Below are 110,398 nucleotides of genomic sequence, written 5' to 3' on the forward strand. Positions count from 1 at the left end.
CCCCTTGCCTCCCCCGGAGCTCGCTCTCCCCAGGGACTGGTGCCGTGGCTCCCCCACGTCGCAGGAGCTCACGTAGACACCGGGCGCGGAGAATCGGGATGAAATTTCCTTCATGCATAAAACATGGCATGGCGACAGAGGGACGGCAGGGCCTCGCTGGCCGCCCGCCGCTTGCTGCCGGCGGCCCGGCGGCTGGCCGGGGGCTGCCGCAGGCTTGCCCGGCGGGGAGCGGGGCGCGCCGGGCCGCGGGCCGCCGGGGCCATGGCGCTGTCCCCGTGCCTGCGCTGGCTGCGGGCGCGGCTCTGGCGCTGCGGGCTCAGGCGGAGGCGCTTCCTCAGTAAGTGTCGCGGCTCAGCTCCCCGCGCACCCCTCCCCACCCCCTGCCTTTGCCCGCGGGGCCTGGCAGCATCCCGCCGCCGTGCAGAGCCCCCGCGGCCGGGCTGAGCCCCTGCCCTCCCCGGGCTCTGGCCCGGCTGCGGAGGGCGCTGCCACGGCTCTGTGCCGCGCCAGCCCCGCCGCTGCGGGACTCGTCGGGACGGGATGCTCCGGGAGGGCCCCTGCCTGACGCGGCTGAGCACTTGTTAGCTTTTCTAAGGGAGTCTTAAGACGGGATGGTTTGTGTGGTGAAAGAGGAATAAGGAAAAATGAACAATATTTACTCACTCCTGTTTTTTTTGACCAGCGGAAGGAATCAAAAAAGTCTGATTGAAAGGAACATAACCAGATCGGTGATTTGTGAAGTCACAGTGTAGACAACACTCCGAACTTGCCCACTCCTTTGGTTAATATCCATGCACATCACTGATGTATATATGTTTGTGTGTATATATACATACACATACATGTATATAAATGTATATATAGCCTTATTGCAGGTTTCTGGCATATATTATTCACCTTTTCACCGTGGTTTTACTGGAGGTAGTTTGCTTCTATTCCCTGACAGACCATTACATGGAGATTCAGCCACTTTTAGCTGATTTATTCAGGCTCCCTTTCAGCTGGAAACTTGGAAAGAAATACTGCCAGCACTTCTGCAGAAAAATGGAAAGGGTAGTGTATTGTGACACCTGAGGAAACAGAGGGGATTTCTTTGGTTGAGTCAACTGTAGTGTCTAATTACTCCTGAGGAGATGCAATGCAATGGCTTGCGAGGATGGGCTGGGTTGACTGGCCTCTCTTCCCATCAAGGTGCTATTTTGTAAAAGGGATCTTGGAATTAGAATGCCATTAGGAATACATTCCAGAAAAATTAATATGATTAAATGAGCATGCTGTCTGTCAACTCTTCATGAAGATCACGTAATTTCAGTATCTTAGTTTAGCCATGGGGATAACAAGGTCCGTTTGAATTTTTCTAACTGATAGCATGGCAATACAGACACAAAGCTCTCACTGCTACCTTCTTAAATATTGTTTTGCCATGAATTCAATTCCAGTGTGCCTTTCAGATGCAACATATTACCGATAGATGTCAGAAAGACTGATTTTCCTAATTGTCGGTTGACTGTAGGCTGTGTTCACTGGTTTTCAATGCTTGCACTTTGTTGAGTATTTTGGTCAATTTTCTGGCTGTTAATGAAGTAGAAAAATAGACAGTTTTATTTCCGGTCTACTTAGGATTACATTCAACTTTTCCATATGAAGTTCCCTACTCTTCAAAAATATGTATTTGGCAGATAGTTTGCAAATGTGTATGGAAAGTTCTTACCACAATATTCACTTTGAGCATTAATTATCTTGTGAATACATACGTTCCTTACTTGTGCTGCCCTGTGAGTTAATAAAAACAACTGCCAAATGCACCACTTAGCTGGAGCTCTAAGAATGAGAAATTTGAGAACAGCAGATGCTCTGAATAATTGAAGGAGGTTTCTTTGGTTGACAATGGTGCTATCTTTGCACATCTCTCAGAGCCTCTTTTTTTTAGCTGGCCTGTGCCTTAGGGAAACATTGCAGCACTGAACCAAAAGAATGGGATAAAGATTTTATATTTTTATTTCTTAATGAGTCTGAAAAATGCTAATCACTCAGAAGAGTGTTTGTTGGCTTTGTTACTAGAAATAACTTCTGGCATCTTTAATTAGGTTGCTTTGCCTGGATCAGTGAAGTAACACAGCTTTCTGTGATCTGTGCTGAGGCCAGTCCTGAGGAAGGACTGCTCATTGCAAATTCTGTGTGTCCAGATACAGGTTGTCCTCTTTAGCTGCCTTCTGCTGAGGCACTGCAGCAAAACTGCTGCTATTACAGGAGACATGCTGATATTCTGTTTTACAATGTGCAGTTTAGAATTTAAAAAAAAACCCAAAAAACAACTTAGTGAGAAAGCTACTGCTGGCTGGTTTTCGAAGTCTCTCTGAGCCCAGGCTGTCGTTGTAACTTGTATCTCCTTGTTAAGGCAGCCATTCAAAGAAACAGCCGGGGGACTTTTCAGTCCATCTGTGCCTGCCCTTGTGGCCTCATTCTACAGCTGAGTCCCTGAAGGAAGCTCCCTGCAGGCACGTGTGCTCATGGCAAAAACACTGCTTTGAACAAAGGCACGTTTTCAAATAGAGAGTAATGATTTCCTCATTTTCCTCACTGCCTGGCTGGATGTGGCTGTCCCTTCAACCAAGGGGAAGCAACTGCAGCTGGCACCAGAGAAACCCTCTGAGAGGCTTCTGACATTCACAAAATTAATTCTCTGTTTTCAGCTCGCAGCAAGGGCTGGCTCCAACAGAGAGACGTTGGGCACAAAGTGTAAGTTCATGATCCTGCTGTAAAAAAGACTCTGGAAATACTGAAATCTGCTTTTCCTCTGGACACTCCTGTGTCCATGCATATGGAAAAACATTGTGAAGCTTTCCTGGAGCAGGTCATCCACAGCATCTCAGTCTCACTGGGGTCTCTGAGGTCTCATACAGGTTGGCCTATTTTTCCTTCCATTTCCACTGTCCCAGCCACACATATGGTTTGTGAACCTTGTAGGAATTTGAGGTCTCCAAGACTGCTACTTGGCTGCCAAGTTTGATTGAAGCTGGCCAGTGGGTTAAAAAATATTAATGATTACTGTGCATAATGTTTCCTTAGGAAAAGAGGCTAATAGGTCCTGCTCATGCCAAGGTTGGAAGCTGAGCTTGGATCATGCTAGTAATAACTGCATGGATTGGGTTTGCCTGAACCTTAGCAGATGGGGTTTACACAGAAAATATTAAGAGTTCACAGCAATAAAAAAGGATTCTATGTCCCTGATGCAGGTCAGCAAATAGGGAAATTCTGCTGGCTGTGTGGCCGAGGGCTGTTTTGGATGGCTTTTGCCATACCAGCCCAATCCTTAGAGGCTGCAAGGTCTCTGGTCATGAGTGGTCTCAGCAATTCTGCAGGTTTGGGCCCATCTGTATCTCTTCACATATTGCTGAAAGCATTTGATGAAAAGGCAAAAGCGGGGGAAAACCACAGCAGAAGTATTTAGTGACTTGTTTAGAGCCATAACCCCAGGTGGGGCTGTGGGGCAAGACACAGGGTGTCTGTCCACATGTTCACCCCATGAGCACTGACCACCCACAGCACTGTGATGGGTCTGGGTCTGGTTCTGGATCCAGGTCCATGTCTGGGCCCAGCCCTTGCCAGCACTGACTGTCACCAGCACAAACTGATCCTGGAGTGCTGCCAGGTATCTGGGATCCAGCCACGGTGTTTATTGTGCAAGAGTGGGCCTTAGAAGCTGTATCCTCTGGTGCTAATGCACTTTCACAACCTTTAACTTTTAGGGCAAGGAATTGATGGCAATCTTTAATTAAATCTCGTTAAGTATTCATCGTTAGGCACATTTTCTCCTCATCAGCAAGACCTACTAAAGTAATGTTGTGAAGAGTCCTTTATTCTTTCTGATCCAAACGGGCTGTGCAATTTAGAAAGAGAAAGGTCTGCTTTGTATTTCAATTTGTTTCCAACTGAAAAAAATCAATTGCCATGAAAAAGCTGAGAAAAGAAAGAAAACAGGAGCAAAAATGTCATGTTTAAAAGAAAAAGGGCAAAAGCATAATTTATACATGAACTGCATAGCCTCACAATAAGAAAATGTACCTTATTATTTTGTGGTATGTGCAATTGGTTTATAGAAAAAAACCCTCAACATATGAGTCACTGGTGTTAGGGAAACAAGGCAAGAATATTTTTTATATTCATAAATGGAAATAATCTATATATTAATAGATGAGTCTGTATTTAATCTACACTTAAATGGTATCTTTTTTAAAAGTGTGCTGTTTATCCCAGTCTTTCTTAGTAATAATGTAATAATTTTGAATTATGCTTTTGTTTTGGAAAGAGAGAAGGAGGTTGTTCTCCTGCAAAGGAGTAGATTTCATGCAACAGTTAGGGATAGATGTACTTTTCTTTTTAACTAAGAGAAATGTTTTTTGAAACACAGTGTTATGTACCTGAAGGCATGGTCCTCCTTGAAGTGCTCTGGTACTTGCATGGGCAAAAATCCTTTCCTCAGAGGGGTCCTTTCAGGATCAGTGGAGATTGATAGATTTCAAAACCATATTGTCAGACCTTTGACGTGTGGAAAGAAGAATATGCAAGTATGAGTAATATTCATCCATGGCTGTGAAAAACCTCTTCCCCCAGAGCTTTTGTTAATTCTGTACCTGTGCAATGCTTAGACTCCATGCTTCAGTGACTGGAAAATCATAATAGGATTCAAGGTTTTGAATAATGATTAAAGTATTGAGAATTTCACATCAATAAGTAATTCAAAGCAACCTCAAGAACATTTGCATGGTTTGTTTTGTTTTTCTTAGTGTTGCCCCTCAACCATTCATTTTTTGCTGCATTTCGGAAAAGGTGGAACTTTTTTGTCATTATTCATTACAACTGGGGAACCTGAGACCTTAATGGTGAGTCTGCAGCAGAGCCCTGGAAGGGCAGATGGTGATGAAAATGCAGTTGATAACTTTGTAAACTTGCAATGATTCACAGGTACCATTATTAAGATTTCCAAGGAAATAGGTGATGACTCCAATTACCTGAAGAAAAGAGACAAACCAGTAGCAATAGTTATTTTGTTTGCTGTTTTTGACCCCTTCCTTTAGAGGACTAATCTCTGCCTTATTATTATATGCGTAACATATAAATAAACCCTCTTTCACTTCATCCTCCTGGATGCAACAAAACCTTAGCCTTTCTCAGCTGAATTATCAGCAAATCTGGTAACTCTTGTGCAGTGCAGTAGTGATCTTATACTCATTGCTTGGGCGATGGCTCTTCTTGGGATGGCTTTACTGCTCTTCACTCTCATACAACACAAGTGTACAGGTGTCCTGTGAGGCCTTGTCAAGGATGCCTTGACCTTAGGAGACAACTGCTGAGTGAAAGGAATGTGTTCATTCATCAACTTTCTCCCAGCACTTGTGGGTCTTATGATGAGTTTCACCTTGGTATACAGCAATATATTGTTTTATACAATAAACCAAACACTAGGGGCACTGCAAGGATATAACCCCATCCAACAGCCAAATGTTTCCCTTTTTCCTTGTATTAAAACTGCTGTGTGCTTATTGAAGTAAGGACTTCACTGTTGTGCTGAACATTAGTAAAATTCACAAGCCCTAGATTTCCAGAGCAGGCTGCATTACTTAATGCTGTGTGCTAAATAGCTTTTGTAAAATAAAATCCATACATAAATCCAAAGGAAATAAATCCCTGAGTGGGCCTAGGGCCAGTGCCATTTAAATTCCTCTTAGACTGTACTTTGGGGTGGAGTGTGAGCCTTGCACTACATGCCCCCACAGCATCTTCTCCCAGGCAGAAGGCACAGCACAACCTCCAGGTCTGAGCACAACAGCCCCAGCTCCTGCTCTGAGGACAAAGGGAATGGATCAGTCTGGACATTTTGTATTACCATATCACTGCTGCTGCTCTCCTCATTGAGAACTGTAGGGCCTAATCTAGTCCCAAAACTTAGATGGATAAAATTAATCAATATAAATCCCTCTTGCAGTGATCTTCTAAAGAGTGTTTCAACATTTTTTACAAAATAAATAAAGATGGTAAAGATGTGCCTGAAAATAATAATAATGAGCTGTTTCAAAGCTGGTGATTTAAACAGAGTGTTATAGTGTCCACAGCACAGGCACCATTGACCCTGTGCCAAATATAATGTCTACTTTTGTTAAGCCTTATAATGTCTATTTTTATTAAGCCTTTTAGCTCTGTTAATCCTTTTGATCAGAGTAAGGAGTGATATATTGGAAAACTAATTTGGAAAGTAAACAGAAAATTATGAGAATGAACAGGCTATGCTTGTGCAGAGTGAAGGACATCAGGGCAGAAGAAATGCACAGGACACCTAAAAGTCTTAAAAGCATTAGTACAGTCACCAGGCATGGAGTGGTCACTACACTGAGTAGCTGGTGTGAGAAGTCCAGATAAAAGCATGTAACCAATATTTTAAAATTTATGTCACATGAAAACTTAAACCCATACAGGACAAATGTGTCACTGGTGTAGATGCTGTGGCATGGTGTTTTTGATGAAATGATTTTTAATACCTTGGGGATTATGATCCTGTGCCGTAGGTAGAAGCTGCATTTCTCAAAGCTTCTGAGTGCTGGTGGCAGCTTTCCAAGAAAGATACCGGATCCTGAATTCCTCTTTGCGAGTCACCTTCAAAAACCAGCACAGGCTGCAGTCGCCCACGGCTAAACTCTTGCACCTCTGCAAGAACTGGGTGTTCCTCTTGAGGAGAATCCACATTGCATGTATGAAATAATGGAAAGCAGCTACTTTCTAAGTGATGGACAGCTGTAGGGAATATGTATCATGCAAATTCTGGGAGGAATACAGACCTCCAGTGACATACTACTATCATGCTATTAAAAATTAAAAATATTTTCACTTTACTTAGAGTTGCCAAATTTTCTGAAGTGAGCTCTTCACTTGTAATTTTCATATCTGTTATTCTACAAACAAAATTCACCAAACAAAAGGTGCTTGCATGTTTGTGACAAGCAAGCCTCTCCATTTCCAAAAGTGTTACAGTGCTCTGATGCTGAAATCAAATTACAGGGGTAAAGTCTCTGCCTGCAAACCAGCATAGTCAAAAACAATACAGAAATGAAGCTCAAATTTCCAGTTTTGTTTTTAATATACAGATTTTAGAACACCAGAGCAAAACTGAAAAGAAAGATTAACATATTCCAATTGTCAAGGAAAAAGTCTGCAGTAAAATAATAGCAATAGTCTTGTTTGCAAAACTGCTTAGTAGGAGTATGTTATGTACTTTTCATAACATGAACAAACCATAGAGTCTGGCCAGGTCAGAGGAATCATCTTATGGAAAATATGGAAAATAAAGTAACTCCCACAACCAGCTTTACCCTACTTACCCTTTCTATTTAAAACCTGTATTGAAGGGAGTTCAGTATCTGAGAGGGTTTAGTTTTGGAGAAGGAATGGGGTGATGCATAATTGAATAATTTCTGGTTTGGAGTGGCAGTACAAAGCCAGGCTTTTGCACTGAGTTCCTAAAATCTAACCCAAAAATGTCAAATCACCTTGAAGCAGAAAAAAATAAACTTCTAAGAAGAATATAGACAGAGCAATTCAGTTTGCCTATAATTGGTTGTATTTCCTTTGCTCTTCTATTGCAAGAGTGCTGGATAAATCCAGTGTAATTTAATATTTAATTAAATAATATTTTACCTACACATGCATATGGGGGTGTTTTAATATACTCAGATGCTCTTTAGAAACACTGAAGCATCGCATTAAGTTTTTCAGCTGCAATTGAGAAACTACCACATTTTATTATAGAATCATAGAATATCCTAGTTAGAAGGGACCTATAAGGATAACCGAGTCAAAGAGTCCGACTCCTGACAGGACAGCCCCAAGAGTCACACCGTGTGCCTGAGAGCATTGTCTAAATCCTTCTTTAACTCTGCCAGGCTTGGTGCTAAGACCACTTCCCTGAGGAGCCTGTTCCAGTGCCTGACCACCCTCTGGTTCAGTCACGGAATGGTTTGGGTTGGAAGGGACCTAGTTTCAACACCACTGCCATCTTCTTGATGCTGAGTGTTAGGTGATGATATCTCTGTAATGAAAGCTATCCTGATGTAAGCCCACAGCTCTAGAGTGAACTATTTATTGCTCATTAACACTGTGCTTGTGGCAGTAAGCTTGATTAAGCCATTTCCAATTGCCCTTGGTACAATCTCATGAGCCAGTGTGACAGGGACTGACCTGGGAGCTTGACTCAGGCACATACTTTCATGGTGCTTCCTATGTACCTGTACTAGAAAAAAAAAAGTTAAATTATTGCAGCCCCAAGAAGACAGTAACCTGCTGAATATTGAGAAGTGTAGTACCACGGCCCCCAACAGCAAGGACCTAAAGGAGGATCACAGAAAAATCTCATTTCTGTGCAATATGCAGGTGGGATGCAGAGCTCTCTCTCATGCAGCCAGAGAGCTGTAAATTGTCAAGGGATAAAGGATAAGGAGAAAAGCATCACAGCATGTTGCCAGCTAGTGGACCCCCCTGCACAGTGACCAACAGCCACAGAGAAAAGCAACAAATGTGCAGGGAGGAATTTCCACAGGAGATGCTTGGTTCACAGTCCAGGGCAATCCTGTGAGCTTGCCATGCTGTACTGCCCTCCTAGCTGATGGGCCAGCCAGTGGAAGGGAAAGCTGGACTTCCCTAGGAAGTGCCAGTCCTCACTCCAAACTGAAATGCCTCCTGCTTAGGACATTTGCTTGGAAACGTTTTTAGGTGCATATGAGGTAATACTCTCTCCTTCTTCCCCATGCATTTTCTGTGGGACAGGGAACATCAGTACTGACACTTCCTCAAGCAGCTCATAGCTTGGGCAGATGTTGCTTGGTTACGCTCTGAATAATTTTCACAGTTTGCATTAGAGCCACAACAGCAAAAGATTTTGAATACATATAAAAATCAGAGCTGAGATTGAAGGAAACAAGTTAGTGGATTTTGAAACAAACACGTGCGTATCAAACTGAGACCCTGACAGCCTGACTAAGCCCCAATCATGACATCTGAAAAAAACAGTTGTAACTAGTTTAGTGAAATTTTCCATGGTTGCAGGTCCTGATGGCACAGGTTGGGTCTGACAATACAGCTGAACTGCTCAAAGCCAACCACCACTGGAAGCTGTGTAGAGAAATTGCATTAATAGTTTTAGATCCTCAAGAGATGTGAAAAAAACAAAATCCCTTTGCAAATATCTGCAGAAGGTGCTGCATACGTTTGATGAGCATGAGTTTACATGCTTTCCCTTGCTAATCTAGGCTGACCTTACCAAGAATATGGTGTGTATTTAACATCAGATTGGGATGTCAGGAAGGACAAATGTTGCTTTCTCTCTCAATTTGGGGACTGAGAAGTGTCCTGCTTGCCCTGCTGAGCCCTCAACTGCTCAGCTGTCTGTGCAGACATCTGTGTGGGAAATCCATGTCACCCCTACAGCCTGGGCTCAGGACAGGGGTGTAGGGAAGCCAAGAACTTCCAAAAAGCCACAAGTTCATCAAGAAGATATTTGTTTCAGGGCAGGAGACAGTGATCCTTCTCCCATGGAGAAGGGTCTCCTTCACAGCCACTGCCCGCGTCCTCTGTCATCAGCACATCAGTATTTCACATGAGTACTCTGGAAGCACAATGAAATTATTATTTCTAAAAACCATGGTTATTTCTAAACCCATGAACTATGTTCAAACATTATTCAGCCAAAAAAAGGGCAAGAAAAAGGCTTCTCTCTGCATCAGGTCTGCATGGTTTCTGAAGGTCAGTTGGCGGTGGAGTGGGAGTTTGCCTGAGTCAAGTCTGAAGGATCAAACACTTAGAAATAGTCCTTCTCATTTTGGAATTTCTTAATTGCATGCCTTCAGTGCAGCTATCACCTGTCTCTAGACTCCAGATGAGTGGCAGAAATATCAGCCCACATTATTTACATTATTTACATTATTTACATTATTTACATTATTTACATTATTTACATTGATTGGAAAAATAAGGCAGCTTCAGTTTAAGTAAGTGTTGATGAGGTACCTGCCCTTGGTTTAGTTTGCAATCCCTGCAATAAATCATGATTACATAGGAAACTAACCTGATGACTTCAATTTTTTTGATGACCTCAAAGAAATGTACTACAGTGGTTTTTTCTACCCTTTCTAATAGTCATTATCACCAGGTTTGTTACACCTCATCATTAGCTTAGAAGAACACAGTCACGTATTATTTGTGAGTCAGATCAGTCATTTGAGATCAGTCATTACTACTGACATTAAAGTTCTCACTATTTTAAAGATACATTTTTAAAAAAAGCTTTGGTACTTGTGGCATCTTAAACCTGTTGCAGTCAATTTGATATATTAAAATGTTGGGAAATTGGGTTCTATTGTTATATTGCCATTTGTATTTAAATTTTTTCCATTCAAGTACCCATCAACAGAAGCTGTAAAAAGGTCAGAGGGAGGTCTGGTAGACTGAAATCAATCATTTCCATGGTGTTACCCTGCTGAATTAATCAATTAGAAGTGTTTTCAAGGATCTTTTGTGCTATTTCCAACACTTGTGTATTGCTAGACTATGTATTCAAAGAGTCGTGCTGCATGAATTAGCTTTTGTGGAGGATATGCTTTTCTTTACTTCTTAAAAAAAAGACCATTTAGTTGGTTGCAGGAAATAAGTCTTGTTCAGTGAATGCTTCCCTGGGTAAATGGTCAAAGATGCGTCTATGTGAAGACATTAGGCAAAGAAAATTCATACCAACAGATTAATATATTATATGTAATACATATAAGATAGTATATCTATTTTAACATACAAAGAAGAGTTTAAAAACTATAGAAAGTGAGGAATGTGAGATCACTTGAAGATGATTATTTGGCTAATTGTGTTTCAACTCTAAGACATGGGACTGTTGTGATTTCTCCCTCCATCTTTATATGACATGGTGGCCTTCACCATATATCAAAAGCTACACTAGTTTTATCTCTCATACACATGTTAAATTAAACCCCACAAAAATTATTTGTAGAGTATTTTCTGTTCTGGAACTATGGCTGAAGATCATAATCTTGTTTATCTGGCACAGAGAAACATGGACATTTCCTTTGTACTATGACACAATTATTTTGGTATTGCCTTAATTAGCAACCATAATTGCTAATTAAGATGAAAACAAGGTACTTTGTGTCTCAGGTATTTTCATTAAATATAATTTACTTTAGAAAAAATGAACAGTGGCAAAACCAGATTTCAAGGCTCTTCTCAGCCTGTTTTTTCCAGCATGGGGGTGGTGTGTGTGTACAATGGTAACATGAACAAGGTGGCTGTGCTGTGTGTGCTCTGAGGGCTGGCAGGGTGCTCTGCTGGGTACACCTGTGGGAACAGAGAAACTAGGGGTGCTGTACTTCCCCCTGGAGAGGAATGAGGGAGCTGCCCTTCTGCACAGCCCTGGAGAATCCTCCTCCTGAAATTGTTCTCCACTCTGATTTTTCATTCCTTTTGCAGGTTTTGCTCTTGCTGTTGCTAAAAATCAGAAGCTTAAAACCTTGCTGTGGTGGCAGATGGGATTTTGGGGGCATTTATTCCTTCAGGGCAAAAATGTGTGTCCAACTTATGATTTCATTTGTGTGGAAACATTACAGTGTGGTTGGGGCAGAGATGCTGAGTTGTATGTGCCAGACCTCTCTAATCAAGCTCTCCAAAAACAAGGCTGTTTTTTAGTCTCAGTTACTTCATGAGAATTGCTGTCACATAGAAACAGTATATCTGAAGAGAAATATGCAGGTTTGTATTGCAAACATCCAATTGGAAGCAGGGTAAGGCTCAACAAATGCAACTCAATTGCATGCATGATAAACCTGTATGTGCTGCTAAATCCACTTGAATTACTAACACAATATACAGCAAGTCTGATGGTCACGGCTCTTTGGTGGCAGATTTTTGCTACAGCAAACAGTCAGGGAATTGAATGGTCCATGCTCCCTGACTTGTGAGATAAACCTGCCACCTTTTCCTTCCAGTTCCTGACAGTCCTACCAGAGACCATGACTGCTTATTTTCCCCACTGGTGGTCTTGAAATTGGCTCATCAAAAATGCAGCACAAAATCCTAAAGTCTTCCAGAGGAATATTTCCCCCTTTGAGGGGGAAGAGGATAAGGCACTCTAGAGGCTGGGATTTTCAGTGTGATATATCTGGTGCTCAGCTACCCCCAGGTTATGTAGAATTAGGTACAATTTGTCCAGAATTTATGTCCTTGAATGTAAAAGAAACCAAAGCAAACAAACGACCCTGTGTTTAGATGAGGCCATAAAAGGACAAAGGACTAAAACATCCTGCTCTCTCTGCTGAAGGTTAAAATTGCTGTGACCTCCTTAGTAATAATCACAGTTGACCACTTTGTGGGAGCCTGTGTTTCAAGCCCACTGACAGGGGATACAGATCTTCCCTCAGATGAAGCCAGACCCTGCTAGTTCTGTCTGCAGTCATTGAAGTTATTGGCAGGGTTTCTGCACTCTGTTGGGTGTATCTCCTGTGCAGCTACATGAAACAAAAAATTGAAAGGTATCTTTCTCAAAACTTACATAGACTCTTTCAGCCATGGGTCTAGAGAGGGATCACCAAAGTTTGGCTTTTACAGAGACCACTTTCATGACAAGCTCACTCCCTATTGGGCTCAAATGTCATGCCCACCTCCTCACAGATGATGTGACCTCCTGCCCACTAATTCTGGGGGAGAAGTTTGTCTCTGTGAGAGCCTTCTCAAGTCATTACATAGGGTCTAGAGAGACACATTTGGGGAAGACAAGAGGATTAGTCATTAGCAGCCTTAGGAAGTGAGCCTCCAAGCTGCTGTGTCTGGGTGGACCAATTCCACCTCCCTTTCTTGATTCTGAAGAGAAAAAATTCCTGCCATGTTTCCAATGCCTTCCTATTTGCTTGCTATAAGAAAGGCTGCTCATGATCTTCAGCATGAGCAAATCACAATGGGATTTGCTCATAGTATTTGTACAACATGATTCTAGTACACATCTTAATGTGACTGTTTTTGTCCCTAAGTATTACATAGCTTAATTTAGATGGAAAAATTAGCACAGTTATCAACTGAAGCCAAAAAGCCATGCTGGGATGTTGCAGTACAACAAATTAAAGTGCAAGATAGGCTGAATAAATATATTTTTGTTCAGATAGTGTGTCAGCCTGTAAGCAAGGCATTTGTCATCTTGTGTGAGATGTTTTTCTGAGAGCTGTGATTTTTATAAGAGCACAGCTCCCCAGCAGAGCAGAAGCATGGCTACTGCTAGTAGCTGCAGTGTGGATGTTCTGTGCTGGCCCTCTACTCGTGCAGGGACTACTCATGCTCTAGAAATACCCATTTTCAGAAAGCAGAAAAGGATGATAAGCATGAGGGAAGCAAAGCAGAGCAGTGAACAGCACTGGATACTAAGAAACGGTGGCTGATTTTCTGTTAGCACTGGCCTGATCCTTCACAGGGAAGAGCTTTTCACACAAGTGGAAAGAAAGTGGACTTGGATATGCAGCTGGAGTTATTCATGCTAGTGCTTCCCCACATTTGTGCAATTTATACCTCCTCTTTACTGTGGTCAAGGTTTGGCATGATCTGGAGGAAGCTGACTTTGGTCTCATTATTTCAGTTCCTGATATCATGTAGAGTAGCCACAATGGTTTAATGCAAGTCCTGTGTTTTTCTATCATTGTTTTACCACCGATATTCCTTTGTTAAATACATAGAGAAGCTATAAATGGAGATGTCAATAGAAATGAATGTGTTAGATTGTTTGAGTGAGCCTAATTCCCTGTGATGCTCATTAACACCCAGCTAGATTTCCCTTTACAGAACAAAACTTCTGGTACCACACAGCATTGCCTCTAAGCACCTATAGCTATAATCCAGAAGAACTCAAAGTATTTTGAACACGTTACTAATTAAAGTCCAGAGCTACAAAAGGATTTAGGTGGGACCAAAATTCCTGACATATGTAAGTGCTGAATAACAAAAGTAGCACAGCTGCTTTGTGGATGTGCAATACACACAAGCTGGTGCATGCATTAGAAAGTCCAACAACCCACCCAGAAGACCCAGCTGCTCATGGAAATTGTTCTGTAGCTTAGGTTTTCCTGATTGAGCTCCATCAATAGGCTCTTTGTGGGAGTAGATGAGTGCTTGTGTCAACATCAGAGTGGACAGGACTACCATAAGGTCCCTATAAATGGCTTTATCCTGTGAAGGAGCCTCCTCCTACTGCCTGGGGACACCAGGCTGCTGCACTGAAAATGGTCTCATGTCTGAGAGGTGCTGAGATATTTGGTAGCCTCTCTGGAAGTCAGTAAGAAACCTTGTTGGGGTATGCTTACTGGTGAAAATATGGGTGCCTATAACCCTTGAGGAGCTTTGGCTCATCTGAGTTTCAGTGCTACCTGTGGACTGAAGAAGACAGGTTTCACCAAAGTTGCACTGTAGGCCAAACAATCTTTGTTCTTTTTCATTTGTGTTTTGGTGTTTCGTTTTTTGGGTTTTCTTTTTTAGTTTGTGGTGGTTTTTTTTTTTTTTTTGTTTTTGTTTTTTGTTTTTTTTTTTTTTAGCCTTTCTATTATGCACAAGCACAGAGGACAGCACAAGAAAGCAGGTGAAATTCTGATGTCTCAACACTTTTTGGGATCTTTGCAATAGGTTTCCACTGCACTTCACTCACTTTCTATGTGCCTAATTTTATGTTTGTAACAACTCTTGTGATTCTGAAAATATTGCTTCCCATTTGTTCCTTCTCCTACTTCATCAGAATTGCAACAATAGTCATTAGGGATTCAGGACTGCTAAAATTAATTTTTGAGCCTCTTTTACTTTGGAGTATGATACAAAGACAGCGTAATTGGTAACCTGTGTATTATCTAGTGACCTACTACAAGTAGATTAGTTATGGCTAAAAGACAGTATTGAGGTGTTGAAAAGAAGACCAGATGTTTGGTCTGAATTGGAAGGCTTCCTGCTGGATATCTGTGAGTGGTTTTACTTGATAACTGCCGATGTTCAGTATTTAGCAATAGGAATACTTAGAGAGAAGAACCTGGAAAAGCAATGACTCCACAGTGTTGCTGAAATCTGTGGGAGGACCGGATGCCAGATACTGAGTACTAACTTTGTCATTATGTCTAATTATATAAACTGTATAATGGAGGGGTCATGAATACAACCCAGCTCTTCGTAATTCCAGCATCTTCCAAGTCTGTTCTCACTCTGTGAGGTAGTTGCTCTGTCTGAAATAAGAGTCCTCACAGGAGAGAAGGACATATTCTCACTCCCACGTTAAAACTGCTCATCACTAACAATGATACTAGTTAATAAGTTCAAAGTATCAAATTAATAGTTATAGTGTGACAAGACTGAAGGGGACTTTCTCTTTTCAGCCTACAGATAAAACTGAAACTGCAGAACACATGTTTTTGCGCACAGAAGCTCTTCAGGTGGGCAGCAGCAGACTAAAACCAAATCATGTGTACTGCGTTTTGAGTAATACTGCAGAGTTTATCCTAACAATACTAATCCTTTAGATATCTCAAGAGAAAAGCATGGCTTGTAAACATGGAGGAATGGGGAACACTAGACAGAAAAAGGGTAATTAAATCATTAGCCTCCATCATACAGAGAAGAAATAGGTAACTATCATGTTAAGGGATTAGCTGGGATAAGATATGGAAGAATTATGAAATCAGTGTCTCAGTTGCATTTATTATTTTTTAATAATAGTAGAACTATGACTTCTATATCCCAGTCTAGTACTTGGAAATGTTTTGTGGACCTACGTTAGGGTCTTTTTTATGTTTAAGATATGTCATGACATGCATCAAAAAATGCTCTGCAGGATGAAAACAGGACCTTGATGCAGAGTGCTGATATTTCAGTGTTGGAAAGAATAGCACACCAGCTTCCTGCTGTGCCCTGGGCAGACACATAGGCTTTAGGACATTTTTCTATTTTAGGTGATGTGGTGGGCACTCATGAGAGAGGAACTGATAGTGCTATTTTAACACTCTGGTTTCAAGAAAAAGTCAGTGCACAAAGCCAGAACAGTTCCTGCTACATACAGCTGCATCTTCAGCCTCAGTCTCAAACATCCTCAACCCCAAAATTATTATAAGTGATCATTATTATTGTGTTCTCCTCTCTGCATGTCACTGTGTGGGAGCCTGGAGCCAGTGAAAGGGATGTGCTGACCAGAAATGAAGAACATTGAGAATTTCCATTAAAGGGGAGGAAAGCCTGTTAGAATAGTTAGTGCTGCAGCACTGGCTGCAGCAGACTTGCAGATGAGTTTTCTACTTGGCTACAACTGGATTTTGGTAAACATGGATTTCTGTTTGATGGGTTCAAAGAGGAAAAAGGTGGTAAGGGAAGGGAAACCTGCAAATGCCTTCTCCAAGCATTGACTTCTACCCCTGTCTATCTTTAAGCAGTGAGATAATTTCCTTTTTTCCCCCATTTTTTTATTTTTTCTTTTTTCTTTAAAGAGGGTGATGCCAAGGGGTGTGCTATGACAGCAGCATCCCACAGTATGCTATTTGCTTCCTTCCTAATCAAAATATTATGGAGTTGTTATTGCATATCCCTGCTGTAAGTTTGGAAATGTAATCCCCAGCATTTGGGGGATTACACTCCTCCCTGCCATGTAAACTTCCTAAGCAGATTCTCTGCCAAGTTTTCAAGTGTTCCAATTTCAAGTTATTTTGATTTTATCTCTGTTGTTTCCATAGTGCACTTTACTGTTAAAGATTCTTTATCACAGTCAGAAATTACATACAATTACACTCAGGATCTGTGAATACAGGCCGTGCAGTCCAGACCTCTCTTGTTTAATGAAGACTGAGCAAAATGTTAGCTGGGCTGCTCCAGAAATTAATTTGAGGAGAGGCACAGATTTTGTAGCCACACTTTGAGCTGCTGGACTCTGGCTCCCTTAACCTTAATATACTACATGTTACACATAAAGATGACCACTCTAACTTTATCTGGTTTGGAGTATAAATCTTAACAACCAATCATGGAATTTTCTTTTCTAAAAGCTGCAAAGTTCTGCCAAGACAGCCAAGATGACACGGGTATAAGACAAGGAGTTTTGACTAGTGTCCCTAAATGATGCAATAGCACAAATGGGTAGTAAATGTCGTCTCCTGATTCCTGAAAGCTCTCTGTAGAGCTGGGGTGTCCTGAGGGAGTTCCACCAGCAGCTGGTTTTACTGCTTGCTGAAATGCCTGCCATGCATAGCAAGGGCGTTGATGGTTTGAGATCCTTTGATGCAGACTTGCCTTCAGTCCTCAGCTGTGCTGCTAAAGAGAGCTCCACTCACTCGGTGCCTGCCAGCCACACGGCTTGGAAACACCCGCAGCAGCGCCGGCACAGCTGCGCTGCCTTTGCTCCTGGCACACAGATTAACTCAGAGATGGAGAACATCGTGTAACAGCCCAAATCTTTATGTTGATCCTGGGTCTCTTCTTCCTTAATGGGGAAGAAACGTTGTGTACTTTAGGAGGATTACATCTTTGATGGTTTTTTTTAAACACCTTTTCTTAACTGCTTGCTGTTCTGCCCTCTTTCTTGAACACCAAGGCTCTCACAGCAGAATATTGCATAGCAATGGAAGACACATTCAACCTGGTGAGACTCAGGCACTGTAATCCATGGATTCATTTGCACTCACATGCTCAGACTTCCACATCCTGAGTTAAATTCAAGGACTGGACTACAAGATAGGAGGCATACCTTCTAGAATGACTCTTTGAACATCCATAGTATATCTTGGATCAATAAAACACCTCACACACCAAAATGATGCATTATGCACAAAATGTACATGTGTAGATATGTTGAGGGAGATGGAGGCAGAGACTAACTGAGAAACCAATGGAAAACTGGCTCTAGGAGAAGAGCTTTGGCAACTCTGCCCATCCTATGGAGCAGGCAGGACTGTGAGGTGCTAAGGTCACAGACAAAAGCAGAGAGTAAACCCAGAGTGCCTAATTTACCTACCTTGGGAGCAGCTGAGGCAGCTGAGGGTGAGCACTGAATGATCCACCAGGCACTGAATGAGAGGCTAAAGAAAATATTCAAGCACAGCTGGACTTCAATAGCTCTGCTGTGTGCCAGTGAGGAATAACTAATCCCATCTCCTAGAGAAAGTGAGCTTCACACACTCATGAAACAAGCCAGCAGTGGGGTCCTAATAGTCATTTTGAATCCTACCTCTTATTGCCATGGAGAAAGGGCTTTCAGAAAGCTTTAAGAAATGTTTTACATCAGCCAAAATCTTGATAATTCACAGAAAATCCCTGTGTCAAAAACTTCATGTGATACTAGTGAGACAAGTAAAACATTCCTTTATAAGTGTTTTTCTCCCCTGGGAGCTGCTAGGGTTGCTGGAACATACTTGGCAATCTTGGATGAGCATTCCCTGGTTTATATCCCATCCTCCCTGGGATTTCAAATCGCATGCAAACCAGTACTCTCCTGCTGGGACAGTCATGCAAACAAACAACTCACTCTTATTTTATGACTCCCCTTGATTTTCTCAGTGAGACATTTCTAAGTAGCAAATAGCAAAAGCAATAGCATCATCTCTCTGCACTTACTTAGAGAGCTCTAGCACTTGCAGCTGGGCACTGCACATCCTAGAATGTGGGCTGGCTTACATATGAACATCCCTGTCTTCTATTTTCTTTATTACTAGTTTTAGTAAGCTTTTACTTATGTAAAATATTTCCCTTTCTTATGGAAACTACCAGCAGCAGCTGATTCATGATGTTATTCAGCTGAATTAACTACTTCATTCCAAGCCAAAAATAGCATATGTTCTGCCCCTCTATGTCATGTACAAACAGAGCTTTCCCACCAAGACCCACTCAAAACTGCTTCATCCAAGCATGGTTGCTCTCTGCTGTGCCCTGTACCTCCCAGCAGCTTGTGTGCTAGTTACAGCTCATGTACAACATGATATCAGATGTTTGCTATCGTAAGTGGCCAGCTACAAGCAGAGCTGAACCAGTGCCAAGCGTAGGGGCCGCAGCAACACTTAAGCATCCCAAACTTCCCCTCCTGGCAGCAACAAGTATCAGGTGTGGTTCATTTGGGTTTTTTTTTTGTTTTGTTTTGTTTTGTTTTGTTTTGTTTTTGTATGCAGACCCAGCTGTGAGGTCAGGACAGGACAACATGGGAGGAGCCCCTGGCAGGGCACAGAGGGGCACTGGGGACAGGGAGAAAGCTGCTTGTGGGGGTGCCAGGCAGCACTGGGCTGGGGGATTGGGAGCAGCTGTGCCTTGATTTCATCAAGGGGGCTGCTCACACATAACAATCATCCTGTTGCCCACCTGGTTGGGGTCCCAGAGGCAGCCAGTCTGCAGTGTACCTGACCAACACTTTGCATCCACTCTTTGGCACAAACCCAGGAGTTTCTGCTCTGTAGTCCATTTCTGTTGTAAAGCTGAGGGTGTGATATGAAACCAAACATTCACTGAACTTCAGAAAGGGGATGTTATACCCAAACCCATAACTCTTCTGGACAAGTACACATTTTTGTTTCCTGAATCAATCTTTGCTCTTGTGTTGTCCCTTTGACAAGTGACTGTCAACAAAATTGAGGGGAAGACTTCATATTATTGCAAGTAAGAGCTTCCTAAATATCTTGCTCAAGAAAAATAAGGAAAAAGATCCCTAATCAATATATGTCCTTTAAAATGTACATAAACTTAATGTATGTGCTAAAAGTAAACATTACATTGATGTTTCATCTTCAACTGCAGCAGGACAGAGCTGGCTTAGATTTTAGGCAGCATTTTTTAAGTTTGGAGATGATGGAATCCTGGGACAGGCTGCTGAGAAAGGCCAAGATCCCCATAACCCAAGGTGTTAGGGAACAATCTAACATCTGTGGCAAACATCTGTGTAGAGTGGTCTCACCCTGGGACAGAAGAAGTAACTTCTGCACGTCTGGAGTAGAATCTGTAGCTGGAAAATGGGGTGAGAGAAATGTTCTAATGAGATTCAACAAGAGAAAATGCAGGGTCCTACACCTGGTGAGGAACAACCCCAAGTGCCATCACAGTTTGGAGGCTGACCTACCAAAAAGCAGAGAAGGACCTGGGAGTCCTGCTGGGTGACAAGCTGGCTATGAGCTGGCAATGGGTCCTTGTGGTCAGGAGGGCCAGTGGTATCCTAGGATGCATTGGGAACAGTGTGGCCAGCAGGTCAAGAGAGGTGATCATCCCTGCCTACTCAGTCCTGATGGGGGCTGTGTCCAGCTCTGGGCTTCTCAGTGCAAGAAAGACAAGGACCTACTGGAGAGGGTCCAGTGGAGGACACAAAGGTAATTTGGGTCTGGAGTATCTGTCTTATGAGGAGAGACTGTCTGAGGGTCCTGCTTAGTCTGGAGGAGACAAGATGAAAGAGAGGCTCTCATTAATGCATGTAAGTATCTCCAAGATGGGTGCCAAGAGGATGGTGCCAGAGTGTTTAGAGTGGTGCCCAGTGACAGGACAAGAAGCAGTCACCATAAACTAAATCACAAGAAGTTTCACCTCAACATGAGGAAAAACTTCTTTACATTGAGGGTGGCAGAGCACTGGAACAAGCAGCCCAAGAAGGTTGTAGAGTCTCCTTTGGAGACATTCCAAACCCACCTGGATGTGTTCCAGTGTTACCTGCTCTACATGACCCTGCCGTGGCAGAGGAGTTGGAGTAAATGACCTCCAGAGGTCTCTTCCAACCCTAACAATTCTGTAATTTTGTGATTCTGTCTCCTCTACCTCCATTCTAATTTTCTAGGCTTCTAGGTTTTTCCTTTGTACTTTTGTCCTTAACAAATGCGCCCAGTGAGTGTAGGATAACAGCCAGCAACAACTTCCAGCGTGGTGCCAAGGTGGGAGATAGATGCCATGTGGGATACAGGAGGAGCTAGGAGGGGAGTTTCCAGAAGCTCATCTCCTCCCTGAGCCACAGGAATAGTGATGGAGGCAGAAACATGATCTCTTGCTGAGGAGCTGTGGCTGCTCCACACCACACATCACAGGCCAGGACTCCATCCCCATCATCATCAATTGATGTCTTCACCACCTAGCTTTGCAGCTTCTACAATCAGGCTTTTGTGCTAAAATAAAAATAAACAAAGATGCCAAAGGGTTCTTCTTTTAAGTTACTCTATGAATGAGATTCTCAGCTTTTAGTGGACTTTATGTTCCTGGATTGCCAAAATTCTGCTGATGAGGAAAGTTGGTGAGGGTTTATTTTGTAACAAGAGGGCACACGATGTAGAACACACCCTGGATTTGCATAAGGAGACTGAGCACAAGCTGCAGTAATTTGTGTTTATTTCATTGTGTCATCTTTAAACATTTTTCCTGCTCTTTGAAGACTGACTTGCTGTCAGGAGAAGTAAAGTTTTACATGTGGCGAAGAACTTGTCAAGCAGTGACCTCCTGGCAATTGCACTACCATGTTCAGCATCTGCCATGAGAGGACATTTTGCCAAGTAGCTGCAGCAAGAAATCATTCTCTTCTATTCAATGCCATGGATCTGTCTGATGACAAACCTTTTTGGGTAAACCTGTTCCTCATCTGTCCCTGAGTTTTCTCAACTCTCAAATATTCACAAAAGAGTTATGTGGTTGCTGAGTGTTTGTTGGTGAGATGGGCCCAGTTTTCAGATCAAGAGGAAATTATGACTGATGGCGATTTCTGCCTCTACTGGTAAATTGCTTAACTTCACTTAGATGGTACAAAATGTCATGTCAGGAAGTTATTTGGGATCTTTTCTGAGAAAGAGATTTTCACCTTCAGCTGAACTACAACATTCATTTAGGGTTTCAGCATCTCTTTCTGTCAGGAGTATCTTCCTTAGGCCTTCTACACAGCTGCTGAGGCTTACCTGGGTCAGGGGCTTAATTTAGCTGATGCTACACAATGTAGCTGATGCTATAGCTCTTCAAACTCCTTCCTTCTTTGTCCCTTTTCTCTTTGTCCTCTCCTTCAGTGGAAAAATCTGGCAAAGATGTATCCAGATTTAGCTGCCGTACTTGTGGGTCTTTCTCACTCTGCTTCTGCAGTTCTACAGTCCCATCATTTATCTACAAATTATAAACTGTCTTCCTGAAAACAATGTTTCCAGCCCATAACCAGGTTAAGAGATTGCATAGCCAGTAGGAGCTGGGGTTTGGCTAACAGTGATTCATTGGATTTGCATTTAATCTCCAGCATGGTATATTCATGTTAGTTAAACTTGATCTTTTTAAAAGAAAAAGAATGTCTTCTGTTCTTAGATAAGTTTATTAACTGTATGCCAAAATGTGTACAGCTCTGTATTCCCACCATGGACATTCTGGGGTTAGGGTTTCTTTTGTTGGGGTTTTTGTTGATTTTTTTTAAAAATCCTTTCAAAGTGTAGGCAATTGAAAATTTGTCTGCAGAGTTCAGTTCCTCACACCAAAGTAAAAAAACCACCCACTGTTTGTTAGCAGGAGAGGGAATTTCCATTGGTGAAGTTGTGCTCAGAAAGCTGTACCAATATACTTTTATTTCTCACACAGTTTGAAATTTCACTCCTTTTAATAGGGCTGATTCCCAGGCATCATTTCCCATTTACTCTGGGGTGATTGAAGACACACATATCCCAACTCCTTCTGCTCTCCTCCTTCTCTCCCCATCATACAGAAAGCCATAAGAGGAAAAGTTGTTTCTCCACCCACCTCCAGTCTGTTGGCAACCACGAGGCTGTTTTGTACCCAGTGGTTGTGGATGCTGCAGTCGAGGGTGTGATGCTGTAGCCTTCCACAAGCTACTCTGGAAGCAACTGAGATGGATGAGCCACCATCCTTCTGTGACCCTCGGCAGCCTCACCTGCTCCTCTCTGCTGTAGGTTGTGAGGCTTCACATGGTGGCTGAACTGCCCTGAGGAATTCACTGGCACCTTGTTGAAAGCCTCTGGCTGAGTGATTGTTTTGCTGTCTGTGGTCTGTAGAGTGTCTAGAAGTGCCAGGATGGGCTTGGGGCAAAAGCTGAGTGGGAGACCATGTTTTCTTCCTCACCCTCAGGAAAAGCCGGGAGGCTAGCCCAAAACCAAAATGCTGACAACTGTGTGCATGTGCACTGCTCTTGGTGGGACTAGTGTTTGCTCAGTTTCCATCTACAGTGGTTTATGTCTAATGGTTCCTTGGCCTGTCCATGGCTTGGGAGCAGAGGAGGCACCTTAACTCCAGCAGCCAGCATGGATTTTTGGTGCATCAGGCCATTGAAAGCAGCCATTTCTGTGCAGCTTGGAATGTGAAGGCTTCCTAGCCTCCAGGGACAGCTGAACAAAGGACGTTTTACTCTCAGATCTTCCTGTACTAGTTCTTTCCTCAGCACTAAGATACTCAGCAAAATAGCTGTGCAAGGAATACTTTGAGACACAAAGTGCCACAATGCATTAAAGAGAACATGTGAACATGATCGGAAGTGAAACCGTGCAAGCAAAGCAGAGACGAGCTTTAGGCAAAAACAACTACCACTGAGTCCTTGGTCCTGGGAGTGTGTTTCTGCCCAGGGCAGGTAACAGCAGGGCTGTGGGGCTCAGCAGGGGAGCAGAAGGAGAGCCCAGGGCTGAGCACAGAAGGGCTGAGCAAGCACTGAAGGCATGCGGGGCATTTTCTAGCTCTGCTCCCATCAGTACATTTACACAGTCTGTCCCCTGGGACACTGGTGCACAATAACTCCAGTGCCTCCCAGAGCCTGTGACTGACTACTGAATGAATGCATCGGCCATCTGCAAAAGAACTGCCTTCTGCCTAAAAGTCTTGCCAACTCTTGGCTATTTGGGTCATGCCTGTCTGACTGTTCCTCCCATCTCTGTGGTTCTGAGATTCTCTGCAGGTCCTGGCAGTGCTCCAAGCAGCAGCATCATTTGTTTGTTCTCTATTCTATGCCCAGGCAGAAGTCTTGGTACTGCCTGCAGGTACCGATATCCTCCTTGACAAAGCACATCAGTCCTGTTTTTACATGCAGTTCTGTCACCCTGCAGTTCCTGAATGCCAGCCACATGCTCACCTTCAGAAAGGGCAGCTGTTTTATCAAGTGGGCTGGGGTTTCTGGGGTTTTGGTTTGGGGTCTTTTGTTGGAAGGGAAGGGTGAAGCTCTAGGACTACAAAGAAACCTGGAAGATGTGTGTTCATTTATCCCCTTTTAAACCTGCATGAAACTTCTGACCACCTCATCTGGTTGTTAATGCCTGTTCTTCTGTCACAGACTGAAACAAAACTCTGAGTGACAACATTCCTGAACCAGGAAATTTTGAACTCTATATTGCCTGTATCCAAATATAATATCTTCTAACATTTCATTTGAAATTGAGCAGCAGATACTAGATAGGAAAACAAACCCAACTCTTTAAGGTAAGACTCAGATTAAATCTTTCATTTTACACTCTGTGCAGATTTTATCTCCTAAATATTTGATGTTATCCTTTAAATGCCTACTTCCTGGCTCTTAGTTTTGCAAGTGATGAGAACATATCTAGTCTAGCAACTCTGTATCTTCTGAATAGATCACACTGTATGTGCTTGTGCTGGCAGTCTGTTGCTTCCTTGATGGAGGAAATGAAAGGAATCAAGTTTTTCACCATCTTGGTGATAAGAGAAATTCAATACCTTCATTGCCTACGCAAGCAGAGAGTCTCTTTTTAATCACATAGTACTAAAGGCAAATGAGTTTACCTCCAGATCTCCTACCATGGATTCATAACACATCCCACATTCATCAGATAGAATAATGAATAAATAATGTAGGAAAAATGCTTCTAGCTATGAGTGGCATCCTTATTACAGGAACACATAGCATTTCAGACTCGAGAAATCTGAGGAAATTCACTGAAATGAGTTCTAAAATAGCTGCCATAAAAATTCACAGAAGGCTGGTATGGAATAGAGGTGGCTTCTTCCCACGAGAAGCATCAGCAGGCTAAGAACAACTGCAAAAAAGTTGTTTTTTCTGAAACACAGAAACAACAGGAGTGAGATCTAGCAGGAGCACCTCACACCCTGTTCTGCTCCTGGATTTGCTGGGCAAAGAGGACGAGCTTACTTCAGTCCTTGATGTGAGGCACCAACCCAGCTGTTGGCCCACAGTCACACAGCAGTTAGGCTTTTATTACTGCACTTTAATTACAGCATGCTCAGAAAAAGAGAGCCTCCCCATCCCTGATTTCCACATCTGCTGGATAAATAGGTGAGGGAATGCCAGCATCACATGAAAACTCCCTGTCTTCAGCCTCAACCGTGGCACCAGGAACCAGTGCAGCTGGCTTTTATTGGTATTTTTAGCTTGTGATCTGGGGGCTGCATAGTTGTTTCAGCTTTCTTGTGCCTCTCTCAGCCCCTTAGGTGACAAGGGGGTCTGTCCCTGGCACACACTGCTGGCAGCTGGTCTGGTGGGGCAGAGCTGAGGAAGGGGGTGTGCAAGGAGGTGCTGCCTGTGCAAGGAAGAGCTGCTGTGTGCAATGCCTCATCACCCTGATGCTGAGCTATACTGCTGTGGCAGGACTTGCCAGGGATGACAGACAAAGCAACAGAGTGGAAGCACTAAAAAAGACAGTCTCAAAATGAATGCATTGTGTAGAGGCAGTCATTTATCTGATGTTGAGTTTCGAGCAGTGAAACTAATAAAGACAATAAATGAGGAGTGAAATTTAGTACAAGTAGTTTGTAAGTTGTTCAGTGAGAATCCTATCTATCTTTGCATGCAGAAAAGTTCTCATAGCAACCAGCTTTGTAGAACTACCCTTGATCATGTAGGTTTTGTGTATTTTCAGCAAATCTCATATGTCTTTTGTTGGCTCTCTTAAACTAGCTGTGGCATGTAGACATCTTCTTGACACAAGCAGAGCTTCTTCACTGCCCTCTGCCCCACAAAGTGCTGGTGAAAAGAGTTATTTATCCCTAGGTAGAATTACTTGAGTCAGTAGTCCCAAGACAGTAAATCCTTCATGAACTTCCATTTGTATGCGGGTAATTAATCAAATGAATTATTTATCTGTTCCAAACACTTGCAAAATAGCAGCAATACCATTCAACCATTCCTGCCATAATACATTTTAAATTCTCAATTTCCCAACTACCAGTCAACTGCATACGAAAAAGGAGCAACATCACGTATGACCAGAGTGCTCACTGTTGGTGGAAATGAGTGAAATGATCCTCTGGGATGCTGCAACTCTGAATGAAAGGATGAAAGACCTGGAAGACCATTCCTAGTTGCAAAGTCAGAGGAAAGGACTGAAAAGAGATCTGCTGCTTGTTGTATTCTGTATTTTCTGCACAGAAAATTGCATTTTTCCCAAATATAGTCAGGGTGTCAGTGCATGGGGATTTGGTCATCTTGTCTGAGCCTTCTGCACAACAGTCTTTGGACTGAATCAACAGACTGTGAGAATCCAAAATGCTTTTTTATGTCATTCCAGTTGAAATAAAACTCTCTCCTTGCTGAAAATTAATTATTGAGTGTTCTGCTGCTTTATAATATATTTATGTGCTCTTGGGAACCTCTTTTTGTTAGAGCACAGAAAGTACTGTCTTAAATGCAGCTCAGGCAAGAGAAGTGTCCAGCTCTGCTTTGTGATGCCTTTCCTGCACACAGATCAGGAGATGATGCTATCCACAGGCAGTGGGCACTGCCCACAGTGGGTATGCCTGGATCTCCTGAGCACTGGCTATGAAATGGAAGATAGAGAACCCTGATGTTCAGGATGGGCTGCTGCTCCTATGCAAAGTTCTTTGCTCAGTATGCTTCCCTCAAAATCAGGTTAAATGAGTATAGTGCAAGCCTGCAAGGAACTGTATTCTATATTCTGCTGAGGTTTCCAGCTGGGCTCATCCCCATGGCAAGTGCACCTTCCAGGAGCATGGCAGGCACTGTGGCTGGCAGCTGCCGTAGCCCCCCTTAATTTTGCTTCCCATCCCCAAAGGGACAAATGTGTGCAGTGGAGTGTTTTGGCAACCTTTTTGCTTCTGGCTTGTGCAAGTGTTTTTTTAATGAATGTAATGTTACTGTCATGTTCGGAAAGACCAGCTAAAGAAGTGCAGTCTGGGCTGGGGACTGGATCACAGAAGCTCCCCAGCTCTTGTAGCAGTCCTCTCCACCAGCATGAGCCAGCCACTGAGGAACACATGTCCCTGTCTCAGGTGGCTTTGCTCTGCTCATGGGGCTGAGGGGTGACAGCTCACCCACACTCAGGTCTGACAGATGGAGGCTATGCTGTGCAGCACAGCTTTGCTCTGCCTTCCCTGTTTGCAGGAAAGAGGGCTTGAGCAAGCAAAGATTCCTCACCCCTGCTTGCTGGAGCTCACTAGAGCCAGGCAGAGTCACTTGACTGACTGAAGGTGAGAGATGAAGGAACAGGAGAGCATGGGCTGAAAGCTCAGTGTATTGCTACTCTGGTAGCTCACTCTCACTCTCAAAAATGAATTAAAAAAGTAAAATCCACAAACTCAGAGGGCTGGGTCAGTCCTTCTGTTGCTGTTATGCTGTTAACATATTTTGTGATCCTCCTACACTCAGTTTCTTTCTTCTTATGCTTAACCTTGACCGCTAAGGAAAAAAAAAATCATCTAGCAACTTCAAATTCAGTGATTCATTCCACAAGTTAACTGCATTTTCTAAAACACAGTCTACTCTAATGTCCTAATTGGATGCTTATTGTCTGCCTCAAAAGTTTGCTTTTGGCCTACAAATGGAAGCAGCTGTATTCAGGCACACTTACAGGGCTAGGCCTGCAAACACAGCAGTGATGGACTGCTTAACTGAATGCTAAAGCAAATGGGATCTAGAGGGGATTTCATTAAAACCTTCAAGAGATGGCCTTTTGCTTTGCTTTAATCAGTCACTAATCCCCAGGTGTGGCACAAGAACAAGTGGGCGCTCTGGGTAGAGGTGTTTGGGTGAGTTGACATTAGGCAGCATCCCAGCCTAGTGGTGCAAGGAGAGGCTAGCACTCTGACAAGGCACTCAGAGGGAAAATATCAATAAACGTGAAGAAATAAAGATTAAAACTCTGTGGAGATTTCACGTATGACAAGGCTTATACATGTATGTGTAGTTTCCTTCAGGTATTTCTTTCCTACCTCCAGTTCCCTACTGCCCCTAGCAACATCCTCCCTGCAACTTGTCTGTTCCATTCATCATCTGCAGGCTGAAACAACATACCTTTTGGGTGGAAATAACATTGCTTGAATGCCAAGAGGGAAAAAAAACATCATTATTTACCTTTAGGAAGGAAGACACAGCAAAACCAAAGGGCTTGGATTCACTCAACTCTTTATTCAAAATGCAAGCCCTGAATATCAGCTTGTGAGAGTAACTAGATTTGGTTCATGGCCAGCTGCACAGGCCTGGCTGTGTTCCAGCCAGGGGGCTTTGCCTGCTCCCCCTGCACAGAGGAGGTGTGTGGCTCTGGAGGAGATCCCCCCATGTTTCCCACAGCAGCCTCTGTTTTCACTAATAGCTTCTCAGGCAATGCTGGCCACACCTGGAAACCCTAACATAAGTTTGTCTGCCTAGCATCTTTCTTTAGTCTCTTCTAAGTCTTAAATTTACCAGAAAACTTGCCAGCAAGATTCAGAGACCAGATTGAGATTAATTTAAAATCTGGCCGACAAAAGAAGGCTCAGACAGAGCCAGCGCTGCACTGAATATGTCACCAGCTGCCTTTCTTCTCTGCTCTGCTCCAAAAGACAGCCTACCTACTTCAAACAGGCAGCCTTCCTTTTCCACCTTTCTCACATGTTTTTAAGCAACCTAGTTTCACCAGAGAGCAGTCTGTGGGGGCTGGGGTTTCTTACTTTGAAAATGTGAAACCTTCTGGGCATCAGCTACCAGGAGAGTGCCAGTCACCAAAAGCAGGCAGCTTTGGAGGGTTACCAAAGCTGCTGCAGAGGCAATTCTCCACGGGGAGGAGAAAGGTTCAGAAATTGTTCTCAGCCAGCTTGGTCCACACTGTGAAACCCTTGCAGAAAGGAAATGGTCTTCCTACGTGTCAGTTTTGACATTGCCATCCTGTTTGTTTCTGCATTTCAGCATGCTAATTGCTTGGAAAGGTGGGGGGTAAAAGATCTTATACTTAGATCTTTGTGTAGGTGCTGTTGCTAAGATGCATGATGGAGAAAAAAAGTTCATTTTTTCTTTTGATTTATTCCCATCCTGGCCATACTCTGCAGAGGGGAAGGGAGGAGGGGTACCATTCCCTTGCACACCAACCCAGAGTCTGGCAGGAGGGAAAGGTGCTGTGTCAAGCAGCAGACACCCTGTGAGGGGTGGGGAGAGGCTCTTCCTGGGGCTCTGCCACACCACAGTGATGGCAAAGATGAGTTGCTGTGTCCTGGGCAAGGCTCACCACCATTCCTTACTCTCTTGCTCCATCCTCGCTATGCTCCCTGAGCAGTATCATCTCTCTGCCCATCTCTAGGACTGTGAAGTCAAACAAAAATAAAATATACTTCCCCCTCACCCCCATTTTTTTTCACAGTGTTTTTTGCAGCACGTTGTGCAGAGAGCATGAAGTAGGGCATAAAGTTATGTCTTCCACAGTAGCTGCTTTGTCACCCAGAGTAGATCACTACTTTGCTACCACTAATTTCTTGTCTCTTCTGCAGTTTTGAAATGGGTGTCAAAGCTATTGGATTAACCATAACACTGTTCTGTCCCAGAAGAAAGACCCTTCCTACAGGGGTATGCTGTTTGTTTCTGGCTTTCCTTCTTTTTGGCCAGCTTACATTATTTTTTTATAATCCATGAGTATTATTTCTGAATTGCCTGTTTGTAAATTGCTAAAACTCATTAACATCAGACTGAGCCATTTTCTGTTTATGTGAGAAACTAACTCCACAGTACAATGCTGTTTAGAAGAACCTCATACTGGCTTCAAAATGTGTGTGTGCAGTCTCTAAACAAGAGTTAAACTTGATAGAAAAAGAAAATTCAGGAGATGCAAACAGGAAGAAAAGTAATTGCATGAAGTGCCACATTTTGCAGAAACTAGCTGCTATTTTTACTTTTCTGTGTTGTACTGCTCTCTCTGAAGTTGCTCTCTCAGCAAACAAGGCCAGGATGAAAAACAGGCTGATTAGCAAAATCAAGGCTGCTGAAGAATCACTGATGCAGTGGGTGATGATCTTCCCCTAAGAGCTAAGCATTAGTGCAGCAATGCAGCAGGAGGGACCCAAAATCCTGGCCATGTACAGACAATGGAAGGCTTTAGGTACCTTCTATGAGTGAAGTTTGTTTGGGATACCATGGCCAACAACTGCCATTATTTAAAGGTGGAAAATCTGTTTGTTTCTTCCTTTTTATTTTCAGGGTAGAGAACTGCAGATGCATGCAAATGTTTGCAGAGATTTCCTCATTCTAAGATACTCTACAAATGCTATCATTGTTTGTCCACTCAGCTGCCAGAATCTCTTCCTGAGAGATGTGGATGTGGAAAGTAGTGAACCACTTTCTCTTGAAGGACCTCAAGACCACATTCCTTCAATTGGCCCTCCTGTGCTATGCAGGGAAGGGGGAACTGTTACTCTTCAGTTAAAAACAACCAAACCCAAAAATGCCAAGTAAGTCTGCTGTGGTCATTACACTGTTTATGAGCTGCTAATCACTTCAACAAATGACAAAAAGGGAGAAGGAGACACTATGCTAAAAATACTTAAAAAAAAATTCCTCTTTTCTGTCCTACTTTGTAGGAGCAAAAATGAAGCAATCCCTCCAGGAGTGCTATTACCAGTCCTGGGCACATACAGCCCCTGCACATGCCCTGTACCACTTGCTCAAGGAGGAAGGCAAACAGGGTGGGGATGCCTTGCAGGGCGATTTCCTTTACCACAGGTTCCGTTCTCAGCTATGCTTTTTTCCTAGGGCTTCAGATAAAGGAGAAGTAAATCCTGCTGTTGCAATTATTCGGAGAAGTCGATCCCAGAGTGCTACCAATGTACCAAGAAGCTGCAAACACAAAACAGGGACGTTTTTCAGAACAATGTCTCAAAAAGCTACCTGAAATACAGAATAGAATATGCCCATCTGAATTTAACCTTTTTTTTTTGTGCTTAATAAAAGTGTTCTCCTCTGCTGACACATACACAGTAGGCAATATGAAAGCTTATCCATCCTTTGGAAACAGTTCCTTGTTTTTCTAACACCAAGGTGCTCCAATTTTAATTCAACTCTACTGCTGAGCTGTGCCCTGGCCACCTGCAGTGCATGGGTTGGAACTGGGGAAGGATCAAAAGCCTGAGTACTCAAATTGATACTATTTAGGATTAAATGCTCAGATTTCCTGGGACCAGGTTTCAGGGACGCATGCCCTGGAGATAGCACCTAAGTCAGGGCCAGTGTCAGCAAAAGTTTCACAGAAAACAGACTGGGCTTGAAACCAAACAACCTCACTGGTGAAGCTGATATTACACCAGCTTTGTCATTACCTGTGTGAGCTACAAAGAAGTGATGCCTTCCCACAAAACAGAGGAAGTTCAAGGTTTAGGGCTATTACAGCTCTTGGCGATGCAGAATCTGTGTTAGTGAAACTTTCCCACCTGATCACTCAGATGCCACTCTGACAGTCACAGTCCCACTGCCCAAGATTTTAACGGCTGAGACTGAAGCCCCTTTGCAGGGGGAAGTTCCACTGAACCAATGGGTCCTCCATTTGACTCCATCCACACACCATGCTCACACAAACAAGTTTCCCTTATCCCTTCAATCCTAAGTATCCCATAGCAAAAGTCCCAGACATCTGGCTTCTTTAAGTAATTTAATTGTGCTGCTGTGGCATAATAACATTTCAAGCTGGGGGGGCAGGGGGATCCCAAACAAAGGAATTCATGGGCTTTGATACCCTCACAGTCTATGCACCCACTCTTCACACTGCCTGAATTTCATACTGCATGCAGCTTTGTTTGCAACAGCAATTCCTTATGTCCATTAGTCCTTGCTAGGTGCTCTGCAAGAGAGATGTTAAACAGTAATTTATAGCATTTTAGGGACTGGTGAGAAAAATGTGTTGTAGGCAAGGGGGAAATGCTGAGGCTTGGCAGTGTCCTGGAAATGGAAGCAGCTAAGTCAGACTGCCTGAGAGAAATGCATGCTTGCTCCTTTGGGAGCAGCCCCAGGCAGGGTCTGAGCCATCTCACAACTGAAGCTGCCCATCTTGCTCACAGTTTACCAGAATATGGGAGAATGTCTTTTTAAAAAACCCTCTGGCAAAGGAAAAAAACCCACACTGTCTTGCAAAATACCCAAGATCAGTAGTGTCAATAACTATCTTCAAGAAGCAGAAAGAACACTGTTGGTTGGAGCTGGGAGAAGCAAAGACTAGGGGAGAAGATCAGCTCCTGAACTCCTTCCAGTAGCTGAAGAAACTGGAAGCACTGTTACACAAAGAAGTAAAGGCCTCTAAACTGAATAGTCCACAGCTGGGATTATTAATGTGAAGGAAAAGCATTCATCCACAGACATCATTTGTTTGACGATGTGACCTGGGAGTTTAAAATAAATCACCTGAGGCTTTCAATCCATTTCCAATAATCTATCTAAAGGGAAAGAAGGGGAACTCATATATATTTTTGAAATATTACTAAAATAATGTTGTGAATCACTTTTCAATATCTTTTGCCTGGGGTGGAAGTCATACAGATGAACAATGAGATGACTTGCTTGCCTGTTATTTCCTCTAACACCCACGATAGTTAGTATTGGAGAAAAAAAGTATTATTAACAAAAATTATGGTAGAGAAAATTGAGATGGTCTTGTGGCTTTGACATAGGCACTAGAATATTGTCTAGACCTCTTGGGTCAATTTTAAAATTTGTTCATATTGATAAAAGTATTATATAATTGATATCTGACTCTTAGTAAGACATAAGGTTTTGATGCTTCGTAGGATTGAGCATAGTTGTTGGTTATGCTGGGGATAGCAAGCTCCCATATTATTATAGTATTCAGACTGCTTCTCTTTAACAATTTATAGAAACAACCTGAGGTACTTCTGATAGAAACCCATGGGATTTAATCATCTAAGGATGAAACATCCATCCTCTATTCTTTGCTGATAACAATGACCTCACTGGATAACAGAGGAATAAGTGACAAAAGAACTAGGAAAAAAGAATGAACACAAAAGCGACCAGACATGAAGATTTCTTACTGAAGGAGAAACATAGCAGGGATACTTAAATTGCTTGAAACAGCAAAAATATTCCCATCCCAGTAAAGAGCCACTGGAATGTGCTGGACCCCTCAAGCAGTGGGAGAATTTAGCACTTGGCTAAGTGTCACTGAGAAATAAATTTAACAAGTAGAAATCCAGTATTACTCAATAGCTGCTCTAGCAAAACAGCACTGAGTCTAACCTCAAGAGATCCTGTATTCCCACTGCCCTCCCCTAAGACTTCAGAATCAACCATTCTTGTATTATTCCCAGTTGCTACTTTTCTGCTCTGTTCTTCAAAAGCCTTGTATGTGCTTTGTAGGTTAAAGCAGCACTCTGATTCACTCAGCACTGACTCACCCAAGCACTGTCTTTTGCAGCTTCGCTGTCTTGGCTGTTGGAAGGTGGTTTTCCCAAACTTACTTCTTCCTATTTTCTGCTTGTTTGCTACCTAGCCTGCCCCTCCTCATTTGCTTCCTCCATTCTGCAGCCTCACTTCATGACACCTCGTTCACAACAAAGGTGAAGAAGAGGGCTTGAGTGCTGCTCTTACCTCCTGTATTTGTTCTCTGTCCCTCAAATGAAGTAGCTACAGTTTCTCCAATCTTTTCGTTAATTTCCCATTTCCTAACCCTCAGAACAGTCTGGTTGTTCCCCTCAGGAACATCACCCAACAGTCTCTATCCTCCTAGAAGTGAGAAAGTGGTGTCCTGCCTTGGCAGAGGCCTAATTAACCTCAAACACTGCCTGAACACTTTGTGTCTCTGCCTTTGATCACACCTGATGGCAATCTGTCTGCTGTTTTTGGGTGCTGTTGCTGAATCCCCTTTTGCTGTCTCTTGCCTTCTTTCTGAAAACATGCTAATAAAGTAGCCATCCCTCAGCCTGCATTTATAAGGATTATTCCTACTGGAGCATAATACTTCACAGATCATTCTTTTGCATTTAATTGTTTCCAGACTGCTTCTCCAGTTTGTAACTATAATTTGAATTTTGATTCTGTCCTCCAGTGTATGTTCTTGGAAGCCTGGCATCTGCAATTGTAATGAGTGTGATCATATCTATTCTGGGATATTAAATATCATCTAGGATATTAAAGTATATATTGAATAATACCAGATCCAAGGCCGAGCCCTGCAAAATCATGCTTGACTATTTTCTTATCTTTTGATAATGAGCCACTTGGGAACTACTTAACTGAGTACAATTTTCAAGATTATATTAATTCTGCAAGGGTTTCATCCAGCATGGTTTGCTTACTCCCTTTGAATTGAAATAATATTTTGCTATGAGAAGATAATAAGCCAAGTGATACTGGAATGCCAAAAGGCTGTCTTGGAGGAAGCCAGAGTTGCCTTTGATGTGCTGGTGGGATGTGCTAGGTGTTGTAGATTGCAGTGTCACACCTGAGTGTACAAATGCCACTCACCTCTGGGGCATGCCATGGTTTCTCTGCTGACAGCAGGGTGGGGAACTTGAATGGACACCAGGAGGGCACCAACATCACCAACAACACCATGGTTGTGTGCCATAGTGCTTGCTCACTGTAATGTGCATCTGCTGGGGAATTGAGCAAAAGGCTAATGTATTACAGGAGACCTAAGGAACTACCGTCCTGTCTGCTGTGTGAATGGTTCCTGGAGCCAGCCCCTTTTTCAGCCCTTGGAATTGAGTGGTGTCTATTTCACAGCCTTGTGAAGATTTGTGCACAGAGCTCTTAATGTCTGTGAAGTTGTGTGCAGTGAGTCATGTCTTCTACTGGCCTGCCCTGCTGACTCTTGTTCTGGACACTAAAACAGAGAAATTATCCCAAGTTTTTTCTGGAACTGAATATTCCTACTTAAAAATTAAAAAAAAAAAAAAAAAAGAGTGCTTAGATTTTTTGGCAAAAAAAGTGCAAAAAGTTTCAAGAGTTGGAAAGAAAAAAATTCTACTAAGCTCACTCAGACACTGACACAGACTGTCTAAACATAATCTAAGTCCCTGGAGTCCCTGTAACTTGCAAATGAGTTTACAACTAGACGAGTTATTATAACTCTATTTATCAGGTTTTTGAGGAACACGCTTTGCTGGAGGACTGACACTGCAGTAATGTCCAGAGCAAAACTTTTACAAGTACTCCAAATGCATATGAACACTCACTTTCCCAACTGACCAGCATCAGCCACCTTTTTCTACATTCCCTTTCATACTATCTCCACCTCAGAGTCACCTGCCCTTCCTTCATCACTTCTTCCCCTCCTTTTATTTCCATGTAGATTATCCCATCAAATGTAATCTTCACTTCCAAAATAGCCTCAGAACAAAGCAGGGCACTAACTACCCCCATGATCTGCAACTTTCTGTATCTTGAGAATCTTTCCAGTTCTGGAACAGGAGGAGATGTGAATGCGGCAGAGGTGTTTCAGACACAGAAAATGGCTAATTCATCTCTCCTGCTCCTTGTGGAGTTGTTGGTAATTTAAGGTAGGGTTGAATTAAAACATCCCCAAAACTTCTAAATGGCACAATATTTTACACTTCCTTTTCATTGGGAATGGCTTTTAGTCCTGTATCTGGAGATAAAACACCAGAACACTTTTTTCTGGATCAGAAATCCTAATAAACAGTTACAGGAGAAGAGTAAGGTTGGAGTAATTTAAAGAAGGTGCTGTAGATGTTGTCTCCTTTAGCTTGATCCACCCTTGTTTTTGACATTTCCCTGGGCTCCCCTGCTTTTTGTTGACAGATTCTTAGAAAATGGGTGGTGGCTTTTTCTGAGAACAGCATCAGATGTGGTTACATGAGAAATAGTCACATGAGAGTTTTGCAGTGGATGCAAAATTGAGGGCTTTTATTTTTGGTGTGGAGTGGGTCATTATAAGCCAACAGGTGAAAAGAACTTACTGTGTTTCAGAGCAGCTCAATAAGTATGAGGAAAAATACTTCCTGTGGGTACAGAAGGGAAAAACCCCAGATATGCTACAAAACAAAGCAGGGAGAAGGTGGCTGTGTTAGGCTGATGGTTGAGATCAGTAAGCAGCAAAGACAAACAGCCAGGGCAAAATCCTGTTGCCCTAAAGGCAAAGATGGTGCAGAGGGAAGGGGAAGCTGGGCATCCATGTGAGGTGGGTTGTTTTTGTCTGTGTTAATTCAGCCTGGCCCAAGGGAAAGGGCACTGTGCTCTCCCGGGGAACAGATCTCTGGAGGAACATCGCATGCTGCGAGCAGTGCAGGTGAGGCTGCTGGCAAGGGAATGATGTGGCAAACGGGAACAAATCAAAGCAACTCCTCTTTCTGCATCTGCAGCGGAGGCTGAGTCATTACCATTCATCACTAGACCGACTGGTGTGTTAATTCTGGTGACAGTTGTTTTCGGGAGAGAGGACAGCTTTTGATGCCTTTTAATTCCTGAAAATAAAAGAAAAAAGGGGTGTCAAGGTAACAGGCATCCGGAGAGGCTGACTGAAAACAGTGGGTAAGGAAATAGCTTTAAGTCCCAGGGAAATGCAGCATAAAAGAGAACTGCCACAATATCCAGGACAGTGTGGCTTGCTCCTTCACATTTCTGAAGGAAGCAGCAAATGGCTAAAACTTCCTATGCCCATGTTACAAATGACCTCAAATTGCAGAACAACGCAGGAGAGTTAGTGCTGCAGTATTTTCTCTGTGATTCTTCCTGCTGGGATGTCTTTCTGATTTGAGTATTCACATCTGTATTTATAGCATTGTTCATTTTGCAACTTATTCTAATCAAGCCCAAAAACCTTCCTCAACAGGGCAGAAGCCTCTTCTGGCCCCAATCCTCAGAGACTGACAGGCTCCACAGCACCCTGGGGCAGTTTAGCCATTGACTTTACAAGATTTCTCAAGATTTTTGCCAACCGCTTCCTGCTGTATGAAGAAAACCATGTGCAGTGGCTGCCCATTGCCAGGAGTAGGTCTTACCAGGAAGCTTTAGGACAAGATACACCTTGTGGCTATCTCTCCTTCAGCATTTCTCCTTTCCCTCACCCCCAGCAGTCATTTCACATGCTGGCCCCACCAGCCTCTGCAAGCCCAGGGGTTCCCAGCCCTGACCCTGGGAGTCCCGGGGCAGTCCCTGGAGAAGTCCCAGCATCCTGTGCCAGCATCCATTCCCTCCAGACTGATGACTCTATTCTGCAGCTTTCATGTCTCTTACTATTCCTCTTTTCATAACCCTCTCTCTCTCACTGATCCCCTCTTCTCCTCATCAATAATGGTGTTTCTCTCTTCATCACTTCATCACTTTCTCCATCTACTCAGCACCATGGCAGGAGGGCTGTACTGAGGCAGAGGGATGCTTTTGTTGAGTACCATCTAATCAGAGATGGTCCTTGCCTGAAAAAATAACTTCAAATAAGCAGAGCAAGAAAAAGACTGAGGGAGGATGTCTAGAAAGGAGGAGTGCCTTCCCCAAGGCTGTCCAGCAGGGCCAGAAACAAGTTCTCTTCTCCTGCCTGTTGAGCCAAGCCGTCATATCCATGGGGATTTGAACAAATGTAATTTTAAAGCAAAGTCAAGTTTGAGGGCAGCCTGTTTGGAATGGAGCTCCTTAAGGAATCTTGCTGCTGTGGCAGAGGAACAACCCAGCAGGCAAACCACAATGCCCCACTAAAAACCAGTCCTGGGATGCTCTTGGGTTCAACCACATCCACCTAGGAAAACACAGCTTCCCAACCCTAGCAAGGCGGCAGCTCACAGGTTGTGCAACCAAGACACCTGGTGTGACAGCAAGGGGAAGTCATGAGCAGGTGGGATGCAACACCACTTTCCAGGGACTCTGCACCCAGAGGAAAACTGCCTGAGCTGGGACAGGTCTTTTCATCTTCCTATGGTAACGTAAGTGCTGCCATAGGATTTGCTAATGAACATGGACTGGGCTGGGGTGAAATTAGGTGCTTCAAATGGACTTGTCCCATCTTTAGTTCAAATTGTGCAGTGCCTTGCAAACACCCACTGGTAGAGCTTTAAAAATCCCAACATAATAACGAGAGAAGAGCTCATTATATTTGTGACTCATCTGCCGGAAGCTGCAGTGAGCACGGCTGCTGTGCTGGGATTCTCGTTTCCAAGGGTGTGGTGACACGTGCAATTACTAGACTGAGTAATTGCTGCTCAGTTCAGGTTTACTGTCATTACATTCTAACTTCTGATAGCAGAGCTGTTGGGGACTGCCTGTGCTAGGTTCCACAGTGGACAGACATATATATGTTAAATATCCCTGAGTGGAACACTAAGACAGCAGGACTATGCAAGGTTCAGACACGACCTAAAGGCCAAATGTATTTTTGTACAAATTTAGAGTAAATTAGTCTGTAGGTTAAGTCCTCTCATAAACTGAGGGACCTGACACAAAGGAGTCAACTTGCTTTATAAAGTTCAAGAAACACAGTGACAGGACAGACCAATATGATGCTGAATTAGTAGCGACAGAGATACTCAAATAATACGCCTATCATTGACAGACAGCAAGCTTTACTTTGGTGTTGTTCTGTTGTACACATGATCAGGAAGGTCCTTAGGTTTGGTAGTGCACCACAAGACTGTGATTCAGATGAGTGTAACTTAGAATCGTGTCCCTGCCAAGGCATCTGCCCATGGGACAACTGCTATCACCTAGAGTTTTCCAGCTTGTCCACATGTCCATTGCTATGGGCAACTCCAGCGTGGGTGAGAAAGTGATGTCACTGCCACCGTGCTAAAAGAAAGATTAGTTCCATGAACATGACAGTGAGAGAGCCTGGGGGATTCTTCCTGTCACACTGTCCCTGGGGTGAAAGGGAGGAGTTGCTCTGCAGTCCGAGCAGGGTGAGTTGTTGCCCGCTCTACCTCCGTCACCAGAAAACATTCCCATTCATATGCAAAATTTTTAACACCCCAGGCTGACAGGGCTGCCGCTGCTGCGCAGTTATGGCACTCAGCAACAGGGCAGGGTGCATTTCGAGCCTGTCCTGCCTCCTCTGCTCTCAAAATCAACTTCTCTCTCAGCAGTAACACACCCCACCTCAAAGCCCATCTCAAAGGCTGACTGTAAAAACAGGAGGTGTCATTTCTGTGAATGAGATTGTTTTTGTAACTGCAGAAGCGGAAGCTGTTACCACCAAAATATTTAGGAAACTGGTGAAAGGAAACAGTCAAGCTTGTAGCACAGGAACAGGTTCAAGCACTCGGCTCTGGCTGCGCTCTGAGCTGCATCCTTGCCACAATGCAGCACTCCCAAGAAGATTTGACTGCACTCGGAGAAGAAGATGATTCCTTTGGGGAAGGTAAAGTAATTTTTTATTAAATTAATCCTTCTCCTACTCAGACTAGAGACCGGTTACTAGCCTGGGTGGTATTTCTTGTGTAAATCTGAAGTTGTCTGTGGGCTTCAAGGTCACAGGGTGACCAGACTCTTTTTCTCCTTAGAGAATGGAGAAGAAAGGGATCACAGATACAATAAAAATACTTTCACACTGCTTCAAGGAAGTTACTGCAGAAGAAAGCTGGGGGACACCCAGTGTATTTTCTACTGTGGATGCACTGTGCAAAGCAGCACATTGGGCATTCAACACCACAGGTGCAGCTTAAAGTGGTAGCGGCTCTTTACAGGGGCTAAGGGTGACTTGCTACTTAAATTATCTGAGCAGAATTAGTGCCCTCCTCTCCAACTGCCACAACCTGAGATACAAAGCCAATGTCATAATTTCTTATCCCTAAAACTGCTTCTGCTGGTGCTTGATTCCTGTTGCTTGCATCCTATACCATCATTTACATGTGTACTGAGTGCTATCAAGTCAAAAAAGCAGAAACACAGATAAGAGGGCCCAGAGGAGGAGGAAGAATCTGGCCCTTGCTGTTCAATTTCTGCCGCCTCTCACTGCTCCCCTTTGCACTTGAGCCAAGGGGAGAACTTGCTCATGCAAATCTTCTCCCGGCCCCCAGCCCTCCGCAGTTTCTAAGGGAGTTGAAGGCACAAAGAGCTGCCTGGATCTGCTCCAAAGACTGTGAACCTTTAAACTCACTTTCAGCACAGCTTCAGCAAGCCTCATTTAAACAAAGCTCAGCTGCGGTTGGTATGGAAAACTTAGCAGTGAATAGTGCCAAATCAAGTTATCTGAGCCCCAGTGAAAGGCATCAGCTCAGAAAAGAAAGCAGTCTCAATGATGTTCTCTCCATACTCAAATACATTTCTCACGTCTCTATGCCCCCACTTTTCACCCTGTATCCCAGTCTGGGCTCAGATGGGCAATGAATTTGCTGACAGGAGAGGTCAGTGCATTTGCATTGTAGAAGAAATCCTGGTAGTCCAGGAAACACCTCATGCCAGTGGGCAAATCAACTGGCATTGAAAGTACCCCAATTGCATTTGCTGCATCCTGCATTCAACACAAGTGGATGCTGTTTCCCCGGATAATCATCCACATGCTCTGACTTGATATGGACGTTTGCAAGTGCTCTGAAGAGCCAGTGGGTTTTTAAGCTTCTTTGCTGTTTCTGAAACCTTTAGCCCATGTTCTTAATCAGAAACGTAGAATGTAGCAGGGAAGGAGAGAAATGTGGGGAGGTTAGTTGACATATAAATTGTGTTATCTGAAGGGAATGATACAACGCTTCAAAAATCTGTTCCAGCCTCTCAGCTAAGTTGTTTCTGGCAGGGCTGATCCAGAAACAGCTAGAGGAAACTCTGCTTTACAAAGGCAGGAACATTTTTAAAACCTCTCTGTGACCCTTCTTGGAGCAGTAGGTTGGAATAGATGATCTTCTGAGGTCCCACCCCACCTGAGGTATCCCATGAGTCTATGAGTTGGTGACATCTTCTTCAACTCACCTACATGTAACTGGGAGCAGTTGTATCCCAGCTGCTCTCTCAGACAGAGGGATTGTTGGCTCCCAAAACTGCCAGCTGGAGAGCCCAAACAACACAGGCACAGTGCTAGACTTTCCCTTCAGCCCCTCTCCTTTCTCTTGAATGGGTTAGCAAGGAAACATTAACATTTTTGCTGCTATTTCTGGAGCACTGTTGACCCTGGACAACCCAGTGCACTCCCTCAGGCTGGGTGGGATCTGAGCAGGGAGGAGCAGGGCCCGTTTCGGTCACAGGCAGCCCCCGCCCCGCTCATGCCGCAGGCTTAGGCGCCAGCCAAAATTTAGTCGCAGCCAAAACTCAGATTTTCAGGCCAGATGGAGGCACTTGTCAGGCACTAAACTCCCAGCTCAGTGCAGACCTCAGCTCTTAGGGCATGACCTATTTTTTATTATTTTCCACATCCACCTTGATTTGGAAAGTGATGATGGCAATTCTCTGTCCACCTTTTTAACTCATCCCAAGGTTTAGCTACCACCACAGCTATATTTTATTGATTCTAGCACTGATCTGTACACTTTTTTGGAGTTAGTTTCCTTCCTGTCCAGGAGAGCTAAGATCTCACTACTGCTTGTGCATATAGAAATCTCATATAACTATCTACAAGCAATATTCAGACCACTTTCATCCTTTGCCAAGCAGACTGTTATCAATGTTTCCTTATAATCTGTTAAGTATTTTCATGGGTTTTGAGACCAGTCCCTTGGAGAGATGTGGACACCAGCATGGAGCCCAGTGCTCCAAAACTGTTAGATCAGGAACAAATCCAGAATACTCATACTTTTTAAGTATATGTATATATAAGTATATATCAGGATCAGTTCAAGGATCTGCTGAAGTCCTTTCAGGTTGCAACATCACATGAGTGTCTGCTCTTCTCAGATTTTTCTCTTTAATCCTCATGTCTTTCAGAGTCAAATTTCTCAGGACAAAGTCAATGCTATCCTGTCAGGATGGCTTATCTCCCTTGCTCCCAGCTATGCCCATACTAAAACCAGATGAATCACCTCACTTCCTCAAGTAGCCTAGAAATTTTCCATTTCTCCAGATATTGTGCCATCTGCATAATCAGTCAATCACTGTTTAAAGTTCCCTTTCAGGTCACTGACATAAAAATAGTTCAATCCCATGAGGAAGAACCAATCTTTATATGTCTTCTCTAGAAACTAGCATCTTTGATGATTTCTCAGCTGGGTTATGTGTGTAAAGATCTCATGCGGTACAAAGTTCTATTTCTTACTAAAGTCTGAGCACAATATCAATACAATTATTTTCTCTAAAATCCTAATGGTTGCCACTGATTTTATTCCATCTCCTTTAATTTTGCTTATATGACTTCAACATCAGCTATTCCTTGACAAGGCCAAGACCACTGCCAGGCTATCATATCATTAGTGATAGGATAAAGTTCCTATCACTATAGGATAGTGAAGTTCCTAGGATAACTCTTATCAAAATTACAGCTTTAAATTCTCTTCTGGGAAAGATCAAGGGGGAAATATTTTCCCATTGATATAGACCATGAGATGGCACTGATATTTTCCCACATGCAAACCAAAACATTTGTTGAAAACTTCCGTGTTTTCTTCAGCATTATTCATAATACCACAATTTTCATTTACTTATGCTTCAATAGGCATTGTTTTTCCTTATTATACCTTGAAATTGCAACTCATAGAGCTGGGTGTGACAAAACAGGCTAGAACTATCCTCACAAAAATGCAATAGGCATTCAAAGCTTTGAAATGTTCATCCTCAAAGAAACTTTGTTAGCTCTTTCCCTAGTTTTGTAATAACAGTGCCTTGCACTGGCATGGTGCTCTCTCCTTCAGAGGTTTTGCAGAGATTTTGCAAGTGACTGTGCTTAGGTTCAGTGAAGCACAACTCCCTCTCCTCTGCAACGTGATCAGTGTTGAACATGGCACAGCTGTAGTGTGGAAAAGTTTCAAAAATAAATTCTTTTAGCCTTTTGAAAGCACAGGGAATGATAGGTTTAATTTCTTTTAAGCCCTATTCACTATGTTAACTCAAAGCAAGTGTCTTTAGTTATTTTACAATTTTGTTAGGTCAAAACACCCACTTTGGGGAAAATGCTGTTTAATTTTTAGTGACTCTAAGTGCCTGAGATTCTGAAGTAATATTTCATTAAAAAGAAATCCCTTCCACTAGCACTAGACTTCCCCTCATTACTGCAGCCTGCAGTGATGGTGTGTATTTTCCCTGACTCTAAGATGACGAGCCAAGCCCAGAGAGTGAGGGAGATTTGAGCACAAGTCAGCTCTCCTGGCAGACCCTGGTTTCCCTGGGAGGAGAGCTGAGGGCTCATACAGAGATGTGATGCCACCACACCAGCACAACCTCTGACAAGGACCAGAGGCTCAGCACAGAGCTCCTGGATCAAGCAGACACATCCATGAGTACAATTTGCAAGCAGTCAGCAAACATGGCCAGCATATAACAGAATTATAGGATATGCTGAGTTGGAAGGGATCCATCAGGATCACTGAGTCCAACTCCTGGCCCTGTACAGGATACCCCCAAGAGTCATACCCTGAGTATGACTTAAGTGCTCAAAAGTATCATTCAAATGCTTCTTGAACCCTGTCAGGCTGGTGCTGTGACCACTTCCCTGGGGAGCCTTTTCCACTGCCCAACCCCTCTCTGGGCGAAGAACCCATTCCTGATATCCTGCCTAAAACTCCCCTGACACAACTTCATGCAGTTTCCTTGTGTCCTGTCACTGGTCACTACAGAGAAGAGGTCAGTGCCTGCCCCTCCTCTTCCCCTCATGAGGAAGTTTTAACTGCAGTGAGGTCGCCCTTCAATCTCCTCTTCTCCAGGCTGAACAGACCAAGTGACCTCAGCTGCTCCTCATACGGCTTCTCCTCAAGGCCCTTCACTGTCTTCACAGTCCTCCTTTGGATGTTCTCTAATGGTTTAATGTTGTTTTTATTTTGTGGCACTCAAAGCTGCCCCCAGCACTCAAGGTGAGGATGCCCCAGCTCAGAGCAGAACAGGACAATCCCCTCCCTTGCCCGGCTGGTGATGCTGTGCCTGATGCACCCCAGGACAGGCTTGGCCCTCCTGGCTGCCAGGGCACTGCTCAGATTCAACTTGCCATCAGCCAGGACCCTTTCCACAGCATTTCTGTCCAGCCTCTTGTTCTCTACACACAACCAGGACTGCCCCATCCAAGGTCCAGAATCCAGTACTTGCCCTTGTTGAACTTCTTACATTTGGTGATTGCCCAGTCCCCTAATTTGTTGGGGTCTCTCCGCAGGGCCTGTCTGCCCTTGGGGGAGTCAACAGCACCTCTCAATTTAGTATTGCTGGCAAAATTGCTTGGAGTTCCTTCGAGAATTAGGTCCAAATATTTTGTTAGCATTGACCACTCTATCCAAACTGAGAAGGCAAAGGAAAAATTGAAATTAAGCTGTGAATTATTGCAGATCTTTTCATGCAGCTGCTCTTCACTGACCTCCCATCACTTCCCACTTCCTGTATATGCCCTCTGGTTGTACATGGGGTAACCATATCCTCCCTCTCAGGTCAAAGCCCACACAAAATCCCATCAGTGTTTCCAAAAAATGGGGTGGGGGAAACCAGTGCTGTCTTTTTCGTTACATTCATTAAGTGTGTGCTACAGTTCAGTAGACCAGAGCTGCATTTTAGATGGTGCACTGCACAAAGTCAGAATCCCAGGGCCTTTTCCTTGCCCAGGACTGACATGCTCCTTTTGGCATACAGATACCTGCCCATCAAGGCTCCTGTGAGAACAGTAACTGCATCAAATGTTTAAAAAGTGCACCAGATGCCTTTACATCCTGGCAAAGCCTGCCTGTATTTTATAAGAGAGAAAAGAGCTTTAGCTTTGGGGTTTGGGACCAGCTTTGAGGCTTAGCTGCAATGTAAGGTAGCTGCTCTACATGGTTATGTGCTCTGTCTGCACATAGTGAGGTTAGAGATTCAGAGAAAACTGAGGAATAAAGTCTTGGATGTTAACTTATAGTTGAGACTCTTTATTCATCAACAATTCAGGTTAAGCAATTCTTTCCCTGAAGCAATACTGGACACTGTGCTTTTCTTGGACATACAACTGCAGTGGCTTGTCCAACGGGGCCATCCATGTCACAGCTTGTCTGTGACCCATGGGACCAGGTTTCTTTCCATGCTGTATCTAGCCCTGTTTTGGTGAGACCCCTCAGGTATGACCCCTTCCCACATAGTACATCAAAGTGGTGTAACTCTAAGAGAATTATGTTTTCTAAGGATACCTAAATGTTCATATCAGTATGGTATTCCAGCAGATGCCTACCTCAGAAATATACAGAGATACTGTTTTTCCAGTGTTTTCGTCCCAAAGAGTTTGACATGGCTACTTTTTATCCAGCATACAGTTCCCTATACTTCGGGAGGCTGTTGTAAGAATGAGCAGCCTTTCAATGTATCAAGCATGGCAGCTTCTCCTTCCTGACTGCTGGGATACTGCAGATTAGTGTCCTGTAAAGATTTACAGGTCCCACCAGGTCTACTTGTCCTTTTGGTTTATCTCACATTCCTGAAGAAAGTGTGTGCTGTACTCCCTCCAGCCCAGAGGATGAGAAGTCCCATCACCAAGGCAACAGTGTCTGCTTCATCCGGATAGATGGATTGTAGTGAGAGGTATTTGGCCTATAAACTCAGATTGAAGCACCTTTCTGCAAGAGCATGATCAGACCTATTTAACATGCAGGACAAGGATGGCAAGGAAAAAAAGGGTGCTGTCTTATGGAGCATTTTTGTTATTCCTGTTTACACTAAATGCTCCACTCACCTGCTTCTTGCAGCTGCTTCGTTTTGGTTGCGGTCCATGGGTGGACTCAGAGTTATGCAGACGGGGGAGAGAGCTTTTTGTGGTCAGAGGAGTCAGCGTGAGACGCCCATCCCCACCCCAGGCGCCCCCACACTGACCCACCCGCAGTGCTCTGGCACTTCCAGCTGTCATGGGCAGCTGGAGGGTTATTTTTAACAGGGCATCGCACTCCATATATGAAGCAAAAAAGTTTGAGCCTATGAGCCCCCCACAAAAAAAATTTAAAAAAAAAAAGGACTGAAATGAGAGACACTTTCTGCTTTGTTCTTTCTCGATTTTTTAATTAAAGACCTTTGATCTTTTTGGTGCTTCCTTCTCCCTTTCTGGAAGGAAACTTTTTTGGTTCATATCTGTTGACAATACTTCTAGATCACTAATAATAACAACAGTGAGGGGAAAATCCAGGTCAAATAAACAAGTGGCATTTAACCAGCCCTCAGAGAAAAGAGGAAGGTATGTACAAGCCAGAGAGAAACCACTGATCAGGTGTGCTTAGGGCGCCTTCTAAGCTTGCAAAACAAGTGTCGCACCAAAGGCTGAAGCAAAGCTGCATTTCTTTTCATACATTTTTCCCCTCCTGGTTTTACATAGCATCTTTACCAAGTTCCAAGAAACATGAGCTTTTTGTTGCTCAGTCCCATCATTAAATTCACAAAATAAATGTGTCTTGGCTAACATGAGTGGGTGGCATAAACAACTTCACCCCTTTAATAATTTGAGGCACAGCTCAGCTGCCTGTGAAATGAGCTTCCGCCTGCCTGGATGCTGAACCAAAGCCTTGTGGTTGGTGTACCATGGGTGTGACAGGCACAAAACAACCGGGTCAGGAAGTGCAGAGGTAAAAGGCGAGGAGCAAAAACAGTCTGTGTGTATGGATGGGGGGGGAGAGAGAGGGAGAGAGTAGTCAAGCACTTGACAATGTCTAGAGGCCCTAAAAAGTTGATGGTGGGAAGATTTCCCAATAGTAGGATTTCTCCTATATCTCAGCATTGCTTGTTGGGGTGGCTTGTCAAGCCACATAGAATTTTAAGCAGTGTGTTGTTGATCTGGCATCCAAGAGCAGGGAAATGGTTTGAAGCAAAGGTTTGTGCTGATATTCCTGTGTCTTTGGCAGCTGGAAAACAGGTGAAGCAAACCTGCTATGGAAATCCTGAGCAAAAAAGGCTTTAATCTACATAACTTAATGGGAGCTGGTATTGGCATAAACTCTAGTTTAATTGCAGGTAGCCTGGGAATTGGAAAGTTCAGAGATGCAGAGCTTGGAAATGTTACCTTGAGTTCTAATAGCTGATAAAAAGGTTGGAAGGCAAGAAGTGAAGTAGAAAGCTAGGAAGCCATGGAGAGTGAGAAAATAAACTGGTACTTTGGGGGAAAGTCCACTGTGACCAGTCCTTGCCTGAACAGATAAACAGAATGGATAAACACATCTGGCTGTACTCAAATTGGGTCAGTTTGAATGACCTCTATTCCAGCCATCTCTGAGATTTAGTGTTCTAGCTCCTCAAACAGGTTACCTTATGTTCCTCTTAGTCATTAGTGAATGTGTTCTAGAAGGAAGGAGGGCAAAGATTGAAACTCCTCCAGGTTCCAGTTCAGGGCATGGAAATAGGGATCCTTCACTGCTGGAAGACCTGGGCTCTTTTCTGACCATGGCAGTCCCCTGGTGCTAGCCTGGCAGCAGCGGGCACAAGTGTGGCTGATGCTGTGGGGTCCACAGCCCAGCATTCCCGCCCACAGGACAACAGGAAGCAAATCCACTGCAGGAGTCAGGTAGACTCATCTTTGTGATAGCAAAGATTCACTGAGGTTCACTGAGGAAGCCCTGCAGCAGCTGCTTACCATTAAAGTGGTATTTACTTGAGCTTTGCCTCCAGCCAGGATCCAGTAGCTAAGGAAATGCCCATGTGGGCCTGGGTTAGGTTTCCCCAGTGCACAGTGATGCTTTTAGTTATGCCCTACTGGGAAAACTGCCTGCACTTGGTGCTGCTTTGTCGCACCTTGGAGGAGGAGCTCAACACCCAGCTCCCAGGGGGAGCTCCTGTATCATCACTAATCAGAGCCCTGCCCTGGGTTTACTGCCCTTGTTGTGGCATTGTGTGAGCCTGCCTGCAATTAACCACAACCCATTCGATAAAAAAGAAAAGTCACTCAAAATAGTCCAGAAAAATAAATGCTTGAGCCCAAAATCCCAGGTGAAATTACCACCTTCGGAAGCAAACCCCAAAACTGCCCCAAAAACTCACAGCTCTCTAAGGTGCCTATAGCAGTGCACACAAGGGCTTGCAAAAGCTCCCCTTTCATCACACCAGGCTGTTCCCCAGGCCAGCCCTGCCTTCCTGCCCTCCCTGTGCCTAGGGGAAGTGACCTGCAATGATGAGCTTTTGTGCAACTGATCCTCTCTTCATGCTGTGTAATACCAGAGTGAAAAGCCCCCCATTCTCCTCATCCCCCGAGGTGTTCACCTATGGTTCAGGTACGGCAGCAGCTGAGCGGCATCCAAGAGGCTCCCTCGAGGGGTGTCACAATCACCTGTGGCAGAAGAGAGAGGGACAGCCTCTCTGAGGGGCTTGGCAGGATGGCTAAAAGCTCTGTGAATATATTTAATATATGTCATTAATGCAGTCATTAAATTTTCAAGGACTCCTGCAGGACCTCAGGGAGATGAGCTTGTTAAATCTCACACAGGAGCCCCATGGCTTTCTCAAATTTGTGATTAAGATGCCAGTGGCTAACAAGGCTGGCCAGCATTCAGATTCCATGGCATAACGAGCTTTGTTCACATCCTTCTCATTTCATGGTAGCTCAGAGCAGTGGAAGAGCTCTGTTGTGAACATGGATATTGTCTACAAGGCACCATACTCTTTTTTTAGCAGTTTGCTGTGAGTGTGTAGAAGTGCAGTTTGCCATGACTGTGTAGAAGTGCAGTTTGCCAGCTGAGAGCTCCTGTAAGTTTTGGAGTCCTGCTCACTGTCTCCACACTGAACTAACAGATTTCCTTTTCTTGAGGGTCTTGGAGAAGAGAGATACTTTATAGATGTAGATAGATTTGAAACCAGATAGCGTCTCTGAGATCCTCCTCCAAACACATGCAAGGAGTGCCATACTAGCAATCCCAACACACACTTAACAAGGGAGGTTATTTTTTTTTTTTATTGAGAGGAGTGGGAATGTTGAAAAGAATCCACACAAAAATATTCTCAAAGAAAAAGAAAGCCACAGGACAAGCAGAGCAGTCCAGCACTGCTGAGCTCAGCTGTGGAGTTGGATGTCAGTAGCTTTTTTTTTTCTAATTACCCCATTGAAACGCAGGCACCTTGGGAGGTCCTGATATGCTCTGCCTCTTCTGTCACTCTGGGGATCTTCCTGCCCAGTCTATTCCTGATGCCTGTTGTGAGCCAAGGAAGAGTTAGCTTAATCAGCAACACCAGCCTCTGAGTAGTGCCAAGTTGTTGTCATTAATCACTTCAAAAATCACTGCACTGAAAATAGTGCAGGGTCAGATGTTCAAAAACTGGCATGGTTTCACTGGTGTCATTTAACCTTAGCCAAAAAGCCAGAACACACCCCTAAAGAAACACTTCTTATTTGCTTTACGTATTATGTATTAATTTTAAATCCACTTACACAAAGCTGCTCTTCACCCTTCCTAGAGGAAGTAACTGCTATGAATGGTCAATCACCTCCAGGTGAAGGCAGGCTGGACCAACAAGGAACGTGTATCCCCCTAAGAGATGCGTGGGGGTACTGGTCTGAGGGTTTGGTTGGAGCTTCTCTGTGCTACAGACCACCCTCTCTCCCTTGGAATCTCAGTCCAAATATTTGGCAGATGCACTTGGGGCTCATTACATTACAGAGGCAGCATGTTCACTGCGCTCCCCCGAATGGCATTTTGTGTGTGCTGCACTTGTTTTGTATTTGCTATATTTAATCCACAGAAATATGCGCTGGGGAGGAGAAGAGGGAAGTGGTGGTATCTTGGAGGCAGGGAAGAAATGAAAATAATTTCTCAAAGCTGCAGTCCTCTGTGCAGAATTTTGGCCCACAAGAAGAAAAGAGGAGCACAGTCTCCGCACCAAGGACCTCAACGGGTCACCCATACTGCAGTTTATCTGGGAATGATTACAAGGTAACTCTGGTGTTACACTAATGTAACTAAGGATGGAAGTTGCTTGTAGCCTTTGCACCTGAGGTCTCCTGGGTTTCTATTATGAAGCTGTCCTGTTAGGGACATGCAGGAAGACAGGTCTGCAGCACTGCAGAATTCGTACATGGAACTAGATTTTTAAATATCTGGTATTATTTGCTCCTTTGCTTCCTGCTTCCACCCCAGCCTTTGCAGCCTTCTTCTACCTGACCATCATTTTCCCCAGTCCATGCTCATCATCCCTGCAGCTCCTCCCCTTCTTGCCATGACCTGTGGGCTCACAGAGCAACAGGAAGGCAGGGCCTGTCTCTATGCTGCTGCTGGGGTATGCAGCAAGGCAGGCCAAAGTCCTGGGTGCTCCTGACTTGCTCTTTCAGTCATGGACTTAGGATACCTTTGATGTTTGCTAACATGTCCTACAGTGTCTTGACCTATATAATACAATCTTTCATGATCCTTGGTCCTTCCAGGCCAGTTGTCTGCTTCACATCGTGGGGTGGAGGAGAACCAGAGTGTGCTTGTGCATGTATAAAGAAAGGTTTTCTCCTCCTCTGTGCTTTAGAGCTTGCCCAAAATTGCCTCAAATGTAGGTGAGGGTGCAAGGTGAACATGGGCTGGGGCCACATTTTAACTATAGTCCTTATGTCAGCAGCAAGTTTCAGAATCAGGCATTACTGCTGGATAACATGGGAAGAGATGGTCACAGTTCCTAAGAGAACCCCCAGATTCAGAATCTCAGCCTGCGGTCATGATGGACGGTGAAGGTTGTGGCAGGGACACTGGTCTGGGCATTTGAGAGCCAAGAAACAAGTAAGAGGCAAGAGATTATCTAATGATTCAAGAGGATCCCAGCAAGGAAGCTAGGAACATATTGACTTTCTGTCTACAAAGCTGAAACCATTCCTGGAAATGGTCTAACAGGGTCCTCTTGATCTTAAGCATGTTGACTGTACTAAGACAGTCCTGAGCAGGAACCTCACATGCTGCAGACCCATGGAAAGCAATGTGTTCCACTGCCTGCACTCCTCTGGGCAAGCTGGTTTTATGGCTGTCCAGCAACAGGACTTCAAGCCAGCCTATTACCAGCAGCATGGATGACACTGTCCTGCAGTCATGCTCCCAAAAAGCAGGCTGATGGTGCCACACCTGTCTCTTCAAGTCTCCAATCCCTCCTGTAATAGCTTTGATCATCTCATAGTGTAGCTGACTTCCAGCTGCCCAGGAAAGCAAAAATTACTTTACAGCAGTTTTTCAAGTGCCTTAACTAGAAAACAAGGACTGATTTTCAAAAACAATAAAAGGGGAAATATAAGGATAGAGCTGCACTACTAGACACACCATCCACACACTTGGTGTGCACGTAAGAGCGGCTCAGCCAGCCCTGGTTGCTAAGCAGTCTGAGAAACTGGAATGTGCTTCTCCCTCCAACCCTGTATGAACATTGCCATGCAAAACCTCCCCAGAAGAGGCATCAGTGCTGATTTTGAAACAGGTTCTGGAGAAAAAAATGCAGTCAGTGGCTCTTTTGTGCTGCTCCCCTAAGTTATATATGTGAGGATAGGTAGGATGTGTGCTTGTGCATACACCTCCCTCACATGCTGCCAGAGGCACAGCCCATTGAGGGGTTCTTGATCTGAAGGCAGCTATCTCAGACCACCACAAATGCAGCTGAAGGTGACTCCTTTTTCTGTCCCTGGCCCTCTCCCTCTGTATCCATAGCTGTTCCTTGACATACCAAGTGCGTCCTGACCACCATGCCACAGGACACAACTACTGCATTATGCTTTGGTCATTCCCAAGGATACAACTGTGCTGAGCATCTGGCCAGAAGTCCAAAATGAAATTTGTTCCTGAATCACTGCAGAAGATCAGCACTAGTAACTTTTCCCCATTAAGTGCCCCAGAGCAACAAGTGGAAAGAATTGCAAAAGCACCATCATGAGAAATGAGGAACTTGAGGGTGGAGCAGGAACACAGTGATGGGAAGTAAAAGGGGGGAAATGATTGCACAGTGGTTAGAGGAGAGAAAAACAAGTAGGTATCAAATTCTTCTAGAAAGAGAGCAAGAAGTGCTACAGGATGGCAATGAATGTGCAACAAACTGGACAGAGAAGCTATAAGGAACAGAGACAATCCAAAGAGCAGCATGGGCAGGGTGCAGTAGAATTGTGGCTACAATTTGACATGCATAGTTGGAAAGAGTAATGGCAAACTTGCATACGGTCAGAATGTTAATGCATACATCTTGCCCAGATTGTTCATGGCAGGTGTCAGGGTCTTGTCTTTTACCTCTCCCCTAAAAACTTTCCCTAGTGATGGTTCCAGCATCTGCCATGTTCCACACACTCAAATATGATCATTTACCTATATTTCTGGACCAAAATCCCCAGTTAAGAGGAGTCAGGTTTGCACCCTTTGTTTCCACAGAAGACTTCCCTGGGTGTGACACCTACTGGAGATGTCCCGTGGGATGTCCATCAGCAATATGAAGATGCCTTGTGCATCTTTTCTGAGCATGGGAGTTACACAGAACCACAGCAAAGACAAGTTACATCAGGAAAAACCAGGTATAAATTGTTTTCCTTAAAGTCTAGGGCAGGCCTGATCTACCTCAGACACGCAAAGCTCAAAGCTGTGGTCTGCCCAACCATCCCCCAATCTCCTTTGGCCTCCTGTTGCTCTGAACATGCTAACAAGAGACCTCCATGCAAACTGCTGTCTGCATGGTCTGCTGAGCATTGCCACCCACTACCAGTCCTTGCTTTCAGGTGAATGAAATCAGCCAGGCCTAAGTCTTTGTGTCTGCATAACAGACATCCATCCCCACAGCAAGCAGGGAAATTTCAACAATATTCAGCTTTTTCAGGGGGTCCACACAGAGCCCTCCCACACAGTATCTTATGGGGAAAAGAGAGTTTCCCCCAGACCTCTGTCCAGACTACTGGGTCATGCTCCCCCTTTCCAGGTTTGTCTAGTCTGCAATGGGCCTGATAGCCTCCTGCTCTCTCGATTCAGGGGATTCAGTGGGCTGGAGTCTGTGTGGCAATGGGAAAAGTGAAGTATCTCTCAATATATCCACCCCCCCAGACGGATGTGTAACTGATGCATATCAGTCAGAAAATCCTGCTCAGCCCTTTCAAGAAGCTTTCTGAGTGCCTGGGAGGAGCAGAGCATTTAGGTATTCTCAGACTATAATCTCTTCTCTTATAATCCTTATTTACTCTTTGGCCTGGAAGCAAAGGCTAATAGAAAGCAAAGTGCTTTAGCAAAGCTCAGCAGGTAATTTAGTGGCTCTGGTTTAGTTGTCTCAAGTATAATGTGGGGTTACCATTGCTGAGAATAAATGTTTGTGAAGGTGCACTGGAGCTGTCTCAGAGACAGAAGTAGACCATAATTGTCAATTACTGCTTTGAAAAGGTCACTGTTTTCTGGAGACAAAGCTAAAATCAGCTGTTGTCACTTAGAATTTCACTGGGGACACTCATGATGACCTATTTTTAACATAACAGAAGATTACGCTGCAATACCGTGAATAATTTATAGGCATAGTAGCATGATCACAGCCACAATACAATGGCAGCTTCAGCTCCTGCCGGATGATGGAGGGAGACAGAGCTCTCTGGCAATTTCCACTGAATTAGCAAAACAAGACACACGTGGAATGACTGTCCCAGCCTTTCAAAAGCATGTGTGTCAGGATGAATACATGTCCAGAAGGACTAAGTGGGGCAAAGATTTTATCTAGAGCATTAATCAACCTACTCAGTCTCCCAGCTGTTTTAACGAGCACTGAGGGCAGAGAAGTGGGAGTGTGTGTAGGGCTGGGTGTGATGGAGAGGAGGAGAGTAGCTTTCTGCATTTGCTATGCTAAACTATATTGAGAAACCAAGAGAAACAGCTCATACATCCCTATCACATGCATTTGCATAGGATGGAGGATATTTCCTTGAAAGAGGAGGCTGCAATATGAATGAGGTAATTTGCATCTGCAACTTTAAGTTTAAAAAATCTTCTGCAAGATAAGATCAAAAAGGCCAGAGGGAGTTGGTAACAATTGACCAGAACTGTAGGAGGCTCCAGGTTGAAGTGAGATGTTGCAATTAGTCTCTGGCATTGAAAACCTTTAACAGATAACCAGGCTTCCACAGTGAGAGCTGCCACCCTCTAAAAGGCTGAAATGGACTCAAATACATATTAAGTATGCATGATGATAGCTTTCAGCGTTGCCACAAATATTTTCTCTCCTCTTTCCCTGGCATTCCATATCCCAAAGTGCACAGATGCTTTTTCCAGAAAGCTATTCCTCCGCCTTTGCCTCAGAGTTCACATCCTGTGTGACACACATGAAATGGGAGAATAGTCCATTCAGTCAGAGATGTAGAAAGGTCACCCTTAAAATTTTGCCTTGGAGCTACAGCAGTGACACTGTGTTGGCAATAGCCCCTACACTTTTTCTAGTGGAGAAATGGGTGCCTCTGGAAATACCACAGCCTTGATTGCTGTAGAGCCCATCTGAACTCAGAAACCTTGGAAACGGCCTCTAGGCCCCAGAGGTCTGCACACCAGTGTGAAGAGCATGCTTCTCTGCTTTTACTAAATCTGGAGTCATTTTGTCTCATTTTTACTTTCTAAGGCTACAGGGTTTATTTTCAGCATACAGTATAAATAACTCATATTCATTATTCCTGCTGAAAATTACTGAAGATGATAGGTCATCTGGAATTGGCAGCTTGGAATTTTGGTCAGGGACAGTCTGGGGGATTGTTTTACATGCACAATGCTCTGTAAAAAACCTAGCTCTGTCTTCCTTGTCATTTGCTTAACTTCTTCATACAACATCATCCTCTGTGTGACAGGTCAGTGTACTCAATGAAAACATTTGCATTCAAAGTGGTGAGTCTAACTGTCCTGACCTAAAAGGGAAAAGATACAGGGATATGGGGAGGGTATCAGCATTGACTTCTCAAGCCTCCTTCCAAATAGTGTCCATTTACCAGCCTAGGAATTGGGTTGGCCAATAGATTTGCCAGGGATTCCCTCTGCCCCTCACTCCCTCTCCCCCCTCCCCCCAGAAAAGAAGCACTTGCAGCTGTTTTAGAGGCACAAGAGGAGCTTGTTGAAGGACCCTATGACAGCTTTAAATGCTGGCAGAGGAACAGAAAATCAAATAGAAAATACAACGTGCGTTTGGTATTTCTGTTGCCTGATGTAAAGTCCACTATTAAAAAAAGTCACAGAAGAGAATTGAAGAAGTCCTCAGGATAGCAACAAATATATGCAAAATCCATCTCTCTAGAGAGATATATTGATAGTAAATAGGACTATCCATTTTTGAAGGAAGACTAAATTTGAAGAAAATACCTCAGAGTCTCTGGGAAAATACAGTATTTCTGCCATTTTTTTTTCTTGGGGTAACAGAAAAACGCTTAAAGAAGGAAACTCAAGGTCCATTAATTGCAATGTTATTTCATTTATATTCGCCTTTAACTGCTGTCTTCAGCCCGCCCAATATCCAAATTTAGAGCTTTCATACACACTACTGAAGGCAACGGAGGCTGCAGCGAGTGGTCCACCGGCTGCGGGGAAGGCGAGCTGCGGGAGCCCGTTCCCTGCCCCATTCCAGGCGGGAAGGGTCAGAGGGATTTTGCAGATGTTCCGCCTTCGGGACAAACGGCCTGAGGGGCCAGACGCATCGAACAAAAAAAAGGAAGAGCCGCACCGCCGCCTCTCCCAAAAAGGTACGGAGGCACCGGCAGCGCCGGCTCCGCCGCATCCCGCGGGGCCGAGCCCGGGGGGCTCCGCAGCCCGCACTGCCCGCGGGGTGGGGGCGGAGGCGGCGCTGCTGCGCGGCCGGCCGCCCGCCCCCTCCTCCGCCTCCGCCTGCCTCCCGCAGCTCCGCAAGGAAAAGCCGGCAGCGGCTTCGCTCGCTGCCAGAGCGGCGGTGCGCGGCGACGGGAGACGAGCTCTTCTCGCTTCTCCTAATTTTTAATTATTTTTTTTTTCATTCTAAAACTTTAATTTTATCTTTTTTTTTTAAATATATAAATTATTATTCGCTGTTTATTAGTTTTCCAGCTGCGGGCGCTGCCGCCCGGGATGGGGCACTGCGGTGCCCGAGGAGCGCTGGGCGGCGGCGGGCGAGCGGCGTCCCGGAGCGGGCTGTGAGCCGCGGCAGCGCCGCCGGCAGCAACAGGTACCCGGCCGGGCTCCCGGAGGGGTGCGGGGCCCGAGCCCGCGGGGGAAGGAAGGAAGGAAGGAAGGAAGGAAGGAAGGAAGGAAGGAAGGAAGGAAGGAAGGAAGGAAGGAAAGGGGCGCTGCTGAACGGGGACGTGGCTGAGAGCAGCTCCAGGGCTGCGGGGCAGGAGAGCCGCGCTCACAGGAGCGGGTCCTAACCCCGCTCATCTGCCGGCGGCGGCGAGGTTTTGAGGAAGGCAAAGGTGCTCTTTTGGGGCGTCCCGGGCATGGTTTTAGGCTGTGATTGTGAAGAAAATCTTGACCATGGGTGTTCCCTGAGGGGCATGAAGCTGGCTTAATATTTTATCACAGAGCGTGGCAATGCTTAGCCCTGTTTCCATAAAAAAGTCTCGGCGTTTCCTCAGGTCTTGTCTTTCTATTTCCAGTGGGCTTTTATGGTATTACTGGTTAGAGGAGAGCTTAGATCCTCTTTAAGTTCCCTTTACAGTCCTCTGGCTCTTTTCCAAGGACTGATGCAAACACATAACACGCTGGCATTGCTCTTCAGTTTACCTCTGAATGCCCTGGTTACAAAAGGTCACCCTAATCCTGTGACTAGTCTTTCTATCGCTGCGTTTGCCGAGCATTTTGGCGTCTCTCATTCAAAGTTTTAAAAAGCTTTCTGGAAACAGTGTGCTTGTGGCCATGCTGCCTTTGCACCCTTTTATCCATCTCTCTGGGAAGAGCTGAGTGTATTCCCAGTGTAATTGCAGGATTCATTAATCTGGCCATGTATTCAGCCACGCTCATTTTGATTACCGTGTTTGAGCTGCTGTCATGCAGCTGGAGCCTGGGGCAGAGAGCACACTCTCAAGCAGAAACATCATCTTCTCCAGTGGTTAATTACATTTCACAAGTATCTCTCTCCTGCATAAACAAAAGTAGGAGCATACCCAAAGAGAGATCTTAAGGAAGGAGACAGGAGGAAGGTGTATTTCCTGAAAGATTCCTTTGCTAGTTGCCGAGCTGTCTGGGAGATCTTCACACACTGGGAAGAGACAAAATGTGATGTGGTTTTTGTGGCCAGACTCAGAAAGGTATCCACTGGGATGGGTTCAGAGCTCTGCTTTATAACCATAATGGGCAAATGTGACAGATTGTTCAATTTTTAAATGAACGTGGGTGGGTATATATGTTGCACAGTGGGAGTCTAAAGGAAGCAAAGTTTATCTTTTTTTCCCATAAATCCAGCGTTTTCTAAGCTAATACCTGAAGATTAGGACAGTACTTAAGATGGTGTCTGTACTGCTTGCAAGTGCAGATAAGCACTTGTGCAAAGTGAACTTTGACGATCCCAGCATCCATAACTTGATGCTGGTTTGACTTTTAGCATCCAAGCTGCATTTCCTTGATGAAGTGTGAGCTCTGGGGATTTTCTTTGTTTTATTTTGTTTTTAAAAAACAATATATTAAATTTCTTTCCAGGATCCTGCATAAGAAACAGAGCACTTAGCTTTGGCATGTTGCTACTCCTCTCTAGAATGACAGGACAGTTATACCTTAGAGGTTTTTCTGCTGCAGAATTAATATTTCTTAAATGCTTTGAAACTTGTAAGTGGAGAAGTGTGTGTTTTGTGAAGGAGCATCAATAAGTGAAAAAGGTGCTTTTCTTCCCATGTGCTTTCAAGGCACATGACCATTTTATTCACCTGTATCACAGAACAAACACTCGGGCTAAGAGTGGTACAAAGCACAGCCTCAAAGCTCACAGTGGCATGTTTACGTGCCATACAGGGTTACCTTTTGCTCTTTGATATTTTTAAACCTGAACAGGCAGAAAGGTAACTTCCACACAAAGTGCAGTGCTGGAAAAGGTCTGGGGAAGCCGCCTTGTTTCCTGCTGGGAGAAGTGGGAGTGAGAGCTATAAGCAGCATTGGCTTTTTCCAAAAAAGGGATGGCTGGTTTGACACTTTTTTTTTTCTGATGCTATACATGTGGCAGTGACAAGCTGCTCGCAGACAACCCACTTAACTGGGGTAGTTTTCATCAGGCAAACTAGGCTGTGAGCAGCTGGGAGATAGACAGCTTGTGTCTGTGGCCATTCAGCCTGCACAGAGCATCAGCTGAAAGCAGACAGGGAAGGAAGTGAAACAGCAATGCCTGAACACACACTCCTGGCACGGGCTTGTTAGAGAGCACTGGGATGAGAATTAGTATCAGATAGGGGCCTGTTACATCACTTTGAAGTTGTGTGGTTCCTGGATGACTCTATTAACAAAATGAGAGGAGAAAAAAATGGTTATTTTCTCACTTAGCAGGAGCTTGGAGGTCATTGTTTTGTTCACTCAGCTTACAGTGCCTGCTGATTTTCTGAAAGGGAGGTTGCTAAAGGAGTTTCTTACTGAGAGATTTTCAAAATTAATCTTAAAGAACACACACTGAATTTGTTTTCCCCTCCACTAGTTTTGCACTGATTGTTGCATTGACTCCAAGATGTGCTTGCCCTTTCAGGAGGCAAAGAACGGCCCACTTGGAATTTAAAGCCAAATGTGAAGTCTTTTGAGAGCAGGAGCAATTTTGCCCTGGGAGACTTTACAAACCATGGTGGCTGCATGTTAAACCCATGACAGAGTCAATGAGAATTTAAGTTGCCAACATCTTCGTTTCCCATGTTGTCCTTCAGACAGTTGTGTTACACCAGAGCACAGGCAGAAGGGCAGTCTGTGAGCAGGGGAGCCAGGCTGCTGGAGGAGGAATGGAAGGATGGGCTTTGCCAGCTCCCCATGAGAGAGCTGGAAGGAGATCGGCAACAGAAGCCAACCTTGATGGCAATGAACTGGGTCATATTATATCTCTCTGCCTAATGTCAGAAATGGCTTAACTAAGGCTGGGCAGTCAGCTCAGTTTGAGCTCCATGACTGTGCTTCCCTACATATCCCAAATCAAACAGAAACTGCATTTTCTTGTCCACAGCTCTTCTGCAGCTTTATTTCCACTCCTCAGTGCAAATGCTGCTCATGCCCTCACTTACCTGCATCTGTGTGGGCTGTATAGCTGGCCTGGGGCTGGTTGAATCCTGTCCTGTCCCTTCCCATAAAGCTGGTGTTCTGACACCTGAAATACTTCCAGGTGGGAATTTCAGGGGGAAAGGAAACATCAGGTACCAGGTAATATTTTCTGGGAACTGTAGTTATCCCCATTTGGCAGCCTAGGGACAGACAACCTTCAGCTCCTGTTTTACAGCCCGTGAGGTACCAGTTTTAGCTCAGCCTTCACCAAATCGTAGAATGGCTTAGGTTGGAAGGGACCTTTAAAGGCCATCTAGTCCAAGCCCCCTGCATTGAGCAGGGACATCTTTAATTAGATCAGGTTCCTCAGAGACCTCTCCAACCTGACCTTAAATGTTTCCAGAGATGGGGCATCTACCACCTCTCTGGGCAACCTGTGCCAGTGTTTCACCACCTTAACTGTAAAAAAAAAAAAAAAAAAAAAAAAACCAATTCTCATGTCCAGCTTAAATCTGCCCTCTTATAGTTTAAAATCATTACCCTTTCTCCTATCACTACAAGTCTGCATCCAGGGGATTTGGATTAAATCCCTAGAATTTTTGCTCTTCAGCTCTGGCTTTGAAGTCTTTTTGCTGCTGGTTCTGGTGCTGTTTAGAATAAAGAGGATTCCACCTCCCCAGTCCCATCCAGGTTAATTAGGGAGCTATAGCTAGTCTCCAGGAACCAAACCATGATCAAAAATGACAATCCCAGTACGTGCTGCCCCATGGGATTTGGTAGGTGTGGCGAAGGGCAGGTTCATAGTGTACTTGAATTGCTTTTTGGTAGCCACAAGTACAGACCTTGCCTTATTCTTTGCATACAGGCTCTGCACCCAGTGGACTCAAGAAGTGAGTCCTCTAAGCATGGCACAAGAAGTAACTGGCCTTTTTTTCCTAAAATTGTCTTTTTCTTGCGTCTTCTTCTGTTGCAAGGGTATCCTGTAATTTTTACTTCCTGGCCAGCACAAAAGAAATGACAGATTGGCACAGGAGTATTCGAGCATCTTTCTTCTTTTCAATGGGAGGAACAAATTGAAGCTGACAGTTCCCTGGAACCAGAGCAACACATGAAGTAGTCACAATAATACATTTTATCTTTCAGCTCTTTTAGAGCATCAGAAGCTCTCTGGTCTCTGATGCCTCCAGTAAGCTGACCTTGGCTGGCAGAGCCAACCATCTCATTACTGCTGTCCCACTGCTCACAGCCTGCCCTCTGTCCTGGCCCTCAAACAGCCTGATTAACTGCAGCAGCAGCTATTACTTTCCAGGTTGTGCATCCTGCTGCTAAACCTTCACTAACACCAGAACTGTTTCAAATAATCCCTTCTGTAATCACCTTTTTTTTTTTTTTAAATTCAAAAACCTCATCTAGCTGCAGCACCCAGAGATTTGTCACAGATGACTTTGTCCTGAAAACTCTCATCAACAGGAAAACTTCTAGTCATCCATTAACTCCAAGAAGCAGTTGCAACAGAGAAAATATCTTGTCATCACGAAAGTTCTGGTTTTAGCTTGTGCCTTTGCCTCTACAAAACACCAGTCTAGACCAGCCCTATCTTTTACTATTTATACATTTGTATTTGAGCTGACCAAAAGAAGGAACTGCTTTTCAATGAAATCTGTAGGAGACAGGCAAATAAGCATCTGTAAATAGTGACAGGAGGTTCATGTTTCAACAGAACATGCAAGGTTGAACACCAGATCTTCCCTTCTCTTTCCCCAAATTAACGTCTTGCTGTCTAACCAGCCAAAACTGCTTGATTTGTGCCTCAGTGAGGTGTCTTTCTTCACTGTCAGATTTGTGTTGCATCTGCTAGAAGTGTAAATCTGAACAAAGGAAAAAATTTTTTGCTTATAGTGAATGCACTCATTGAGGGTGCCTTAGAAGCCTTGAGGATCAAGGCTTGTGCTTGGGGTTGACATGGTGACAGTGGTCTATGATAACTGCTGCAGGCAGGTAGGGTAGACAGTGCAGCTCTCTATTCCAAGTCTGATAGGCATTTTCTTGTTGTGTAACATGAAGGAAAATGTATTTTCCATAATTAAGCATCTTAACATCCTCTGTTAGTATTTAATTTTAAAATGTTTGATTTTAAAACTTTTTAGCTGTGGTACAGAAGTAGTGGTGTATGTTGCAGCTTTGTGCAATAATATCCCTGCAAGTAATCTTTGGCCAGTGAGTCTCATTGGGTATGGATGCACCTTTTTCTCTGGTCACCCCTGTAAGCATCGCTGGATCAGGGCAGCAACCTGTGCACTTTCCCAACCAAACAGGCACATCAGTGGGTGACAACAATGCTGTTGCCAATGCTCAATTAAGTGTGTAAAGTGTTGCCCTGCATGACTGACTGCCCTTTCCTTGTCTCATTCAGTGCATCCATAAAACAGTGTTCTGTTAGTTCAAAGAAGGACTTGGTTTTTTGCACAGAGGTGCTGGTGGCATTGGAAGAGTTGGCTGTGAGGTGCTCTTTGATCCATGAGGCTTTTTCTTGAATTCAGTATGACACTTGCAGGTCACATCTACTTAGATATAAACAAAATTTTGTGTATAAGAAGAGATGTTGCCTAAGATAAACAGAGAAGAATGTTTAGTTTATTAGATGTTCAGATTAATAAAACCAGGAGCTGGAATTGCTCACTGCAGTAAGTCATCTGTGCTACATAAAACCAAACCAAAGCTGTATTAAAAATGCTAAGACTCAGCTGAGGCCAGAGAATAATCAGCTTAAAAATCTGCCTGCATAAACTGAGGTTTTGCTTTCTTTGAAATCAGAGGGAGATCTTGTCATCATCTCCCTATATGACAGCTGGACCACAAAGCCTTGTTCCATTATGTAGAGTGCTGGACTGGAAGTGCTTTCAATACATTTGATTTCCATGCCCTGTGCTGAAAACAGAAGTTCCCTGAAGGTTAGATGGCTTTTCATATGCAGTTAACCAGCAAAAGGTTGCTTTTTCCCCATTCTCTCCTAGCTCTACCCTTAAGAAGAAAATAATCTTCCTTCCTAGTAGAGAAGGTGGCAGCAGTGGATCCTGTGTGGCAGCTTCTATCTTAAACTGAACCCTGTACACAGGGTTCCTCCAGACACTGTATTTCTTGTGGGCATGTCATGCTGCCAGCAGCTGAGGAAGACAATGGCCTCAATTGGCAAAGGGACAAAATAATTGTCCATCCTCATGAAAAGCTGTGATATTCTCCTTTTCCTATATCCTTAATAATGGTCTGTTAATATGACGTGATTAGGAAAATGCAGAGATCAACAGAGAAGGAAGAAACGAAGGGCAGCAGAGGACAAGCGATGGGGTCATTCCTAAAAGCTTGTCATTAGCCTGCAATGGCCCCAGTAGGTCTTTCTTTTAAATGGCATACTGTGGAATAGCAGGGATGAGCCAAGATGCGCTGCCTTAATTTGTTTCATGAAAAGTTGCACCAGATAATTACCTTGTAGTTCAGTGACAAAAAGCACTGTCCGATCTTTTCAGTTCATGCTTAGTTTATGTAATGTCTCTGTGTCTAGAAAACTCAAATGGTAACTAATCCTATAGCATAGCTGGAGCATATGGCATTTTAAACTCAGGATTTGGTTCTTTTTTAATGTCCACTAAAAATTAAATTTGCCAATTAACCCTGACTAGATCTACCTGCTGTAGTTTTAAGAGTTTCATCAGGTTTGCATTGGCTTTGTCTGTGACAGTAAACTACAGACATTTGCAAATGTTTTGGGCAGGAACAGCAGCAGACATAGACCAGCCTGTATCTATGGCATTAAACTCTCCTGCCTTTCAGAGGAGGATAGTACATCAGGACTGCTTTGGGAATGATCCTTGGTCCATGCTTCCCAAAATACGCACAGTAGTTGTGTACGAAAGCCCTATGTGGCCTAAACCAGAACTGCACCAGTGACTGTTTAGCATAACTTCCTTTAAGGAGCAGAAAGCCATTGCAGAATCAAGAGAGAACAGCTTTTCTGTACTGAGAATCTCAGCATTCTGGAGTGGTTTGTGTTTTAAGGGACCTTTAAGGGCCATCTACTTCCAATCCTGTCCTTATCATGGGAACCTTCCAGTAGACTAGGTTTGCTCAAAGTACAGTCCAAGTCAACCTCAGTGTTTCCAGGAATGAAGCATCTGCAGCCACTCTGTTGTAGATGGTCCAGTGTTTCAGCACCCTCATTGTAAATAATTTTTTCCTTATATCTAGTCAAAACCTACCCTTTTTTAGTTACAAAAGATTGCCCCTTGTCCTATTACTACCAGGCGTGCTGAGAAGTTTGACTCCATCTTTCTTACAAGCCCCTTTCAAGTACTGAAAAGCTACAGTTCAGTCTCTCTGGAGCCTTCTCTTTGCCAGCTCAACAGCTCCAACTCCCTCAGCCTGTCTTTGTAGGAGAGGTGCTCCATCCTCAGGGCTCACTCCAGCATGTCCCTGTCTTTCCAGTGCCGAGGGCCCCAGACATTGATGCAGTACTTGATGTGGGGTCTCACCAGAGCAGAAGGGCAGTGTCCCTCACCCTGCTGCCCACATGCAGCACAGAATATTGCTGGTTTTCTGGGCTCCATTTGCACGTTGTTGAGTCATCTTGATAAGTGTTGAAATGAAATGTGGTTTCAGAAAATGGTGGCAAGGAGAGCAGGTCTCCCTAAAAATCTAGATATTTTTTCAAGTGGTTCCTGTAAACACCTGTATGTCTATAAAGCTGTTCTGCTCTTTTTGTGGATACCTGGTACAAGATAACTGTGTGGGACAAGGTTGGGATAGCTGTGCCCTCTGGCAGTCTACACATAACAATCATATTTTTTATTTTGCTCAGCTGCTACATTGGTCATAAGACTTCTTTTTCCAGTACCAGTGTCACTAACACAAGCTTTTCCCAAGAGGGACCTTAGCATAGACCCTTACCCTTTTATCCTCTTTCAGATGTTTCATACAGATCCTTTAATGATCCTGACCAGAGAAAATGGTGGTGCTTTGGGAGTTTAGGCTGTTTTATAATATTAGATATGTACTCATATCCTGTGCCTTCAAGAGGTATTAAATGCTTAAAAGAGGTATTAAATGCTTAAAATATTGTAGCCAAGAGAATAATGAACTCTGCCACAACTTTAAATAAAATTTCTTAAAGTTGTATCTGTAAGAAGACTGAAGTTTTGAATTTGAAAATGAGCTGAAGCCAAGAGACAAATGAGTTGCATCAGTGCAGACAGCCATTCTTGGTTGCTCATGGACAGTGTTCAACTACTTGATGTACTGAAAGAGAGCTTCAGACAGATGCTATAGCCAAATGTAAATGGAGTAATACAGGACTTGTATGGCAATGCTCCTTAAGTGGCCACACTTGTAAGGTGTAAAAATTATTAAATAAGTCTGTGCTGCAATGCTCATGTCTGGGAGAACATCCAGCTTTAAAGGTTTTCATCCTAGGACATGTAACGGTGTATCTTCAACAGTACTTTAGTGAGCAGCGTGCCATTACGACACTCCTGGAAATAGACTGATCATATAAACATCCATGGAGTTTTAAGTCACCCTAATCCCATGTATTTAAAGAGGAGCAGCAAAGCGTTTGTATCTCATTAGTGGCTGAAAGGATTTGACAACAATGATGTTTTACTTTCCTTTCAGGGATGCAAAGCCTGTCGTACTTGTTTAATTTAGCTCACTCATGCTTATATTAGAGCGTACCTGGAATGGATACCGAGAACAGCTAGTTTGTCTGTCTTGGCTGAGGGAAAACAAATAATCTCTAGAGCAGCCCACTGGTTACCCAAACCATCCTGCATGTGTTTACTTGATGCATTTACTTTCCTGCAGATGCAAAGAAATGGTATCCTCAGCTTGCTATCCTTGCTATCCTGCTACCATCTGTATTAAATGAGTGTTATAAAGCAGCAAAAATGTTGGTGCAAAGTAATTAAAGAAATCAGCATTCTCAAGGACAACTTTGCTAGCCATTGCTTTTTTTCTCCTATCATGGAGAAGATTTTTATATTCATTCCTTGCACAGTCTGAGAAAGTGAAGTCACTCTGTGTTACTTACACTTGACGTGCAAATTTAGGTCACTGCTCAGATTCATCATGGATTTTGCCAAAGGACTCCCACTGGAGCTGCATCTATTGGCATCAGTGCTGTCTGACCCCACTTGTGCTTGGATGTTACTCCTGGGTGTTATTCCAGATGTTACTGTTGGTCAGTAAGGGTCAAGGGAGACCACTCTTGGTTGGTCACTTTTTGTGGTCTAAGCTAAGAAATTAAAATTACACCCAACATCTGTGGTCAACCAGGCATATGCTAAAAGAGGTAGAGAAGTAGCCAGGCTGTTTCTGGCTGGAGGAGTTCCCACAACCTGTTTTGCATCCTGCTAGTCTTACTACTGCTCAGAAGATTGCTCTTAGTAGTTTATCTCCTGATGCAGGAATAGATAACAGAGCTGTCCAAAGTCTTGCACTTTTATGACTGTGCAGTGCTGCCACAATGACAGTGTAGTTAATTGTGTGCTCAAGCCACTCTGTTGAACTGCTTGTTAAGGATTTTGTGCAAGGTGGATTTAAAGCATGAGAGGATTGTTCTCAGTTGTGTTTCAGAAGTGCTTTTTCTTTAGATTATTTGCCAGCACTTGAATGGCAGTGGGTCTTTGGTTTTAATTAAATCTTACATTGACATAGAGAATTATCAGTGATGAGTAGAATTGGAGTTGACTTCTAATCAAAGATAATTCTGCATACTGGGGTGGGTTTGAGATGAATGAATGTCAAATGTAATTAGATGGTCAGATTCTGATCCCTCAGCTGCACTCACAAGTACAGTTATAGACCAAATTTTGCTTATTTATGCTAATGCCAGCTGAATATGATTGCCCTATGTCTCTAATGCTGTAGGGAGAAAGATTATGGAGGGCTCCATGTGGGCTCCTGCGCATGCTCACCTCAGCCACCAGTGTGAAATAAATGTTAGAACTGAAAAAAAAAAAAAAAAAAAAGGAGGTCAGCTGCCACAAACCCATCTGTTGTGTGCTGAACCGTTTAGGATCAAATTTATTTTCCTTGGGTTTATTACAGTGAAATAACTCATTTGCATTTCCCTTTCCTTGGGTTTTCAGCTGTACCAGGAGGAAGGTGCAGTGTAGTCTTTCTCTGAGGGGAGGTTAAGCAGAGGCTCCCTGGCAGCACAAATAGAGAAACGGGGGCATTGCACTGAGAGCTCTAGTGAAGCAGTAGATTCAAAAAGGGGAGGAAAAAAGCTAAGGGTGGTATGAGACAAAAAGGGTGCTGCTTTTACCTTAGCTACTGCCAATCTTTATTTCTGTGTTCTTGTGAGGTGATGAGAATTAATGCTAAAGGCATGTTTTACAATAAAAATAAAATGAAGTGAAAAGTCCTCACGCTGACCTTGGTACCTAGACTGGTGTGAGAGATGACTTACTGAATATATGGAGCTATATTGCAGTAGGAACATCAGCTATCAAGTTCTATGCATTTGCAGTCATATCTACTTTAACGTTTTGCTCTTGACCTGGACTATTAGCTTTTTTCTTACTGTTACTATTGCTTTTTATGCAATAAAAAGGTTTATGTACATCATGTAGTTTGGGTAGGAGGAGCAGGAAAACAACATGGGCTGTTACAGATGGTAGACAATTTGTATTTCTGCTCAGGGTGTCTAGTGATGAGCTAGCAAATATTGTAGCATTTGAATTGAAAATGCCCTTACATGCAACATTTAAAATGTTCTTACAGAAATGAGGCCATAAAGTACAAGCCTTTTTCCTAAGGCTTGATGCAATTTGAAACAAAAGCTGAAATTTGGTACTGAAATATTACATTTTCATTTATTAGAAACAGGTAATGGCACCTTGTGCTCGCTTGTGGGGATTTCTGCATGAAAAAGTAAAGCTCCCAGCTGTGGGCTTAAGAGCTATAAAAGATGCATCAGTTGCATAAACATTTCTTTGTGCATTGTAAGAATGGAATCCACCTGAATTGAAGGTATTGAAATACTGCTAATAAAAGAATCACTGTAGGTGTGGTGTCCCTGATGGACATAAAGTCATCCGTGAGAAGTGTGCTCAAGCCTTCAGAGAGATCCTGCTGGATAATCAGTGCCGAGGATGTCCATGGTGAGGGAAGAGACCACCTCAGCAAGAGCAGGATGATCTGCAGTGGGCTCAGCTAAGTTTCTTGAGGCAGAGCAGGTGTTTCCTTTCCTGTGCTGTGGCTACCAATGACTTTGATGCCCACCCAAGCATGTCCCATGTGCTCCCACGTGTCTTGTTTGAAGGAGGGGGCTCCATCTAGCCTGTAGCTCCTTCTCTGTGCAGCACTGCTCTTCAGCCATGTGGGTAAGCCCACGTGGCTCGTTCTGTATGCTAAAATTAATGTGTGAAGCTCTTGGGTCTGCTGGCCTTTCACCGGCTGATGTAGGCTTGGGAAGTGTGCTTGTCGGTGTAGCCATATGCTACTATTTAGGAATATCTCTAAGCCTTGGACTTGGGTGGGACAAATGCACATGATTTTATTCTGGCAACCAAGAATAGTTCTTCAGATGGAGTTTGCATGTCTGTACAGCTCTAGCAAATGCTGCCCTGCACAAGGGAGGAGCAGCCAATCACTGAGAGCATAAAATGTGCCATGAAGGTTTTAATTCCTGTAATTGAGTGACCAAGAGAAGACACCTTTCTACATGTGCTTCCAGGAGACTCCCACTGCACAGAAATCTTCCTGACACATAGAGAAATTATGAGCCTGCTCACTCATGCCTAAGAGTTTTTGACCTGAAAGTGTAAAAACTCTTGTGCAATAATTAAATTTCTTGTGAAGATTTTTATAATGCTCCTGAGCACTCTTACCCACGTAGCACTGTCAGATTTTTATGTTTAAAAAATCAAAAGGATGTGTGCTTTCTCATGCAAGATACATACCTCTGTACCTTCTGGGAGACTAGGGAACATGGAAATCATAGATTCCAGGTGAAATTATTTGGGCTACTGGCCATGCTGGCCTTGTGTTGCCAAAGTGATTCAGCTAAATAAGAAGGAAGAAGTTGGAAAACAAATATTAAAAATTACTAGACTTAGGCTACAAAAGCAAGCAGCATGAATTGGAGGTGCACTGAATGAGCTTGGCACTGAGCGTGTGTAAGTTTAGAATTTCATTGGCTGTTTTGGAGGATGACATGACTACTAGGGCATAAAAGTTCCCTAATTGTGGTTGTCTTTTGGAGAGATGCATGGTCCTAAATGTCATCTCATTGCATTTAAGAGTTTTTCTCCTTTGTAGGGCAGCCAGCCCAATAAGCAGAATATAGACCTTGGCATAGATGAGAGAGGAAAATGTTTTTTTCTTTCTTTAGTCACAACTATATCAGCCCATTTGTCAGACATATCCCAGGTGTGCAGGTAAGAAATGTTCCTAGCACACCAAACAGAATTGGTTGACTTTTGTAGCCATCCACTCACATTAGTTAGTGGACCCCCTCAGTTCACCTTAATCTAAATAATTATCACTTGATTTTTAACAGGCAGCCTGCAGACCATCATATATCAACATACAAACTATCTCACTGCAGGGATTACCTCTCCTGAGATCCAGAATGAACCTTGAACCATGTGTCACAAAAGAAAATAATATAGGAAGAAAGGATGATCAAGGATGCTTTCAGTCACTCAGTCCTGTCCCATTTAATTGGCAATTATACATGATCCTGAAGTGTCCTCGAAGCCTCAGCTGCAGCCAGCTGCCTTACACCTTACAGCAGATTCTAGACCTGGAGCCATAACTGTAGCTGCTACAAGGAGAAAACAGGAAGAATCAAGGGCACCATCACCACTGTATATTGCAGCTTTACACGGTTGTTAGCACATGTCTAGCAAAACCAACTTGCCCCTGTCATGTGGTGGGCAAAACATGCCATCTCCAAACTGGTCATGGGGAAGAAGCAAAAAAAAAAAAAAAAAAAAAAGGCTGTGCAAAAGTTAGATTAGATTTAGCAAATGTGTTTCTGCCTAAATTTCCCCTCTTAGCTCAATCAAGCACTGTTTATCAAATATTTTGGCACTGTGGGAGGTAGAGGTCTGTGCTGAGGGTGATGAAGAGAGGGCAGCCCTGTGGAAGTGATTGTCCCTTCCCCACTCATTAGCTCAGGCTCAGCTGTTTCCCCATTTCCAGACTGAAAGAAGAGCTGAGAGGGGAGACTTTTATTTCCCTGGGGACAGAGACATCATCAATTATCTGCCATTCTCTGCTGCAAGCTGTCAGCGAATAGGGCAGAGGAGTACTGATAGAATTTCACCTTATCCCTTGATTTACTGATGGGCTCATCATTCAACTGCTGTGCACTTAGCATGGGCAGTACTAATTATATTAATTATATTTCTACACAGGGCATGCTTATATTAGCAGTAAGGAGACTGGTGTCTTTAAAATGGAACATCCCTGGTTCATTAACTATATAGATTTAAAAGTGTAAGCATAGTCATTATGTCCACTGCTGAAGTGGATCTCTCAAACCACAGAAGCATTTAATATAATTTTAGATGTGCAACTTGCATTATATTGAGAGCAAAATTTATACTGCATGTAGAAGACAGTAGTATTATATCACATAACTGTTAAATGTAGACTGAGAAACTTGATCACTCCTTTGGTGTAGCACCAGAATGCCCTTAGCGCTGTTCAGCTGTGGGGATACCCGTCAGGTCAGTAAGAGATCTGGGTGAATCCTCAGGGGCTGAGCTTTGCTGAAATTACATAGCAACTGCATCCATTCACATCATCAGGATACTACTGGATTATTAAATTCAGAGGTAGGTTTATGTAGTTGATAGCAGAGAGACCTGTGAATGGTTTAAGAGGCAGGAAAATAAATCCCTCTCAACAGAGGATGTGACAACAACATGAGAGATACTCATCACTCAAAGTGTATTTGTGAGATGGGTATCATAATAATCCATGGATGCAATACCCATATTGCAGCCATTGTCTCTGTGAATTTGGGCCAAGGAACTGATACAGAGTCTGCAATTTTCTGAGGTTGATTGGAAATATCTGAGATGTCATATTATGAATATTAGTTTAAATCTTAAGAACAGATGGTGTTGGTACAATAGAGTCAACCTTTAACCTGACCAATGGAAAATAACTGAACAGAGCTGGGATATTTCACCAGTTCCTACTGCTACCTCCTTTTATCTCAGTTTTCTTCTGTACAGAAATTAAACATACATTATTCACCAAGATTATATATAATATGTAGGGAGAGGCCACAAGCCTATCTGGGCTCTGAGTTCTGACCATTTTATGCAAAAGCAAAGCAAAAGTAGCTCCAGGCAGGTCTTCAATTTGCATTTCAATTCCACTTCTTGCACATTTTTTCTGGTATCTTGGGGAAAGTCTCAGCTACTAATGCCTTTCAAAGCCATCTGAATGCTTGAGCAAAATAAAGAAAATAAATAAGTACATTCCTTTTCCAAGATTATTTATTTTTTAAGTTAGCTCAAAGGAAAAGAAAATCAAAACAATTCCAGTATTTCTGCACAGTCAGATTTGCACACTAAGATCCTGTTCAGAGTGAAAGCCATTTGTATTCCATTCATATTAATAGAGAAGAGACATCATGCAGAAGATGCTAGGGTTTTCACAACAGTTTTGAATCTAAAGCCCTTTTCATAGCCAGCGTGGTTGTGATTAGCACCCCATTTCAAGTTTTGCTTTATCTCTCTTATTTTTTGAGGAATGGTTGATGTTTATGCAGCTAAATCTCCTCTGACTGTCAATGTTGTTTAGCTCCTCCTAGGTCTCCAGATGTTGTCAGGGTGTGTGTGTTAATGATCCTGTCAAGCCATGCATGTACTGAACACTTGCAAGGGATTTTATTTCTGCTCCTTGGCACTCTGGACCAGATTTTTAATGCAAATCCTTGTATGGGAGCATGCAGATTGCAGCCTAATTGTCTGAAGGTTATTTGCAAACCCAAAGGGAACTTGCTGTGCAGACCCCAGAGTACTGTGGTCAGGTGGTTTCCGCTCTGTCTCGCAGGAGGTGGCTCTCTGTGGAGTTTGAACTGTTAGAGATAAGCTGGCACAGGGAAACTCTGTACCATCTATAGGGATGTGAGGTTTGACCCTGGAAGCTGAAAAATGCCTTCTGGCAAGTGCTGTGCCAGGTATCAGCAAGCCTGAGCACAGCTCAGCCCTGCAGAGGTGTGCAGAGAGCCTTGTGGATGTAGGGGTGAGTACAGAGTCAAATTTGGGCTCTCATTGACCAAAGACTCAAGTATCTCCAGCTGTGCCTGGAGCATGTTTATCCCTGTGTGAGTTAGCCAAAGTGCATCCTCACTGTGGTATCTTCTGAGTTTGTGAGGAGTAGCTGCTCCAGAGCCTCTCTGTTCCTCCACGCTCTCCTCTGTCTGTGGGTTTCTGCCTAATACAGGTGCTCATGGCCCTGGTCTGCCTGAGAGCAACTTCTCTGTCCCAGGGGTTTATCCTTGCTGTGGTTAAACTCTCTGAGCCCTGAGCTGGGTGGGCTGCATCTGGGCTAGGCTGGGACACGAATGGTCAAGTACCATTACCACCGGAAAGGAGAAAACTGTCTTTGACTGCACCCCTTGTGGTATCTCTGAGGCTGTTCAGTCAAGGGGACAGCCCTCACTTCCAAAAGAGGAAGATGTACTCTGGGTCGTGTAATAGAGAAAATGTCTCATCAGCAGTAGTGCTGGCAATGCTGAGACTGAAAGAAGTGTTTCTGGCAGAGTTCTTGCAGAAATATTCCTGACAAAGCTGCTCCTTGGGCAATGCAGTCTCCTCCAAAGAGAAAAAGTAGTTCGCCATGGCACCTACTGCCACCCCAAAGAGTATTTGCCCAGCTTAACGCTCCAAATTAAATATAACTCAGCAGTGCACAATGTTTCCCCACATATTTGCTTTCTGCAGTGAATGTTTGCCATGCAAGCACCATGTAGCTCTGTTGCTTATCATTAATAAATGTGTTCAGTTGTGAAGGCTCACAGTGTAGATCTCTGGCTTTCACAAATGGCTGCTTTATTGGGCACTCGCAATCATTCCTGATCTGTGGGGATGAGAGGGCGGTTTAGACTTGCTGTCACCCTCTCAGCCCTGTAGGTCAGAGTTGTCAGAGTCTCACAGAACATGAGCTGCACTGCCTGCAGGCAGCTCCAGCCCCTGCCATACCATCCTGCTTCATTACCAAGCTCGGCTACTGGAGTGAAATGAACTGGGGCCACGGGGCAGGCTGAGTCCAGCTTTTAAAATAGAGGGAAAAGAATGACTAAAACCCCTCTTTTTCATTTTCTGTCACGTTATTTTTAAGCTGGCCTAGTTTCTCAGTCCATTTCACAGCACAGTTGTGTCATCAGCTGAACTGACATCCCAGGAAGGATGGAGGCAATGAAAGGATGTGTCCTGCAGGATGGAGGAGCTGTGTCTGGGAGTACCTGCTGACCAGCTCCCTCTTCTCCAACATCCCTGTTTTCCTCCTGCTCCGTGCCCTGCTGCTTGGCCTGTGTTGACCATGGTGCTCCTCACGAATTGGTGGAGCCATTCTTCTTATCAGAGTAGCACAAAACCAAGCCAGCAGAAAAATCAATTTAATTGTTTGCCGAGGGCAGAGACAGGAAAAACAATGGATTAAGGAGAAAAGGAAGATAAAGGCATCCCCCTTTTCTCTTGTGGCAGCAGATAGAGCTGCTGTGAACTGTAGCACTTTTCTGCTATTTATTTGTGGATGGATTGAAATCATGCTAGTTTAGTGCAGATGCCAAGCTGGGCACTGGAATTGAGCACACAGGGCAAGGGCTTCCTCCCTGCTGGGCCCCCCCCAGACACATGAAATGCAGAGCATACAGTGCCTGGAGCTTGTTTAGTCCTCTCTCTTCACGGTGGAGGGCATCCCTCTCATCACGACATGTCACGGCTGCACATGCACCCACCGCATCTTCCTTCTCAGCAGCCCCTGGGCTGAGCAGCCATGGGAGCAAGGATCAAAGTGGAGCTGTAGGGCATTCATGATGTATCAATCCTTTTTAAAATTATTATTGTGTATAATCACACTTTGCAGTGACAGTGAGCACTTCCTAAGGGCCCTGCACACTGCCATAATAATTCCCAGGACAGATGGGGACACTGTGGCTGGGGGTGAAGCATGCCAGGCATGGTAGAAATTGGGGATGGCATTGGGATTATGACATTGAAGTATCTGGTTTCTAGTCCCACATCCAGACCCTCTTCGTGTTGCTGGTACGTTTTCAGTAGACCCTGGGCTGGAAGTCAGAAGTTAAAATAGGACTGTTTTGGTTTTAAGTGGGGATGATTTGGAAATGCAAACAGATTTGTGCCCTGGCTTGCAGCCCCTCGTGGGGTCCAGGTACCCCTTAATGTCACGGATGGACACCAGGCTGTCTGGCCTCACTGCCTGCCTTTTACTGTAATTCCACCCTCACTGATATGCTTTCTGTTGTTTTTCAGGAATATCTCCAAGGCTCCCTGACATCATGTCAATAGGATCACATTCATTCTCCCCAGGAGGTCCTAATGGGATTATTAGAAGTCAGTCCTTTGCTGGCTTCAGCGGGCTTCAGGAAAGACGGTCCAGGCAAGTACCCATGTTCCCTAAGGGGAATTTCAAAATCAGGCTGTAAGGGAGTCCTGGGCTTTAGGGGGTGAAGAAGAAAAGGAGATGAGAGAGGACTTCTTTATCTCTGACTCTACCAGATAAAGTGTCCTAGGCTAAAATGTCTCTATATATTTTTTATATAACTAAGCTGTTACCCTCAGCCTGTTTGCCTCTCCCCCATTAATGCAGGGCTTCCTCCCATGCCTCAGAGCTGTGAGAGAATTTCAGAGAACCATTTTATCTATGCAGTGATCTTTTCAATATGTGAAATATGCAGGAACACTGCACATGATACACTTGCCATCACCTCCTGTTTAAGACCACTGCTGCCTAAAAGACAGTTTTCTCATTGCTGCACCACTACGAATCCAAAACAAAGCTCTTTTCCTGAGCTTGGCTGCAGAGCCTTTCTGTGCACTGCCCCTTAGCTACACAGGACTTGGGGCTTTTAGTCAGGCATGCCCAAGCCATGCAGTCCTGGATGCTCCCAGAGGCTACTTTACAATTGATTTTAACTTGTGCAGTCTCCCAGTGCCAGACCACCAGTTAGCAACTGAGGAGTAACAGCAGGCAAAGGGCCTCATGTTGTCAGCCCAAATCAGTGATGGTTGTTAGATGTTGACCTACCCGGCAGCAAAATCCCCAAAGAGGCACCTGTATGCAGCAAAACTGTCCTCACTTTGCCATGCACTCCATACTCAAGACCAGTGATGTTGTTCTCCAGAAGCTCTCTTAATCAAATCCCAATCTTCCTTAGGACCCACAGGCATTATACCTGAGATTATCTTGGCTCTTCTTTCTTTTTAGCACTTGGATGTAGTTCAGCTCTCTCATGGGCTCTCTGATGTGAGTTAGGACAGGCATGGTGCAAAACAGAGAAATGTCTGATGAGCCTCAGCTTTGGCCTTGCATTTCCAGACAAGCGTTTATGTCTTGGGAAGCACATATCCCAGGCTACTCAGATTCTTAACCCGTAGGGAAATGCAGGCCTCTAACTGGCAGGCACAGAAGTAGATACATTTTTTGCAAGCAGATATAATATCAGAAGATTTCTTCAAGCTAAACTCCTTTGAGATTTCTATGATTTATAGGGATTTCTTCCTCTTTGATGTTCATTTTGCAGGTGTAACTCCTTTATTGAAAATTCCTCCGCGCTCAAGAAGCCCCAAGCAAAGGTGAAGAAAATGCATAATTTGGGCCATAAGAACAGCACCACACCCAAAGAACCCCAGCCCAAAAGGATGGAAGAGGTCTACCGAGCCCTGAAGAGTGGCCTGGAGTAAGAGCTTTTATCCTGCTTGTTAACTGAAGCTTTCTGTGACATTTTAGAGCCTAGAGAAACAAGAAGATGAATCCTTCCTCATAAGAGATGAACATACACCTCTTGAAGTCTGGATTGTGACACTTGGTATCTAAAATATTTGTCTGAGAAACAGGAATACAGGAAGCAGAATCCATTTCCATTCACATTTTGAGAAAAGCTCCCAAAGTCTGGGATTTCAGCGTCAGATTTTTTTTCCCTCTGAGTTTCATAGAGTCCTATCAAAGGCTTGTATTGCCTTTCAGATAACATCCCACATGATAACAGGGCTTTTATCAGCCAATGCAGGCATAGCGACTGGAAGGCACCAGCCCATAAACTAAGCAGCAGATTAGCTTACTTGAAACTGGTTGTTCAGTGTAAAGAGAACACCGAGCTCTTCCACACAGTTAAATAAGGGGGCTCCTATTTATTCCCAAAAAGGCAGCAGGGAGCTGCTTTGAGGACAGATCAATGTAAATGAGTTTTTTGTCTGTAAACACATCCAGTGAGGAAAGTCATTTGTCAGGCAGATTTTCTTTTGAGATGGTCATCAGCCAGCTTGGTATGTGCTGCAGAGCTCATGCATCGTTCTCTGGTTTGTGTTTGCAGTGAGTATCTGGAAGTTCACCAGACAGAGCTGGATAAGCTGACTACTCAGTTAAAAGACATGAAAAGAAACTCACGCCTGGTACGTGCCATGCTTTTCCTTTGTGTAGATGCACAGTGGCCTTCTTGAGGTGCTGGAGCAGTCAAGGGATGGGTGTGGGATACAGGGAATCTGCACTGACACAAATTCCCTTTTAGCCATGGTATTGTTTGTGATTTCTGTTGAGTGTCAAACACTACTTTCTCATGGTGCTGTTGTGTTGCAAAATTAATCAGTTTTGTGTTCTCTGTTGCAGGGAGTCCTGTATGATTTAGATAAGGTATGCTACTCCCTTGAACACTCATTTTGCAAGGAAGCATTAATATCCACACAGTGAACATGGAACCTTTCTCAGAGGGATCTGCTAGCCATGCCAACACCTGCATTTTCAAAGGAAGAAGTCCCACTCCCCTCCTCTTCCCAGGGGCTCTGGTATTGCCCGTTAATGCAGCATCAAACACTGTGTGCTCACTAATCTGGCATCAAATGTACCCCACCAACCCTTTTTCTGAGGTCTGCCAGGTCAGACTGGCTCTGGGATGGGCACAGACAGAGAGACAGAGCCCTGCCAGGCAAGGAAGGAAGGAAGCAGAGGAGGGACTTCCTTTCTCTGTCAGCTGACAGCCCTTAAATCCATTCCCTTTTGCAAATTCTCTCAGCCAGCTCCACTCAGATGGGGGCTGATAGCAGCACACCAGGGGGCTGGAGGGGGATCCAGGTAAAGCCCCAGTTCATTCCTGCCAGTTTTGAAGAAAGAAAAATTGAAAATACATTTTCCCTGCAGGAAAATTTGGGTGAAAGAAAAGCTTTCAAAAACATTTCCTGAACAAGTCTGACTTTTTTTTTTTTTTCAGTCAAAATTCCAAGCTTGGGTTTAGTCTCAAAACCAGCTTGCTGTGGAAGACTGTGGATCTTAAAATTCAAAACCTGAGCAATATTAATAATGGGATCTCAAAGTACTGAAAACATTATTTTTTAACCTAAAAAAAAGCTCTGCTTTCTTTGTTTGTTTGGTTTTTGTTTTTTTTTTTTTAATAATTAGAAAAACCTATAGAAATCCCATCAAATGAAAACTCTAAAAATACACATTAGGTAAAGGAAGTGAAGGTGCTTCATTGTCAGCAGCAGCTTAACAGTAGTAGGATGGGACAACTGATTCTGGATTCATGGTCAAGGAAATCCTATGTGGTTTAAGGAGTATCTTGGATCCATGGGGACTAGCAGAGATAGCGTGGCAGTGTCTTACTGATTTATTTAAAGATGCCTCACCTCTGTCTTTTCCTTTCTTTCAGCAAATCAAAGCGGTTGAAAGATACATGAGAAGGCTGGAGTTCCACATTAGCAAGGTAATGAGCTCTCTCCTATCATCTTTCTTCTGCATCTGTTCCTATATTATTGAGGAAACAAACCCTTGGCCTCCTGCTGCCCCTTTGTGCTGGGGAGGCTGCTCCCAGATTGGCTGTTTTTTCCATGATAGGCTGGTGGTTGGAGCCAAAGAAAGGGTTTCCACACAGACCCCAAAGTCCAGCCATGCCCCAAGACACTCCCACATACTTTTAGGTACAGAGAAAACATAGGGTTGGAGACTTGCTGGGGAAGATGTATCTCACAGCATGCTTATTGTCAGACTTTAGATAGAAGGAGAGTTGCATCTGAAAGTAATTTAATTCAGCAGTTATCTCTAGCACACACAGCAGCTAGTTTGGATTTATTCCTGGATTTCACTGCTAATGCTTTTGCTGCGTGGTTTGGGGCCCGCATCCACCTGAATGCATTGGTGAGAATATCAGTGGAGGTACTTGTGATTTACACTAATACGTTTTAGAGCTGGATGAAATCCATGGCATGTATTCCCTTACTTATAAACATATCTGCTAGTCATTAGTTGCTTTTTTGAGGAAATGACAAAGGAATGAATTATTTTTGACAGATGAAATGTCTTTTGAGAGTCATTTGAAAAGCATTTGTGCAGCTTCAAGTCCTCTAATTATGACAACCTATCCAAACCTTTTAGTTTCAGTCCTCTCTTACTCTTGGAGCTGAAAATAAAAATATAAATTATGAGGCGATAGACTGAGATTTTGTTCCCCAAGCCACCTACTCCCTTGCTGGCAACATGAATGGCAAAAATAAGTACTTGAACATTTCCATTCAAATCCTTCCCACTTCAGCCTGCTCAGAGCTAATGGTTTCTGGGTTTATAATAAGAGTGAAAAGCACCAAACGTGAGGGGTAACGTTGGTCCGTGTTACTCAGGCTTGCCAACTACGTGAGTTCACTCTCTGTAACCCACGGCAACAGAGACAAAAGGAACAGAGTGTGTGGCATTAAAGCCCACAGGCTCGGGCAGGTGGAGAAACATCTTTGTTTCTAAGGATAGAAAAGAGTTTTTTCAGCAGTATTTAATCAGGGACAGAGAGATGCCCTCTCTCTTTTACCTGCCACTGCTCTGTAAAGGAAGCAAAGCAACGAAAAGGGGGTGTGCCACAGCAGATCCCACATACTTGGGGAGCAGATGAGCATGTCCTAGCCACACTCACATGGGCAGGAGCAGGATATCAATCCCAGACCAAGGCTCCACTCCAATGTCAGAAGTAAATACCAAATGACAACTATTTATAGCAGCTGTCTTTAGCTTGCTGACTTGCAAGGGAAACAGGAGTGAATATGAGTGCAGAAAGTTTTTTTTGTCACTTCAAAATGGCAAAATGATGCCTGTGTCTTCATGATCTTATGCCGAACTCTTGCACTTTGCAAAGCATTCACTGTTTTGGGTAGGGTGTCCTCAGGTCAGAGGCTTCAGCACCCAGTTTTTCAAGATAGCCTTGTAAAAATTGACCCAAGGCTTTGAAGCCATCAGGAAGACAAGTCCCATTCCAAACAAATTAGCAACAGCACTTTTTGTTAGATGCTAAGCAGACTTGGAAAATAGGATTTGAAACATGCCTGGATTGTCACATCAGGCTCATCTCTAACATAGCACACAAAATCACAGACTGGCGAAGCCAAGGTGCTGGATGCTTTCATAGAGAGAAATAATGCCATGAAAATCTATTGCTGAGCAGGAGCACTGTTGGACACAGAGTGACCTCTTGATTTCAGAGATAACAATGGAGTTATTTTAGGTAAACCCAAATATCATCCTTTTTTAGGAGGGATATTAGAAGCAGAAAGAAGAGACAGCTTCTTCAATTTTTGTCTTTCTCCTCACCCTGATAGTCAGGTTAGAAAACACACATCTTCTGTATTTGACAGATTTAGTTTATAAAAATATAAACCACTATATATAGCTGGTGTGTATATGTGCATGTATTACTCAGTTGGAGTAAATGTATGCATTCAGTACAGGGATTAGAGGGAAAAGGGAAACCAAAGCGTGAGGTGTGTAAATCCACTGCCCCTCCAAAGTCAGATCCAGGTGAGACTTCAAACTGTGTGAGACTATGCTTTGCAAAACTTCTCGAGCACTTACAGTATGTTGAGTCTCTAAGTTATGTGAAAAGAAAGTAAGAAAATGACTAGATGTAAATGTCTGGGGTGGGGTTGAAGTTCAAAATACTTTTTTATCTTGACATCAGCTGTTTGTAAGCCCTTGTGCTGATTCCTAGTAGGACTCCCAGTTTCTGGAGAATGGACAGTAAGAGTTCAAAATAACACTTTCAGCTTCCAATACTACCTATTAGTCAAATATTGCAACAGCTTTGATCCATGACTGATATCACCAAAACCACTGCTGACCCTGTTAAATGTGCCATTTACCACTTCCAGTTGCATTTGGCAGTGTGGGCTTTGCAGTTGCCTTTTAAAGAGCTCTTCCACAGTGAGATGTTTGAGAAGCTGGATGCATTTCTGCCTCACTGTTACGATGGGGAGAGCATGAGTAGCAATGCTTAGAGGCATGCAGGGCAAGCAGGTGAATTGCTGGCATCTACTATGGCTCTATTGAGATTTTTACAGTGGAAGTTTTTTTCATCTTGTGTTCCTTTTCCACAGACTGTAACACTATCACAGCTTCATTTCCTCAGCCCCTTCATTGGATATAATTGTTTGGCTGAGTTTTCTTTTAATGCAAATTACTTCATTGTGTTTGCTTTATTTTGCTGGAGTTTCTGGATTTTCTTTCAGTACACTTTCCTTGTTCCCACTAGGTGGACGAGCTTTATGAAGCCTATTGCATCCAAAGACGTCTCTGTGATGGTGCCAGCAAAATGAAGCAAGCTTTTGCAATGTCTCCTGCCAGCAAAGCAGCTCGAGAGAGTTTGACCGAAATCAACAGGAGCTACAAGGAGTACACAGAGGTACATCCTCATCAGTTCATTCTTTTCACTCTCACACTGTTTGAAAGCCATGGGAACTTTGCCACTAATTTCAGGGAGAGTTTCATCCAGACAGAAGAAATGAAAGCCAAACTCAGCAAAGAAGAATTAGTATTTGTTTTTCTTCAGGTGAATACCTGATGTCTGACAAAGACAGGTTACATGGGCCCAAAGAGTTCCTTGAAATAACAGGTTAGACTTTAGGAGAGCAGGGAACTAGGAACTGAAAAAAAAAAAAAAAAGCAAAAGCAGAAATCTGCCTCAAACCTACTTAAACTCCTACTACCTCCTTCATCCCTACATCTGCCTGCAGATGTAGGGATGGTAGCTTGACTAGAAATGATGTGCGTACAGACATATGCTGCATCCTGTGTGTTGTACTTGCTGGGATCAAAATCTATTTTATTAAACAGGCAGGAGATGATGAGCAAGTCTAATAGTGTTTTAGACTTCCCAGCACACAAGCTGTGACAACCTTCCAGAACCTGAAGGAAGAAGTGGAGAGGGTCTAATACCAGTCTCTCTCAGACTTCTTTCTAAATGTAGTAGATGTTTCCTGAGAGATTAAATCATGCTGGGAGCTACTTTGGCATAGAGCTGCTGCTGTTGGCACAAGTCCTGGCTGGATAGGACCAGAACAGTGAGCAGGTTATACTCCAAGGGCAAAAGCTTCCCTTTTGCCATCAGGAGGATTAGCATGCAGCAGCAGAGAAGCACAGGGTTAAAGTGTCAAAAAAGCAGGCAAAGGTGCCATTTTTTAGGGCCAGACCTAGCTAAACAAGAAGGATGGCTCTGAGATTGATGTTATTGCAAAATATCTTGAATCTATCCTTACAAGCAGACCTTTAAAAAAAAATCCTAAAGAGGTTTTGTCTGCCCTCACTGCTTTCTTTCCCTACACAGAACATGTGTACCATAGAGGCAGAGCTGGAAAATCTGTTGGGGGAGTTTTGCATCAAGATGAAAGGTAAGTGCCTTTTCACCTTTCCCTTCTTTCTCAGAAACAGTAGCAGCTGCTGCACACATTGGTGAGGGAATTGAGACGTGCTGTGTGATATGCATTTATGACAGGTGGGGTTTCCCACCCATTGCTGAGCCTTCAAACTCCCAATTCACACCCTGCCCACTGGGAAGGATTACAAAAACAGGAACACTAATGCTTACAGACTTTCTGATATTCTGCTTTTTGTTTTCTGGAGTAATTACCTCCCACAAAGACTCCTCCCAACAGCCAAAGCAATTTCGTTTTGAAGACTGCTGTAATTTTTGCCTCTATTTTCAGTAATTCTTTGAGAAGGTGACTGGGAAAGTATCTGAATTGCCATGGAGCTGAACTTGAAATTTAAAATACCTTCTTAATTTGACATCAGCTATTTCTAACTCCTTTGCTTTTGCTAATTTCGACCAATACTATTTTTGACCAAATGTAAAAAAAGCAAAAAGCTGGGGATAGTTTTTGTAGATAATTCTGTGATGGCATTCACCTTTCCATTTTATTCCTTGTCTTTATGACAGGGGAGTTTACAATGGAATCAGTTTTACTTGAAGCCTCAATGGATCATCAGGTATTGCTAATGCTATTATCCCTTTAAGACTCGATGTCTTAAAGAAGAGATTGGGAGGGGATATCTATTTTGGATCTTCAGTCACTGGCATGAGAATAGTTCTATAAAACAAAGTCAGCATCTAAATATTAATGAAATCTTAATTCGTCACTTGATATCTTGCCATTTAAAACATCCATAGTATTGCTGGTGGAGTTTTGAGAGCTCACAAATCTCATACAAAGCTTTGGTTCTGCCTGCCTTGTCACAGTTTTTTCCTATGGTTGCATTGCATGAGATTAAGATTAATCTTAGATTAAATTAAAATAGCTACTCTGTGCTTTCATATTATAGAAAATTGCAGCAGATGTTCACCTAGCTCCATCCCTCAGGTTTTAAATGAACACACAGAGACTGAGACAGATATTTCTGTACAGGAACCCACAGCAGAACCACAGCATGGACGTGCTGAATGAAACAATGCCATAGAGTGTGTAAAGGGATTTTCCAGTTCCATTGGAGTATTTCTTTGCTTGCTGTAAGTGCAGTGCACAGTTCCTGGCAGTGGGACATGTTGCAGAAGTGTCACAAATATCTCATCTGAAGAGGTCTGGCCCCTTCTCTTTGGATGCCAAATCCTCTGGCAAAATTCAAGGACTCTGGAGAAGGCAGGTACTGCACTCATGAGCAGCAGCAGAGCACAGAGCACAAGCAGCAGTTGCTTCTAAATCCAGTTTGCATCATGTAAAGAAGCCCAAATTAGAAAACAGCAAATAGAAATGCCAGATTAAGTGTTCTTTAATTAGGGCATCTGAGATTTCTATCTAGATACTTCTCCCTAGGAATAGGAATCCTATAGGACAATACAGCCACTGCTATTGCTAAGGCTTGCAGCAGCTCTGGCAAAAAAGCCTGCATATCACACAGCAAGTTTCCCCGTTAAGTTATACTGCAGCATATCCAGCTAACTTTAGGATCTAATTTGAAATCAAAGCATTCCTCTCCCCAAAGCTTATCTGTTCCTAGCCATTCCAGTGAAAGTTATTTTTATTTTGTGCCCTCTGTCACTTACACTGAAAGCAAGCCAACCTACACAATGCTGTCAGGAAGCAGGGGAGCTGCACAGAGCTTTTATGACTGATTTTTATAGGAAACAAAAAAAGCCTAATCATTTTTCAGAATCAAGATAATAAATGTGCCAGCAGGCTTAGCTAACTGGTCAGGATTAATCAGTTGTTGAAATTTACCAGGGAAACCCAGTGTGGAAGTTCCTGTATGGAATCTGTGTGTCCCGTTGTGATGTACAGGAAAGTGCCCTTATAGCTGCTAGAAGAGGCAGGCAGCAGGAGGTGAAAAGCCCAGGTGTTTCACTCAAGGGAGAGCAATACGCTGGCCTGACACAGCGGTGGCTCTGCCACACAGAGCAAACCCCAGCAGCCAGGAGTCCAGCATGCACGTTCTGCATGAGCTTCAGCTGGCCCTGCCTCCTTATCACAGCCCCGTGATGGCCCTGTTCCCTAATTACTTATGCTGACCCCCCAGAAGCAAGCTCCTGGCCTGCCTGCATTAAAGGCCCAGTGCTTTAACAAAGGCATGATGTTTGAAATTGTATGATGGAGCCATTGGTTCCTGCCATTTTTTTAGTCCTCAAAAGCCATTCAGTCAGCAGAAACTTGTTTCCTGTCAAAGTACTTATGGCCTTATGTCAAGTCTGCATTTAGCCTCCTCTTCATCATTCTGAAAAGACTTGGCCAGCCTGGCTGAAAAAACAGCTCAGAGACCTAAACATCCATATGGAGTTTTTAGCTGGAGTTTCCTCACCCAACCACTCCATTCACTGGGCAAAAAAGGGACCTTTTATTTTCCTTACATGGTGATGTGTCTCAGGAGAGATCAAATTCACTTATAAAAGCATGCCTCAGGAGAGAGAAGCAGTGGTGGAGTACTAGTAATCTTAAATTATTAATAAACAGTAAAGAAATTAGAAAGGAATTGGTAATATGAGCTCTGTGCAAGGCCCTCTCTGTTCTGCTGAACACTAAGATGAGCAAATAAAACTATTTTCTGGTCAAAGATGTGGAAGAGACAGATAAGCAGATCACAGTGACAGTCTATGACTGCATGCAGGGATTGAGTTGCTCCTACAGTACAACTAGCAGGATGAAGTCATCCCTGCAAATACAGCCAGCACTAGCACTCCTCACAGTTGCTGTGATTTTAACACACCCCTGTGTGTTCCATTGGGGCATCCTTTCTCTGCCACAGAATGTGTATGTGGCCTCAAGATGGTTTCTATGGGCACTGCAACACTAGAGGCATAGATTTAGGCTCACACAGGCAAAGCTGGGTAAGTTTTCATACCAAAACAAGTTCAATGGCTACATATGGAGGGGAATCCGTGAGAAAGGAGAAGCTCCCTCTGTGGGAAAAACAACCAGTGGAATCCTGTAGAAAAGCAGGTCAGCAGGCCAGGAGAGGGGTGGTAATTCCCCTTGGATTTCAGTGTGGAGCCTCAGGAAACTTCATTTCATATGCACAGTGCTGATATAAAAATAGCATTGTTATGTCCTACCTTAAAAAAATCCCCAAACCAAACATAGATCACAAGTGCTTTGCTGTGCTACTTCTCTCACTCTGGGGAAAAAATGCTATTGAACTGGTATTACAGATGTCAGTCATATTTTGTGATGCACATATTATTGAAAGACACTCAGCTATTATGGGAATGATAATGTTATGGAAATGCCAAGCAGAAGGAGCCCCTGTTGCTTGCTGTGTCTCCCTGAAGATGTACTAAAAAGGAATCTGTGTTGAAGCATGGAGCTTGGTCAGTCAGTGCTGAGCAGCATACAGGGGGATCAGCAGCTCGCCTACACCTCACCATGGGAAGGGCTCTCAGCTGAGTGTCTGAAGCCAGATGATGTCAGGAAGCTGTTTCTCCTTTTTCTATAGTTACTATAGAAAAGGAAACTTTAGGGTCTAATAGGGAAAAAAGCTGGAAGGTGTAAATATTCCATGTGCAAGAAACCACAGCCCAGTGAATTTTACACAAAATAAAGAAGAAAATTAAGATGGTGGGTTGTCTTGGTTTGGAGGGTGCACAGGCAGTAGTAAGAGGGGGGATATAAACAGCAGCTGGGGGGCTGCAGGAGAGTGTTGCTCTCTTTTGCCAAGTGTGGCCCTAGGCACCCCACTGCACCCCACTTCTGGGCTCAGCCACACCTGGCAGCCCAGGCCCTCCCACAGCCTCTCTGTGTCTTTCTTTCTCAGGTCTGGCTGGATTCGCTCGGCTCTGCCCAGGTGATCAATACGAGGTATGTCTGCATGAGTTTGTTTATTAAATAGCAAAAGAAGGCATACCTCTGCTGCTTTTTACATCCTTGCAAGCACCCTTTACTGAATGCATAGGCTCTACTTCATCACAGAGCTAAGTGGCAGAGAGGATAACTGAATAACCATTGCTTAAGACCCAGTGTTACCTGCTGGGAGGCTGCGTCAGGATCTCTGGTCATTGCGGTGTTTCAGTAGAGATCATCAGGAGTGTGTTAATTAGAGGTGGATTAAAAGAAAAACCTCCAGCTCTGCCAGACATACAAGAAATTTGTAGTGGATTGATAGTGGATCCCTCCAACCAGAACTTCCTAGCTGCCTAGACCATAGATTCATTTGTTCCCACACCCATTCCCTGTGACAAATGACTCCTGCTGCTCTCACTCCTGCTTCCTCTGTGGGTCATTTAGTTGGTGCAGGTCCAGCTGGCCCAAAGTGGTCTTCAAGCTCTTGATGCTTCAAATTGGGTTACTGCACTATGGATGGCGTTCATTTCCATCAGACAACCAAAACTCACAGCTGGGGAGATCTCTCATGGGGAATGGCTGAAGCTCACCAGCAAGTTGGACGTGTTAGGATAGACCACGGGTGCTTTCATCCTGCCCTCCCATATCTTCCTTGCCCTGATGTTTTCCCTGTAAATGGAATTAAATGTCTTGCAGCTTTGTTATGAGTCAACAAGATACATGAAGTTAAAAACTTGGGTGAGGGGTCCACTACTGAGAGGAGCAATTAGGAGAGCTGAGAGATAGAGATCCTCCAGTTGAATTTTCCTTCTGACTCGATGGGAAGTGGAAGAGAAGCACCTACACCACCTAACTCTTTCAACCTTTCTCAGACCCTTTGCCCAGTTCTGTTTCTGATATTTGTACATCGTGAAAGCAGATTTCTCAAGAAAATAAGGACTTTTTTTTTTTTAGATTTTCATGCGTTACGGTCGCCAGCGCTGGAAACTGAAAGGCAAGATAGAAGTGAATGGCAAGCAAAGCTGGGATGGAGAAGAGATGGTTTTCCTCCCTCTCATTGTTGGACTGATCTCCATTAAGGTATGCATGTCGACTCCTTTGCCTGCAAGCAAGGCAGGAGTCAAGAACCTGCTTTCTCATGCACTATCAGCAAAACCACAGAAACAGATCATTAAACTCTTTAGAAATGAGCCATATTTAGTATTTCTGACACATATACTTAAGTGCTGTAGTGTGGTCCAGTTTAGATACCACAAGATTAATCAGTTTGTGAGAGCTGTGGGAGAGATTTTCTTCCCAAACTGGAGTCTTTCCATCACTGTTCCATCTCTCCATTGCCCCTAGCATCCAAACACAGTTTTCTTCTGGCTGGAAGTCCATATGCTTTCTTTCCAACAAGACTTCAACCTAAAGATACCCATTCTCTGGCCTCTGTCTAGAAATCGCTGCTAGAAACCATTCCAGATGTCCCTGGTTAGGAAGCTTAAATAGAAGAATGTTCTGAAAGTCTTAGGGGAAATGGCCCACTTAGACACTGCAAAAACTTTATGAAAAAAAATGCAGGTGATTACAAAACCCACAACCAAAATAATCCCAGACACATGAAACAGTAGGTTTTCAATGAAAGGCAAGTTGTGACACATGGTGAATCAGTCTCCTCAATCTAACCCACAGGTTTAAGGTGGAAAGTTAGGAGAGAACCCCTTTTTATAGCACACAAGAATCCCAGTATTATTAAGGTTAATGTGTATATTCTTTTCCCTTTTTGGACTCTGTCCAAACACTTTCACATAAAAGGCTCAAAAACTGACTTTCAAGCAAACAGCCAAAGGCTGGTTTGTGTAGGAGCTGCATATAGAACTGTCACTCTGAATTCCCAGGCAAATATATCACTACGTATGAATAGTACTCTATTCCTGCTGTAACAACATACACAGAGGTGGTTCCTCAACAGTAGATCTGTGGAAGTCCTCACCAAAGGCTATCCTCAGTGCAAACTATTACATGGCTTCAGAGTTACGAGAGAGAAATACCTGGAAGAGAGCTCTTCTGGGAATTATTAATTAGGCAAGTTACATCAGGAGATTCCCAGTCAGGAATTTGTCAACTGCTGAGACACTCTTTGGCTTCCCTCTTCTCAGTCTTCCCTTGGGCTCTGGTTGTCATTAGTGCAAGAGATCAAGTACAATACTAGACAGCTCCTTGGTCTGAGCCAGGATGTCTGTCCTCTTCTGACACTCCTATAAAATACATAAAGAAAACATGGAATCATGGTCATATGCAACTATGCATTTCCTAAAAAAAAAACAAAACAAAACCACCACCAAACCCTAATTTTTTTTCCTTAAGTAATGCAACAGACAATCATATTTTAGAAGCTTTTTTGGCAAGGGGACCAGGCCAGACAATCAAAACTATTATCTTGGGATTAAGAATTGCAATGCCTTTTGTGGTCCTAAGTATCCTGTTCTTGTCTCTTACAGGTCACAGAAGTTAAAGGGCTTGCTACTCATATCCTCGTGGGAAGTGTAACCTGTGAGACAAAAGACCTGTTTGCAGCTCGGCCTCAGGTGGTTGCAGTAGACATTAATGATCTTGGCACAGTAAAGCTGAACCTTGAGATCACCTGGTAGTAAGTAGAACTCGTTGGTCAGTTGGTCAATCGATCAATCAATCAATGATCAATCAGCTGTAAAACTTCAACCAAAGAAAAATGGTTCATCCATGTGGGTTGTTATCACCATATTTTTCCCTGCTGAGGAAGATTGTGAAGGAACTGTGGCCTGAGTTTGGTGTATGAGAAACAGTTCATGGTCAGCCACACTTTGCCTGCTTTTCCTGGGGTAAAGAGGGTTGTGCCTAGTTTCAGCTGTTAAATTAAGTTTGGTATGTACTGGCATTACAAGATATAGGAACTGCTTAGTGATGATAGATCTCAGAATTGCCTTAAGCTTCTTTCAGGGCTTAAAAATGGGATATAACTGAGTGCTTATATGTATATGTATATATTATATTTATTTATAATTTTAATATATATATGATATTTTTAAAAAATAATTTTATGGATTTACACTAGCATAACAAAGTTCAGGAGCTGGCCCATCTTGAAATGCTGGCTTTTAAGGACTTCATACACCAGAAGAGTGATGGGAAATCTCTTGGTGTTTTCTATTCACATTGGTCAGCATAGGTGAACTGGTAGCCTAAGGATACAAACCAAATTCTCACTGCATTTTTATGAAATAAGTAAATGTCATTTCTGAAGAAGCACTGATGCATTTAACTTGTTACAAATCATGTGTGCTGTTTCTTGTAATGCAATAAACATGAAGCCAGCAATAACAGCTCCTGGTTTCCTTTATAATGCAACAGCTCTATTAATAGTTGAGCACCTTTCTCATTAGTATGTGTGACACTTGGCAACTCAAATGCAAGAATACTTTTCATGTGAGAAGAATAACATCAGACTACACTGCATAAATAATTTCTGAGGGAACACTTTTATCAGAACCGAAAACCACACTTCTGAGACTGCTGTCTAATTAACAACATTTTCTTTAAACACTTCAGTTTAAAAACTTGCTACCTCTGGGTTTTGATGTGCTAATAAACAGCCCTTTCAAAAATGCTTTCTATGGACCTGAAAGTGCCTCTTGCTCAGCCTAACAACCTTTTATTTTCTCCCCTCTTGCTTGTGTATCCATAGCCCCTTTGATGTTGAAGACTTGACCCCATCCACAGGAAATGTGAGCAAGGCATCTGCTCTCCAGAGGAGAATGTCCATGTACAGCCAAGGCACTCCTGAAACACCAACCTTCAAGGACCACTCATTCTTTGTAAGCGCTGTTTGGCTTTGTGTTTATGTAATGAGAAACCTAAGAGCAGTCCAAACACTGCAAACATTTCGTTGCTTTACATGTCTAAGCTTTTTTTTCCCTGGTTCCAGCAGGTTACCCTTACAAATACTTATAAAGCAAGTGCATTCCTAGCTGCTAATCCTAAAAGAAGGTGACTATGATCTTGGCATCTTTGAAACTATGTGGCCAATTAATGCATACCTATCCTTCCTGCCTGACTGCTGTGATGCTTGAATAATCTTTAAAAAATGTGTTTTCATATTGCAACAGTAATTAAACAACCATTATAGCACAAGTATTTTTAAGTATCCTGTGATAAAATTTGCCCCTGTACTGAAGATATTCACAGGGTGTTCCTACATTTTGCATGAATCAAATTCTGAATGCTTAATCAGGCCATCTGTACAGAGATTAACTACATCCCATGCCTGTAATTTAGTGCTCTGCTACAAAGCATTCATTTAACTTGCCCTTCCTCACACCCTCTTTGCTTCAACTGTGGAAGAAATGGCTGCATCCCCTGCAAGACAGGCCAAAGTTGACAATCTTAGATGCTCTTCAAGACACTTTCTTTGACAAGCTTCGTCGCAGTCGCTCTTTTAGTGACCTGCCATCGCTCAGGCTAAGCCCAAAAGCAGGGCTAGAGCTATATGTGAGTCTTGGTTTTTGTTTGGTGAAGGATTTTTTCAGTTCCCGTGTGGCATTTCCATTCCCACGCATGCTTTTCATGTGTTGCTCTCTCTTGCAACTCGCTCATTTTGCTGACTGATTAGAGGGCAGGACATAACTGTGAGCCCATGCAGCTTGCATTAAATCAAAATTCCTCTTGGTTTCTACAGAGATAATGATCACAAGTCAACTATCTGTGGGCAGAGAGCAGGGCAGGAGTACATGCCAACAGTGTTCTTAAAAATTACCTGCTACACTGATTGATGCTCTACATTTGCCTAGTAACATGACTTTCAGTTACTAAAAGCATACTGAAAGCACTTACTTTTAAAAACTAAAAGCATACCCATGTCCAGGGAGAGAAGAAATAAACCTTTGACTATGATTATGTCTAGGGAGAAAAAGCTGCTAATAGTACTAGAAAAAAAAATTCAGGTTTTGTACTATTAAACCTTAAGCTTAACAACATGTGGATGCCTACAGTTCTTTCCAGCAAATTGTCAGCAAAATAGTAGTTGCCTTCCATCTGTGCCATGCATTTCTGTGAGCTGGCCACATAACAAAGCAAGGTCTGTAGGTTAGATAGGCAGGTTGTGACTCCTATAGAGATTTTTCCCCACATGTCAGTCAGAGATGAACATATATATATATCTGCCCTGATAAGTCTGGGGTCTGCATAGGTTGGTTTTGCTTCTTAAATGATCCGTGTCCTGCTCAATACACCACCCATTTTGCTGACTCATTTCAGCAGAAACTCATGCTGGACAGGATATAGTTCTAGGTCAACAATTGTTACAGACATCCATGCCAAATGCAGGACATTGAATAAAAATAAATGGCACAGTACTATCACTCCTTAACCACCATGACACTAGAGAAACTTTTGGAGCAAACTGTGTTACATTTTACGATTGCTACTTTAGAAGTCAGAAAATAAGTAGAACAGAAGTCTGTAATGAGTAGGAAAATGCAGACAAGGTGGCTTATGTACAATTCCATTAAAAAGAGACAAGGTACAGGAATTAGAGCAGTGCACTGGAAATGCTGTTTGAGACAACAGAGTAGGGTGAGCACTAGAACATGGTAGGGTGAACAGAATTCATGACTCTCTCTGGAGATAATTTCCTAGAGCTTTCTATTTAGCAGGGACATGCAGAGCCCAGGTTTTCCAGAAGTTTTCATGGTGAAATTGAGGAGCTGTGCCAGATGAAAGTGGAAGTTTGATTTGAAATATTTTTTCCATCTCTCAAGTCTTGAATGCTTCTTTAATCTTTTTCCTCGCCTTTTTCTTTCCTGGGCACATGCTGTTATTTTTTTCCTCTTTCCCATGCTGCATGAAAAACATTTTCTCCCTATTATCTTTTCAGTCAAATTTGCCAGATGATGTCTTTGAAAATGGGACAGCGGCCACTGAGAAGCGGCCTCTCTCCTTCACTTTTGGTGACCTGCCTTACGAAGCCGCCGTGCCCCCCGCCAACTCAGCAGAGTCCTCGTCTGCTCATGTCAGCTCCAGCCCCGACATCACTGCGACCCCCACCCAGCACCGAGCCCTGGAGTCCTCCCAGAGCTCAAGCCTGGACTGTAGCAGCAGCGACTCCCGCAGAGACTCTGTTGCTGAGCCAAAGGACCTGCTGTCCCACGGAGAGGGAGCGGGGGCTGAGAACAAGAACACCCCGAGGGCGGCTCCTGAAGTTTGCCAAAAGATCTCTGATGCTGGGAGCGATCGTGTCTTTGTAGAAACGAGTGTCCCGGTGTCTCTCCTGCAGGACACGGATGAAGGTTCAGAACTCAAGCCTGTGGAGCTGGATACCTATGAGGGCAACATCACAAAGCAGCTGGTCAAAAGGCTTACATCAGCAGAGACACCTCTGACCCCAGAGAGGCTGCCGTGTGAGGGATCCATTAGTGGGGAATCAGAAGGATATAAGTCTTATCTCGATGGAAGCATTGAGGAAGCCTTGCAAGGGCTTCTCTTAGCTCTTGAGCCACATAAAGAGCAGTATAAAGAGTTTCAGGACCTGGATCAAGAAGTGATGCATCTAGATGACATCCTAAAAGTGAGTACATTTTCAGAAAATGCTACCCTAAAGAAAATCTGAGCAGGTAGAATGTCCTTGCCTGCCTCGCAAACATCAAAGTAAGCTTTCTGGAGAATTGTAAACTTCCCTGGTAGCAGTAGATTTGCTCCTGCTTGGAGCATCCTTTGACAATGTTGCATTTTTAAACTTTTGTCAGCAATGTGCTTATCATAGCCTTGTGTCCTCAAGCAACAGATCTTTTATCAAAACCTGGGGGAAAGAGAAAAAGGTGCTATGACAGAAGGGTAATTAAATTATACCCTTCTCTGAACGCTTTGTGAACCATTGTGAATCACCTCTTGTGAACCCATTGTTCGTGCCATACTGGGGATCAAATATAGGCAAACTTCTGCCTTTGAAATCTGTGAGTCACATCCTCAATGGGTGTACTTTAGCATGCTGCCCCTGAACTCCATAGAGCTGTGCAAAACGACACTAGCTGAGGATCAGACTTTGTAGCCATAGAAGCTGAATTTTCTAAATGGCCAAAGGGATTTAGAAGCACAAGTGTCACTGAAGTCCCCATGTCATCTAGGCATGGTCTTTTCCTTTTTCCCTCATCCATTTTCATAATGAGAGACATCCTGTCATTACATCAAGATGCAGAGGATAATATTAAAAATTAGAAGAAAGGGGGTTTGCATGTATGTTGTTACTATGTTTACTGTGGGTCACTGTTACTAGTATCCCCCCCCCCAATGAATAACAATTCATGACACATTACTCTGCAAACAATATTGTATGGGAAATAATCATTTCAAATGCTTCATATTCATATGCAAGTTGGTCTGCTGGTCATTTAAGCCTCATAATTCAAAAAACTTGGCTGAGGAGGAAGCAGGGAATTATTTACTCTTCTGCATTATCTTTTTACAAAGAAACTTTGTTAACCTCCTTATTTCCATTGCATGGTACTTTCCCAAGTTAAGTGCTTTTTTTGACAGCCTGCAGCCCCCATTCCTTGCATTATTTATTCCTAGAGAGGTTCAAACAGGCAAAGGTATCATTACTATTATTTTCTAACTTGGTACAAGAGGCCAACTATCCAAAGGGCAGAAAGACAATAGACACTGTTTATTTAGGCTGCTTTGATCAGAAGTTACAAACAGACAGACATGGGATGGGGGCTGAGAGGATGGACGTGTGCAGGCAGGATTCCTGCACACTTGAGATGGACACCTCTTCAGATCTGTTGAAGTCTGGATGTCACCTATTGATCAGTTTGCATACTGGCACTCAGCATCACTAGCAACCATGCAAAAAAGGGCTGCATGGGCTCCTCATGCAGAAGGGTTGAGCTGGAATCCAGCTGTGGATGAAGAAATCTTTCTTGGCCATATTGGATGAGCAGAGAAAATGGCCCACATGTTGCTGTTTGCGTTTGCTTGAAGAAGCTACACTACCAAGCTCTGAAGGAAATGTAGGCTGAATCCATTTGTGCTGCACAAGAAGAAGGATACAGCTCATCCTTGTCACAGATGTGTTGGGAAGTGTGTTTGATCAGCTGTTGACTGTACAGTCAGTTTAAGGACTCAAACATCCTAAGTGCAAATGTGTGACCATTAATATTGTGTGCAAACAAATTACAAACAGAACTCCAGCTCCTTTCAGCTCTAGAGCAGCTGGTGCTGGATCTGAACTCCTCAGAGGCCAATGCATTTTTCTGTGAGCTGAGACAAAGTCATGGCTCCTGCTTGGGACTGGAGGATATGGCCTGTGTAATGGCACCAGTGGCTCATGACTGTTTCTGATCAAATATTCACATGGTGTGAAAGATGCTGAAGTCATTGCGCCAACCACTGGAGATGATTCCTCAAGTTACATCTGATCCTTCAGAATGACCCTGGAAGCAATTCTGTGGACACGTGGATCAATTTCCACATGGGGCCAGAGTATTTAATACTTCCTACAGCAACAGCAAAGTTTCCTTTGCATTTCTTCCCTGCAGTGAGGTGGGGATAGTTTCCCCCCTCTCGCTAGCACTGTTAATATCTGAGTTACAATACTGCCTTTCTCTGTCACTGAGGAATCTGATGCCTTATTGGCTTTTCCTTGATAATCCATTTGGCTTCAAAGGCCACAAAACTCCTCTCATTCCGTTAATAAATGTGCAGCTATGGGATGAAATTCATTCCTGGCTAAGGTCTGTTAGAGTAACGTCTGGAATAAATCAGGTAGTGCCATTGGATATGTATAAATTGGCTTCTGTAGCTAGCACAGCAATTAAGGAATGTGCCTTCCCCTTTCAACTTCCATTGCATTAATTCCCATCATTCATTTTGGAAAATGCCGAGAGCTGCGAAACTGGGATTCTTCTCATTTCTATAAAATGTGTTGAATTTTGCCTTTGAGGGTTTTTCTCTGGGGAAGAGAGTGGGTAGCATGAGGAAGGGAGCAGGAATAAAAGGCTTTTCCCCAGTTCTCAGGCTTTGATTGTATATGCTATGAATATGAAGGCTTGAAATGAAACACCCAATAAAATGAAGTTTTAAAAATAAAATTAAGAATTTGAAGTTTTAAGCTTTATCATTTTTTTTTTCTTATCTTTCTTATAGTAGCTAATATCTGGGGTTTTCATTGGTTCGTTCTGCCTTTGCAGTGCAAGCCAGCAGTAAGCCGAAGCAGGTCCTCCAGTTTAAGTCTAACAGTTGAAAGTGCTTTAGAAAGCTTTGATTTCCTGAACACCTCTGACTTTGATGATGAGGATGGTGGTGGTGTGGAGGTTTGTAATGGTGGAGGAGGTGCAGACTCAGTATTTTCAGATACTGAGATTGAGAAGAATAGGTAAGTTTGTAGTACCTGCCAGCTGTGCTTACGCCAAACTGACACCCTGGCTCTTTGTCACTAACAGGGGATCCTGGTGCACAATTTATTCAAGGAAGACTGACTAATCCTTGATGAGTTTTAGGGTCAGAGGGCTCCCCATGGCTGCTGCATACAAAATCTTTAGTTTCCAGGACCGTTTTTTTTTTCTCTGTTCAAATATATGCAATCTGTCCTCCAAAGGAGAAGGGTAAAAATTAAATTAGGCTGACACCAATACTGGCAGAGCCTCTTCCTTGACATAGGTTTGGACCTGGCTTTCCTTGGATGTAATTACTAATTCCTCTGTGGTTTTTCCCCCCTCCCTTTGTCTTTTCTCTCTAGCCGAATGAGTCTTTGCAGTGGATTAAGCTTGTCAGTAACAATAACACAGGGCCAGATTTAAGCAGCATGATGTAGGTTGCCTTTGGAATGTAAGAGTGGTGATTGGTACTCTGTTCATGGCCCTGCGTGTTACCTGCCCTTCTTTCATCACTTTTGGTCTTTCTGAGGGGAAAAAAAAAAAAAGAAAAAAAATGGAAAACAAAAAAGCTGTGGTGTTGTGCCGTGGCCTGCCATTGTTGTGTGACTTTAAGATGCTGTGCTTCAATCATTAGATCTTAAAAGCATGTTTGCCTTCTTTGAGCTGACACGATGCCCAGCAGGCACGTAAGCGGCACTAGAGCTGGAAAAAAAGGAAGGAACACCCTTCCCTCCCTGCCTGTGCTTTCCAACCAGGGAGCTATACTACTCATAGCTTGCTTAAAGCAATTTGAGTGCAACGAGCAACCACCGTGCAGTTCCCATCATCTCATGTCCTCATTCGAGAATAAGACTTGGTGGGAAAAAAAAATTGGGAAATTGTGTTGTTTGCTAAACTGGCACTCTGACCTCAGTCCAGTCTGTGCTGATTTAAGGATCTAGCTTCAACCAGTTAAAATAGAAATTAAAATTGCTTTTTTCCCCCTCTGGCTCATCCCCAGACAGTGCAGATTCCCACTTCCATTTTTAGATATGTAAGTGTGTGACTCAGTGTAAAGATTGCAAGTGTTGAAACTTCTGAACTTGCAGCCAAACACACTTGCCATCTGGGGACTGACCTCAGGCTTTGCATTTAAACACAGGGAGGATCATTTGTGCAGCAAGACAATATTGGAAATAATAAACCCAGTAAGACTAGCTCTACACTTGCAGAAACTATTGGCAAAGTAAGCTGTACACATTGTGTCTAAAACTGCATATGAAAACATCATGTCTCTTAATTCAGCAGTGGTTTTCCTTTCCTTCTGCAATGAGCCTTAAATTTGACAGCAGGAGGACTCTGAAAGCACAGAGCTGTTCTAGCAGCTCAGTGCTTGGGAAGGTACAAATTGTCATGGTTCTTAATCCAGAGTGACTGGGCAGGTGATTCATCACAGATGGAAGAAAGCTGTCACCACCAAGGGAACTAACCACGACAAATCTTGCTGTTGAGGGCATCACATCACTCAAGGCAGGCCAGTGAGGGGACAGATCTGTCCCCTAGATGGGCATGTCCCTCCTGTACCCAGGCAGGGCAGCCCTGCTCCTGTGTGATATGATGTGCCCATCACCAGGTTTCTGTGCGCTTTCAGCTCTTCTGCCGTGCTCTTTGCTCATCACTTGTGTGTGAGTGGGTTAGTGGGTGTGGGTGTGTGTCTGTTGTGGCAGCTGTTGGCCCTGCACTGACCTCCTCCTCCCTGCCTCCTCCCCAGTTACAGGACAGAACACCCAGAAGCCAGAGGCCACCTGAGCGAAGCTCTCACCGAGGACACGGGCGTGGGCACCAGCGTGGCTGGCAGCCCTCTGCCCCTGACCACAGGCAACGACAGCCTCGATATAACCATAGTTAAGCACTTGCAGTATTGCACCCAGCTCATTCAGGTACCAGCCCAGCCTCATTTGTGGCATTTATTCTAAAATCATTCCTGCCTGCAGCATGGGTACGAGCAGGCTGGCAGGGTCAGCCCTGCTCCTGCGAGGCACTGGGAGCGCAGGGCTGGGACAGACACCATGCTGGAGTTGGGTGGTGGCACCCTGACCCCAGCCAGAGGTGCCTCCATCGTTTCCATCCTGGTCTGTTTTGGAGCAGACCTGACATGGGAACTATGGGATGCTTGGCACAAGCTGCCCAGGAGGGCTGAGGAGCAGGGCAGTGGGACACAGGGGCATCCCCTGCTCTGGGTTACAAACTCCTGCTGGCTTTGCTGGGGTGTCCTCAGGGGAGTCAGTTCCCAGTTAAAGCAGCCTGTGTCTTCAGAGGTAAAACAGGAACCCTGTCTCCCTGCTTAACAGAGCCCCAGATGAGCCTGCAGATTCAAGAGCAGAGATGAATTTTTGCATGTGGGGCAGAGACTCTGTCTGCAACAGGCACAGTGAAGGCAGCATGAGACAGCCCCCCTGGGGCATCAAAATTGTCAGTTCATGCTCACAACTAGAGGGTTTTTTCTGTAGTTTTTTTTTTTTTCCAGAGCCCATGCACAGCAAATGTGAATTTAAACATCCAGTAAGTGAGGTCATCAGGGTTTTCCTGACAAATCAAAACATGCTGCAACTTCCTCTTCACAATTATTTTACTCTTCCATCTTAGATATAATTAGCTTTATTTTCCCAAAGGCTCATTGAAGCCATAGAGCGTGAGCCTGATTCCAGCACCCTTTGTGCTGAGCTGAAAACTCTGCTGACTCACAACTATGAGAAAAAGGGAGATTTTTTTGGTTTCAATATAAGAGTATACAGTAAATATGCAGCTGAGCGAGGTAAACTTGAACCATATCCACACACAAAACAGATTTGATATGAACATTATTTATGTAGACTGCTGAAGAATATACAGATATCAGCAGTAGGGAGTATTAGCAAGGATTAATTAATTAATAAAATTAATAAAGGCACCAAAGTAATTGATCAAAGCTGAAATGGAGTGGAGAAAGAGCAACATGTGGTCTTTCTTTATGCAGGGTTGTCCTCAAAGTCTATGGCCCATGTTGTGTGAAAGCCAGACCAATATTCTTGCCTGGCTTTAAATCTTGTGGTGATGGGTTTCTTTAGCTTTGTGGAGTGTGTAAATCAGAAATTACTTTTCTGATTTACAAATGGTTACTTGGATACTCAGGTGTCTGGATAGGGATGTAGATATTGAAGGTACAAGCAATGATGCTTATCAACTAGGACCAAAAAATATCCAACAACAAAAAAATTCTTTAAGTTAAGGAGATCCTGTGGTTTGAGGCAATGAAATTTGTCATTGCACCTCAGGTGTTTTGGAGTTGGTTTTTTTGGGGTTGTTTTCTTTTTTTTTGTGTGAGGCTGGATTTCTTTTTGGTTCAATGACTCCTTTTTTTCTCTTCCCATTTGTCTTCACCAGCAAATTGTGTTCTCCAGTAAAACACCATTTGTGACAAGAGACCTTCTGGATAAACTGTCCAGGCAGATCCTTGTGATGGAGAATATTGCGGAGATCAGCACTGAGAACTTGGGAAATATCACCTCTCTTACTGATGGTAAGAAACAGCTTTCCTTCTGACAAGGATTTGCCTGGACATGTGTGTCTGCTGAAATAATTGCTGTGCAGATCTCACCAGCAGTGCAGGAGAGGCCACTGTAGTGAGGGCTGGCTCAGGGTCACCAGAAGGTGCAGCAGTCAAGGCAGGTGTCACCTACATCTGTCCTCAGCACCGGTATCCAGAAATATGCAGGTGAGAAGAGAAAGGACATCTTACACAGCTTGATGTGCAGAAGATGGACAGATGTCATTGGTGTTATGGAGTGGGGATACTTCCACCTCTGAAGACGCAAATTATTCTTCCACCTTTCTTTTCTGAGGAAAGGCAGGATTTACATTACAATATCAGAGGCATAATACAACTTCTTGAACATTTCATTTTTATTCATCTCTATGGAGAACTTCTTAGTTATTTTTCTTTTAGCATCTGTTTTAATACTTGGAAGAGTTTGACAAATACATAGTTACCCTCATGTACACTCTGGCAGGATAGGTAAATACTACAAGCTGTATTTACTATATCAGAAAGTTGAGGCAAAAATTGAATGACTTACTTGAAGTCAAAGTGTAGTGCTAGGACAGGGACCAAACTTGTGCAGACCATTTGTGCTGCTCCCCTAGTATTTTGTGCTATTTAAAAGGAAGAGGCATCGATGCTGAGAACTGGATCAGGAGTAAATTTTCTCACATTACCATGGGAAACAGAAAAAACATGTTACAAACCTGGGGTGAAGGTAATGGCTCAGGGAGACCCAGCAAACAGGATAGGGTGAGATGTTTGCTAGGTCTCCCTGAGACCCATTCTTACCTTCTTTTCAAAACTGATACTTCCAGCATGGCTTTGTTTCACCATTCATTTTGTCTTCCTCAGCAATTCCAGAGTTCCACAAGAAGCTGTCACTGCTGGCTTTCTGGATGAAGTGTACTGGCCCTTCAGGAGTGTATCACACCTCTGCAGACAAGATGATGAAACAGTTGGATATCAATTTTGCCACCACTGTGAATGAGGAGTGTCCAGGACTTGCAGAAACAGGTACAAACTTCTGAGAAAAAAAATGTGGCAGCCATCAAAATGGATAACAGTTGTGTAGTGAGCTTTGTTTTCCAACCCCTTGGAGATCTGTTTGGCCACGGTTCCAAGATCTCAGCTGAAAACTAATGCTATAACTCTTCAAACACTTTTGGCCTCAAATAATGAAAAAAAAAAAAAAAAAAAAAAAAAAAAAAAGGTGAGGTTGACAGAAAATAAAATACTATTTTAAGGTTTATGAGCTAACCAGAAAGAAAGTCTATTGCCAAATATAGATTTGTAAGTGATTCAGTGAATCAGGAACCCTTGCACTTAATTTTGTATGTTTGTATAATTCCCACACCCCATTACAGTGCACTGGAATGAAACTAATCCACATTCAAGTGAGTTTGTCTGAGCACAGGTTTTTATCTTGCATGGGATGTAGCACATCTCAAACTCCAGCAATACTGACTAGCTCTCCCTTGGACAGAATGGGGATGGAGGCTGATTTGCCCAGGTGTGGCCACCTGCACTGTGGATGCCTGCACAGGGCAGTGTTCTCCTTCCTGCTCCATGGTACAGCTCTCACAGGCAGTGCCTCAGACTAGCTTTCTGCATGCCACACTACTGCAGGAACATGAAAAATAGCAAAGCCAAATCCTGCCTCAGTGGCACTGTGGGGATATAGCAGGCAGTGCATATGGAGAGGGGTTTACAATTCAGGATATTGTTTAGGCAGAAATGATGCTCTGTTGATTGCACAGGAAGATGTACTAGTCATCTATAAACTGGCAGAGGTTCATCCTTACAAAGATATTCTCTGACAATGAGACCCAGACAGGGAGAAGGCCTGTCCAGCTTCTAACCTAACCACAGCTGAGTTTAGAAACATTGGGAAGTACCTGGCCTTGCAGATGAGGTTCTTTCTTTCCAGTTTTGAAGTGGACTGCATAATTTTGCCAGCAGCTTTTGCCCTCACTAACCTGTCCCTTTGTCCATGGCTGCCTGCAGTATTCAGGATCCTGGTGTCTCAGATCCTGGACCGGACGGAGCCTGTCCTCTACTCCAGCATGTCCTCCGAGACCATCACTGTCTTTCAGTATTACGACTACTTTGCCAGCCACAGTGTCAATGACCTTGGAAGCTATTTGCTGCAGCTTGCAAAAGAAGGTAGGGTGTAAAAATTCCACTGGCTGGTTAGGGAGCACCTCCCTGTCTTTCTGAGTTCAGCCCTGAGGCTGGTTTTTACAAAAGAGACAAAGAAATGTCCTGGCTATTGAGTGAATGCCCCTGAACTGTTGTATGTGTCAAGGGAAAGGAGCTGATGCAGATAGACTCTCAGTCATTCCTATTTCCATATTCAAATGGAAAAAAACTGTTTTGGAAAGCACTGTTTTTCAGGGAATGGCTGATGGTGGTGGGCTGAGCCCAAGTTCAGGGAAGTTTTCTGTGCCTACAGTTTGGATGATGTCTTGGTCTTTCATGACCTGTTATGGAGACACCTTCTGAAGTGCTGAGCAATTCTCAGGGACCAAAGCATCACAGCACCTCAGGGTTTTGCAGGCCCTGCCACCAAGACCTAAAGAGAGAAGCAGATGCTGCACAAAGTGTGCTGAACTGCAGTCCCTGGCAAGCCAAGTTTTCTTCTCTATTTGAGATGGAGTTTGAGGAATCTTGCCTAATTTTCCTTTTTATTTGGGCAAACGAGGGAGCTTTTGCTCAAAAGCCTGGAAGCAAAATGGTATTTCAACTTACCTCTGAAATATATTAGCCCTAGCTCTTGTTGGCAGACATCAGTCTACCCAGGAAAAGCTCTCACAAAGATGCTCTGAAAGTCAATACACTAGCCAGGATATTTGGTTTCAATACTAAGAGTGAGAATTCCCATCTTCCAGCACAAAGCAGAGAGTTTTGACAGGTGTGCCTTTAGCTCTGGGTAGGCCTAAGTGCTGTACTTTGGCCCATCTACTCATCTCCTCACTTGAAGAATGTCTGAGAAACTGGCCCAGCTTAAAGCCCAGACAATTCCCCATGCAGACATGCAAACACACCGACATGCTGCAGTTGCTCAGAAGGGAATATTTTCATATCCTCAGTGTGTGTAATATAAATCAACAATTGCTAGTGGGAAAAGGATCAATCCAAAGTACTGAGAGGATAAAGTAACATGGATCTTTTTTTTGCACTTCCAGCATCTGTGGTTCAGGTGCTGCAGTCAGTGAAAGACGGAAAACTGCAGCAAAATGTGTCCAAAATAAACTCCAATAACCTTCCACCACAGCAGGAAGTTTTAAGAGCTTTGGCTTTACTTCTCAATGAAAATAAAAATGAAGTCAGTGAGACTGTGGCATCACTTCTGACAGCAACTGCAGAAAACAGGCACTTCAGGGAGAAGGTAAGTGGCAGAAAATCACCTTTTGCATGAGAGACCTGTGTCATCATGACTTTTTTCTAACTGTATATCTTAAATATCTGTGCATATAAAATAACTGATCCAAGCTTGATTTAAAGTGATCCAGAGGAATAGCCTGTCTAATTTTTCTGCACATGTGCAGGTCTGTTTCCATCTTTATGCCAGTCTGCTTCTACCTGTCATTACACTAAACAGGTACCAATCAAAACTGCAAATACTTACTGGGTGCTGTGCTCTCCAGCTATCTTACACACATCAGCATTTCTTCTCCCCTGTCTCAGACTTGGCTTCAGTCCAAGGCTTCAAGGTAATAGTCCCCAGCATCACCAACATGCAAAGACCTAGGTCTCAGATTTTTTTCCCCCAAAGGAGTTTGCCAGCTTTGGGACTTCCCACCATTTCCAAAGGGGATGGACTGCCTTGGGCAAGCACAGCTCAGCTATGAGAATTAAGATTTGAGTCTATCTCTGATACCAAATGCAACAAACAGGGCCAGGTTAAACACAGGAATTAAATAGAGGGGAGAAGGAGGAGGAAGAAGAAATTAGAGATTGGCTCCTGCCCTTTCATGGCAGACCTTTGCCTACTATTAATCTTGTTCTCTGTCAGGAAAGAGCAAAAGAAAAAGCAGCTGGAAGAGGAAGAGTGGCAGAAGGAAGGCAGAGGGAAGAGAAAAAGTCTTTGCTTCTCCTGTCTATCAATCCAGTCCCCTTTTTGTTTGCCCTCCCACTTCATCTTCCATTTTTGCGGCCTTTTGGTATTTCATACCATCCTTCTCCCATCCCCAGTTTCCTGGTGGCAGCATCTCAAGGCAAATATAACCTTCTCCTGGAACAGGCAGCATGTGTAGGTGATACCTGGTCCACTGCCTGCAGGAAGGACCAAGGAGTGGCTTCTGTGAGGGTATTATGCAGCCTTATGCTGCAGATGAATTCACTGTACAGCTGAGTGCTGCTGAGATTTGCTGCTCTGTAGTAGCTACTAATTTCTAAGGTCAAGCAGTAAAATGGTCTAGCAGCTCATGTTGACATAGTAATCATTATTTTAAGTCTCCCTGGGGTCTATACCAATGAGTTCATTATTATCCCTACATTAAAGAGACCATCACAAGGGCCACCTCTTGAGATACTAGACTCCAAGGCCCATTCAAAGCTCTTTGGTGATATATGGTGAAAGGCCTTCAAAGATGCCAGATAGTGCATCTCACTTTAACATGAACTTCTCCTCCCCAAAAGCTGGCCTGAGACTGCTGATCTGTGACCAGTGGTCTGGCCTAGATCTGCTGTAGGGAGTTATGCCACGCTGTGCCATCCCACATGCTCACTGTCAGGGAGGCAGGCTGCAATTGCTCTCCCTTTAACAGGGTAGCAATACCTCCATGCTCCACCCTTCTCTGTGGAGGCACAGGTATTTTCAATGCTATTCTTCTTTATCTGTTTTCAGGCCTTGATTTATTACTGTGAAGCACTAACCCAGCCCAACCTCCAGCTGCAGAAAGCAGCTTGCTTGGCTCTAAGATACCTCAAGGTAAGAGACAAGGAATACATTGTGGTGCTTGGCTTTGCTTTATAGAAAGGACATCTGATAGGTACAAACAGCAAAAGAGAAATTGCAGTAACAACAGCGGTAGTGTTTTTGTTTTGGGTTGCTGTGCTCCATCCTTTTTCAGATAAAGGGAATGGTTTAGAACCTTCTGAACCACAAACACCTGGCCTCTGTGACCTTGGCAAAATTATGTCTTTTGCATAACATCTTTTCCTCCCCCTCATATTGACTTCAGGAGACTCAGTTCCACATCACAGAGAAAAAAGAAAAAGTTAATCTGTAAATTACTGACTGAGAAGGATAAAAAAAATGCTTTCCCAGGATAAAATTAGCTCAAATGCATGTGAACTGCAGTAGCAGAAAGGAGAGATCACATCTTGTTTTGTGACAAATAACTGGTACATCTGGGCACTACAGCTTCAGCTAGCATCTGGTACCATCTTTGCACTCCAGCCTATGACAGGATGGGAAAATGCACTTTTGTTTTGGTTGTATAGAACCATGGGAGACAGCAGCCACCAAGCCTAGCTGGCATGGGACACTGGGGCAAAAAATGTGTTTCATGGGACTGATGCACTTTAGACTGACTATTTCTCCCTCTAATCTCTAAACTATAACTTCATCCCAGTCACAACTGATGCCATCTAACACATAATCCAGTATTGTTTAAATATGAAAAACCTTTCCCTTAAATGAGAAGCTAGCAGGCATCCCTGAGAGGCAATGCTGAGGGACATTATACCTCTGCTGCCTGGGGTTGCAGTGGGGTTTTTGATTGCTCAGGAAAACTCAGACTAGGAACCAGTGGTGGGAACTGGAGCTAGATAAATTTAATTGAAGAGTGTGGCTTCAGTGAGTCTTGAATAGTGAGAATGGCTGGGGAAAAAAGCTATTGAGGAAAAGTATCATTGTTTGGAATCTTCAGTGATAAAGCTGAAGCTGGAAGTTATTACTTCAGAGATGGAAATGCTACAGTGAGTAGGTGGCTGTGGATGGGGTAACCCAGGGCCAGTTTAATCAGTTGCACAAGGGCCCACTGAATCTCTGAGGGGTTTTTCAGATGGCAGCAAGCTCTGTGTTGCTCTGGCTCCATCACTGACAAGCATTTGAGCTGCAGTCACCTATGCAGCCTTACCCCGAGTCACGCACAAGTGGCCACACTGAAGACAAGTGGTGAGATTCAATGGCTCTGGCCCTCTTTCAGAGCATGCAGACCAGACCTTGTGCCCCATGGATTGACAGGGCTCAAACAATACTGACTCCGTGGATCAGTGTCTCTTCCAGGTGTCACACTGGGGTAGTACCTGCTCTTCCTTTCACTCATCGCTCTTGTAGTATTAAATAGCCAACCAGAGGCACTATGACAGCTGCTCTCCCAAAAGACCTGACATTTTTGTATCACAGAACAGGATTATTCCTTGCTTTCTTCCCAAAATAGGAGAGGCAAGGCAGAAGTCTGCAAATATCGGTGAGCAGAGGCTTGTCATGCTTTATAGGAAACCCATTTTCTAGACACCTGTCTCCTGTTCATTTCCCTGCTGTACCCTTACCTTGGCATTTTATGGCCTTGGTCCACAGCCCATCACCTATCCTACAGTCAGAAGTGGCAGACACAGCTGCTCTGGCAGACTTATGTATGTAATGTATAGAGTAGGGAAATTGGAAAGGGTCCATGCCAGCAGCAGAAAATACACCTCCTCCAAATGCTTCCCCTCAGGGAAACCCCATTCCTCCTGTCTCCACCAAAGCCCTTTTCTTGGAGTGGGAAGGACAGTGCAGAGGATGGTTACTATTTGCATGCAAGGTTGTGGAAAAACCTGTGTGTCCTGTGTGGTGCTAATGCAAGTTCTCTTTGCACTTCCCAGGCTACTGAGAGCATTAAAATGCTGGTCACGCTCTGCCAGTCTGACAATGAAGAGATCAGAAAAGTGGCATCTGAAACCCTGCTCTCCCTTGGTGAGTTGCCTGGTTTAGAGCAGTATTTAATTTTATTTTTTAACAGAGCAGCATGTGAGACACCTGAACTATGTAAATGTGAGACTGTAAATTGAAGGAAACTTTACAGAGTGACTTAAACAAGTCAGAAAATAGAGATTCTTAAAAATAATTCATTTTGAAAATGAGCAAAAAAGAGAGAAATTGAATTGTGTGAGTCTGGAGGGGGAAGTAGTAAAAAGGATAGCAAAGAAGAAGTTGAGAAACAGAAATAATTGATAATTAATCTGCACAGTTTCTGAGCACCAGTACTTCAGTGGCATGGAAAAATTGTGATTTTCTGGCCTTTTGGCTAGGCATGAATTTCTACTCCACGGGGAAGGTATCCTTGTCTTATTTTAATTATGCAAACCCTTCAAATATACTCTCTTCCATTCACCACTTCAGCAGGAATTCAGTCTGCTGTTGGACATGTTATTGCTCAGGTTATAAAACAACTAGCCCAGTGACACTTGAAAACTCTGATTGTTCTGCCATTCTTCTAGACAACATACAGAGACCATTTTTGGCTCCTAATTGCCAGTTCAACACATTAGGCTCAATACCATCTTCATGAAAGTGCATATAGATGGCAGTAGCTAAGGAAAAAGGGGTTGAAAGACACAATATTTAGCAAACATACTGCTTCCTCATTTTCAGCAGTATAGAAGTAATGATGTGGATAGACTCACTTCTTTAAAGTGCCAGGAAGTGGGAGGTGCATAAACTTTATATTTTCCAAGGTTGAAGTGGATAAATATAATTTACCTCAAGTACATCACAGCAGCAGCTGAGACCTTGACAAGCACAATAGGTCATTCAGTACAAATGTGCAGATATTGTCACCTCATCATACAAGCCACATCTGCTACTGTTTGGCTTTAGATAACCAAAGAAGCTACATGGGAAATTAAAAAAAATAATAATTTGAACATACAGAGCATGTTGAATTTTTCCAAATAATTTCTGAAATAACTTCTAACAAGATAAAGTTTAAGAAGGGGTATGAGTTGCTGGCCAATCAGAACATCCTAACAGCAGAGAATCCAGTATTTTAAATGTTCTAGGGCAATTACATAATACATTATTATCCTTTATCATTTTGCATTCAGGTGAAGATGGGAGACTGGCATATGAACAGCTGGACAAATTTCCCCGGGAATTTGTTAAAGTTGGAAGCCGCCGTGGAACTGAAGCTGCCACAGCTTTTTAGATGGAAAAGGACCTGTAACATTTAACAGGCATTAAAGTAGGATGGAGCTGCACTTTAGTGTGGGGAACAAAAGGAAGACTTTAACAAATTCTATGAGAATGTTCCAAAATGTAGCAATTTACAGACTTCTTCAAGAAAAGCAAAATCTAAAATCCAGCTTAAGGATTCCTATTGGCTCCTTGTTGCAGCTCATGATGGAACAGTTGGATGCTGAGGAACAATACTTTATTGACTGATTCTAAACAAATAATGTAATTGCAGTTATTCAGCCTCAATAGACTTCTGTGAGGTTTTTAGAATTTGGCATCTCCATATATTTTCCTATTACATTTACTTCCTTGAAGTTGTTGTGAGAGCTTGAGATGTGTGATACCGTATCTAACAAGGACACTCAGGAGGCCACCTGAGCAGGCATGCAAAGTTTTCCCTTGAATCCCAAATGAAGTGTCTGCTGCCATGCAGTGTCCTCAGCAACACTCCAGTGGCAGGAAACGCTGCTCAGCTTTCTCAGTTGTGTCTTGGTAATGAAATACAGGGAAAGTTCTGCAAGTTTTGCCTGGAGAAACAGCATGATGTGAACCCTGGGAGGTGTCACTTTGGTGACTCATTCTAAATGCCTACACTGGTCTTTTATTCCCTTCTCTTGCCCTCCAGCAGCAAACTATCATTAATCCAGCAATTTCTGAGGGGGATCAAACAATCATGTAGGTTTCTGAAAGCTAAATGAAAAGGTAAGGTGCATTTATTTATTCTGAGAAGAAGGAGTGAATACTGCTAATTGCACGTTTCCCCAAAGCCATTTTGTCCTGCAAGTTGCAGGCAGGATTGGATTTGGTACATTCTAATTAGAGGAGCATAGTTTCTATAGAGTGATTTCAATATAAAGAACAGAACAAACTCAAGTGCACCTTGGAGGCAGCAATAAACAGAGGGGGAAATGAATGCATCTCCCCTCCCTGCACTGCAAGGTTGAAAGAGAGTACTTCAAACTGTTGATTACAAGCCTTAAGTTAACAGAGGTGAATAGAATTTAACAGAAGAGTGTTCCTGTACTGTGTTCATTATGCATGAAATGCTATTTAGATGTCAATTGAAGTATCCAAATTTGCATAGATGACATAGAAAATATTGCAAACAGTTCACATCAAGAGGAAACCTTGTGAGCCAAACACTTTGGCAGGCAGGGGTCATTTGTTTTGTTTTGTTTTTTACTGTGAATGTTACAAGAATGTACATATCTGTATATTTATAAATATATATATTCTTCCTTTAATTAAAGAAGTACATTTTGTACAGTGCAAAATGCTTACTTGTTTACTGAGGGATAAAACTCTTTTTGCAGAAGGTGAAATAGCCATGTTATGGTTTTTATACTACACCAGTCCCATCAGTTGAATTCTTTCACAGTGTCCTTTTGTATCTATTTTTTTTTTAATTTTCTTTTAGTTTTTTGGCATTTGTACTCACCATATTTCCTATCACATTTAAGTTATAATAAAGATTATTTTTAATTACTAAGCACATCAGTCCATATGTACAGTCACCCTTTCCATCAGCAGCCTCTTCACTATCAGGCTCATAGTCTAGGTTCAGAGCAAGCCAGTTTTGTGTATCATTCAAGATACTTACCAAGAAAGGCTCCACAGGAACTACCAGAAAATGTGCTGGAGAGGCTCCAGGGTTGTTACCAAACTTGCATTGATTACTCCTCCCTTCTGTGAAGACTGGCTCTCCTCAGACATTCCTTCCATTAATTTTCCCTTCTCAAACATTCAGCCTTACAGCACACACCTTGGGGAATGTAGAGCTGCCTATGGAGCAGGGAGCCAAAGCCACAGAGAACAGAGAGCAGTTCACATACCGAGGTACTGCATCAGATGGAGTGTGTTATCTCATCTCACTGTAGTTTAAAGCCACCCTTGGAGAACTTTATTAACCTAAAGCTGATCTGCTACACCATTATAACCAGGATTCATGACAGCTGTGACAAAGTGAACAGACCTTAAAAGCTTCCAAAACTGAAAGCAAAGAAAAATGACCAAACAATTTATTTGTCTAATAGCTTGTACATTTTTTTGCTTGCAGAGCTGACAATGCTGCCTTTTCCTGGCACACTGACATACTCCCTGGTGGAGTAGGAAAAACCAGAGGTGAGCATCACAAGGCTCGTGGTTACCGACTTGTAAAGAAGGAAGCAGCAAGCAGTAATTACAAAAGCTCTTAGGGCTGCAGCAGGCTTACTTGAACAGATTTAAAACTCAGGGCCACCCCAGGAAAGTATGTTAGGAAAAAGTTCCCATGCCAAAGTAGCTCAACAGCATTGCAGATGGAAGAGATGGGCAGCTCACTAGAAGTATACTGGGAAAAGGGGTTATCTGGTGGTAAAGGTATCCTTACCTTATGCTGTGGTGGTTTTTACTACCCCTGCATTTGGCCCCATAAATAGAAATCTGTAGCACCCCTATACTACTATAGATACAGGCTGTTATATCCATCAGACCTTCAGAAAAGGTTATACTCTACAGCTTCACCCTATCCTGCAGTCTGTGATATATACAGTATAATGTATACTCTATAAATAATGCTTATCATTAATATGGACTTCAAAATTAACAGTCAACAACTGCCAGATACTGTATCTTAGGTATGGCTCCCTGCTTTGCAGTGGGATTGTCCGGAGGAAAGGATCCACAGCACAAATGGCTTCAGTGCCCCAAAGGCAGGATAGATGTGTCCTCACAACTGATTACATTTCATTACAGGGATTTACCAGCAGTTCATCAAACAGCAGCAAGTTAAGGCTCCTCATAACACCATTATCAGTTGCTAAACTGCTTTGTGTTATTAGAGGAATGGAAAGAAATTAATAACACAATAAACATTTTCTGCTGAAAAAAAACCCATTGATGACAATGCAACTCAGACTTAAGAGCATTGGAGTGCTGGAAAAGCACAGCCTTAGCAAAATTCGCACATCTTATTAAATTCTCAAATCCAGTTCTGACAACAACCCGAGATGACCCTTGAGGAAAAGTAACTGAATATGCATCACATGTTCTTAACAAAAAATAACCTATGACTAACTTCATTACTTATGCAGAGGCCACACCATAAGGTGGAACACAGGACAATGCTGCAGGCCCTCACATAAGCAATCCAGTGCCAAAAACCAAGTGAGTTTCAGCTGCCCAAACAAGTTGCTATTATGGTCTAATTAATTTCTCCACACATTGTCTTAAGTACAATGGGTGCTTAGCCAAAAAAAAAAATCCTTAGTGTAAGCCAGTTATGAATTCTTCCTCATACAATCCACACAAACAATCCCCCTGCCCCATGGTTTGCTTGTCCCTGCACAGCTGCTCATTCTGGAAACATGTGATGCCTGCAAATGACCCACCTCCCCACACTGCTCTTGCATGAAATTCAGCCCTGTTCAGACATGCACATTTTATGGGAGAAGTGCTAAGACACCATAGATACATCCCTCTTCCACACAGCCTGAGCCTGCCTCAGTGAAAGACAAGATTGTGTCTGTACCCTCTGCAGTGAAAAGGAGTCAACATGCTGGTAGCACAAACACATTTGACTCCTTGGAAAGAATCACATTCTTTCCAAGTTAGGTTCCAGAACTGATAATTTTATTGTGCTAGATAGAATGTTCTCTCTATAACTTAGCTGGATGTAAAGGTTGTCTTTAGTAATGCTGCTACATAACTGTGTTACAGTGACAAATGAGTTTCCCTATATACTGGTTGTAAGAACTAACCACAAACAAATTTCTGTATAATTTCTACACCTTTTCCAAAATGTTAGCACCTAAATACCAAGTTCCTAGACTTAATATGTAGCACAGTGCTACTGCATGCAAGTTCATAAAAGCAGCCAGGAATTTTCAGAACAATACTCAATCCTTTCAGAATACTTTTAAACAGCAATTATTGCAGGATCCTAAAACTGCTGAGAACATTTCCATACATTAATGTCTGATACAACAGGCATAGTCACTGTGTTTGATCAAGGTTCAATGCATCTGTGACAAAGCATGTATAATGATTTTATTATGGTGCCATTTGGCTCTCACACTTGGCCTTCTCGGGCATCACAGGTTTTTTCAGTTTATACAGCAAACTATCCACTCTGCTAACAAATTGCACTTAATAAAACCATAGTCGTTTTGGTTTAAAACATTAGTATGTATTACTAAGTGGCACATGCCTTTTTGATGTAAGAATTTACTCTATTACAGGTGGGCCAAATGCTGCAACACACCCATCAGCCTAT

The 110,398-nt window shown here is 43.5% G+C and overlaps 1 protein-coding gene across 2 annotated transcripts; it reads left to right on the forward strand.

Moving 5' to 3' along the window:
• The first annotated feature begins 234 nt into the window (after positions 1-234).
• RIPOR2 (RHO family interacting cell polarization regulator 2) lies at positions 235-107,420 on the forward strand. 2 transcript variants are annotated; one of them, XM_085571842.1, is made up of 22 exons: positions 235-337; positions 73,779-73,905; positions 75,050-75,205; positions 75,839-75,917; positions 76,132-76,155; positions 77,168-77,221; positions 80,024-80,173; positions 81,095-81,158; positions 85,006-85,049; positions 85,986-86,111; positions 87,515-87,663; positions 88,738-88,867; positions 90,925-91,614; positions 94,783-94,853; positions 96,171-96,339; positions 97,823-97,958; positions 98,832-98,993; positions 99,984-100,142; positions 101,165-101,367; positions 102,829-102,912; positions 104,796-104,886; positions 106,017-107,420. In XM_085571842.1, the coding sequence occupies exons 1-22, from the start codon at positions 262-264 to the stop codon at positions 106,115-106,117; spliced, it is 3,045 nt and encodes a 1,014-aa protein (XP_085427968.1). In that variant the 5' UTR covers positions 235-261; the 3' UTR covers positions 106,118-107,420. The 2 variants fall into 2 exon arrangements, with proteins under 2 accessions (XP_085427968.1, XP_085427967.1); XM_085571841.1 differs by lacking the exon at positions 94,783-94,853 and adding an exon at positions 94,235-94,419 and having other exon boundaries at positions 238-337.
• The last annotated feature ends 2,978 nt before the right edge of the window (positions 107,421-110,398 follow it).

This window comes from Lonchura striata, chromosome 2 (genome assembly GCF_050655825.1).
Source record: "Lonchura striata isolate lonStrDom1 chromosome 2, ASM5065582v1, whole genome shotgun sequence".
Lineage (NCBI taxonomy): Eukaryota > Metazoa > Chordata > Aves > Passeriformes > Estrildidae > Lonchura > Lonchura striata.

Bases quoted from the DNA above. Each gene is read 5' to 3' on its own strand.
- RIPOR2 (XM_085571841.1), top strand. From the start codon at position 262: ATGGCGCTGTCCCCGTGCCTGCGCTGGCTGCGGGCGCGGCTCTGGCGC. The intron at 73,906-75,049 runs GCAAGTACCCAT...TTCATTTTGCAG, and splicing joins CTTCAGGAAAGACGGTCCAG to GTGTAACTCCTTTATTGAAA. The intron at 88,868-90,924 runs GTAAGCGCTGTT...TTATCTTTTCAG, and splicing joins TCAAGGACCACTCATTCTTT to TCAAATTTGCCAGATGATGT.